Source organism: Falco biarmicus, chromosome 1 (assembly GCF_023638135.1).
Source record: "Falco biarmicus isolate bFalBia1 chromosome 1, bFalBia1.pri, whole genome shotgun sequence".
Taxonomy (NCBI): Eukaryota; Metazoa; Chordata; class Aves; order Falconiformes; family Falconidae; genus Falco; species Falco biarmicus.
This window is the reverse complement of record NC_079288.1, coordinates 70570597-70691766: the sequence shown is the minus strand read 5'-3', so window position 1 is coordinate 70691766 and position 121170 is coordinate 70570597. Positions and strand designations below refer to the sequence as shown.

The following is a 121170-nucleotide window of genomic DNA, read 5'->3' as shown; positions in this document are numbered from 1 at the left end:
GCCTAAGCGCCCCCCCCCCTCCCACCCCCCCACCCCACCCCACCCCACCCCACCCCATCCCGGGGCAGGAGAAGCAGCTGCGGTGGCGGGGCCCCACCGGCGGTTGCACCCCTGGAGCCCTCTCCGCCGGCGGCGGGGCCAGGCGGTTGCGTCCCAGAGGGACCAGCGCTCGAATACTGCGTATTTCTTTGCATGGCTTCAGGGTCGGGTGGCCTCTGAACCTCTTCCCAACCCAATTCCCTGGCCCCGGAGATGTCCCTGCTTGCAGCTTTCAGTGGGGCACTCTTGGAGTATCCTGCGCTGCGTGATACTCAGCATAAGGAGCAAACCGTTTCATCGTCGTCGTCGTCATCACCATCCTTTTGAGTGAAAATGTAACTGCACAGATACGCAAATAATCCCCCATTCAGTGGTTATTCCGATGAAAGGCAGTGTTTTGTTTCGGGTTCTCCTGCTTCTTTACACATCATCATCTGGTTTCACGTATACAGTTTACAGTTGCTTTAATGGTTAAAGAAACTCACCACGCTTCAGAAAGCTGCAGTACATTAAGTGAAAATTCAACGACTTGAAAATTAATAGCCAGTCCTGGGGGTACTGGCAGAAGGTAAAAGCACACACTATTGTGTGACCTGAGGTCTCTTTATTGGTGGATTAACACAGCGGGCAGCGTCCTAGCATGACGGCAGAGGGATGAGCTCAGAGGAGAAAACATGCATTTGTTATGGAGTAAGTGCCGAAACAGCTTCCCTGCTGCAGCTGGTGGCACTGGCTCCAAGGAGCAGGATTGCTGTCCCCATCAGCAAGAAAATAAGCACAGCCGGTCCCCAAGTCCCTTTCTCTCTGGGAGGTCCTTTTGCCCTGAAAATAGCCACGGTCCTTAGGTTTATTATGGATTGATCTGTCAAATGGACCGCATTTTGCAAAATATGCGATGAACTCTTCTTATGACTTTGCGTTCTGATGTTTATGGAGCCATTAAAACTCTTTACTAGTCTATAAAATTTCATCCTGCCGTTAAAATATATTATGTAATTAACGTGACTACTGAGAAAGTTTGATGTAGGAAGTTTAAGGGTACTTACAGGATTACAAGACGTTTTTCTACTTGAGCAGTTTGGAGCACCTATTAAAAAACACTTTGTCTCACCCCTGTGTAGGTCCAGCAGCTTGCTAGCACTGAGAGAGGTGGAGGATTAGAGCTAAAATAACATGCACATGAATAGTGAGAAAATTAATTTTTTGCACTTGATTTCTGGGTTTAGAATGTTAAGGCATATAAAAGTGCCATTAATTTAAAATAAAATCAGTGCCAATGAGATTTCTCAAATGACACAGGACTAAGGATGGCATCAGGACAAGCTGGTTTCAGGTAGTCCCAAATCTGAATTTTCTTTGTGCTTTAATGCTGGCAATAGAAATCCATCCCTCCCAAAACTAGAGAAGAAATTATTCCATGAGTAAGTACTAGAAGAAAAATGGGAATAAACATTCTGAAAAGCAAACAGGAAACAAAAATAATAAAAATTCTTTGACTACTAGAAGAAAATTTGAAGGAAGAGAAAGCATCTCAGATTGTCCGTATTCCTAAGGAACAAATGAAGCAATAAAGGAAAATTGTGAAATGGAAAAAAGGATATTGAAGAAAATCTAGGGAAATTACCTAGATGAGTGTCAAAAGAAGGAGATGCTGATGCAGGGTAATGAACTAAAAGACAGTGGGTTACCAAGGCCTGCTGATATTCATCAGCCACTTGGTACTGGAGCAGCTAACCTAACAACAATGTTTAAATTCTCAGTTAAAATCAACTCCTGCTGAGAGTAGGAGGGCCATCTTTAAAAGAAGAGGAGAGGTGAAGAAATGGAACAACAGTGGCATTTCAGACCTGCTAGGTATCACTTCAGAAACATCAAACTGAACAATGTTAATATACAAGCAAAACTGTAGGATTTAAGTCACTATTATTTCTAAAAAGGCACAATCCAGAATGGCTTCTGCGAAGGAAAACCACTGTCTCTAACTTTTTCAGTCGTATTTAATGAGTCTGTGAATAGAGGAACAGGGCTACATAATTCACTGTCTTTCAAAACCTTTTGAAATCCATCAGTTATTTGTTAAAGGAGCTGCATAACTATGGGGTGAGTAGGACAGTAATGGCATCTTCCAGAATCTGCTTGAGACTACTGTGTCAGAGTGGTTAACTTTCCATGTTAAAAAGGCAAATCGCGAGTTCTTATGCATCTGCTCTTGAGATGATTTTATTTAACTGATTCCTCACTGAAGTTATGGTTTAAAAGGTAGGAAGTAGAAAAGTTTACAGGTTAAAGTTTCAGTCTGGTTAAGTCTATAGAAAAAAACGTTGAGAATACTGATTAATTCATCAGAGTATAGAAAATTAATTATAAAGTGGGAAGTGATTGCATGTTGGCAAACAGAAAAAGAAAAATAATTCAAAGGTTCGATTTGTAAAAATTTTCAGTACATAAATGTAAAGTCACATCTCAGCTCTCAGCTTTGCTGCTACCTAATACTGGAAGATCCAGAGAAAGCATCTGTATTTAACTGTGAAATTTCTCCAGGACCATAGAGGAGCAGCACCCGTACAAACACCTAGAAGAGTACTAGTTTGAGCAGCGCAGCACCTAAATTCTGCCCAAGTTCATCTGAAATCTTTCTCTATCCTCCAGGTTTGAGGGTTGCAAGATCACATCAAATGTAATATAAAAAACAGCCAGGGTTGATCATCCTTTTCCTAACTTCTTAAAAGTGTAAGAATTTATTTGGATTCCTTAAAATACACCTAACCCTCAGGCACTGTAAAAGGAGCAAAGGCACTTACCACAAGCTTGTGTTTGCCAGTCTGGAAGCCACCTATTCAACTACAAGTAACCTACAACATGCAATGCATCTAAAATGACATGAGAAAGAATTTTCATGATTAAAGGTAAATTGCAATTAGAAGGAGGAGGGAAAAAAATAAAAAGTAAAAAAAAAAAGCCTAGCTAATATTTTTCACCTGGGAGCCTAGTATTGAAAAGCATTTTGATTCTTCAAAATTTAATTGTTCAAGAACACAGAGGAACCTGAAAACATAGTTAACACCACACATCTGCTGTATTTCTCTCAGACGTAACTACTTTCCTGACAGGAACATGTGAAACTTGATGGCAGGTTTGTGTGCCTGCATACCACTTTGAGGGCGTAAAGAGCTTTGAAAATCTAGCTCTAGTGGGTAGCCCATCTTCATTCACTGTGCTTGAGGGAAACTGATGGTCTTCACTCACATAGTTCCGTAAAGAGCACTTAATGCTGCTGAGAGCAAAGCCATGCAGTGTGTGGAGGGGATGAGAAAAGTATTATGGTGTTCTGTGCTCCACCCAAAAAAAACATATACAATAACAAGAGCTCAAGGACCATTGCAGCCGTGTCTTCAAAAGGGTAGATTCAAATTTACATAAGACTTTTTTGGTGAAGTTACAAACATAGACCTTAATTGTGGATGCACAAAGCAATTTCCTGTGTGTACCTCACCCACTAGATTCATAGAGTCATACAGCAGTTTGGGTTGGAAGGCATCTTTAAAGGTCACCTCATCCAAACCCCCTACAATGATCAGGGACATCTTCAAGAAGAATGCAAGTGTGACTTGCATGCTTGCATTTTATTTTAAACCTGCAGCCCAAATGAAAACAGTTCCAAACTTCTTAGGGCAATTCAGAGAAAGTGGTTTTACATACGCATAATCGTGCTTAATCCTACCCGAATGTTTACTCTTCAATAAAATTCAAGAAAGGTATCCTAAACAGCACAGTAGCCTACAGTTGCAATAGATGTAAATAATATCTCAAGAACAAAGAAAATTATTGAAAACATTTTAGCACTGGCCTTTTAAAATGGACCTTTAAATACAACAGTGATGGATTTCCATGGGAGGAGGACAGAAAGGTGCAGAAATGGAACTTCAGTGCAGCTTTCATATTGTGATTAAAACCACAAAATAATTGCTTTCAGTGAAACAGTCAACATCTTAATAGAAAATAAATTATAAAACTCTTACTTCCCATAGCTAAATACCATTTTAATTAAGATTTCATCTCCGATACATTGATTTAACTGCTTACTCACTTATGTTATTCATTAAAATGATTACTAACAGTACGACTTCGTCGGCACTTAAAAATTAAATGAGAGAAGTAATCTCAAGTAGAGAATGACGGATGTAGGAAAGGAGAAGACTGCACCCATCGTTGCATCCAAGGGAGAGGGGAACAGATGAGACTATAAGATGATAATCCTTTACATTTAGCATGTTACCCTTCTTCTCCATTTAAGCTATGATGAAATGAAAAAAAAAGTGTAGTCAGATCTATGGTAACTAGGCTGAAGCGCTTAGGTACAGACTTCAAGGCACAGGTATTCCCTGTTGCCTTTCACTAGACCTCCAAGTATTTTCAACATCAGTCAGAAAACAGCAAATACATACATTTTGATCCTTTCTGTTTTACAGAGCACAAATCCACAGTCTGTCCCTCCTCTTCTCCCTAACAGCACAATTTTATCTTTGCCTCTTCCTCACCTTTCAGACAATTTCCCAGAGAATGGAGGCCATGATGCTGGCTTTCTCAGGAACCAAGACAGCCCATTTCCCATCTGTCAACAGACAACTTCGAAGGCAGCAGACTTTGCTAGGGAATATGGTGACTGACGAGAAGAGAGATACTTGCAAGTAGGAGGCACCTGTATGCTGCAGACAGGGGAAGGAGTCTTACAGGGGACTGGGGCACCAAGATTCACTCTAGTTCATTTAGGAAGTTAAAGTCCAGCTTGCATTGCCTCAGCGTCACGGGCAGGAGGTGAGCACTGATTCAAGCTCTTCTCCAGGCTATGCTTTACTTTCCCTGGCAAGGAAGCAACTCAGGGAACCACAGTGGTGCAAATGTATGGACACTACATTATATATATTGACACTCGAGTTCAAATGAGGAGCGCGCTTTCAAAGTGAGCCTCTGCTGTGGTTTAACCCTGGCCGGCAACCAAGCAGCACACAGCCACGTGCTCACTCCCCCCACCTAGAGGGGTGGGGAGGAGAATCGGAAAGGAATGTAAAACTTGAGGGTTGAGATAAGAACAATTTAATAATTTAAACAGAATAAAACGGTAAGAACAATAAAAATAACAACAGTTATAATGGAAAGGTGGGAAAAAGATAAAATCCAAAGGAGAAAGGAAACCAAGCGATGCACAGTACAGCTGCTCACCACCTGCTGACTGATGCCCAGCCAGTCCCCGAGCAACAATCCCCCCTGCCCCAGCTAACTCCCCAATTTTATATACCAAGCATGACATCCCATGGTATGGAATACCTCTTTGGTTGGTTCAAGTCACCTGTCCTGGCTGCGTCCCCTCCCAGTTTCTTGTGCCCCCCCAGCCCTCTCACTGACAGGGCCCAAGAAACTGAAAAGTCCTGGACTTAGTATAAACATCACCCAGCAACAACTAAAACGATCAGTGCATATACAACATTGTTCTCACATCAGAGCCAAAACGCAGCACTGTACTAACTACTAAGAAAGCTAACTCCATCCCAGCTGAAACCAGGACAGCCTTCTAATCATCTCCACCTACTGAGCTTTAGCTGGCATAACAGAGCAGCTCTGGAGCACATGAAGATGCTTGCAGCATCTTTTTGGAGGTGCTTTCCAGGAGTGCTGGAACCTACTGTGCTCCAGCACTAATGGGTCTTCAGTCTATGGGACTAGATTAGTGCTAATCTAAAGCAGACCCCCTCCCAAAGCCACACATACTGTGGGTGTTGGGTTCTCAGTGCCATCCGATTCCCTCTGAAGACCTGCTTCTATTTCACCTCAGTATTTGGCAATGTAGCCAGAGCCACTGTGAATTATTAGAGGACTAGGTCCCTGGCATGAATTGTGGCAAACCAGTTTACCAGTGTAGGTGCTCCCATACTCTGAAATCATATAGAAAGAACTCTTCTCTTTGCTGATTCCTTTTGTGTCCAGATAGGATGGAAGTTCCCTGCAAATGGTAAGGACAAGATTTTTTTCACAGTTTATAGGTTGCTCTCAGGAGACTAATATTTGATTATCTGTCTGGTCTTATTTTGTTAGAGGCTAACAGGACAGCTGTTCTACCCGGCTGCTGTGAGAACTTACTGTTCCAGCCAGATCAGGAGGGCAAAGACATGTGAAAATGAAAAATAATGGGGCAGGCAAAAGACTGTGGTCTGTACTTTTTCCAGTTGCAAAAAGATTCAGTTGATACTTGGCTCAGCCTTTGTTAAAAGTTGAAAGTGGCTTTTCAGTATACCCTATGCTGACCAATCCTCCTTAGAGTATAAGAAGTTTTTTAATCTGCAAAGCACAAGATATAAAAGGTCTCTTCATAAGACTGGTCTGTCTGATAATTGAAAAACATTCTCTCCAGGATGCCTATTTAAACTCCTGGTAACAGAATCCCATAGCAAATCTAAGTGAAGGGTGATACCACGCTGTCCAGAACATTAACACTCCCTCTACTCCCTCTGCAATATATTATGTCACTTGCTGAACTTCTATAATTGTTATTAATGAACTTCTAGACCTCTCAATTGTAACAAAAGCCTGGCATATTTAGACATTCCTTTTTGGTGTATTTGATTGTATTTTTCTGCCTTTTACAGAGAGTATACGTTCTCTGAAACTGCACTAATTTTCTCCTTTTCTTTTGCATCTTTCTTCTTAAGGTTCTTTTTCCGTCTTCCCATTATTGGTTACCATAGCTCACTTCAAAACAAATCTTTAACTCCCATTTTCAATACATCACAATCATCAGTATGTCCTGTGCTTACTAGGGAAACAAACAGAGATCTGACCAAGCTTCAGATTATTTTAATTGTTATTAAGTATTCACTATATAATCAGACAGAACTGTCCTACAATATAGTTTGGTACAAACTTAGCTGTCAGGTCAATAGATTTATTTGCAGTGACAGGAATAGGTCAAAATACATCATGTAAAACCACCATTGCTTCCAAGCTTCATTATTGAGAAAAAAAGAAAAGGAACCTCAGCCTTCCTAAGTAATGTGTCGTGACAGGTCCTCACTAGATTGTGCAAAGAAAGTGCTGTTAATTACCAGTAATCATTTGCTGCTGCTATCAAACACATCAACATTAAGCAGCACTGAGACAGTGTGGAGCTTATAGAATGAATACATAGTCCACTGTGTCAAAATGCAGAAGTCTGCTAATCTTTTAAAGATGTAATTCATGATATGTTTTCAAAACTACTTCATTGCATCATCAATATAAAAGTGCTTTGATTATATTTTTTAATGTGTCCCAGAGAGGAGCATTTTTCTCTCTCAAACAGTACCAGAAAGTAGGACTAGAAGACCCTTGGTCTTAGGGCTTTTGCGCCTAGACAAACTTTTGCTTCTGCAGTTGTCTTCAATTACCGACTTGCATATTCTAGCATCTGCATATGATGAAAATTCATCATGCCAGCATGACAAAAAATGTTTCTGTGCAGAGACAATTCTAGTGAATTACATAGAAAACAACTATTTTTAAAAGTGGAGGAATTAACTTGTCGTTTATCGTATGCTCTCAGGAAGGTCATTATTGGTTATGTTTATCAATACCAATTCACCCTTTTTATTGGAGACTAATGGAACAGCTGCTTCAGTTTGTATCATTGATCACTATTATTCTTGAATATGATCCTTCCCTGGTGTAATTCAACCATCCTCTTGAAAGTATCTCCTAAAATAATTCCACTGCCCAGGCTGATGATACTCATATTATCTTTTGCTTCAGCTGTATTGCAAATGATACTCTGGATGCTAGCCTTTGATTTCCCTAATAGCAGTTAGAGCATTGCGTGTTTTTGCGAAGCTTTACCTCAGTTACTACTTTGTGTTAGCTATGTAAAACAGATTATTTATTTTGTCTGAAAAATATCATTATAATTTAATCTGATACAATAAAATAAAATGTAATTTAAAATTAGTGTTCTAATTATTTTTTTTCCACAGTTCCTTTACTTTAAAATATTTCTTCTAAACTACTAATCCTTTTTTAGCAGTAAATACTCGTTAGCTCCTGGCACAATGTTGTCCACACAGATGCTAGCCTTCCTCTTTAGGAAGTAAGGCAAGGACTGCAGTAAGTTAATAGCCACGACTCTCAGTGTGTCACAGGCTTATGACAGGTGTTGAGTAGAGGCTACCGTTTGTGCGGAATTTGACAGTGTGTGCCATAGCTGAGGAATTTCCACCATCCATCTTCCACAGCTCTTTATCATAGTCTCTACTGCCTTCCAGATCAATACTACGCCCTGGATGTCTATTTACAAGAGATTGCAGCTCCTCCTGGATCACACTGTTTCTGCTAAGAAAAGATAATTTTAAGAGAACCGTGCCCTCACTTCCATTTTTCCAATCTATATTTTTCTTACCGCAGAATTTCTTCAAAGTATCTACTATAATATCGGTGACTTTGTATAATTTCTTAAATGACCTCATTAAATTTCAGTGGTGGCTGCACACACTCCACTTAGTAAAAGGGGTAGGGTTTTAGTGGAAAACCTTATAGAAAAAACAAAAAGAAGACAAAAATATAAAGGCCGTCAGTCTTTTCTATGCTGTCTTCCTGCAGAGCCTTGTGTCCATCTTGAAGGCAAGTTCCAGTCAAGGCAAGCCTTGAACCTTGCTTGCCTTTGCTTATTCTACAAATTTCTTCCAGTAAATTTTTATGTCATCTCCTGATAAAGTCCTGCCTCCAGGTTTTGACGTTTATAGCCTGGATTGTGGGTATTACCTGAAGTCCAGCCACACTCTCTAGGTGAATTATGGCAAGAATGACAGACTTTGCTTTTAGCTAGTCCCAGACTTTGTTGTAGCTCTGCAGACTGGGTCCATAACAGAATGAGATCTGCCCCTTGGAATAACTGTAGCACCAATGGATAAGACACATTCATGCTATCACTTGTCCTTGAGTCACTGCCACGTTATGCCAAGCAGTAGTCCCTGTGTAAGCCCCAGATAAAGTGAGTCATAACTGCTCAAATACCAGGGATTGCCAGAGCCTACTGCAGTTGCAAAATACTTTTTAATAGCAGAGGTGTAGTTCCGTGCCAAATAGCTATCACAGAACATTTTTGTCATGGTGAGTCAACACTGAAAACTGTCCTTAAAAGTGAAGCCACTTGCCTTCTTGGGATGATGGAGATTCTTGCTAGCCCTAAGTGTTCTTGCTGGAGCCTTATGTGAATGTCCTAGCCAGAAGCACCTGTTTCTGGTTTGGACTGAGTAAGCTGCCTATTCACAAGCATGTCATCTTCAAGATTTGTGACAACCTGGTGACCCTACACACTGCATCTGTTGAGGGCAGATGAGTTCATTAATCCTATTCCAGCCCTTGATGATTAAGAATGTACTGAAAATAAATCTATAGATTAAATTGCAGGATAGAGTTTTGATAATATAAAGTGGTGGGACATCTTACTGAATGTACCTAATGTAACCTTACCTAAAACATGTTTTTGTGATTGCCTTTTGTTCTTTTCAGAGGCATTTCAAGATAGCAGGATAAGCTTTTATCCTTTAAGAATGCTCCGTGAAATACTGTCAAAGTTTCCTTGGAGAAGTAGTCTAGGTAAAAAAAAATATGTTATACTGAAACAATCTTACTTTTTTAATCTATCCATAGAAAAAAAATATAATTTTTTTAAAAGTCATCTGTATGGTTTACAGTATGTAGGTATGTTGGGAAAGCAAGGTGATTATGTCCAAGTTATAGCTTATCATCAGGAAGGCAAAACTTAACCTCATTAATATCAGTGTCTACAAATGGAATGAGGCTCCTGAGAATAGAAAAAACTATGTCAGTAGCCAAGTGCTAAGCTAAAACTAAACTGATTTATTAGCCTAAATTATTTAAGCTACCGTATTTCTTTATTAGCACATAAGCCTTAGGAGTGCTTACGTGGAGGACCATTTGCAGTGGTCCTGTCCTCTCAGCCATAGGTATGGCATTAAGACTGCGATGCTACAGTGCTTCTGGGATCAACAGGCCAGAAAAAGTAAAGTAACTATTATACACACAAGCACTACTCTCACATTGTAAATGGTGATGGTGTGTTTTAATAGTAATTTTCCTATCAGAGTAAGAGAAAATCATGCTGATGACCCTCCTGATATTTTATATCTTCTATTTTATACAGATTAACTAGTTAATCTAGTGGCTTTTTTGTTTACCTTTCTAGAGATTTTAAGAAATAAAGAAAAGGCAAGAAACAATGCGTATGCTGCTGTAGATATAGATCCAATATATTTAGGGTTTGTGCAGACAGCACCTGAACTGGCAGCCTTGTGAACATCTCTTTACCTGCAAAATAGATACAGCACATGTAATCCTATTGCACAGTGTCTCCCTACCTATGAGATGTGAGAGAGTGAAAGCCCAACTCATTCTTTTGGCCTAGACATTTCTACTGCCTCTGAATCTGAAAAATACATCAACATTAAACCTAACATAAGCAAATAACATTAAACCACAACACTATGAGAATTTTTCTTCATATTGAAGACACCAGCAGAAATGACTTCTTGTTACTCTTACTCTGCCAGTAACTAAGTAGGTGATTACTGTTAGAAAGCTCGGTGTTGTGTAACTACGTCAAGCTCTCTGATTTGCAATTCTGCATTGATCCACGCAATATAAAAGTATTTCAAAACTTTTTTTCTGTATTTGTCCCCATGAAAGCAGAGATATTTATAATGTTATCACTATTTTAACAGTTAAACACCTGGGAAGTAAAGAACTAAGATGCCAGTTTAGCAAGTGACTAGATAAATGCAACATAAAATTGATGTCGATGTGTTCTGAAGTGCTTAGGTTAAGAGATTTATTTCCCAGGATCTCTGTGTAGTCCATGGAAAGGGAGATTATTATCTTTTGGAGGATTCAGTTTCCCTTTCTCAGCTGCACAGAGAACAGTTTAGCTGTGTGACTAGTCCTTCCCTCCTACTCCTTCAGATGTTGTTCACTGTAGATGGCGATCTTGGTAATTACAGTTTCTGAAAAATTAGTAGAGTGCACTGATTTCCTGGAAGATCAGTACAAGCAGAGTTTCCCGTCTGCCTTATGCCCCACTGTAAAAGCTCTTGCACACTTCCCTCCGCAGTGCAGCTATTTGGTTGTGAGGTGGTAAAAGTCAAAAAACCCACCCCATTACTTATCAGGGTCATGCAGATCTTATGGTGCTAATGCTACCTATGGTAATCACTGAGAATTTTTCCAACTAGAGGTAACCAAAAGAGCCCCACACACACTTTTCTGATTTACTTCTCTGAAAAATCTTCTAGTCATAGATGAACGTGCCCAACGCTGCCTGTCACTTCTCTGAAGGTTTGTAAGCTTTCCCCACTTCCATCATACACATGCCTGTGGCAGCATTTCTTCTTCTTCAGAAGCAGCATATAAAATCACCCTGCTAGCTACAAGAATAACTATAGTAACAGACATCATGGTACCTCTCCATGTTTTTCATCATCTTAGACAGATAAACTAAACCCAAATACTAAACTAAGAAGCTTCTACGCTTTTGTGTTACATCCGTACATCTATGTGACAGAAGATGTTTCCAGGCTGGGTCTGCAGAAGGCTTTCTGTCCTCATCGTGAAGTGCCTGTCTCGTTCTTTGCTTTCACTGGACTGAATGTATCTTTACCTGTTGCAGGATGCCTTTCCTCTTTCTTGTCAGAAGCTGTCCATCTAGTCTCTCTAGATAGACAGTAAATCAGTCTGTTTTTTACAGCAGAGATAGGTATGTGCAAGCTACATAATCTACGTATATTTCCTTCTGCCATTTCCATTTTTAGCTCTTCATCCTTGGCTATAGAAACATTTATTGCCCTCATCCCTCTAAATAATAGTGACTTTCCAATACTTTCTAGTTTTGTTTTAAGTTTCAGGTCTTATTCCTGCTTTTGTGTGGGAACCCAAAATATTGCTCAGGCTTGAAGGCCTGGATTATTATATTAGTGTTGTATATTATTATTACATTGCATGTAGATTGTCCATCCTTATCCCCATACAGCTCTTCCACCTCGGATACAGGAAACTGATGTGAAAATTTTTGTCTTTTCTGAGGGAAATAAATGTAAGATAGTGTATTCAAGCAGCTGAAACAGCTGGAGAAAGCATACAAGCTTGCAAGTACATGATATCTTCACCAAGTCTGAAAAAAATTGTGAAAAATTCCAAGCAAAACAGGTATTAAGTGCAGTTGCTTTGGATTTAATATAGTTGTATTTGTCAAACAGACAAGTTGAAAGCAAAGAGCACTTAGCACCTGTTCAACAAAGAACTGCAGGAGGTAGGAGACAAGGCAGATTGGTTTAATGATCCATTTGCAATGTGGTTCTGAATCAGAATTTTAGGTTTAAGTAGCGCTCTGAATTTTTAGTTGCTGGACTAAAGGAATTGATATCTGGTGCCTGAAGGTCTGAAGAATGGCTTACTTTTTTGAGCAGAAATCTCAAGACACCAGGGTAATGTTCTGCCACCAGGTCTTCAGGCACTATTTTTCCATCAAATGCTGTAAGATTTAGTACCTTTCAATGCCTTTAAGTCTTTCACGAAATCTTCTTCTACTCCTTGCTGAACTTATTAAAATATTCCTTTCAAAAATCAGCTCATACCCTTGTCCCCTGAAGACTTTCCTCTAAAACAGCTCTTAGGAGTTTCCTTCCCTGTTCTCCTTTTTTCTCTGTGACAAGTTTTACTTCTTCCCAGATTTTTTTCCTGTAGCTGGGATGTTTTATTTTTATATGGCTTTTCCTCCCAATGGAACCAGTCCACAGTTTTCAGTACAGAATTCCAAATCACATTTGGAGTATGTAAATGTCAAAATATCTGGTCTTGGGTGGGAGAAGACTTGGTAATAGACATATCAGACCGCCCTTGTTCTGTGTTCTGCTTAAGGTCATGTCATTACCTGTGCAAAACATAAACGGATTTCAAACAACTGTTAAGTTTGTGATCAGAATTAAATCATGTTTGTAATAACAATGGGACTGGAATCAATGAGTTAGGAAGCACATCCCAGTACCATAAATTTTGCATATACAGTGCACTCAAACAGAATTACTCCACCATTAATCCTACACAGCTTTTGACAACGTGCAAACTACACAAAGGGTTTGAGTTCAACTGTTCAAATCTTCTCTGAGCTTTAGAAGCCACCAACTTGCACTGACAAGTTATAAACATTCATTAGGACAGTCACCAAAAGTAACGCACTATAAACTTTTTTAAACAGCCACTCCAATAGTGACTGAAATCCCTCCTGTTGTAAAGCAATTTTTTTAACAGTGATACTGCCATAACTAATGGATATTAATAACAAGTAGTTACCAAAGCCTACCAAAGCAAAGGTATAGAACAGATGTGCACATGAAGCTTTCTTTTGGTGGAGTGAACTCTTGATTAAGCCTTGAATGAAGATGTATGCTTGACTAGGTTGTGCTAATATAATATTAATTACATTATTGGGAGAGAACAGCTCCAATGCTTTTGAAGAAAAACAGGGGGCTCCAAAAATTCAAGCACAAGATGACAGAATGGGCCTTGAAAGTGCAAGAGCGGAATGACACCAGAAGCCTTAGGGCTGCAGACCAGGGTAGTACTAAATTATAGGGATAACAAGGACAGAAAAAGACAAGTATTCAACACATGAAAAACAAACTATATATATTAAAACATAATGATAACATGGAATTTGCAGACCATTGAATAAAGAGAAAATAAATAAGTCAGCAAGCATACAAAAATAATCCCAAGTGACACCAGAAATGAGAAGGAAGAAGTCTATGTTCCTGCCAGTGAAGCACTTGAGATGCTGGATCCTCAGTGTAACTCAGCTCAACTATTATATTCTACTTAAGCAACAGTAACGCCATCAAGCTACTGACCCAGAATAAAAAAAAAAAAAAAAATGAGCATAAAAGACACAAGGGTAGATATTAGGAGGTCTGCATTCAACAATTGCATTAAAAATGAGAAATATCTGTAACTAGGTAATTTCAACTGTACGTGTTAGCATCATTGTAAATAGGTTAGTAATAACTCTTTGACTGGATTTCTAATACGCTAGTTGGACTAACAATAAACTCCTGACTTTGCACAAGGTATGTTTCTTTAGTCCACATACAGTGCACAGTGTTTGGTCTAGCACCGGACCCTTGAGGTGAGATTGTAAATTGGACATATTACTCTTTAAATGTATGCAGCATATCTCAAGTATCTTTTATTCTTTTGCTTCTTAACACATACTTCCAATGTAATCATAGACAGATTAATAAGAGAGCTTTCCTCTTAATTAAGGGCCATGCATATATGAGGGCCTAGTGAGTAGGTGTGTTTCATCACCTTTTATGTCACTACATCAAAATGAGTATAGTGGCAATTTGGTGAAAAGACTTTCATGGTTGCCCCCTAGCCCCTGTGCTCTGGAAACAAGTGGCAATAGCAAGAGCTAAAAGCACACGCCTTCGTAGCATTAGCTACCTGCAGTCACTGAGCGGTGCTTCTTGAATCATTCAAAAAGGAGCCCCGTGCCACACATGAATGAGTTTACTGTATCCTCAGTTCACGCATACAGACACCGTTTGACCCCCTGGCCACTTCTGAAATGCCTGCATGCTCTTGTTGCTGCAATTGCAGATGGCCAGGTAAACCCATGTAGACACAGGCTGGTTGGAGGGTGTGTTTGTCTAAGTCTTGCCCAGACACAGTTCCTCTTTTGATGGTCCCATAGAGCACCTGAGGAGGTCAAACTCTTCCCTTTGCGCAGAAAACCCTACTTCCTACTGGCTGCAGGAGCCTTCTATCTAAAATTACAACATTTCTGAGACATGTGAGAAAAGCAGACAAAAAAGTTCCTTATATTTATTTGGGGATAATTATAGTTTTTCATTAGTAGAGGCAGTTTGGGGGAAAAAAATGGTTATAAAATAGTAGTAAATACGAAATGAGCTGCTGGAATCCTTGATAAAAACTACAGCCAGTCAGAGCAAGACACAACTACTGAAGAACAGCAAACCACCTTGTATACAACAGCATATTTTTTATAATGTATCTTTAAATATAGCAGTCCCCTAGGTACATACCACCACCACCACCCACAAAAAAAGTCCTTTCCAGGGAATCAGTGTCTTTTTACCTCCCTGATGTGTCTGATTTCTTCAGTTCACAAGAGTTCTTAACTAATCTGTCATCCTAATGTAAATCAATAATCTTTAGGGAGAATACCTTCACAAAATTTCCCTTTAAAGGAGTAATACCGTAGCTTGTGATTAAATACAGCAAATTATTAATGTGTTTGCTTGTTCCTTTCCCTATTGTGAATTGCCTAAGCATTTTTTTTTCTTTTTGCCCTTTATCTACTTTGTAGGCATCCTTTCCAGTCCAAAATAGCTGTCTTTTAATCATAAAGCATAAAAGACCTATAAAAGCTGACTTTAAGTGGTGTCCAAAAATTCCTTAGGGACCATCCAGCATTCAGCAGATTAAAGTAGTAGTTCTTCAAGAATGAAATGACATCCAAGTACAGAAACTCATTTTAGGAAAAGAAAACCAAACTGCTGGATACTGTAGTAGACCAACAAGTCTTTCATTAATATATGCCTCCAATCTTTTTTCATAAAGTCTAAATGGAAGTGGCTGGGATGAGAAAAATCTGCTTGTACTTGCTCATCATTTACACTATGCAACACTGAACTTGATTACTTCTTTAGTCATCTCCCAACTGTACCTGTTACTGTTCCCACTTAAAATTCATTGCAGTTTCCAGCAGAGCTTTAAACACAGCATCTTGAAGATGTGGTGACTGGGTATTGTGTAGCAGCTCTAATATCCTGACAAAACTCTGTTTACAGACAATGAGTTGTAAATGTTCTTTTGTCAGTAAACATAAAATGCTTGGGCCAATGAAAACACAATTAAAATGCAAGCAAGTTGTGTAGGTAAATTTACTAGTGATAGAAATTCATAGCAGAACTGAGGAATGGCATTTTGTGACACGTTACCCCAACAACTGCTTTTCTGGGGCCGAAGCACAAGCAGCGGGGCACTGCCTATGGGCAGACCCCTAGGAGCTTTGTAGTGTTGAAGAGCCTCGTGTGTTAGCAAAAGCCTCATAAACCTCAGAAACAAACTTAAGAAGAGATACCTGAGTGAGATAGCAAGATTTTGAAGATAACCCGTCTTTGCTATTTTTTCTAGAGAATTCTAGAGAAGGAAATGATGGGACCGTTTGACTCTTCCTGCCCAGGTTGAAAAAAAAAAAAAAAAAGTATAGATGGGTGCTTTGTGCATGCAAAGTAAATGAGAAGAATTCTTGTGAGGCAAGTTGAAGGACAAGCAAAATAAAATTCTTTTTCATGCAATTCAGACTAACTGAATTGGAAATGGAAATGCTGAAGGAAAGGAAATTGTAAAAGTCTGAGCAGTATTTTATCAAAAGCTACAATGTGATCTGCTTAAGAGAATTCCCTAGAGATCAGTCCAGGGCGTTCAAGTGCAAGAATTAATACACTTTCTCACTCTACATTTCAGACACCAGGTAAGTTGGAGGAGGTAGAAAATACTTATAATAAATTTAAGTTAAATACCACTTGTCAGCATATTGTGTGAGTTTTATGAGCCAAGAAGCTCCTCTAGGGCTATTTAATACTTGTTACAATTTGTAATTGTCTCCCATATTATTCCAATATTTAAACAATCCCAGTTGCTTCTAAATGGAAAAAATACAGCAAGCTACTTTGCCAAAGTACAGCAGATAAAGTGATTGCTAACACCTGATACACACAGAGGGAATTTTATTCTCAAAGGCACTTCTAATGCACCTACTGTCTTGCTATCAGAACAAATGTATTGGATCATTTTTATTATAGAGTACTAACATGGGATTTGCTGGGAATTAATAAAAATTTGAATCATCTGTAGGCCCTTTCTGGGAAATTCTGGTTTCTGCAGAAAAAAAAAAACTTCTAATGATATGCATCCTCCAACTGACTTAAATGCATGTTCTCTTTTATGTCTTGGTAAGTTCTCCCACTCTCTCCAGGAAACTCGCTGTGATTCTCCATGACAGACTTTTGGAATAACTTTCATTACTGATGTTTCATCTTACTTCTCTTGTGCTGCAAAAGGGTGGAACATGCTAACCTGCATCCTATCCTGTGCAGTCTGAAGTCAGTTTGCAAAGGAGAAAGAGGGGACAGTGAAGAGCCTGGCTGCTCAGGCACAGCAGGAGCAGTGGTGGTCCCCCACCTGCCCTTGCTGCCCTGCAGGAGCTGGGGCTTGATGCACCTTTCGCACCCACCTGCAGCTCCAACAGCCCCTGCTTGATCCCCTCCCTGAACCAGTGCCTGAGCCAACTTAAGGGAACCAGGCAGGATTCCTCAAGTGATTCAGAAAAGCTAAGGAAAGGATTATGGCTTTACATACGTTATAAATGCTTATGCCTTCATACCTTCAAACTAACTGCAAAGGATATTATGTAGTTGATGTTTGCCTGTTACTGACTTCGCTCAGATGCATGCAGAAGTTTCTGAAAATAAAAGTATTTCTTCCTCAGAGTTCTGTGCCTCAGAGCGAAGAGGTGTGTTGAATCTAATCTTCCTTGGGTTTGGGGAGAGATAGAGGACTTGGAAATGCTCTCCTAAGCTCTCACACTTTTATAGAAAGAAATATGGTATTAAGTGTTGAAGCAAAGGAAAATTCATTTCACTATGATAAGAACAAATTCACTAGAATGAAACATGTTGGAAAACCAACCAACCCCCCCCAAAAAAAACCAAACCAAACCAAAACAAAACCCAAACCCCCAAACACATGGAACTTAAACAAATCCATTTTGTAAAAGCTTGAAGCTGTAAAAAATTGGAAAAGATGTGGAAAAGCCTGATGCTAAGGAAGAAAACTTTTCATGAATCTAAGGAAAAATTCACTAGGTTGAAATGAGCTAAGGAAAAACAAAATCAAATTCCTTAACCAAATGGAATTTAAACAAACTGATTTTGGAAAAAGCTATTCCCCCTCAATTTTTCTTTGAGAAAGTGCAAGTTCAATAGTTCTCTGTTCGTCTGAGTTTCTGCTAAAAAAAAAAAAAGCACAAAACTGAAATATTTTTCTTTTGATAAAACCCTCCTTGCCTTCTACATGCATTACAAAGAGCTGAAACACAATAACAACTGCCTTTATCCTGCACAAGTCACCTTGAGAGGTACAATCTAACCCTGAATTTATTTATGGTGACTATCAAGTGTGAGTATGAAAGAGATATATAGTACTGAAGAATGAATATGAAATACATTTTAGTTGAAGCAGTACATTATTACATAACCTCCCCTTTGTTATATAGCCTCTTGTAACCTGATAGAAAGCTACAAGAACAAAAAGGGAGGCACTTAAAGTAGAGGAAGGTTTTCTAAAAGTCAACTGCAACAAGAGCTCCCTGTTAAGTATAAAGTCCAATGTAGCACAGCCTCCTCTTCCGAAATCTCAGTGACATGGCTTCTGAATAAGAAGCACATCTAAGTATTAATCTTTGGGGGAAGAAAAAGGTATAGAAGAAGAAAGAGCAATTCACCAAAGCAGAGAAATGTTTTTGCATGAATTTTAAAGAATCTGCATTTCTCTTTCTTCGTGCATGCCCATATTGGAGGGAAACATGCCTGGGTGAGAGCTACACCTCTGCACCGCTGTCTGCCTGGGGGAAGAAATGAAATCAAGGGTCCATTTATTCAGAGATTTCAACAGGATGTGAGTTGCTAGAGAAGTCAGAAATAACCTTTTCCTAAAAAGTTAAATGCTTATTTTAAATTATTCAGAAATAATACAGGTACTGTTATTCGTATTCTGCTGCATTGTATGTGAGATAACTTTGAGTTACTCCCCAATTATCTCATTAATGACAATTCCCTAGACTTTCAGATTCACAATGAAGGAAATACACCATGAAATGAAAACACAGCTCTCATCCCACATTAAATTTAGTGAAATCCAGGTGCCTGTTAAATATTTTTATGCTTTAAAGAGTATTATACAGTTGCATGAGCAGGGAGGATGGAAAAGTTATCAAGTTTTTTTTTAATTTTTTCTAAATATCAATAATGATTACTTTAAAAATGATTCTTAAAGCATCAGTAATGCCTCTCCTCAAAGACTTTTCTCTCTCTTAGATTATAGGTGCTTCCTATGAACAAAAAGCTTTGTTTTCATGTTTCTGTATACAATGTTGTTTGTGCAATCTCCATTTTTAACCTTAATTTAACACTTCACTGAAATGGCCAAATTTCTGGCTTGGCAAGAAAAATGTCTCTTGTGCTTTTTACTGAATTACTTTTTAAAACAAATGTATCAATAAATTATGTTCCTTTATGTAGTCAGATTTTCTGAAGTGCAAAAGAAAATGAAAACCATCAATTCTTTAAAGGTAGGGCAGGCTGGGAGGCAGTCTGGATTTGAAATAAGAACATTTTTAAAGATTTTATCTTTAAAACCCATTTAAAATATTTAAACATACAAATAACATATCAAATATATAAGCAATTTGTTTGTAACTTGCTATGAAAATAGTTTGAGTCAGGTTCTGAAGTATTCTTCCTGGATGATTTCCCCTCTTCCAATTATTTCCCAATTAAAGTAACTATTTTCTTAGCCCCTTTGTACATTTTCCTCTTCTTTGATTCCCTGTGGCACTGCACTACACAAGCGATGTGATTTCCATAGCTTTTTGCTCTTTCATTTAAACCATTTCTCTTTTTTCATTGCAGGGAATTCACTGAGATTGCATTTGAGCGGGACACTAAACAGACATCCAGGTTATTTTACAGCCTCAACACTGCAGTATATTTTAAATGCTTTTATGCAAAATGGCAAAATGCAAACAATAATGGTCCCTGAAGGCTAGATAATGCCTTCAGGCTTAACTGTTAGTGTTGTTCCTCAATTAGATAGATCGAAGACAATTCTTGGTACAATTCCTGTGAATAAAATCATTGTCTTTCCTGCAACATGACCACACTATGGACCACTGCAATGGGAGGACAGAGCAATGGCCTCACCCTCACTACATGCCGTCCTACTTCCCTATTAAGCAATTAAGCTTACAAATAGTTCAGTCAGAGAGCAGAGAGGCAACCACGAACCTTCCCTTCCTGCTGTACACCTGCACCATGAGATGGTGATGGGCAGGGCATTTAACTTCCTCAGCCAGTTTGCTCACTTACTATGGACCAAACCACATGAACCACCACAGTTCACCAGGGCCCCACAAGATAGAGGACAGATAGCCATTAAGGTTTGCTCTCCTACAGTGGTCCTGTGAAGTGTCTGTTGGTGTTGAAGGGAACCAGAGAACCTGGAGGGGAAAACCAAAGTCACGTAGACCAGACCCACCCTCGTGGCCCACCTGGGCACAAAAGTGCTTTGTGAGGAGCTCCATCAGTTTAAATGGGATTGCTCGAGGAAAGTAACCACCATAAGTGAGCAAATCAGACCTGAAATGAGTACCAAAGGGGTTTGCCTCAATAGAATCCTGCTCTGTGTTTGAGTAACTATGAGTTTACCTTAAATGTAGGCCTACCTCATGCCTTCCTCTGGAGAACATTCTGGTCACTGTTGTCCGAAGCTGAAATGACTCCATGACAGGAAGACTTTGGAGATCAGCAAGGGGAGAATGCAACCCACACCAGCCCTTTTCTACTGCCACCTGGGAGGGCGTGCTCTGCAATTCAAGCAGAAGTCTGAGCTAGTGAGGTGTAAGGTGAAGGAATGGTACTTGGTAATGTTTGATTTGAACTTTTGCTTAAATGAAATTTAACATGTAGACAATTACATGTGAGAACATCATATAGACTAGGGGGTCCTCAAAATACCGCCCGTGGGCAGGATACGCCCCCCCAGGGTCCTCAATCAGGCCCCCGGTATTTACAGACACCCCCCCCCCCGCCGGGGGTTGGGGGGGGAACCAAGCAGCCGCAGATGGCTGCCTGCCACTGCATCCACGTGCCGGCCCCCTGGTTAAAAAGTTTGAGGACCCCTGATATAGACCATAAAGTCAAGTGCTTACCCAGTCAAAAATGCCTGCTTGTCTGTGCAACTCCAGCCTCCTTGGCTGTTTGCAGTATGAATGGCAGTATTCACTCTGTGATTGCATCACACACCACAATGAAAAAAACATAAATTGTTACTGGAAAATGCAATTGGATGCAAGGATATAATAAGCAATTGGTGCTTGAGCAGGTGTAAGGGATTCAGGTATAATTAGTACCATGAGAAATCAAATGGCAGCATTCCAAAAAAAAAAAAACCCAAAAAAACTCAGAAGTAATTCTGGTATGCAGAAAGGGAATAGTTTATCAACCTTTATGAAAAAAAAAATCTAGTTAAAAAAAAACAAGTAGAAACTGAACAGAAAAGGTCAGGAGCTGTGTTGGGGAAGTAATAGCTGGGACATACTTCTTGTCATAACCTAAATACACTGCTAAATTTAAGAAAATATTGCTTCTAGAAAATTCTCATTTAATTTTGATTGTTCCTTTAGCATTGATGATCACCAATCCATCAACAGTGAAATAACTAAAACAGTATTGTTATGTGCATCACACTTACTGGCCTTAAAAGTTAACATGTTGCCCTTATTATTATCTGGAGACAGAGCAGCTACACTTCAAGCAGAAATACTTAGGCTTTAGCAACAAGTGTAATGTGTGAGTAGTGAGAAAGGCAATGATTTCAAGTAGTCAGCTCTTTATGACAGTGTGATAAGCTCAGAATAAATGGAAATCACCTGATTATTGTTAATGCTCTACAAGAGTGAACAGACAATTTAGAAGTTTTCATTGTGGAAACAGAGAATGAACAACAGGCAAAACATTGATTTCGTTGTAGGATAATGTAAAAAGGATGATGAATTCATGCAACTTTAGACTAATAAATATGAGATATGAAAGTGTAGTAAGAGATCTAGTCAAGCAATAAAGAAGAAATGGCTGACATGAAACACGTGAAAATCCTTCTCACACACTGGCTTTTCTGTGACGGACAAAGGAATTCTCCCTACCACCACCGGAACGAGGTGTAGCTGCAGTTTTAGTCTGTGTCCCACCATGGCAAATGGTCTTTCTTTATTAGAGAGCAAGTGTTTGTATTGTTTGTAAGATCTATAGTTTTATAATTTTTGTAGGTACTTTTAAATAAGTTCTTCCTTGCCTTACAACTTGCAATACTTAGTTCTGTTTGATTCATATAGTGTAGCACTGCATAAAGCTGTTTGCTCTTCCTTTATGATTTCCTCTTTCCCATCTCCTAAATACTATAGACAGTTAAAAATATGCATTTGCAGCCTAGCAGAGGAAACAAACCCCTTCCTTGCTCAAATTACTTAAATTATCTTAATTAGAGTACCAATTAAATGATTAACTGATTAGTCCACAACACACTAAAATGACACTTCTCAGAAGTGATATGTTGAGTCAGGTTGTCTGCAGATTCAGGGAGTGCTGTAACTTTTGATGTTGAGCATATGACTTGGAGACTTTCTTTGCAACTGCAATGAGTAGAAGCTGTTGTTCTAAGGAAAAATGAGACATTAGCATACAAGGTAAGAAACAGGGCAATTGTGATGGGCTGCCTACTGTGTCAACTGTTGTGGGAATTCAAGACTTGTAGCTACTTTTTCCTAAATTCCCTTAACGCAGGAAAAAAATATCTGCAGAATTAGCAAAAATCCTAGCACCTGTAACAGTAATGTCTTATTACATGCAGCTAAGGCTGGAAAAGATGCAGTCTTCGATGCTGCACTTTGATGTGTAATGTCACACACAAATTGTCCCTGGAATTCAATATATCTGCTAACATAAGTTATTCATCTCTCTAGCAGGAATTTAGACAGCCAGCTCTGCTTTTCTGGCTGGCTAACCAAGCAGACTGCAGGAGCATGCCACTGAATATAAAGAGAACTCTGTTGATAAAGAAGCTGGAAAGGTGCCTCTTATGAAAAATATCATACAAGTTTGACATTGACAAAAAGGCTAAATTACAAACAAAAGTATAGGCTAGTAACAAGGTGGAGGATAAACTCTGGAGCCAAAAGGAGCTTCACAACTTGCAGGAATCAGATCAGGATTTCACCCAAGGAATCAAACCACAACAGGCAAAGCTGAAAGATAGAAGTTCACAGCTATGCTAAACCCTTCCCTCACGTCTGGGGGATCATTCCCATTCCTTCCTTTGAATTAGAACTTGCTCTCCGTTTTAGCTCAACTGGTCAAATTAAGGAGCTAATCTGGCCAAAAATAAATAAGATTGGCATTTAGCATTACTGTCAATAGTGGTATTTCAATATTTTGTACTATTATATCTATCCAGATTAAAACATTTCCTTACTGATGTAAAGGTTTGGTTCCAGAGACGTTAGTTGTTTTGCTCTAGGTGTTTTAAAATGTGATCCAAGCAACAGGTTTTAGTCATTCACAAATTATAACACAAATACATTTGCCATAAAGCCATAGCTTAGGCCTATAGCTTATGCAGAACCCTTCTCTAATAATGCATGGTCCATTAATATCAGGTATAATTCATATCCCCTGTTCAGTGTGCATCAGGGTTTTTTTTGTTGGAATACATTTTGCCGTGATATTATACTCATGACTTGTATAAGTGCGTAAACTTGCACAACAAAATCCAGGCTGGATCATTTTGATAAACTATGACTCTTGCTTCTGGTGAAACGCACATGGATCTACATTGAACCACAGCTGTAGCAGAGTATATTAAGTTCTGTTTTCTGAACAACTTGACATTGCGTATGCTTTGTTTGCAGTGTGATGTGTGATCTGAAAGCAAGCACTAAAGGCTACAGAAGGCTAGCAGTTTGGTCAGGTTTGGGAAAGTAGCCAGGTGCATGTGTGAACTCAAGCTGTGCTGAATCCTTTGTCTTTGCTCATACTCAATGCTCCCCTTGTATCAGGCTTCTCATTTTCTAAAGGAGAAAGCAAATCACTGGCTGGTCTATAATAGTCTGTGTTTGTTTCCATACAGATATGGGCTATCTTCCCTCTGTTGTCCACAGCCATTTCTTTCAGTGTTTTAGAATTTGAAGATTGAAATACATGCATGCATACTTGCATTGATGTATACCCACATAAGCCTTCCTACATTTTTGGGTTTTTTGTTTGGGTTTGGTTGTGGTTTAGTTGTTGGGTTTTGGGTTTGTTTCTTAAATCAAGACTATTCTTAGCTTACCATGCAGTTTATCAAGAACCAAATTCTGCACTTTTCAGATTAGGTAGGTCACTTGGAGGGCAACAGAAAGCAAGATTAGTCATATACTGCCTCAGGCTCAATTGTAAGGCTAGGTATGTCTTTGGGAGTTTGATAAATTAAGTTCCAAATGTATCTATAGGCTCCTTTTTAAAAGGTAGGTATTCATTTCTTTTTGTGACAGATTTATATTCAAGTCAATCTATTTCTAGAGTTAAAGGGCTGTCATTGTGACTTCTAACTTATTCATACTTTCTTTGTAATAGCCTGTGTTGGTAGTAGGATCTGAAGAAAACCTGGCTGCTATTCTTACAGTTTTGGAGTTTGAAAGTGAGGCAGGGAAGAGCACATTAATTTGCAGCCATATGTTACAGGGAATGCAGTTGTTGGTATCGGGTTGCCCCAGAGTCCACCCCAGCAAGGAGTCTTTGGTGGAGCTGCATAACCCAAGAGACCAAAATGATCTCCTTTGACCATAAGCGGGGATCTTCAGAGCTCAAAATGACCCATCTTAGGGATCTGTACAGTTCAGATCTAACACAGAATTTGGAGTTGATAAACTCCAAGGCAGAAAGCCAGGAATATTTGCAGAAGAGGAAATAAGATTGAACCTAGAGCTTCTTTAATTTTGTGCCATGAAAGACAGTGATCTGCTTCGATCCTTAGACAGCAGTTTAATACTTGAAAGTTCATTCTTCCTTCCCACAGCAGCTTTGTCAGCTTTTGCACAACATCACAGCACTACTGAGGTTAGGAAGAAACTGGAGATCGTCTAGTCTAAACTCCCTATTCCTATCAGGTCACCTGCAGGTTGCTCAGGATCATGTCCAGATGGCTTTTGAATATCTCCAAGAATGGAGACACCACAACATCACTGGGCGACCTATCCAGTGCTCAGTCACCCTCACAGTAAGAAAGGGGGTTTGCGTGTTTAAATGGAATATACTGTACATCAATTTGTGCCCTTCGGCTCTTGTTCTTTCACTAGATATCACCGAAAAAAGGTTTGGCTTGGTCTTCTTCACTCCCTCAGATACTGATGCACATGGATAAGATGCCCCCTGACCTTTCTCTCTTCCAAGCTGAATGGTCCTAGCTGTCTCGGCCTTTTCCCATATTTCAAAATCTCCAGGCCCTTAGTCATCTTTGTGACACTTCACACGACTTGCTCCAGTATGTTCATGTATCTCGTACTATAGGGGACCCCAGCACTGAACACAGCACTCTAAATGTGGTCTCCTGAATGCTGTGTAGCAGCTCAACCTGCTGGCAATGCTTTTCCTGTTGCAACCCAGGAGGCTGCTGGCCTCCTTTGCCACAACAGCACATTGCTGGCTCAGTTTCTTGTCTGCCAGGGCCCCAAGGTACTTCCCTGCAGAACTGCTTTCCAGCCCTTACTGGTGCATGGACTTACTCTTCTTCTGATGCAGGAGTTTGCATTTCCTATTGTGAACTCCATAAGGTTCCTTTCTAGCCATTTCTCCAATCTGTCAAGATTCTTTTGATACGCAGCACAACCCTGTGGTGTATCAGCCACTCCTCCCAGTTTTCTGTCTGTGAGCTTGCTGAGGGTGAACTCCATCACATCACCCAGGTCATTATTCAAGATCTCAAATAGTATTGGCCCCAGTATCAGCCTCTGGGTAAATAACTAGTGACTGGCTCCCAAGTGAACTTTGAGCTACTGATCACAATCCTCTGAGCCTGGCAGTTCCGTCACTTTTCAGTCCCCTTCACCTTTACTTCATCAGTTTGTCTAATAGGATGTTATAGGAGATAGTATCAAAAGCCTTACTGAAGTCAGATAAACAATTTCCCTTGTCCATAAAGCTAGTCTTCTAATTGTAGAAGAATATTCAATTGGTCAAGCATGATTTCCTTCTAATAAATCAATGCTCACCATTCCCAATCACCATCTTGTCCTTACAATGTTTGAAAATGCTTTCCAAGATTATTTGCTCCATTGCCTTCCCAAGAATCAAGGTAAAGATGACTGACCTGTAGCTCACCAGGCCTTCCTTCTTGCCCTCTTTGAAGACAGGAGTAATATTTTCTTTCTTCCAGTCCTCAGGAACTACTTCAAATCACTGTGATTTTTTCCAAGGCAGTTGAGGGTGGCCTCACAGCAATATCAGGCAGCTCCCTCAGCACTTGTGGGTGCATCTCATCAGAACCCATGGACTTGTGTATGCTCTGTTTGTTTACATGTTTTCTGTCCTGATCTTCTTCCATCAAGGTTAAGTCTTCCTTGTTCGACTTTCGCACTGGACTCAGGGGCCTGGGACTCCTGAAGGTAGGGCTTACCAAAAACGACCAAGGCCAAAAAAGCACCAAGATCCTCAGCTTTCTCCATGTCCTGCGTCACACGGGTCTTTGCCCCATTCAGCACTGGGCGAATGCTTTCCCTAGTCTTCTCTTTACTGCTGAGTTAGCTATAGAAGTCCTTCATTTTGCCTTTAATGTGCATCATTAGATTTGACCTCAGGTGGACTTTTGTTTTCTCATGACTGTCTCTGCATTCTCAGACAGTGTCTCTGTATTCCTTCCAGGTCACCTGCTTCCACCTCCTGTACGCTTCCTTTTTATAGTTGAGTTTAGACAGGACCAACTTGTTCATCCGTGCAGGCCTCCTGCTGCCTCGGCTTGACTTGTTGCATGCTGAGTTAGATTTTCTTGAGCTTCGAGAAAGAGATCCTTGAAAATAGATGCCCCGTACCTCTTTTCTCCCCAGGATCATCTACCAAGGGACCCTTTCAAGCATATCCCTCAGCAGCCTGGGGCTGGGTATGGAGTTAGCACTGTGCGGAGTTCAGAGTCAGGGCCAGCCTGCTCTCTTGAAGTCCAGGGCTCAAATCCTGCTTTTTGCCGTGTTCCCCCCTCTATGGATCCTGTACACCGCTATCTCATGGTCAGTGTACCCAAGGCTTGCATATCCCCAACAGTCCATCTTTGTTTGCTGTAGCTCATACTTACATTGTGTCCTCCTGCATTGGCTCTCCAACACCTGTGCCAGGGAGCTGTCATCAATGCACTTCAGAAGCCTCTTGTGTTGCTTTGGGGTTTTCCACTGAATTTTTGTTTTGGTTTTTTTGTTTGTTTAATTGGTTGGTTTTTAATGCTGTCTTTGTGTGGGGTATGAAGGGGCTCTTACCTTTGGTAAAGAACAGGATGACCAGATGCATCCAGTCTTTTATATTTCCAGTACCACCTGGTCACTGGCTCATTACTGGACGCTTGTTCTCCTGTATTAATGCTGTCAGATTTCTTAAAAATAGAAACATTGACCACCATACACAGCCGACAGAAAAAACGGTTGAATTCTACTATAATGCAGCATGAAGCATAGTTTGACTCTAAAATCCCATCACTGTCATTTCTGCAAACACTAACCTGTTTAGTGTCAGGTGGCTGTGATGGAAGGGAAGAGCAGAAAGGGATTTTGAAGGAAAATGTGTTCCATCAGAAAGGTTTAACAGCAATATGCCAAGCCACAACTTAAAGTAATTTTCATTGCCAGTTCTATCTCAAAATATTAACAATTGACTTGGGGCGAGGGAGAGCAGTGCAGCAGCTGAATAAGTAGCTCTGCACAAAACTGTAATCTTCACAAAATTCAGTCACGTTCTCTGCACTTGCCAGTCATGTCCAGTATTAGCAAAAAATGATGCTAGTCTTTGGAAAGTAGAAGAGACATCGAATTCCTTCCTTTTCAATAATTTATACCAGGGCCTCAAAAGATCTGCAAAGAAATTGAAATCAGAGTTGCTTTTCAATATTTAAAGTGTTATGAATATTCATCTTTCACTTTTACTGTGGCTCCTGTCCACCACAAATGCAAAGGACAACTGTTCAAGATGTTTTTCATGCTGGATCTAGTTAAATGCTTCTCTTCCACCATATGATTTGTCAACTCTGCAAATATTACTGAAGCCTCTTGTTTACTTTGTATCTGTACATAAAGCATACTGTTGAAAAGAAATCCTCTTTCATTACAATCTGATTTTTGGATTAAAAGTTTCGTGAAAAAATATACTCTATTATACACCATTTTCTACATTGCTATTAATCCCTCACATTCCATAAAAGCATAAAAATAATCTTTGATGCTGGTGATATATTCAGAAAAAAAGTGTTCTAACTAAAGTAAAACACTTCCCAATGGAACAATAGCTATCTTTGGACAATTGCTAATAAGAAAGCATTACAAGCATATTTTGCCCACCAAGCATATTTTGTCTGCATACATTTTTGCATTCATAAAGAAGGAAATGTATAAAGAGACAAGCAGAACAAACTGCTTCTTCACCAATAACTTCATCCTTATTTTTATGTTGTCATTAGGATGTTACCTTGCTTTATAATACAATATTCTCTCTGAAAGGGAAGAAATGAAAAGGAAGTCAAATTCATCAAGTGGCTCCAGGAAGTGTTATCTCCAGTGTCCTAATAAATCAGTAAATCTCTTAATAATCAAATGCCCTGAATAGATACATAAGAACTGTACTGGTCATACAACTGAGATTGGACCCTGTTGGTACACACTCAAAAGCTACTGATATACAGCTCTGGAGAAAAGCAGGGAGCAATGCCCAAATAACACATGCTTATCAGTGTGTTTTGAACAACTGTCCAGCCGGCAGCATCCCAGTGTGAATCCCATGTCTCATGGGTTGCCCAAACTCTCAAACCACTTCAAAGAAGGGTGGTTTGTTTTGGAACAGTGGCAAAGAAATGGCAGGCTATGGAATGGCAGTAACAATCAGGCCCACACATTGCCCAATATATTGCTCAACGTGCACCGTGTGTGCTGTCCATAGGCTTTCCCCTGGGAATGGCTTTGGTGACAGTGTTGTAGTAGGACTGGAGTTCACTGAGGGTGTTGTACTTCACTGTCAGTCTCTAACACAGTAAAACAGGTTCTCTGGGACTTTGGGATCAACACTAGATTCACTGTGTAAGGTGTGCTACTGGGGAAAAAAAAGCAAACCAAAACCAAGCAAAAAAAGAAAGCCCACCAAACACTTTTGAGCTATTACAAAGCAATCCAGAAAAAAACATTAAAAGAAGGGCAATACCCTCACTCAGCCTGTGCTGTTCTGCAGATAAAGTGTACGCTCCAGTGCGGGATACAGGTAAAGACATGCTGTAAATAGAAATTTGACCTGAAGAACATAGGGGAAATTTCTTTAACATTTTTTCTACTCCTCACGTTTTAATTTTCCCTTCAAATCCAGGAGACTGTGACAACAGTTAGAAGGAGGATGTAGCCTCTGACAAATATTCCAACACCAAGGAATATATTTGTTGGTACCTTTAACACTCAGAGTCTAAAAGCCTGAAATCCAAGATGAACCATCTAACATAATCTGAACTATGAGCAACACAATATCTTGAACTGTGAGGTATTCCACAGAGCTCATAAAGCAGCCCCAGCCAAGGCCTACAAGGAGCAATAGATTCTACAGTTTGTTTTTGAACTGAAGGCTGTCACTGATGCACACACGAGGCACCTAACTGGCATAGCCTGTCCTGCCAGCAGCTGCCAGAAAAGCATAAGCAGGAGCTGTGATACGTCGCCTTGGGGCCACAACTGCAATTACCCAGCCCTGCATTTACAGGTTCGTGACTTCCCGCAGGAAGGTGCTGGCACCGAAGCACAGGGCTTTCCAGACCAAAAGACTGCATAACCAACATAGAACCCTTTCCCCAAGGGAAAATCACACTGTCCGAGCACTGCCTGCCTGCAAATCTTGCATACATTTGCAGCACCTGTTAAAGGAGGAATCCTGCTCCTTCAGGGTTTCTCACGCAAGAGGTTCCAAGGCTGACAGGGTAGACGTTTGGCTACGAAGCATCACACATTCCAGCACAGAGGTATGCCACTGTTTCAGCTGAGGGTTGCAGCTACCTGACCTATAGCACTCTATAGTCAAGTACCTACATGCATTTGAAACTAAAAAATCAAGTCCAACAGCCACATTGTAACTATTACCGCATGACCAATGGTAGACAATGTATAAAAGGGAGGCTTTTCTTCACCTGGTATGGTATGTATTTTGTATCACCTCAGTACAAGCAAATTTATTAGGGAAAGCAAAATCACTCAGTTTGTGTGAGGATATGTGATAGCAAGGCTCTTTTGCTGCATCCTGTTAATTGACAGAAGTCATTGTACTCATGCAAAGGATATTGTCCCAATTCACAGACACAGGTAGAGTTTGTTATCCACCAGCCCAAATATCTCTTTCAGGGTACAAGCAAGTAGGATCTAAGCAGTGATCTTCCAAGGAAAACCCTGGGAAAGCCAGCCTTGTGGTGAAGCCTGGGCCCAAATGTTTGAGTTTTCAACCTAAATTACCAATAAAGCCAAACAAGACTATGTAGCTTGGACTATATACATAGGGACACTTGTCTCAGAAGTCCAAAGAGATAGAGCAGGTAGCAACAGGCACGATTTGCAACATGGGAAATTCCAATCAAATACAAAGGAATGTTTTTATGCCATGAAGGTAGTGACAGAGGAGCAGGGACCCAGGGAGCCTGTGCAGATCTCCATCCTTAGAGATGCCTGACACTGACTGGACAAGGCCTCACACCATTTAACGTGGCTGTGCTTTGAGCAGGGCATTTGACACCATGACCTCCATAGACCCTTTTCAATATAAATTATTGCAACTTTGCTATATTTACCTATTTACAACATAGATTGCTCCCACACTGTCCTGGCATTCCCAGGTATTCCAGGAGATAATTACATAGCCCCAGCTCAGATACAAGGATCCCCAAATCCCTTCCGATGAGCAAAACTACTTACATCTTCCATGAAGAACATTTATGTGTTTGTCATGAGAAGATGCAGCCATACAGGAAAAGAAAGGGCCACCCCTGAAGTATATATAGCCTTTCCACTGAAAGACCTGGAACTCAGAACACTCATTTTAAAACAAAGAAAAACAAAACAAAACAAAACAAACAAAAACAAAAAAAACCCACCAGCACACACAAATCCACACCCTACTAACAGTATATACATTTAGGGTTGTTTCCACGTAACTTTTGTTGCCCCGTCTACTCCCGTTGATGAACCAAGCTGTCTTGTAGCAGCTTTCTTATATTCCACCTGGTGATTAGTATATACCCTGCAGCAATATGTTTCATAATCTCCTGAAAACATGAAATATTGCTATGCATAATATGAATACATGGGGACATTCTCATTATATACATAAAAAAACCCTGTTAAACTCCCACCAAGCTAAGGAATATTTTTTTCCCAATATATTGTTTGCTTCCTTTTGGAAATTCTATCTTTAATAAAAAAGCACCTTCACAGAGGATGTAATGGGTTGCTTAAGACAAGCAAACAAAATCAACCAAACAAAAACCCCACACACAAATCCTGAGAAAAAAAGCCATGAGGGGAATTAAACATTTGTGCTGTCAAACCATTAAAAACAAAAATACCAAATGTGCTATATTTAAATTAACTTTAATAAGAAGTACAAAAAGATAATGTTAAGCAATATTTTGCATGTGGTTAATAAATATTCTTCAACAGCAAGCAGTGACACATTCAAACATAAATTCAGTTATTTCTTTTACATTTTAGAAAAGTAACAACTTTTTCCAGTTAAAACAAGGTCACAAATTACAGAATATTATCATCCTCTTTAGTTATTTGTAACTATGAAACCTACTAAATAAGTGAACTGTCACCCAGATTTTATATGATGTTGATGTTCAAGGTTAAGTATACTTACATTTATCATGCAGTTTCTTACTGTGCATATTTGATTGGTGTTTAATTTTCTTTAAAATTATCGGTTCCATTGTTCCTCTTTCAATATTTCTTGTTGATACACTGAAAGCATCTATTTTCAAATTCCTTTACATTTTCATGCCTAAGTGACTCACTAAAGTAGATTTTTCATACAATGCATAAATGCTCTCTGACTCCAGCCCAGCTGAGAAATTGCAAACAATGTCTGAATAAGACTCCACGTTATTTTTACTATTTTCAAGTATAACAAGATTTAGTGTAATCACTTCCATTGAAATTAAAGTGCCTTCACATGTTTCTTAATAAAGTGACTAGAGGAGAGAGGGTGAAGGGGTGCTGTTTAGGAACTGATTTTTTAACAGTTTATAGATACGGTGCATATTGTACACATGTATTCTAATAGATGTAAAGTACTACATTGCATTCCATGCTAATGCTAAGCTACAGTAGCCTATAAACTGATAAATTCAGCCAAAATGAACATCTAATAAAGAATATCAAAAGCAGTTGATCAAAGCAATTTCTTGTTCCATTCTCTATCTCCATCCATCCTCAACAGTATAGGTAGATGGATGAAGTACTGGAAAACAAATACAACACTTTAACCTGTTGAAGCTCACCTCTTTGAGTATCAGATGAATGAAAGCACTCAGTGCAATCATTAAAAACCTTGAATGCATAAAGACATGCTCCAGGCCACCTGATCAAGTAAAGTATTCACAATATTATGTAAGGAATTAAAATCTGAGAGCAAAATATAACTTTTAAATCATCCATCGATAAAAATATATTCATATATATTTATGTAGACACCAACACTAGAGGAAGAGTATACATCATCTTGCATATTTTAAAACACCCTCCAACTTCCTTTTTGTGACTGTTATCATCTACTCCTAACTCATAGCACTTGCACAATATTCTTAAAAGGCATTAATATATAGCAGGAATGAAACAGACATCAAGTCCTGTATTTCAGTATGGATGGCCCTTCTTTTAAGGGCTTATTTTCATGGGTTAAAGAACTAAGCACCTCTGTTCAAAGGAGAGCCCAGGTGTACTCTCATGTGTGCTCCCTCTCTGTAAATGATCCTTACTGACTTCAGTGACATAGATGAAGATCTGGAGGATGCTAACCAGCTTTATTTTAAATTCAGCGCAAATTTTGCCCTGCTCTCAGTCAGAGATGTCAAGCCCGCAGCGTTTAGCCTTTCCCAGTAAGATGTAATCACAGACTCCAAAACACGAGTTCAAGGATTCACCTAGAGAGATCTGATTCTAGAAAATTAAATGGTTTAAAGTAGAGGAAGGCAAATTTTTTTTTATGTGATTAACATCTGCCATTCATCGAAACCAACTTTGAGCCTTTAGCTTCTACTACTAAAGGTGTGATGACGTTCCTCACTGATTCTCAGATGGCTGGAATGAATAGTTGGGTTCAGAATAGAATTAAAAGTTCTGGTTGTTAGGGGCTTTGGGTTATCTACAGAAATGAGGTGCAGGAGGTCTCCTCGACTGAAAATAAGAGCAGGTAATTTTAAAGGGATACAACTTAAAGTTATATTGCAAAGTGACAGCATTTTAGCAGAAGTTACACCGTCACTGGGAAGAGGTGGAAGGAATCCTAAAATTGCTTTCTAAAGAACCACTCCCTTTACTGGAGGCTGAAGTGTGAGCTGACTCTCATATAAATTCACATAATTACTTTAAAACGTCAAAGTCTTTAAGACAAAAGCTTTATAAATGACATCAAATTATACCACATTTAGAGATTCTATTTAGATTTGTTTAGACATTTGTACATTTATCATGCTCTGTGTTTTTTAAATGAAGCAATTTAACTTTCTGGGCTCATTTTAAAATGTTTTCTTCCTCTACTTTAAAATCCATTGCATTGCTTTCTAAATTTTAGCATTGTGTGTCTACACATAATTGGGCATAGACTGATGGTGGTTTTATATCCATACTGAAATCATCTTTCATGCAAATTTTTTAGGAATGGAAACATTCAGGAACGGACTTCATCTATTTTGTGAAAGGCCAAGGTAAAAACCTGTGCACCACTAAGCTTTCAGAATAGGAATGAGAGGTATGGAGGATGGATGCTGACTATCTGTGCTTAAGTGAAAGTCACACCTCTTAAGAAAACAAAACTACAGCTAATGAAGTTCCACTTAATTCCTGAAGCTTCTTTCCTCCCACCACCCTAGATGTCCCATATGGTGGGAAGCTCACAACATTGCATGGTTTTCACAGAGCAGGCAGCAGAAGCCTCTCAGTTCCAAAGGCACAACTCATGTCCCTCAAGTTAGCAGAATTATACGAGAAGTATTTAAATGTCATACGCTTTAAAAGGTACTTTCCCACAACTCAAGTATGAAGGCTCAGACCCGAAGCTGAAACAAAAATATACATTACCTCCCTCAATGGCTTCTTCCTCCATCATCTCCAAATCCACTGACACAGTAACAAGCCCATTTACTTCTCCTTCCCCTTTCCTCCCCTACACATGCCTATGTCCTCCCAGCTGCTTCTAGTTGCTTTCATGCAGACAGTTTATGGTCACCCCACTCCTGAAAAGTCTCACCACCCCGTATGTTATCTATAATCACTGGGAAGGGAAGGTGATTCAGCAAGGCTCCTGGGCTCCTGTTTGGTGTCTATTGAAGCTCTTTCATGCTCTCTTCTGTGACCATAAAGGCAAGCTCGCTCCTGAATTTACCATAATATTCAGTGGTATGAGTATTCTCCCAAGCAAAAGCTCGTATCTCACATCTACCATAATAATTTCTTTAAGGATGCTCAACAATGCAGCAGTTACAATTTGGATTAACCCAGATGTGGAAGCTGAAGGGAATTTCATTGGCTACAACATAATTGAGAAGTTTGGAAGCCACTCTTTTAAAACCAATCTGTTAAGAAGTCTCCAGCAGACAACCCTGGCTGATAAACCCTGCTGATCTCTATATTCTTCATGCTGATTTATAAATTACTGTTAAATTAACAACCACATGCATTCAGAAGTATGTGCCCCCATACTACCTTGGAAACCTATTTCATAAACCTCATTCAGAATTATGGTAATTCCAATCCAAGTTTACCACAGTGTTATATCATTGTATTTATTGTATTCTTTCTTAAGTCACATAACATATGACACCCTGACCCAAGAATAATAGGAAGAATAAATTAGATTAACATATCAACCAAAAATTTCACTCACAGACCCCATGTGCAAGTATGTGATAGTGAAGTGACTTGCGTTTGCTCACTCATGCCCTCTCTCACTGCTTGAAGTATTTAAGACCAGCAAGCTTTACTCAAATTAAATGAAAGTTTTAGGTATTTGGCACATAAATCTGTGACACCAGATTTAAAATCCCAGACACAGATTCTATACTGCTAAGTGGAAAGAAGGTCTAACTCTTGTGTTCCAATATTCCTTGCATGATGCTTGCATTTACTTGAATCTTTACATTCAAATTCACTTATCCAGTTATTAGTCTTACAAATTTGCAACTTATGTGTGGTCAGTTTACTCGCTATAAATGTTTCGGTAGTGAAACAGTAAAGCAGACTCCTTCCTCCTACAGGAGGAGTTTGCCTTAACACAAACCAACTGAACTAAATGGAAAAGCAAAACTTTTCTGGAGTGTACGCACTCAAAAGCCTTGCTGATGCCCACAACAACTGCATGTAGATATTTAGAATATATTATTTTTCACTGAGTCATTTTACAGAGTATGCCTATTTTTCTATATCAGCATGCAAGAAATGTATCTTTAGCATGTGATAAACACCTTTTTTTTTTTTTTCTGTCTGACTGACTCTAAGTATAACAAAAGCATGGAGAAAATGGTCAGTGAATGAAAAAATAATTGTACCCAATACAAGCAGTAGCAGCAGAGTAGACTAACGTAAGACAGTAACAGGCTTCTTGTGCCAACTGAAGATATATATGCTTTTCGTGTGCAGCTCTGCATTACACAGATGTTATCTTCCAGAGAAGAAGACTTGTTGGAGAAGACTTTACTGTTAAAAACCTTTGAGGGGTCTCATTCTTGGATAAGGATGCAAAATCCTTCCTTATCAGTAATCCAGCATGCCTCTGAGCAAAATCATGTTTGCAGGGGGGAGCATTCTGACTATACAGTGTTGTGCATGGAGCAATACACAACATCCTTCAAACATTACGAAGGGTTTGGAGTACCTGGGATATGGCCAAGGGTGAAACACAAACCTGTTTCTCACACCCCAGTTCAGTGAGGTTCAGAGAGTCCCTAGATCTTGCTGATGTGAACAGAAGGTAAGAACTCCCACTAAGTCACAGGAAGGAGACCTCAGCTACAGAAAACATAATTGAGCTACTCAAGTTCAAGTGCAGTTTAGCATGGGCCTCCATTAAACTATACAGTCAGAGCCCTTTGCCAAAAACAGAGTTAAAAGTGAAGGGATTTTTTCTACATTTCTAATATTTACAATTATTTGTACATATGTACATATTTATATATTTATTCATACCTGGACAATGCGATGTTAAAGGGATAATCTATAATTTACAAATGAAACATTTTTAAAATGTATAATTATACCATGAAAAAAACCTTTTTTTTATTGCTTGCCTTCCAGCCTTATGCTCATAAACACACTATTGCACACATCTCCATGTTACATGGAAGATCTACATTTATATATAAATATATATGAAAATAAGGATAGTTTTATTTTAATATTCTGAGTAAAGTGCTCATTTTTTAACTACTGTTGATGAGAAAGGTTTAATCTGACGGTTTAGTTAGAGGGACTTCAAGGGATACACACCTTGTCCATGCTTCTCCCTTTCATTTATAACTTATGAAATGTCTTTATTTTTCTGATGTCATCTCTGTCTTAACTATTAATTCTATTCATAATATGCATTTGTGACCTTGGCATCTATACTGTCACACAAAGTACAAAACAGAACCACATTAAAAGCAAAGAAAAAGCAAGAAAATAAAAGAGCAAATGAAAGCAGTGTTTCTCATTGTTGTTTTAGCACATTTCCATGTCTTAAGATACTCTTTTATTTGATTTTAGAAATATTTGTACAACTTTGTTAAACTCTGAACATATCTATTTTATGCACTATACTCAAGTACTGTACAAAACTGCAATAAATGACACTATACGACTACATATGTCTCTACTAGAAGACATCATCATAAAGGTGTATCTTTTTTTAAAGGTCAACTAATAACTGCTAATGTATGTGTGAATCAAAACATTTTTGATTGGCCAAGTATACTAAAATCTAAATACAGTACACAATTATTACTTATGTCATGATTTACCAGGCCTTTAGGGGCATAAAGAATCTTTGCAAAGGCTCAGATGAGAAACAATTTTACTGATCAGTATTAAATGTTCATATAAAATTGCAAATGGCAGCTCCAATTTTGTTATATTTGTGTATAGGAAATACAGTTGATACCTACTGATGATGCATGACCTTTTATTAAAAAAATAACATTCAAATCTTAGCAAAACCATTTATAGTATACAAAGTTGTTGTAAAGTTATGTCAGCGAAATGTAAAGTTGCAATTTACAAAAGCAGCAGTAAATTTTATCATATGGACAATCTCCTGAACTTAAATCATGGTTCTTGTTTCCCTTGAAAACAATGCTTTCTGGGACAAATACAGGTAAGAATTTTAACCACAGGTTTTAGAATATCATTAAGCAAGGAAAAAGAGTGTATTATACTACTGATATACTTAACCCTGAAAAATTTCTGAATGTTTTTATGCATCTGACAATAATCCAATTAAGAAAAAAGGCAAAAAGCAAAAAAACCCAACTTTGCTGAACCAGACGACCTGGCTTAGCAACATCAGATAAACAAAATGGTGAAAAGAATGAGTTTCACTAGCAGAAGTCAGTTGATATTGGAAATTTGATTAACACTTGCTTTTCCCTGAAATCAATTAGAAGAGTTTATTAACAACTTCAAACAGGACAGAAGTAAGAAAGTTGTGGCTTTTGCCATATAGTGGTCTTTACTACTTCTTCAGACTACCTACTGTCCAGAACATTTGTGAACAGTAGAACTGTATGACCACCATACTCTGTTATGTACATGGGTACTGCTATTGTATGAAACAATTACACCTTTTTTAAAAAAATCACTTTTTTAAATGACAGTTTCTTTCATTAAAGTAGAATTAGTTACTTTATAGAAAAATATTTTAACTTTAAATTAAAAAAATACTGTTCCTAAATAATTATGTAGGATCATATCTTCATTTCATTGTACGGAGAGAATATAATTCTGTGTATTTGAATCCTGGTTTAACAGAACTCTCCTGGGTATCACTTTTAAAGAGCTGGCTATATTTGCCATGGGTGCTATCTGTTTACAGACCCATGAATTAACACTGTGTCCCTCCTTTGGAGATACACAGATAAGACATCTATATACACTCTGTACATAATGGTTCACAGATTAGCAGTTATTAGTCGGACTGTACATAGCGAACAACCTATCTGATTAGAATGATGTTTTAAGTCCTCAGTGCAATTCAGCTTTTAGGTTGATGGCGCAAAGCCAAGTAAGACAGGCTCCCTGTTTAAATATGTAGCCCAATACACTAAATTAAAAGTACCAAATAAGACTGGAAACACTATTCTAGACATTCTGTCAATTTTGCTAACACTGTTGAATGTCTTCTTTGCTTCCTGTGGCTTCGCTTCTGGTTTTGCCTTGTTGGGTTCTGCAGTTGTAGCACTCTTGGAGATGGTTGGTAGCACTGAGTCCTTGGTAATGTTTGGAGCATAGTTGGCAACAGCCACTGCATAGGCATTGTTTTTCTTAATGACAGATGCTTTTTCTTTTTTCTATTGAAAGACAGCATGAAGTTAAATATTTAATGTGTATTTGCCAGAATAGACTTAATAAAACATCTTTTCAAATGTTAAACAAATGGTATGTGTGAGTCTGTTAAAATAAATACCAGAAATACCATACCGATAAATTGAAATATAAAGACACTCCCCGTCTATCCAAAAAGATGGTACAGGTAACATAAGAATGGTCTAAAAACATGGACTCTTGCATCATCAAATGCCCTACCAAAGTTATATGAGGAAGGGTTTGTTACTGCAATTGTAAGGATAAATGGAAAAGAGCTGGTCTTTCTCTAGCTGCTTTGTATCTGGCTCCTTACAATAGAATTGCAAGATCTCTAAAATGTTCTCTGTTAAGAGAACTAGGAGGAGTGAATGGGTGGACTGGGAAAAAAAGATTACCTGGCATTGTAATAAAACGCAAATGAGGCCATCTTTCCCACATAAATCTAGCATCACTATTATTTGAACACCTCATAACATACCACCAATAAATACACGGATTTCAATAATGGTCTAAGTTTTTAAGAGATTCCGAAGGTGTGTATTTACATGTACATATACATACACACACACACAGAGGTCAGAAAGAGATTGTGATTAAGATAAAGAACTATTCCAGCCTGGTAGTTGCAGAAGTGAGCTGCAAGAAGTAGCCCAAAAACTGTTTCTGTTTTTCAGAATTATTTTTTTTTAAATGCGTTACATTGATGAAATGGGGGTTAGAATCTAAAAAGTAACAGAAGGTAAGTGGAATAGAATGACAAGAATTTAATGAATTCAGCAAAGGGAAATTAAGGTCTTGCACCTGGAGAGGACCAACCCCATGCACCAGTACAGGTTGGGGCTAATGGGTTGGAAAGCAGCTTTGCAGAAAAAAGCCCAGAAGGTCCTGCTGGCCACCAAGCCAAGCCCAAGCCAGCAATGTGCCTTCAGAACAATGAAGGCCAACAGCCTCCTGGGCTGCATTACAAAGAGCATTGCCAGCAGGCGGAGGGAGGTGATCGTTCCCCTTGACTCAGCCCTGATGAGATGTATCCGGGGTGCTGGATCCAGTTCTGGGTTCCCCAGTTCAAGAGGGATATGGAAATAATGAAGCAAATCCAGTGAAGAACAACAAAGATGATGTAATGCCTGAAGCACCTAAAATATGAAAGGCTGAGAGAGCTAGGACTGTTCAGCCTGAAGAAGAGAAGGCTCAGCGGAGAATCTTATCAATGTTTAAAAATACCTGGTGGGAGAGAGTAAAGAAGACCAGACCAGATTCTTCCCAGTGATATCCAGTGGAAGGACAGGAGGCAATGGGTACAAATTGAAATGCAGAATATTCCACTTAAACAAACAAAAAAGCCTGCTTTACTGTGAGCATGACTGAGCACTGGAACAGGTTGCCCAGTGAGGCTGTGGAGTCTCCATCCTTGGAGATATTAAAAAACCATCTGGACATGACTCTGAGCGACTGTCCCTAGCTGACTCTGCTTGGAGTAGGGAAGTTAAATTCAACAGTCTCCACAGGTCCCTTCCAACCTCAGCAATTCTGTGTTTTTATGGGATTGTGTATGCTCTCAAATGGCTAAAGTTCAGCCAATGGCAGTCCAATGGAGAGGCTATGTCTATAGATATATACAGGAGTGTGTAGGTAATGAGGATAGACTTGAGGTTTTAGACATACAGAGGTACACAGACCAGCTCTGCAGTAAAACTGTAATGCTATAAAATGATTGACTGTTTTGCAGTAAGCCCAAACTAAGGAACTTCTAATAACCTACAGGAGAGAATGGAAGGATTTCAGTTTCTCAGAAAGCATGGCTCTCCATTTGTAATTGAGAAGCAGGCAAATAAATATAGATTCAGTCCATCTCTTCCGCGAAATACAGAATTAAACAGATAAAGAAATAGTTAACTTTGACTCATATAAGAAATCATCAGCTGTTGTACTGGTTTGGTTTGATTTTTAATCTGATGGAAGTGGCACAAATGAGGGAAGACTTGTGATACTTCTCATACAAGTGCATTCCAATTTTTTACTTCCACTGGGAAGCATCTACCCAATTTCCAATTTTGATTTTAAATTAGCTCCAACTTGATATTTATTAAGGACATCTACAAATCTTGATCAGATCTTCATGGTTAGATGTAGTGCCCTAAATACCTTGTCTCAAGAGATGGTATCACATAAAAAGAAAATCTGGGATCAGGTGGGAATTCAGCATTGCTCCTTGTTGACTGGAGCGTGAAAAAGGGCTGATCAAATAGTAGCTTGTCCCTGCACCTGCTTTCCTGTGAGACAAATTCCATGTTGATAACATCCAGATGGGAATTTCCATATGACATGAACACAGATGACTGTCACTGAGGAAACATATTTCACTTTATTTGGTAAAGAGTAAATCTGGCTTTACGTGCACAGATGCATTCAACAAGAGTAAGAGCAAATTACCAAATCAAATTACTAAAGGAAAACTTTAATTATTCTATAATTCCTTCCTTTCAGGCATTCCTAGTGTGTTTTTAAAAGGTACCTGTAATACCATTAATGAGACCTGCATAATAAAGACAAACCATATTTTTGTATGAGAAACTATGAATATGTTAAAAGTTTAGCTTTTTGTTAAGCCAGTTTGAAAGAAATACAGAACTGGAAATGTGAATGATATATAAATCTTAAAATGGAATGGCTAATTTTGTCATTCCTATGGAAGGAATACTACCTAGCTGTTCAACAGCTGCCACTCCTAAGATCACAAGACAACACTGTTATATTCATTTAAAGGAACAGCCAAAGGATGATTGGAGAGTTTATTTAAGGGCTCCCTACATTGTTACAATGCTAGGGCAATGTGCCAGTCTGAAAAGCCTCACTCGTGACATGCTGACAAACTTGTAGTGATTTGATATCTACTTCTAGCATGAGGGAGCAGATCCTGAAGCTATGGATAGTTCATGCCCTTCCAGAACCCACAGGGAATTATAAACAATGTACTCATTTCCTCTGATTGTCCTTTACCATTAACTGAACATTTTGCTGCTTTATGCATTCAAAGTGCTGAGAAACCATCAGCTAATTAAACTGTTTCACGTCTACTATTACCATCTAGAAAGCAAATAATATTCTATCCTATTTTAAGGAGAACCACAGAAACCAGAATATTCTTGTAAGAAGAAATCCTTTCCCATGGGTAGAATCAGGGACTCAGATAGGACAAAATTATATCGGATAGTAAGTCAGTCAAAACAACAAGTCAGCTTTAACATTTGTTCTGAGTTACTAAAATTATAAACTGTGAAGCTTGACACAAATTTAGGTGTATCACCAGTTCATTTTGTTCACAAAATAAGAAATTCCATCAGGTTAAAATTTCTTCATGATATCACACCTACACTACTATCAATACCAGAAAATTAAGGCATGACTGTGCTTCTGCACCCCCCAAGCATCAATACATCACAGGTGAAGAAGTACTCAGAATTTTGTACAACTGCTATGTAAATTAGTTTAAAAATGAATGTCTACATATCATTAGGGATAAGTTTCAGAATACTGAAAATGCTCAGAACTTCTAGATTTTGTTATTAATAGTTTTTACATATATGGGCATTCAGTTGTTTTTCTGTTCCTTAGTTACCAGGAAAATTATAATACATTATCTCTTTCTGTAATCTTTTGCTTATTTCCGACTCAATGGGATTAAATAAATAATAGAGTGATTGACCAATATAATCTGGATTAAATTTTCTGAATAAACAGATAAACAGATAAACAATTACATCTGGGGAGTCAAGAAACAAGTCAAGACAGTCCCCAACATAAAAAAGAGCAACATGCTTGATACCTAAATCTGGATTATTGAGACAAAATGAGATTAGCTACATCAGGGCAGATATATTTTTGTTCAGGACAGAAAATACATCTACATTCTTTTGATATAAATAATCTTTTTTTTTTTTTAATATAGCCAATTTTGTCAAAACAATATATTACAGCTGGTTTAGTGCAATTGACTAGAAACAGGGCTATTTCCTTAGGACTTACCTTATCATTCACTACACTTTTTCCATCCCAGGCCCATCCTCGTTTTGTGAAATAATTTACTGTTGCAAATTCAATTAATGCAGAGAATACAAACGCATAACAAACAGCAATAAACCAATCCATAGCTGTTGCATATGCTACTTTGGGAAGCGAATTTCGAGCACTGATGCTCAGCGTTGTCATTGTCAGCACAGTTGTTACTCCTGCAAGGGGACAAAAAAACAGAACATCAACAATGTTACTTGGATTTTGAATGTCAACAAAAATACAAACCAAGAATATTCATGAAACACAATGGAAAATTTGCTTGTCTAAGTTGGTGAAAAAGTGCCAGAACCATGTTGAAGGCTCCATTGGGCGTTCCCTTTGCAGTGCTTTAGTTCAATTTTGTCATCTAAACTTCCCTTTTTTAGCCAGCTGAAGTTTTTACTTACAGGAGAGAGATAATTCCTTTTTTCTTTGTTTTTGTTTTTGGCTATCAGGACAGGTAAGGGATAAGATTGACTATTCCTTAATGGAATCATAATATCTTGCAGCATTAGAGTAGTAATGAATACGTTAGCATTTGGTGGCTGTAGGTCTGGCACCCATCTTTACTGACCGGTCCACATACATTGACCGTACACATACATTATTAGAGATAATGTTGGGGGAGGCATTGCCAGTAGCTTTCTCACTAACCAACCAGCGACACAGATGAGGACATAAACAGGTTTCTGTTCAGGTAACACGGATTTTTTCTACAACAGCATATTGATTTGAAATATCAGATTATTATATCTGTGTATAATGTGTCAGCAAACAAGACCCAGGAAGATTGTTGTTCTTTCACTGTGGCAGTTATTAAAAGGCCTTTACAGTACTTTGCACATAATGAGGACCCATTAGGAAGCCAGGGATTATACTAAAACAAAACAAAACAAAACCAAACAAAACAGAAAAAAAGATACATGGGAGGACAGAGAACATCTTTCTGAATCTGTTTTAGCAAGTCAAAACCCACAGCCACAAATGCAGTCTCCATTCCTTAAGTAAATCAGTTCTCCCACCTCAGGCTGAATCACACTTAGACAAACTAAACTATTCCGTTTGTGGCACGCCATTAAATACATCTCCAGAATGAACAGCAACACAAAGTGATATACTTAGCACAGATCAGCAAACCTACACTCCATTATGACAGACAAAAGAGATACCATGGCTGAAATATTAGTAACAGCACATCACAGCTTCAACAACTACACACTCCTAAAACTGTTGTAAGAAGATTCCCAAGAGAAAGTAAAGTCACTCTCCCTAAACCAGATCCTCCACTGTCAGCAATCTGTCACGGGTTCTGCAGGATTGACCTAGCTCAAATTTTCCTTCTGCTACAAGCGAAGCATTTTTAACCACTGTGAGAGGGAAGAGAAGCAGCATTACACCAACTCAGACCTCTTCAGGCTTTTCAATCTCCACACACCACACCACACCCCCCCATAAAGAACCTCCACCTCTGAAGGTGCTACAAAGAATGACAACACAAAGCTGAGTGGACTCAGCCTCAGTGCTGCTCTATCTTGATGCACTCCTAAAGGTCTGGACAGCAAGGAAAATAAGGCACAGAAGCATCGTGCTGAGTCACACAGTATCCAGACACCTTAGCAAACATAATTCTCTAATTGCTCTTTTTCAGTCTCCATAAATTAAATAATTGGGTTTCATCTGGAATCAGCCATGACGCTGTTAGGATCTACCTGCCTATACAACAAAAAGAAAGCAGCTATCATACTATATTGTATGAAAATGCATAGACAATATATTTGGTAAAGAACTTGTTCTCTCCTAACACTTACACAACATATGGCTTAATTCTTTTCAGCACCTCAGGGAAAAGGCAGTCTGTCTTACATTTAAAATTATCACATGCAAATTTTAACACTGGTCCTGAGCTGCAGATAAATCATTTTAATTATACAGAAGTATCAGTAAAGTGATTATTTCTCAAAGATAAGGTGACCTCATCCACATGTAAATAAGCACAGTTGCTAAGGTACTGTTCTGTTAAAGTCCTACCTTTTAGAATAAACTAATATTCTGGAAGACCCATTGGCCTCTTCAGAAATCTAATTTAAGATTAACAGCTGAACTTTTCTAGTCTTAATTAAAACATCATGAATATACATCTTGTGCCTTGCCACCAGTCGACAATTCCTCTAAAAAGTTCAGCAAGCCACACCACTCTGTGACCCAAACGCTAACCAAACAGCACGTTGTCAGACAACTGCCAGTGCACTGTCATTTATTCCTTCGCTCTGTACATTCAGTGATGATCAAGCTACCAGAGTCATTTAACCTGTACTGAGTGGGAAAAAATTGGACAGGTTAATTTAATCTGTGATACCTGCCAGTTTTGGAATCTCTAGCATTTTTATACTTGATATTGTTCTTCAGTCAAAAGACAGATGATTTTGCACATTATAGTTAATTTGAAAAATCAGTATTATTAAGTCTTCTTTATGAGAAAGGACTGAATGGAAATAAGCCACCTCCTTGTCATGCTAAACCTGAGAGAACTGAAAAATTATTGATGTGGAAGAATATGGTCAACTTGTAAAACAAAACACATTTATTTCACATAGATAAAACCCCACAAAACCCATACACTGACCAGATCAGAAACATTCCTCACTGCATTACCAAATCCAGAACACTAGTGAGCTAAAATTGGTATAAAAAATGGTGAGTGGATTGTCCCCCTACAGAGAGATAGTAAAAAATATTAAAGGAAACCAATCTTCTCCTCTAAATCTTATACTATTCTGAACAGCCTAAATAATTTAATAGGCTGTGTAAAGACTGCACAATAACTCACTATGACATAGAAAGACCATAGTTTATACAGGTCAAGAACTATCTTCTATAGCCCAGCACCCAGCAGATGTGGCACTAAACGGGTGCCAGAAGGACATGGACAGGTATCATCTTGTAAGAGACCACAAGCAGTCACCAGTTTGTCTTTAAAAAGGATCCAAAAAATAAACCATTGATGTTTCCCTTCTCTGAAGAGGACCAAATATTTTACACTTGACAGCAAGTATACTCCAACATCTTTACACTTTCTGTTCTCAGCAGTGCATGTCTATAAAATCTAAAGTATCTTCTATCACTACAGGTTTATCCATTCAGGCCAAGACTGAAGCTACTTGATTGCCTAGGATATTATTTTTTTTTTCATGGTGCCACTTTTGCAGCAGCTCATTGGAGAGAGGATATCCATCTCCAGGCTGCAAATTCAATGCTTTTCACTAGCACTTCCACTGGCTGGGGAAAGTACCAGCTCTGTCATATATTGGATTCCAGGACAGACGGATACTGTTCAAAATGTGTTTAAAGTTAGCCAGCCACCTCTGGGCCAACAATTTCTGTCACTCAGTGGTATAGGGCACTGCCACGCAACAGTGGAAGAGGTAAACTGAAAAAATAGAAATGCCTAACTAAGAGCATACAGTGGAAATTGGAGGAGTTAGCAAATAAATATTAAAGTTCAAATCTATCAAGATGACAAGTTTATGCCCACATTTGTGTGCAAAAGTCAGGCTACTCCTTGACAGGAAGAAGTTCTTTTAGACCCTAGTTTCACCTTTTGTGTATCAACTGATTTTTCTAATTTGAACAGATTTTACACAACTAAATCATGTCCTAGCCTTCTCATGTTAGAATGTGGACATCTCCTTTGAGAACAAAAGTAAAAGGCCTAAATAAAGAGCTACCAAAGGACATTTCTGTAACAAAAGAGGTGCTTCAGCTTTGCAAATTATTTGTATAAAATGCTTAAGATGTGTTCCATTTCTTAAAATGTCATGCTACTACTGCAATTTTATTTTTTCATCACAACACTTTGCAAAGATACATACTGGTTGAAGAACACATCACAAAAGGATTGATAAATTACCTTATTTTATTTTATTAGGAAGCTAATTCCATTGCTCTATTATTTCACTCTTTCTTTTTCCTTAACAGTAATTGCAAATGTTAGGTAATTAGATCACTCAACCTGGTCCAAAACCTGAATAGATTTATAAATACAAATAACATAGCAGAAAGAAAAGACTTGTCCCTTTTACAGAGAGGCAGATTACTACTTCATTTTATCACTCCGAGAGTAAATAGTTGGAGGTATAAACAAAAGCTTTACAATTCTGGAAATAGTGTAATTTTAAAGTATTATACCATACCATCTGGCTACACACCAAACTGTTTCTTTTTTACTTACACAATGTATATGTATTACTTAAGAATACAGTACAACAGGAGGGTACATGGATTCTGCATAGACACCAGGAGGTGAGTCTGGACAACCATTGAGAGAAAGATTGTAGGAAACAGCTCAAGTGCTCTGCCTACCCTTTTTACTAAAAGAACAACAACATGAAAGGGCAGAAGTACTACCCTTTTTAAATAGCATGGGAAGCCTTTTTAAATAGCATGGGAAGCCTTTTTAAATAGCATGGGAAGCCAAGGACCGTACATAATCTATTTCCAGAAAAGCTGCATTCAGTCATTCAATTTACATATACATACTGTGAAGTTGGTGCTCATGTTGCTTCACTGTTCTAAACATGAGCAGTGGAACAAAGTTCCCCATTGATCGACAGTCAAGATAATTCCCAAAGCTGAATGGCAAGTGCTATTTACATCAGCTCCCAGAAAAGTTGCATGTCATTATGCCACTATGGAACACCAGGAACACCAGCTAGTGTCTTGACACACCACTGAGCTAAGAAGACACTAATTTGTTTGCAGCGAGCTCAGTCTCTAACCAAGGGCTACAGTTCTCAGATATGCTTGCCCACTGCCTACCACTAGAGCATTATGGCTGCAGTTAGCAGAAATTCCCAATTAAGGAATTATAGACTGAAAGTTGTGAGTGGTGGGATATCTCTAAATGCATGAAAGACAATCTGCAGCATGTGAAAGGCAAAGTAAATAACATAAGTTGAGATTTTTTTCAACAAAATGGGAAAAGGTACTTTGTACATACAGAATTGTTCAAAAGGAAGGGTCTACATAATTCAATTCCCATGTAAAAATAACCAGAACAAATCTGCACTTTTCTTAGGCTTCCCTTTCTGTAGTTGCACGGTTTAAAAGTGTGTCTATTTCAGGTCTAAATGGCTTTTTGCTTCAAAATGTACATTAATTAATATAGGCTTAGAAAAGATGAACCAAGATAACTAAGAACAAGAAAAACACAGGGATAGGAATGCAGCATAAGAATAAAATGACCACAGAGAACAGAGTCCTGACCAAAGAGCACAGCTATGTGAATTTAAAATTCTGCATCTAGGACAATGTAATAAAAAAAAAAAAAAGACTACTAATTTTTCTTCTTGCCTGCTTTGGGTATCAAATAATATATATCTGACTACATTCATTTCAACATTCTCATTCCTACTCCATGTGAGTTAAACCACATAGAAAACTGTAGCACTGAGAAAACTAATTTCTGATTTTTCTGTCACCTGCATCTAATACTGCTATTCAAATATATGCAATGCTTCTAAATGTTATGACCCCTTAAAAATGACGTGAGAATTCAGTAAGATGCACAAGATTGGTTTTGCTAATATTGTTGACACTAAGTGCATAACAATAAACACATTACTAAATGAAACAGATTGTAATCTTGCACTAAATGAAGGCATTATGAACCAAGCTTATTCCCTTTCGTTAAAAATGCAATCAAATGCTTTTCAAATTTATCTGCTAGAGAAAACACATTCAAGACTTAATTAATGAAGATAAAAGTTTCTTCTTTCAATAATTTAAAGCAAAGTTAAAACAATATAACATTAGGCCATAATTCATTTGAGATAGCTTAGGTCAACAATATTAAATAGGTGCCATAAAGGAAAGGGATTAAAGAGCTCAACTATAAAAGAAGCCTCATTATACCAAGCCCTTAATGTTAACCTGGAACTTGAAACTGTGTTGAGAGAGAATAGAAAGGGGAAAGAAAAGTAACTTCTTTCAAGCATGAAATAATAAATGCTAAGTGGTGCTTTGAATAACCGGGAGTTATGTTTCTTTGAAAGGAATCCTACTTCAGTGGTTAGTCCTTTCCAGGACTTGGTAGCTCTCAAGAAGATATTTGAAACAAATTTCTCATTGATTCTGAAAAACACTTTATCAAACCTAATATTTTCTACTTAACCATACTTTAATTTTGATATATTTATTACACAATGAAAAGATGGCTATCCAGCAAGTGACTACTCCCTATAAAAACTAAAAGTTAAGTATGATCAATACAAATGTAAAGTGCTATCTCCTGCTATTTTTTATATTCCCTGCTGGAAGTAGCTTTTTTTTTTTTGACTTAGCTGTCGTACAGGCTTCTTGTGTCACTGGGTGGAGTCTACCCAAAAGTACCACCCAAATGAGACCTTGAGGGCACCTGCCAAGCTCTGTCAAGATTAATTCAGTATGAGACAGAAAACAGTAAGAAGCAACAGACAAACTTTGTTATGAAACTGTGGCTAACTTCACAGTTTTGTAACACATTTAGGCAGGAGACCAGAGGGTATCAGAAATCCTACTGCTGTCAGTAGGTATGGAGAAAGACCAGGAGGTTCACCTGGGGCTACGCGATTAGAGCAGCCCTTGGCAGCTGATGCTGACAATCTCATCCACAGTGTAAAAGAATGTTAAGAAGTAGCTCCTCAGGGGACATCCAACCCGATGTAGAAGGCTAGGCCTGAGGTGCAAACACTGCTACAGAGGCCAGGCTGCTCCATCAGGCAGATCCTCAACACGTCTTGTGTCTTGTTCCTTCAGGGCGCCAGTCTACAGCTGGCCTGCAGGGGACGAGCCCTGGCGGGTGCGTGAGAAGCATGTCTGTGCGGCAGAAACAAAATACTAGTACAGAAATTGCTGTCTCCTCAGTATACCCACTGCGCTGAGCAAACAGATTTTAGATTTTATGTCACTGGGTGGGGTGGTTCTGTTCTTGTGGCTATCCGACCCTGCTCCCTCCAAGGCATCCTGAAACAGGACACTGTTCATTACCCATATTACGCTAAACCCCCAGGAGAGTAAAGCAGCAGGTTGCCGTGCCAATATTACTTATTTTAAAGAAGATGTGAGACTTTTCATGGACAAATCAGTTACACTGTCCTAAACGTATAGGAGAGAGTACAGAAAAGGGCAAAGTTAGAGTTATAGACAGATTTGACAGTGTACTTGCAAGGCTGGAAAAGAGGAATGTGCACTTGGATAAGCAGAAATGGACAAATTCACAGAAGATTCTGAAGGAAGAAAAAAAAATCTGCCTGATAACCGGTCCCACTAAAACCACTGGCCCATTTCATGAGACTTCAGTGCGGCTCATATTCAAACCTGCAATCTTAACAACACTTTGTGTGACATTTTCAATACCAGCAGAGACAGTAAGTGCTCTGTTGTGCATTATACTCAATATAAATTTGAGTTTGGCCTATTTTTTGAAAGACTGCATAGTGTTTACCGATGACTAATCATATGACTTTTTGCAGCTTTTATGATGGCTGATTCCACACAGACATCACTTTCCTTTTGTTGTGCTAGTCTCTTTTTCTTTAAAAGCAAACAAATTAAAAGAAGTTTAAGTTATGCAAAGAAGAAAGACATTTGTTACTCTGCTTTAATAAAGAGAGCAAAACCTTGTAAGAGAACCACCACTATTTTGCGCTGCTGAAACTGTTCACTCCCTTACAGTACTCTCCAATTTGAATTAGTGTGCAAGTTTTTCCCAGCTGCCCAAAGTAGGGTTTCTTTTAAAGAACTGCAGCTTGCAACATTTAATGCATTCAAATAATCCAACAAATTCAAATTTAATTTGCTTAATTTACAAATATATTTAGAAATGGGCTTACCTACCAAGTACCAAAACATTTGGATAATATCAAGGTAAGGCATTTCAGAAAATAATCTAAATTTACTTGTTAAGTAGAAACATTATCATCTTTTTTCCATTCTGTGAAAACTTTTTCCTTTTAAGGCTCAAGGGTATGTGGACAGTTCTCTCGTACGTGCTAATTTCCAAAAACTGGGATTCTCAGAAGACCTGTAAGATAGCTGTATTTTGGACTAGAAATAGTATCACATTCTACAAACACACTAACTTGAATGAAAAAAGCCTTTACCAAGCATACTACAGAAATGCTTCCTAACAGTTTCAGCTCTTGCAAACAAAGCTAATGCTACTCAGTATACTCACCAAAAACTGTCCTGGCAGGTACAGATTCTCTGTTCAGCCAGAATGACACTTGAGAGAGAATGACAGTCATGATACAGGGAAGGTAAGTCTGAATGACAAAATAACCGATTTTTCTCTTCAAATGAAAATGAGCCGTCATTACTGTGTATTCACCTAGGTGCCACAAAAAACAGCGTACAATGAAACCAAAGGTTATCTTTTTAAGGAAGTACATTTCTTTGGTAAAAGAATGGTATGTTCATATGAAACAAATGCACTAGGGTTAAATTGCACAGAATGTATTTTGCAGTAGAAAGCATCCTAAGGAATATAAAGAAGTTTTTGAGTGCAGCTACACCTTATTCCCACTGAGTTCGAGGAAAGATTAGTGTTCAAGAACTTATAGGAACTCTTGTGTGTCCTCACAAGAGCTTCAATCCTACAGGCTCCTGCACATAAGCAACTCTGTGTTCACACAAAAGCACCCTGAGAACTTAGTCTACAGTCAGAAGATAATCATGGGGTCCATCACAGCTTGGCACATACAGGAACACAGCCTAGAGTCTGGTAGAATAATCCAGTGTTTAACGCCAAAAACTTGATGGAAGGAAAAAGTGGTTGAAATCTTCATGCTTCACCATTTAGTAGACAAAAAGTGTCACTTACCATACGAAATTAAACAATTACCCCAGTCTTGGGTTACAAACATTAGGATTCAAGACTGAGCTCCAGATCGCATTAAAAGACAGTCATGGGGGACAAGTTCACCTCTGCTATCACCAGTTACTTATTAACTTGAAAGAATCAGTGAAGTGCTGCTATGTGTTACTTGTACCATACATTAATGGACTATACCCAATATCTTATATTTTGCAAGTTTTTTTCAGTAGCCTTCTAACACCACCAGCAATGCCTATGTTCTTCATAGCCAAGTGAGTGTCTTTTTCTTCAAAATATCTTTTACTAACCTGTACTTGATTTAACTGTCTCTTTTCCAATTGTTTGGCCTAAAAGATCATACTGATTCAATCTTGAGCCATCTGGTGCCACCTGCACTGAATCTGAAGCATTGTAAGTCCAAATGTATGTAACTTCTGAAGTTGTGTATGCATCTGTGGGAAATAAGATAAAAAAAGTTGTCAGCAATTTAAATTAATCAGCTTACATCAAAACTCATAGAATTAGAAGAGTTACTTAAAATGATATGGTAAAAAAATGTTTGGCCATTTAAAATAGCTTTACTGTAGGGTAAATACCTATTGCAGAATGGGAACAGGGCACTCATTTGTGATCTTATTAACCACACTTTATTGCCATTAAATTACAGACAACATCTCTTCTACACTATTAAAAAACTTGTCAGAGATTAGGTATTATAAATATCCTACAACTCACGGTAAACCAGATGAAAAGAACAACAATTCCCATTGTTTAGGGACACATGACATTTTTGAAAATTCATTCCTGTATTGTTCCCGTTTTCCATTGTCCCCACTCTCCACTGTGGGAATGTATGACAAGCATTTTATTATTAGATGAAATTCATACCTCAATATAGGAAGCCAGATCCAGTGACAATGCCCTTAACAAACTTGCAGTGGCTCAGGGCCTTGCCCTGCACACTCTCTGAAATTTCGTTCCTTGGCATCTTTTTGTGGGACACACTGACATCAAGCAGACTGCTCTGTCAGGGCAGTCATGATCACACATACATTTGGCCTAGAGTCTGTCAAGCTAAACTAGAATGAAAGCAAATCAACACTGTATTTTAAATAGCATTAATGCCTCTCCAGTAATTAAGAAAGAAAAAAAAAATGTAGTATGTCCTGCAAGATTTTTCCAGTCTAACAAATGTAGTATGAAAGGAAAAGGGTAAACCACTGATGGAAGAAAGTGTGTGCTCATTTTGGTTTACTGAGACAAGTATATTTTAAGTCTTATACCATAACTGTAGTGAAGTGAAAAAGAAAAGCAACATTTCTATTGAGCTGAAAACATTTTCACTTGAGAAATCTCTGGAGACCCAGAAAGAAGATTCTTCATGCAACTAGCCGTAAAATGCATGACTAACAAAATATCACAGGTAGGTAACATCAAGATTTTTAACATTTCCCTTCTACCTTTCCAGCTTCCCACAAGACCTCTGCTTTAATGCAAACCAGCCGTATTGCCAACTGCTGATTTGTCCCCATCCACCCCACTGTTGGCCAGACTTTTTGATAAAGATGGGTAATCTATTAACCTACAGCTTCTCCAATACATTCAATTTGGATCTTTTCTTATGTGTAAAAAAGAAAAGGGAGACATTCACCCAGGCTGATGATCCTCCTAGCAATGTAAGATTAACAGCGTATGAAGAGCTGTGACAAATATATACCACTAGTAGACTTGTCCCAGCTAAACCAAAATCCTCAGGATTCCTGCTTGTTTTCACCACTATTCACCATTCAAAAAAAAATTTCAAAAAGCTGAAAAATGCACAGTAGTCTAGAAAGGAGTGCTAGTTAAAGAAATAAAATGGACAGAAATAAGAGTGCCCTGGATGTGCCAATGGGCTGAAGCACACGTGACTATGGGGGAAAAGAAAGACAGCTTTTCTAAAAACACATAGCTCACAGTTTGAATTCTCCTGTGTACTGGAAAACCAGAAACCATGGGCAGAGAACAAAGAATAAATTAGTAAGTAAAATAAACCAACCAACCAAACAAACAAACAAAAAAAAAAAAAAAAAAAAAGAAAGAAACTGTTTACAGAAAGTCTAACATACTGAGTGAGTCGGAAAGGTTTCCAACTTAGGAATGGAAATGCAGTCGTAGTATAAAGTAGTCTCTTGGTCTGAGTATCAGTTTCATTATCACAGGGTTTTTAAAGTTGTTTTGAGGTTACATATGAGTCTTTTTTTCCTCCCACACCTTATAAATCAAACATACCTTGCTGTGCATGTATATGTAAACACTATTAGCCAGTAGCCAATTTCAGCTAACATCTCTGGTGTTAGTTAAGCTGTATTATGTATTATAAATATAGTATTTAAAGGACAAAAAAGGCTCCATGATACAAATATTATTAACTCTAATGATCTTTTATCTCCATAGCTAAGATTTCCCTCTAGTGTGGAAACATCATCAGAAACGCAGGCTTGATTTAATTTGCTCCAAACTCCAAGGAAAAGGGATATGCCAGAATTTAAAGGTATTAATCAGTTTGTTCCAAAAAATATTCCCTTTCCTGGACCCAGCAGAGAACATAGGCTGCAGCCAAATTAAAAAAGAAAACCTTTTAGTGTACAAAATTAGTGATCCTAATCCATGAAGAAGGAGGAAGGCTGTAATATAAATGAAGTTATGCTGCTGTTAAAATAATAATAGTGAGATCAAGGTCCACCTGTCTGTAAGATGCAGACATACCCATGAGTGAAATTTTTTGTCACAAGAAGCCATTTGTTGTTGCTAAGAATGTAAAAACAAATATCATTAACAAGAAAAAGAAAATAAATGTTTCAATACATGAAAAAAAACATTCTTTGAAGTCTTTAATCAGCTCTTCATTAATACTAGACAGGCTATGTGCACCCAGGACTGCATTCCTCGGTATAGTTTGCACACTGGAATGAAAGTAGATCAGTGCACTGCTGAATTAGATGCATAGTGTTTATTGTTAACTGGAGTCAAGAAAGCTTTAAAATACATTAGAAGATACAACGCTGAGTAGAGAAAAGAGATTTTGATGTGTCAGGTTACTTTTTTTTTTTTTTCAAAGTACCGTCCTGTGTTTAAACCTCTCATGTACCAACTTCTGAAATAAAGTGATGCTGAGCAATGTTAGATATGCGCTAACCAAAGTCTATAATTCTCATTATATACTCACAGCTGCCAAATTTCAGTGGGCATGAGTGAGCATCCATAGGGAAGTCTTCCAAGTGCATTGGACATTCAGCTTGGACTGTAAGCCTAAAAGGCAAAAGACCATTATGCATTTAAGTCAGTTAGCAGGACAAGAAAATCAATTCCACAGAAATGAACAGAGATCATGCTGATTTAGGAGATGAAATTAAAATGTTATATTAAACTAATTAAAATTTAAATCAGCTCTTGCTTCTTCCCTCTTATGTGTTCCTTTGGAAGGCATTGACTTATCACATCAAAAACCTGAAAAGGCTGACCTCAAAACCATAAGCAAGGGCCATTTAAATGAAAATATAAATTATGTAACTGCAGGTTGTTAAGAACAGTCATTTTCTTCTCATAATATTCTGAGGTACATATGTGATAATATGGCTCTCAAAGGCTCATTACAAAAACACATAAAATACAGTTAATTTGCCTAAGGACTGTGCTCCATAGTTTTCTGATTTTTTTTTTTTTTACAGTTTGAATGGAAGATGTAGAAAAAACCCCATGCGTTCTTTCAAAAGATTGCTATTCTCCATGTTAATTGTGATTATTATTTTTATTTATGTACAAGCATGACAGTATGTTAACAATGCATTCACTTTTGCTCATTTTGTGAAAAAATCCCAGCAATGTTCCAGTATCAAATATGGGGATTAATATGACAAAAAATAATTTATAACAGTTTGAGGAAAGTTTTTGACAGAATTTTCTTTCCCTTTTTTTTTTTTTTTTTTAAAAAAAAAAGGCAGCTGTGTTTGTCCTTCTTATCCTGTAAGTCTCCTCTGGGTAGAGATTTACAAGTTCAAATATTGATTTGAGCCCAAGCAAAAATACTATAAATAGGGCTTTCAATTTATTTCCAGCAAACTTTTCTGAACTTCTCCAGCCACCACATCATTCAACATTATTAGCAGTCTACCCATCAACACTCAAAACTGTAAGAGTTTGGGTATTGTATACTAAATTTGCTGGTATGGTTGCATGGAAAAAAAATGCACAGCACATATTTGCTTTACAGCTTATATTTTATATCTTACTCAGGCTGGGGATTTTAAATCTACATTCACAATGAATTTAATTTATTAAACATTCTTAAAGAAAAAGAAACTAAGTCAGAGGTTTCTGGAATTTTGGATTAAAAAAATCTCTAAAAGCTCATATAGGCAACATTTCTGCAAAAAGAGTAATCAAAGAAGAAATCACTCTTATAAAAATGCTCCTTATGCCCATGCATAGATGATATTTATAATTTTTCATAAAATATTTTCTAAGCAAACAATACATTTTACCAGCTAAATGTTTATCTTAGCTGCTAATCATGCACAGGATGCAAAAATTAAAACTGTAACTAAAATACTGTAATTAGGTGTAAAGAAACAATTATTACCAAGTATTTTTTGCTGGAAAAAATTGGAGGTCTTATTAACCCTTACCTCTTCCTCTTTATTTTTTGTTGCCACGGATCTTAACAATAAATTTATTTAAAGGTTCACATGGTTGGTGCAATGGATGCAATAACAAGCAAAAGTCATACACTATTTTAATCATTCTAAGATTGAGTATTCTTAACAATTCTTACAGAGTGATTCCCATCTGAAGGTCAAAAAGCACTTTATGCAGGTGGTCAGTATCTTTTAATACATTATAGAGGTATGAAGGCTGATGAACATGTAGGAAGACTGATCTAGCTCATTATCAGCCAACAGACTCGCAACAGAACTGGAAACAAGGTGTACATTTTCCTAGCTTTCTTTCTGCTGGGACAGAAATGAAACAAAGGAACGTTCTCCTGGAACCTTATTTAATTGTTACCTGGAAAAATCACAGGAGATATAGCTCAAGAAATAGCTTGAGTAAATGAAAAAGATGACAAGCCTTACCTCATGGTGTACAAGAGGGTCCCATCATCTTGGATTCGTAGAAGCTTGTTTGGCATCGTCATGTTATGAGCCACTGACTTCTTCCCATTGTGAAAAAATGTATCTGGGGTCCAGATTTTGCTGGCCATTAAATTGTTCAATCGAAGAATGTTCATTGGTCCCTTAAACTTTAATCTCTCATCCTTCCATCTCTGACGGAAGAAAACATCTATTGTGTATTCCTGTAATGGAATAAAGATATGCTTTTTTTGACACAATGAAACATTAATCTGCTTTTGAGGGGCCAAAACAGAAAAGCTCTGATTGCAAAAATTCCCTTGTTAAAACTGTAAAGGCAGAACAACCATCACATAAAATATATATTCTCAGTATAATACTGAGAATAATAAACAGGAAGTCAATTGATTAAAGGTACAATATTCTCCTTTGTGATTGTTTGCTGTTGTTTTGTATATCGAACCCTTCCAGTATTTAGATTTCTGTACCTGGTATACATAGTATGTGTGCCAAGGGTAATTTCAATACGCACAGCTATTTTACATTAAGAAGTAAGAAAAAAAATACACAGAAGGATATTAAATAGTTCCTGCAGCAGATGCACCTGAAGGAGGAGAAGCACCCAGCATTTCAAGAGCATGGGGAATGGCTGAGACTGGAAGGAACGTAACAAGGCCACCCACAAAGGGAGTGATACATCCAGGCAGATTGATATAAAAGATTTTTCCAAAGGTGAAAGTAAGGCTCTGCAGTGGTATGGATTTTATTAACAAAAGTACATAAGTAGGGAACAATAGCTGATGATTAACAGGCGACAGACACGCTGTCTGCTGAACTTTACTCTGATGCTTAATCTGGGGAAGGAACTGCAGTCTGGAGAAAAGGATGCAAGCAAAAACAGGCTGATGACCTAGACCAGATGCCTGTGTCACCCAGCGCTGGGTATCCCATGTGCTGGCTTTTGTTGCTGTTCTAAACAAACAAACAAAAAAGATACTGATAATGTAAATTCATCAACTAACTTCAAATTGGATCTGTGAGTGGATTTAGTGGTTTGCTACTGTCAGAACAGCACATAAATTGGAAATGGAAGAGCTTTAAAACTTCATTGGAAGCAAACAGTATTCTGGGTATTGGCAAATGCTACCTTGGTGCAATTTTGGTTTTGTTGGACTGCAAAATGGACTCACAATTTCTAAATATTAGTATACTACAACAGTCTGTACTATAGCAATTACTCTGCAAACGCTACAGTTCACATAAACCATTTTTGAGTAAATTATCTTTGAATGGACAAGTCCCGATAAAATTCAACCAATATAAAATATTCGAGCGATTTCCATATAAAAGTGATTTCAAGGAACTTTTCAGCCCCTGTCACTTTTTGCTGGCTCCCTTGTGTGCTGATTAACAAGGCTCAAGTTTTTTCCCAGTCAATCATATGGTGATACAACAGGAGTGCTGAGTAGACAGCGAGAACTGACAGCTCCTTTGGTCTGTGAGCCAAGGAGCTGTGAGGACCTTTTCCAGGTCAGGGCCAGAGGCTAAGATGAGCATGTGGAATAAAGAGAATTCTATTACCTGAAGGAGCATGGCAGGGGCAGGAGAGAAAGTAGTTGTCATTACTAACTGAGAAAGGCACCTGGGGAGATCTTTTTGGAATGATGTGATGGGTTACTTATAAACTAACCTGGCAAAAACCACAAGCACAATTTTTAGGTACATCAAGGGGTCTTACATTACTACAATACAATTTTGTCAAAATGATAGTTGCTAAAACAAATATTAAAACTAATACTACAGTACACGGAAAATTAATTTGCTTGGGTTTCTTTAATGTTAGCTGGTATTACCTCCAATAATATTTTAGTAAATATATCTGTGAAATACAAAATTATACAGTAAAACATATGTTTCTTTCACATTATACTTGATCTTCTGCTGTCTCTCATCACTGCCAGAGACACTGCCTCATGACAAGTACTTTGCCCATTCCTCTATGATCGATCATATTCAACTGTTCTATTTTAATTGCTGATGTATATGTTGGTTTATTTGCTAAACATCATGTGACTTAAAATGCCATTTACAAATTCCAAGTTATCTATCAGTTCAGTTGTAGATTAGGGGAAGTCACAAAACAAAATCATGGAGGACCAGGAGCAGTGGGAACAGTGTGCCCTGAAGCAGAGGGAATATATGAAATCTGGCTAGAAATACCAAGTAATTAAAGGAAAACAATTGCCTTAAAAGCCTCCTTGTGGTTTCTGTCTGAGGGGCTTTGCCAATGAATCATTGCTAGGTATGATAAGATTGATGTTTGAGGTATAAAGAAGTGGAAAGAGCCTGAGGGAGTAAGACTCTGAAATCCCACTGAAATTCAACAGGAGTGATAAGTCCTACAGGCTTCTTTGAAAAATTTCCCCGCATAAAAATGATTAGAATATAAATCTCAAGATTTTGTAAAATTTCCATCAAGAAAAAAATTCAAATGTCCCGCTGTTTTGTTGTCTTCCAACATATATAAAAAGAATTACAAGAGATATAAAACAGAAAAAAGCTGACATGGAATGCCACTAAATCAAAACAGTAACATTTAAAAAAACCACATCTGATGCATGGCAACTGCTTAGGAAGCAGAATAAGCAGGACAGAATCTGAGCTGCAGCCTTGAAAGATCCCACTGATAAATCTTTGACTGAGCCACAGGTAATTCTAACCTTTCCATCCAATCCGTGCTGGAAATCTTTATTTGCAGGACATCCCATTTAGAAGATAGAAACAGGGAATAAACCAAGGTTTGGTGTGAATGATCATGAACACCTTTCTCCTTCCATTTACCACAACAGCAATAAAATCTCACATAGTTCTTAAATAACTTATCTTTCTATAGACGTCAGTGCATTTTTCAAAGGAAGTATTGGGATCTCAATTCTATATGAAGGGAAACCAAGGCACAGAGATGAAATTAACTTCTCCCTGGTCCATTTACAGTGTGATTATGAAAAGCAAAATACAGTCCATGCTGTTTGCATCTACTGATCCCATGTTCCCTCCTGAGCTAAAGCTATTAAACTTATGATCATGTATGCCCCTATGATGATTACTATACAAAACAAATGAAACAACAGGAAAGTATTAAAGTATTTTGTATATAATCAATGTGATAAAAAGCCATCCTTTTTAAAAGATGCTACAAAAGACTTTATAACTATTTCCTACTCCACATATATGTACCACTTTGTGGCAAATGCTGTGTAATGTTTACTTTCCAAGCAAGACTAACATTCTGTTAGAAATGCTAATCCAGACTCCAGAAAAAAACACTCACATTACTACCTGATACGCCTCTCATACAATCCGCAGATATTCTCCTATGTGAAGAAAACTTGTGCTGTGTCTGGACATTACCAAATGCAGTATTTTCACAGAATCACAAGAGCATACTTCCAGGACTACAAAGGACTCCTTTGATCATTTCTAGATAAGCAAATGCTTCCTACTGATTCGTATCTGAAATGGTGCTTTCACAGCTGGACTCTAACACAGTATAATTAAACATAATCTTTCAAATATGTATTATACTGGTTTACATGATATTTTAGGTACAGATGAGATTCTTACTACAGCGTTAAGAGCCACTTGAGCCTCTGCCACTTCAATGGTCAGAAGAGTAAAATGGTGAAGGAATTTCACTCTTCATTTAATATGCAATTGTTGTGCATAACAGTATGCAGAGTGAAAAAAAGACATTAGTATCTCTGGGAGAAGCTTTAACTGCCCTGAGTATAAGCAATCCCTCCTCACTGCACGGCAGTCTTCTTTTTTGCTAAGGCCAGATTAGTATGGGAAAAGTTCAAACAACAACAAAAAAAAAAGTACTCTCATCCTCTCAGCTAATGGTTGGCAGATTTTGGCAGTCTTTGCACCTGGAGTAAAGATGGAAGTGTTCCAAACATCTCAAAAATCGTGAGTGCCCATTAGCAAGCAGTACTGCCACGGAGCAGACCGAACATTTTATTAATCACCCTCTGGAACACAGAATTTTGTTTAGTGAATGGTTCAGGCCAGAGTTCCTCATTCCCTACTTGAAAAGATTTTTCTCAGTCAATTCTCTAAAGAAAGTTTGGCTTTTTCTTGACCACTCTTAAAGCCATTAACTGACACACATATAGATCTATGAAAGCAAATTTTAAGTAATCTAAAATATGAAACTTTTAAAAGGCAAATACAAAAACTTAAAAATAAGTAAAGGGAAAATGTTACATGCAGCTTTTTTATTGATTCCTTAAAGACAGTCAGAACTACTGTGGTTGCTACTTTAACAGGATAAACACACAAGATTCACGGACAAAAATCTCACCTAGCTAATATAGCGATTTCATATTAATATTTACTTTTACATTAGTATCATTTCTTAATTTTATTTCTTAAAAAGCATATTCTTGGTGTCTATCTACCTTAAGACAATGTGTGATGTTTAGCTTAAAAACATTGACGATATTAGTATGCAACTAATACTACCGAACACTAACATAGTTGGTATGCAAGTAAGTATCAAAACCACCTCCAAGAAAACAATGAGTTTTAGGCAGGAGATTTAAAGAAATATAATTAAAGTAAAATAATCTGCCCAGTATATGCATGCTTGCTATAATCTCATATTTGTGGGTTTGAGGAGTGCAAGTTTGTGATGGAACTTCTGCAAATTATTTTACCAAACTTCCTTATTGAGCATTTGGACCTAGCTTTGGAGTGAATGCTGAAGTTAGCTTTACAGTGGGAGGTTCAAATAATTCGTTTGTTGTCTTGGTCATTTCATTCTCTGTGGGATAGATTTATGCACAGTGCAAACAGCATACACAAGGGCTCACACACCACAACAGGCTGCAAAACCCCATAGTTCTTGAAGTACGCCACTGTATGGCTTGGCTTTACCTAGGCCTGTCTTCCAGATTGGACAAACAATGTTCCTACCATGTCCATCTCACTTTCTACGTATCTCTCCTCTAAAAAAAAAAAAAATTAAAAATAATTATTATCTAACAATATCAGGACCGAAAGAGTTCCCGGTACAAATCTCCTCTTCCCCAAAGCCCTTCAGCTCTAATCACCAAAATGCAGGCTGCTCGGGCTCTGTGAAAGTACTTCACTAGCTGTGTGTCTAACATCAAATCGCACTGCACAGATGTATAAACTAAATCCATTTGTTCTTTTCCAAAACTTACCTTCTGATGTGTACAAAACACAGAACACAGAAGAAAATAGCAGACAGTCAGAAATTACTTTCAGGTCTTTAGAAGGTGAGGATCTTAATACACTGGTGAATAGAATTCTTGCAAATATTCTGAATAAACTCCCTTATGAAGGAGGGTTGTGGTTTGAAACTGCACTGTTGGTTATTTTTTATCAAAACCCTTAACAGCTCTGTTAAACACTATCCCATCACTGCATTTCAAAGGAACATATATTAATTTTTTAATACATAAGTAATGTCTGCCAGATATATATGACCTGTAATACTATAAGGAATGTGTGGTAGATTTCCAGGGAATTGTAGTATGGCTTTTCTCCATTTGAAGAACTCATTTCAAGCCTTTTATTTCTGCTTCATCTGCCAACTTCAGTCATTTTTGCCTAAGCATTTAATCTAAACATCAAGTATTTGAAAAAAAACCGGAAAAAATGTGTTTAACTGGTTTGTGTAATAGTGTTTAGGGAAGAGAATGCCTTCCTATCCATATCCACATCCTTATGAAAAGGACCTTCTCTGAATAATTTTCTCTCTTTCTTTCTATAGACCTGATGTAGAATGAACTCTGAGTCTAAAATATGCACTGAGGAGGGGTAAGAGAGGAATGCAAATGATACAAATAGGGATTACTTAGAAAAGAGACTACAAGATATTATTCACACTGCTGTCACTGAAAATACAAACACTTCTCATTATCCTTTTTTACTCAGACATGGAGAAAGAGCAACCCTGAAACATGATGGATGCCTGGTGCCAGGGACAGGAATCCAGACAAGAGATACACTGAGAGCTAATGTCAGTGAAGGGCTTGGACACAGACTCTGACAAATCAATCTCCAATATTGAGCCACCTGGCAGGATGCTGCACGGGGGAACATGCCTTCCCAACAGAATAAAAGGACAGAAAGTCTCCAGGAGATCATGTGAGATATCCTGCTCAAAATTTCAGCCTGTGGTTTTAACTTGCAAAGGCAATGACTTGAGCCTACAATATAAGGGAATACAGCAACCAAATTGTTGACTTTCAGAAACATATCAATGATAAAAAGCCAACCTAGATGCTCCCCAACACCCAAGAAAGCCAAATGTATTTATCATTTCTGTTTGCCTTTTACTGTTTAGTCTTCTGCTACTGAGCCAAAATAAAAGTGACAGTAAAATAATTGCAGCGCTTTTTTAAATCATTGTGAAAAAAATCATCTGGGTGCATTCCTATACACTGTCCTGACTTACTTATCATACAGCTGCTGTAAACCTTCTCTCCAGTTAAGGAACCATAGCTAATAATTAGAGTTTGAAACAGGTAAAAAATGAGTTTCATAGAAAAAAAAAATCTGAAATACAAAATAAAATGAGGAAATCTGAAAAATGGACACCAAACAAAGAAACGTGGTTCCCAGTTCAGCCACTCTTTTTAAAGAACCATCTTCAGTTTTAGTGAGAGATGCTGTAACAATCCTTTTGGTCATTTCCAGATTTGACCTTCCGCCTTCATTGAAAACTTCTGTTCTGGCTATATTTGGAAAGTCAGAAATGTGTATTGAATGTTTAATTGAAAAGCAACCAGATGGAAGTGTGTCTAGCGATGAACTGGCTGGGTATGACCATCTCTACAGGGAGATGTTCATGTTTCTTGACTCTAGAATAAAAAATAGATGTCTATCTTTGAGAAACTAGGAAAAAACATTGTGTACAAACCGATAGGGAAAAACAAAGATGTAACAACAGTAAACAAAACTCTTCAAAGACAATGAAAAGCTAAGGTTGACATTTGAAACACAAAACTTTCAGAGAAGTTGTAATTTTTAATATTCAAGCAAAACTGATTCAGATCTTGCCACTTACTAACAGTGATGCAGGAAAGACTGTTCCCAGTGACAACTAGAAAGACTGCTCTGAGGCAAAATTTGGCAAAATCCTGGCCAGGCTTTCTCCACAGCAGACCTCATATAAAGGCTCTCGGTGCCTGTATGCTCTGTCTTATATACAGTAATTGTTGCTTGAGAAGTAAACATGTTACTTTTTTTTTTTTTTTTTTTCTATCAAGGACATCCGCACTTACAGCTATCTGGGAAATTTTAGAAGCCAAAGTGTCAGGACAACTTGAAAACAAAGTAAGTCTGAGAAAAAGCTGTCAAAGTACACTACTTGCAGTGCTAAAATCAGAGTTAGCAGCATATATATTTATAAAGATACATCAATCTACCAGACTTCAAATAATTAAATCTGAAAAAAACCCAGAGAAATAATCAATTATAATATTTAAATTATTTCCATTTTGTTACCATACACACCATAATCCAACATTATCCTTCACCTCAGAATTTTCAAATATTAAATATTGAAATTTAATTAAAAATGTTTTAATTAGCCTCTTTAATCATAATTTAGCCTTATAACTCTTTAGAAAATTCAGATAAACTTTGTTTTTCAATTGTTCTGTTCAGTTTTTGGTTTGTTTGTTTTTTCTAAACAATGCAGCTTTTCTTCTCTCAGGCTAATGTCAAAATAAATCTGTATCACCAATCTGGTTGGAAGCCTAGAAGGTATAGCATGGTAATACTGAACTTAAACATTTCAGAGAAATAACAGCTCAAAAAGACAGATCAGTGAAAGTAAAATCTGTTTAATCCCATGTTTTGGTTTGCCCTCCTTGATTTTCATTAGTTTGCAAAATGAATTTGAAAATTCCTGTTGTATATAGGCATTTCCTTTGACATTAAATGTGGTGGTTGACATACAATAGCATTTTACAGTCAATATAGATACACCAATATTTTAGTCACAGCAGTTCATTTGAAGTGCAGTTTGCAAGAGTTCTGGCCAAGGCTGAACAGATTTGGTAGCTGACTATTTGGGGCTGAATAGAGAGTAGCATCTTTTTCAACTTAGTCAAAATGTTAATCCACAATCAGGATCAAAAGGTTTTGACTCTTAACACATTTGGAGAAAAATCTCAGCCTCAGCTTTTGCCTCCTAAATTTATCAATGACAACTTCAGCTAGCCTAAAATCAAAGATCAAATTCCCCTGGACTTAATTATTTTTTGGCAAAATTGTGGTGCTGGTAAAATACAGGGGATAAGAATAAAACCCTACATTCTAGCAATCATACTGAGTCACATATTGCACACAATACTATATTATTATTAATAGGAACTACCACACTCAATGAGGAAAACAGAAACCTCATAAATTGCTGTCAATTCAACAACAAAGGTTAGAATGACATTTTATCAACTTTGTGAATCAACACTGCTATGTGACAACTGTGTCCTTAGCTCCAATCCGCCCATCATTTTCAGCATGCCTCCTCCCTCTTCCAGACTATAAACAGAGATTAATCATCTCCCATGGCAATGAGTCCCCTTCCCATTTTCAACAAGCTTTTCTCCTACGCACTGTTATTCTTCAGAAGATGATAACCAAGGGGAAAAAAAAATCCAGGCTGGCAAATAGGCAATGCAAAGGGGTTGCAGTCATACACCTGCTGACTTTCACTGCTACAAAAAATCCCAGGGGAAGGAATCCTGCTGGCAGCAATGACTATGAGAGTTTTGGGCAACAGCAGGTGTCCAGCCTAAAACCCTGGTGTGACTGAGCGCCTCACCACTCAGGCTGTGAGAGCAGGGGACCTCAGGGGCTGGTACTCAACCTTCCTGAAAAGATATCAGACTCAGTTCAGGATCCTCTGGAGATTTAGGAGGACATGGGCAAGAATAAAATTTATTCTTCCAATGAAGACTTTTAAGGAGGAAATTTATAAAATGAGAATATTCCAGACCTTCCAACATTTACAGAGGAAAATATTGGCAAACCCTCTGTTTAGTAGTTTACATTATCAATTCGGTAACACAATACCCAAATGAAAGAGTACTCATGGTAAAAACTCCAGTGTCACCTTCATGTTTAACAGAATATGTGATAGTTTGGAAGCTATTATTTCAAAACTCACAGGTTGAAATTTTCTAATTGACTGCTCATACGTTTCAAAATGATTTTATAATTATCAACTGAACAAGCTAAATTAAGCCTGAAACTTGTAGCAGAAAGTATTAAACTGCTCTTACTTACCTATCTACTTATCTGCAAATAGACCTGCCCATTACAGTAACAGCTGCTGTTCTCCTGTGCCGCACTCTGCTTTGATTAACACCTCTGCACAGAGCTGTTAGAGCTCTGGCACCAAATGACCTGACCCCTTACTGTGCCGTCATATCTGTCTGTGCAAATGGACACAGAGTTCTCCACACATTTACACACTGATGTTGAAAGTGTTTCAGGAGCTAGGGATTAGGCTCAGGGAGCTTTTCATTAAATTCCCATTTAAGCACAGATGACATGCACAGCCTTGGGTAAGGCTCATCGTGCCTCAGTACCACATCTTTAAAATTGTGTTCATATCATCTCCTCATTTCACAGGAATTCTGCAAGTATAATACTGCAGTATTATATATATTGTGTATATATATACATTATATATACATATAGATACAATAATAATACTGCAAGTGTAAATTATATGTGTAGTGTATAGTATATATAATATATAATGTATATTAAAATATAATAAAGTGTAAAGTGTAATATATATATACACACAATAATAATACTGCAAGTGTAAACACTGTGAAGTCATGTGATACTAGATTAACAAGGTCAAGATGTTCATATCACTTTTGTATATAGCTGTGGATACTTGTTTTTTATAATTAATAATAAAATAAGAAACACTTCAAAAACTTAACATTATTAGGAAAAAAATACCCCAAGAGAATCGGTAACATATACAGTGACAAAAAGAAAATAAATGTCTACTTTTCCTATGAAACAACTTTTCAAGTGAAGCCTCAGTAATCTATTCGTCGCAACTGAAACAAAGCTTGAAAATTGAAACTATCACACACAAAAGAACAATAGAAAAAAAACCCACAATATATTCTACAAAGCTATGACTAGCTGTTAGTCAGTGAGCAAATAGCTTTAAAAATGTACACCATACCATAAAATATTTAGTTTCATTGCAGCCTAGCTCGTAACATCAAGATGTGTCCTGTTTTGTATGATGTATAACCTGAAAGTTTTCACAGAAAAATTAAATATTGCCTGTTTTTAAATACATTATTTTTTTTCAAAGCCTATAGTTAGAAATAGGTATTATTGTATATCTCTTATATAATCATGAATGTTCAAAACATTTCAAAAAATAGTTTCATGCAAGAAAAAACTTCAGGAATGGCAAGGGCAGCTAAAGTAATTTTCAGATTGTCCTTCCCTTCTTCCCCTTTAGAGATGTTATATCCATGAAGATCTTTCTCCCTTGTGCGACACGTTCTCCCTAATCTCCGTATGATTCACAGTAAACTTACAAAGGACCCCTTGTCTCAGACTATTTTCCATTGCTGTTTTCATGAAAAACTGTAATCCAGACCAATATTGTGACAGTTTCCTTCTTCTTAATGTCACTGACTTCCTTTAAATGGTTACTAAAAAGTTCAAATTATGAAGGATGGATGTGTAGAACAACACAATTGTGCTGATAACCCAACTTCCAAGCTACATCTTTCAAGAGGTTTAGTCTAGACCGACTCCAGGCAGGTCCCTCAGACTGATGCCCACGTTAAGTGTGCTCCTACAGTGCACCTTTCACCCCAGTTTCATCCAAGAGAAATCCAGCTGACCCAGTTCAAGACTGCTCCAGAATACGAACCAAAGCACAGTCAGTAGGGACAGTCATGATTCGCTGGTCTGAACTAAACAGCTAATACAAGTGTACTTATCATGTAACGTCTATAAACCATTTTCCATCTTTAGAACCACTGGGATTTGGCACCTCCTGACTTCAGTGAAATTATTTGCAATTTGTCCACAATAAGTAAAAGCAGAATACTAGTTTAAAGGATGTAAATAACATATATCTTATACGATTTACTATATATTGAAAAGATTCAGAAACTCACCATATCGGTATCTGAAACAGGTCCAAAACTGGTCACATAGATGTTAGTGAAGACTTCAGTAATACTATCTGATATAAAAAGAAAACACAAGCAAACATTTTAAATTTCTAATATTTCTTCAAATTCTGCAAAATTATGGGACATTTTGAACAAGTTTATCTCCTTATTTACTTCTCCTAACCAGCATCCTGTTGTAAATATGGGGCAGGCCTCTACCCCACTTAACACAGAGGTTATTAGATGAGAGTTTGTCCCACTGAGTAGTTTGTTTCAGTTAAAGGACTATACAACCATCAGCAACGACACACAGATCTCCCATTTCTCCACAAGCAAAAATAACCACATTGTCTTGGACTGAACACGGTGGCACAGTTCTAAACATAAAATGCCTTTGTTGAAGCAGCGTTCTCTCTGTTGTTGCAGATCATTCCTATTTGCTGCTGCAGATCATTCCTATTAAAGCCTTTCTAGTTCAAGGCTGTTTTCTTCATCCTGAATAGCTTTTTCAAAGCCAAAGACAAGAATAAGCTTACGAAGCAATTATTGACTACACCAAATGTAACACTCAACAGCATTCTACTTTTTAATTGGGTATGTTTTTAAGTGCCACATATTTTAACACAATAGTTCCTTCCCTTGATACACAATGCTCCTGATATAGTATTTACAGTACCACAACAATGTAAGAAAATGTTCTTCCTAATCATTGTAGTCAGACAGCCATGAAATCAGAATATTAAATATTGTACTGCAGGGAGAAATAATTGCTGAGTTTTCTATCTTCAGTTTTCAATTACACTCAAAATGGAACGATATTCACTAAGAGGGATAGCACACATTTGCAGGAAATTCCTTACAGCAGTTGCCAACTACTGTCTGCATTCAAGACAGTCAGCATAAGGAATTCTCTACCTTAAAGCCAGTTGCTGACTAGGAAAGAAATCATAAAATCATAGAATGGTTTGGGTTGGAAAGGGACCCTAAAATCATGGAGCTGCATTCAAATATTTCATAAAAATAGCTGCGTTTTGACCGACCCCAGAATTTCCATTCCTGAAAATAATACAGCTGCCTGTTATATGAGTGATCCTGCTGTTCAGTTGTTATTTGCATATTTAACCATCATTTAATATGGATAGTTAATACTTTCTCTGTTCTTAAAAGCTATCTTTTGACAAGCACGTGGCACAGGCAGGTTTTACCTTCACTTGTGTTAAGCCACAGTATAGCCGCTGCTCTCTGTCCAGAGGAATCGGCAGGTGCTCCACCAGCCACCAGGCAAAGGCAAGGCTGTTCGATGAGCAGCTGCATGGGAACGGTGTGCTTCCAAAGGAATGGAGCTGCACCCACAGCCGAGAGCAGAGGTGGCCTGATACAATACTTTCAAAAAACCTTTGGCGCATGGGGGAGGCACATTCCTGCACTCTCATCTGTAAGGAAACTTGCATTTCCTTCTCCAGCTGAACACCAGGCACGTACTTATTAGACTACAGGATTTTGTAAAGCCTTTCCTACCCAAAACTACCTTCTTTCCAAGATTTCTTCTGCTTTTTAAGCAAGTAAGTAAAGGCTGACACTTACTATGTGTCATTCTGAAAGTTCAAAAACACACATCCCCTGCACGTCCTGAGAGAGGTATATTTCTGTGACAGAGACTTCTGCAATCCCATGTGCAGAATCCATCCACAAGCTGAGTTGATTTCTACTCCAAACACCTTACAAACTAATTTTAAGTCTGTGGACAAAACGAGGTGCTGAGTCTGCGCTGTTCTTTGTATTCAACAAAGATAAAGTATGGGTCTGAAATACCACACAGAAACCACAGGTACAGTCCAGAAGACTAGTGACTGCATGTTGCCTGTGGGAGACTCTCCAGAAAAAAAGATCATTCCCTCCAAATGGTTACCTGGCACAGGCTGAAATGAAATGGAAAAGTGGCAAGAGAGCTACTCCTCAGGGGGTAAAACGGTGCTGCAGGGACTGACTGTGAAATTTGGCCTGTACTATAATGACAATGCAAGATCTTAATTAAATTCCATGAAATACACTGGTGCTACAGAAGTATGATTGAAAATCAAGTATCCCAACAGCAGAGAACCAAGGCTAATTCCAATTATACTCATGTAATTTGAAGGAACCCTACTACAGGCAACAAAGTCACTTGGCAAATCTTAACCTGCACGCACACATCCCTGCCAAAGGGTTGGAAGCACGGTCCTCTTGTAACCTCACCCTATTGCTATCAGTTGTTTGCATCTGACCTATTTGACACATGGGAATGACTTTACAATTTGTATATAGTAAACTACAGGACATGGAATCTTCAGGTTTGTCTTCCATTTAGTTTTTAATTAAAAAAACACCTCCCATATTCCATCATATTTTTTCTGTATACTTCTGGATCCATCCTCCCATCACTTGGGAAGTGAAGGGGGGACATGTGGGAAGAAGAGGCTTACTATCCACAGATCCTCAGCAACAAGAGCTTCATTTCAGGTTGTTGTAATTACAATAAGCACTTCAATGTATATAAAAAGTCCTGGGGCAAGTTCATCCCTGACAGCCTCAGGAATGGGAACGCATGCAAATTAACCATGTACCTTTATTTCTTTTTTTGCCAAAACTGCCTTAAGCCAGCATAGCTCCAGGCAATGGTGACAGCAATGTGTTTCAACACAACCAGTTGCAATCCCCCAAAGCGGGGGGTTGTCCTGAGAGCAGGAGCTCCACCAGGCTGCTTCTGCTCAGGCGAGAGCCATGCCATGGCACAGGGCGAAGGGAGCAGGCAGAATGTCTTGAAACAGGGTGTGAGAGGGACAAAGGAAGCTGAAAAGTTACAAGAGATGTGAAGACTGAGGGAAAAGAGAAGGATAAGAAAACAGAGCCAAGGAAGACAGGAAAAAGAAAGAAAAGTACACAAAAGAGGAACTGGCAGATTTTTATTTCTGCCTCCTATTTTCTCTCAAAATTAAACATATTTTAGAAGTTTCTATTCATACCTACGTACAAGGAAACTGGTCCTTAAAGATAAAAGAAGCTGAAATGGAATAAATCTCGAATTAATCCTGTTATCATATGTTAGCGTCAGCTGCCTGAGCCTTGTGTCTTTTTTTTCTTTGTTACTTCACAGTGTTACAATAAAGGTTCCTCTGAATTACAAACTTGAACACAGGGTTTCAGAATCAGTGTCTACAAAAAGCAAATATGAATCCTCCTTTTTTACAACAAGTTATGTAGTTATTGCTTTGGAAGAATATATGCTCGTCAAATAAAGTCTGTATTAAAACATACCACTTTGTCCCACTGGTAACTTACTGAAAACAATTCAGAGGCACAAAGCACAGTTTCAGATGGGCTCTCTAATCAGAATTCATCCAGAAGGCACCACAATTACAGGCTTTTTATAACTGATGTTCTGTCAAGAACAGCACAAGTCATCACACTTAGCCCACTGGAGATTCAAGCAGTTCTGGAACACCAGTGCTTGTGGAAATGCCAAAGGAACGTACGCTGCTACAGAACATTCAGTGCAATGTGTGCTCGTGTACAAATCTTCATTCTATTTTTTTGAGAAAAATTAAGGACAAGTTTTTTCCACTAGAATTATAAAATCTTTTTCTTCAATAGACATGTAAATACATAACTAAAAGGCCTGGTTTTCAAAAGCGCTTAAATCAATGGAGGCCTACTGCTTTTTAAAGAAGAACCCTCTATTGGGAGGAGGGGTGGTTGACTCATTTATACTTGTGAGCTCTTAGGTTATTCTGAATCACTGACTTTGAAGGTTAAACAAAGAAACAGGAACAGGAAAAGCTAAGGATGTCATTTCTATTTCCGATGCTTCTTTTAGGGGGGAAAAATCTTGCCTAAAAATATGACACATAGATGCCATCATCATATGAAATGCTTTGAAATTCAGCAAATGCTATTATAGTATCGTTTCTAACTTTTTTTGATCATAAATGTTAAAAGAGAAGCCTTATCTGACTTTGCTTAGGCCAATTTCTCAAGAAGATAGAAGCCAAAGGTAAACTGACTAAAAAAAAAGAAAAAAAAAAAAAAGAGTCAAGAGTCAAGACAGTTAAGAATAAAGAGAGGAAGACAAATACATCCCATGGAAGTAGTAAAAGCAATAACTATTAAGATCATGTTTCACATAGTTCTCAAGCACTGGTTTCTTCTGATTCCCTTTTCTTTCTTGAACTGTCATGATGTCAATACTGATAAAACCTCCTAAAAATGAAAAGCAATAAATATACCAAACTTCAGATTTAGAGACCTTATCTATCCTTAGCTAGAAGGTTTACTGTCTGCTTTAGTTACACTTAGGATTTGACACACATTAATGACAACAATCTTCCCTCTGAAGATAATAATTTTATCATCTCCATTTTTCTGTTCCTGGGAAGCTGAGGCAGAAGAATTAAATGAAGTGTAAGTAATGTGAAGTACACGTGTCCACCACATCTGGCTTCGGCTGTCCAACGTTAAGTATCCACACAGGAAAATGTCAATGCCATTGACTCGCCAAAAAAATAGAAAAGGAGTTCAGGGCTTCGTTAGAATTGATATAAGTGCCTTTGTCCTTTCCATTATGCCAGCTTTCCTGCTGCTGGGATATCCTTCCTGATGGTCTCAAGTTCTGATGACTTGTTCCTCAGTAGAAGAGCCTGCTCAGCTGAAGTAGGCTGCTTGGCAGAGAAATTGCAGGGGTTGAAGCCTAAATCAATCACAGGCTGAATAATGGAGATGGTCAGAAAAGTCAGATGAAAAGGTTCCTCATCAGCATTTACCAATTTCTCAAAATTGGAAATTTCCACAGAGGCAATTAAATTTTGAATGAGTTCCTTTGAACTAACTGCCTGCCAGGCAGTTTTCAAAACTTCTCTTTCTTTCAAATGTCCCTTCTCAGCTGCCTGCATCCCTGAAGGGGTACAGAGCATTCCAGTGTCTGCAGCGTGGGGTAGGTAGACATGCAGGGCTGGGCACACCTGAGAGCTCTCCTGTTCCTGGAGAAGTCTGAGGCAGTATTTCTTGAAATAAATTTTCTATTTCACAAATTTGAGAATAATCTGTCTTGCTCGTTCCTTCTCACCTTGCTCCTCCTCTCACCAAGTAATCTACAATCCTTTCTTTGCAGAGAGTAGGGATAAAACATGCATGACTCGTTCTAGGTATGTTTAAAAGAAGAGAAGAAAGGAGTGTGATCACTGCAAAGTCTTCAGAGTGGACCACCAGCAAGGTTCCAGATGTTCATTTGCATGAAGCTGACTATGTTATCCATTAATGTGTCAAGGCTATCTTCACAAGAAAACAGACTAGGAGATTGGGTTAGAATTTTTAAAATTTTATTTGAATTTTCAGTCAATAAAACTATGAATCCAGGGTTTGGGCAGCTAAAATAAAAGCCAATCTGTCTGAGGTAACTCAGAAATCATCAAAAGTATTCTTGGTGGGACAGAGCTTTTAAAATATGCATACGTAGTTCTAATGCGTAGCATGAAACAATTTCTTACAAACATTATTTTAAATGTAGAGTAAATAGTACCCAGGAGAATACTGCAAGGCTGTAAATGGAGGGCTGCTATAGCATGCGAAAAAGTATACGAAAAAAAATACTGCTCTTTAATTATGTCAACAAAAAATAAAAAAGGAGGTCAAGTTTCAGTGCTGTGGGAGCCTTAACTGAGGATTTCTGAGTTCTTGTGGAAATGCTGTCAAAAGCTTGATGTTACTTTAATTATTTTGGTATAAAGAAGTTATTTAACTGGAATTGACATTGTTCTGACATTGTAATATGGTCTCTAAGGGCATGCTTGGCAATGTTGCCCAAAGGCTTTGAAATTGTCATTCATAATACAAGTCAGGGATCATACAGGTGAAACAGCCAGGTTCTTAATCCATCTAACACTGCTCTAACTCAACATGCTGCCCTTATCTGACAAGCTCCTTAGTGTGTCTGTTGACGGCTCAAGACACTCTCTGGCTGGCAGGGAATGAGAGTCAGAGGAGGTCATGCAATGTGGAGCCATACGAGCAGCAAAATCCATAGGAATGCAGGTATTTCAAAACAGTGTTCTGCCAGCTCTTCTTTATATTTGGTTACATGGCAGTTTTATCTATCCAACTACTCAGCATCTTCATTCATTATCCACTGTTAAATTACAAGTTTCAAAGACACATGTGCCAACATAAATACACTCCCAATTTGTAAACTACTGTGAGAAGAAACAAATTCACTTCCCTCCTTGACCCCAGCGCTTCACTTCCAATAGCCTCACTCTACCCTCGAACTGTTGGCAAGACAATTTCTTAATATAAGCCATAAGTAAACCTCTTTCAAACCTCCATCTTTAACGAAGCATATGTAGAGTAAGCTTACCAGTAAGACCTAGTAATACCTGTGTTACTGTTAACAGTTGCTCTCCTGATTTACATTGGTATAAATGAGATCTGAATCGGCCATTGTACTTGGTTTCTCATGGTGTTGACTGAAACAAGAATATATTCTGGAAAAAGACACAGGAACTGAAAGCCAGCAGGTTAACAGACCCCAAACGATTTCCCTCTGAAGACCTTGTATTTTTAACAGACATTACAGCATACAGACATGAAGCAAGCAGACAGCTTCATGTAAAGACCATCAGTGACCCTCCAAAGGCCTGCACAGAACTCATGAAGTTTGGCAACCTTGTAAAGTAATAATACCACACTCAAAATAAATACCATTATGTCATTTAGACTAACTGAATACCTGGTCCTGTGTATAAGCCCATTCTTGAATTAGAATTTCTATTTCAGAAAAGTAGTGTCTATTATTCTGAAATTTAATATAGCTGGTCCAAAATAGCAGGAAAATATAAAGCTGAGGGAGAATTTACTGTGATACAGAACTTCAGTTAAAAGTAGGTGTATCTTTAGAAGTGAGTGAGACTTTTTGACCATTAAAAAAAAAGACACATTCACCTGGAAAAACCTGTTTAGTTTAACTGTCAATATCCTTTTCTTCTGTAGCAAAAAATATGACTTGGGAAAACATTTTCAGATATGTTTTTAGCCAAGCTAACATCTTTTTTAGGTGTAGGCTACCCACAAAATACGCACAGAATGAAATTTAGGCATAGCTGTAACTCAAATAACATGATGTATCTCCACAGTCAGGTAATTACTTAGATTTGTCCAGTAAAAGACACTGGTGCAAACTGTAAGAGCACTGTTTCCAGCTAGTAAACAGAAAATTAAAAGTTCTCTCTGTGCTGAGTGATACAGTTATATGTTACTAAGAGAATTTTCCTATGCATAGAACAGATTTGGGATTTAACTCTCACTTAAAAAAAAAAATAGTAATCACATGCACAAACATTATCTTTACTACTTTTTCTTCTCCCTCTCTCTCTATCAAGAGGTCTTTAATTTGCAAACCTTATTGCTTCAGGTAACAAAATTAAACACATTTGCAAAGGGTCCTATGAATGAAAAGCCTTGGATACAAGTGGCATTTGAGGTGCAGTTTTAACTTCATTATAAGCTTCCTCTGCAAGTTTGAGAAAGTCACTCAAGGGTAGGGCTAAAGACTGATTTGGGTGCCCAATTATCTCTTTCAGTATATCGGACAAGCTCCACAAAGTTATTTGAGCTCCAAGTTTCCACTTAATTCAATAGAAGTTAATCTGAAAGTCTCTGTGGTCCAGACCATGACAACTAAATTTTGCACTTATATTCATCTGAATCCCCTTTAGTCCCAAATTCCTGTCTAACTTTGTCAGTACCTAAAACTCCCTGGCTGCTTTTATTTCCACCTTAAGGCAAAAATACCCTGACGCTGCCAAGCAGCTTAAAGAACTGGCTCTCAACCAAGTCCCAATGAGTTCCTCAAACTATAAATAATTACAAATTTACTGGGCCAGAAAGACTTTGAGAGAGAAAGCCAGAAAACAAGCAAGAGACTGATTTCACAGCCTAGCAGCACCCATGGGATGTAGCAGACATAAATTGAAGTCTCTGCTCAATATCTAATTATTTACATAAAGCAGAACAATTTCTTCCGAAGGCTGGGGAAGCATGCCCTACCTTAGAAAATTCACCTTTGTGGTCAAGACAGACCCTGACACACAGTAACTTGAGTTCATGTCTCTGCTTTAAATCAGAGCACGTACTTGACAAGAGACGTTCTCTCTCGCTCACACAGGTTTCCATCATCCTAAGCTATCATCCATTTGCATGGCTTTTTTCAAGAAAAGAGGAATGGCACAAGGGGCACACCACTGTGAACAGATGAAGTAGAGACCGGCAATGTTTTCCCACACAAACTTGGATGTTTCACCTGTGCTGGTAAGAAAAGGCATCAGTTGAATGCCTCTCCATCATTTTTTAATCAGTTAGTTTGACAGATCCGCACTCAGTTTATTGACTTCATGAACAGCTTTTGCAGATAGTTAAGACTATGCCCACACCATCTCTGAGGTGTGCCAACATGCCTAGCTTTCCCCGTGTTCCACAAAGGAGACCTGGCTGTTTGAAGCAATGAATTTCACTATACGTGGGAGCCAAGAAATGTAGGCACTGCCAAACCTAAGCCCTCAGTCTGTGTGGGGCTGACTGGGCAAAGACTGCGGATGGTTCTGCAGTCCAGCAGTACAAAACAAAGGTCTCCATCCACGTTCTGACACATATGTAGATATTTTATCCAAAGTAAAACGTCTCCAGTGGAAGAAACCACTCTCCCAGAATGATCAAAAGCCCTGTGTCTAGTTAACAGAGTTAGAAATCAGGAGACATGGATTCAGATCCCTTTCCTAAATCAGGTAGAGAATAAATGAGATGTTTAAGCCAGTCACCAACCAATCAACTGGTTTATGGTTTGAATCCTGACAGTACATAAACGTGTGACAGAGTTCAAAGCAACCAAGGAGTGCATAACTTATTTGGTTCTTTGCACAGGGAAAAGAAAAATATACTCTTGGTCATTAAAAAAAAAAAAAGATACACTTGGTCATTACTGTTGGACTTCATAGATTTTTGGCACCTCAAGCAATATTTTGACAATCTCAGAGGTATCAACTGCCAAGTGATTAAGACAGCAATTAACTATCTAGACATCTTTCTGATTTTTTTCCCCTATCTTTTAGACAGAGTATTCCTCAAATTTATAGCTTCATTGTAAAGACATTAATACAACATGGATGGTTTGGTTGTATAAATATTTGAGATAGCTGAGTAATCATAAACAATAGTCTTGACTATCACAAAATTAACTAAGGGAGAAACAAAATGTTGAAAATAGGAACAAGGAAGAGTGAATGAAATCATTAGAAAGGGCAATCTAAACACATGGGTAATAAGAAATCTGGTCCCATAAAGCCAGACTACCATGAAATCCACGAAATCATAATTTTTTCCCTTTTCATTACTTCTTCACACACCAAGAAAAAACAAAGAAATAAAATTAAAAAGCATTCAGTTCTAAAATAAACAACAAATGTGATTCATGTTTAGTTGGAGTTGCACAAAATGTTCAATAGAAACATGAAAGTGAGCACAGTTGAGTTTGGCTGGAAGAAATGTAATCTTACTGAGATGGGTTACTTAAAAGGTTGAAGTAAAATGAACTTTGCTAACACACAACACATTTGGCAGCAAACCAAAACTACTTGGCATTCAAATGAAAAATAAAACCTTATCCCTTTAGACACTACAGCTTCCATCAGGATGCAAAGCGATTGTATATAATAACCAGGCTGAGTAACAAATGGGACTGCTGTATTATTTAGATCAACTGGGTGAGCATGATAAAGCTAAAATGAACCAGACTGCCCCAACACTGTCCAAAGAATGAGACGGAGGAAGACAAAAGAGAATAAGAGCACTCAAACAAGTCTGGAAATGGAAGGCTTTGATGAAGTGGAGCAGTAATTATTTGGACCAACCTGAATCGGTGTCATCACACAAGCAGGGACAGCAAAGTTATTATTCCCATGCAACTGTATTTCTGTCTACTCTGCTTAGAGGCTTGTGCTATTAGAAAGCAAACTATAACATTTACAACAACTCCCAAAAATTACTTCACATTTTAGAAACATATTCAGAAGTGTTTTTTTCTTTTTTTTTCCCTCTCTCTCTCTTTTAATGTTTGAAATTTATGACCGCAGTACTTAGAGTCATGGAACACCCTGTCAAATTCTGGTGCATTATCCTTCTAGACTACTTTCAGGTTTAATCTCTGTGCTTTATTCCAAGTCACAGCATTTATAAGTCATCCCATTTGATACACCACCCTGCCAGCCCCTCCTGTACTCCAACACACATCTCCCAATAACAGCTGTACCATTTTTAAAAAGCAGCAGCTTCAATTTTTTATTTACAGTCATGAAGTGGCTGAGCCTGGGCTTCTTAACATATGCCTTTATTGCACAGTGGTTCCTAATTCACTTGATTTTAATTGCTAGCTTATTTGCTTGTTCATCTCCTCTTACACAGGCCCAGGTGCTTTTCTAACCAAGATCACTGAGCCTAGATCTCCAAGTTAGATTTCAGGACCCACTTTGGCTTATGCTGGTAGGGCCTTAACTTGACAGTAAAAGTACAAGTTATGAAAGGCAGCTCTCCTTCAGTGCCTTCCCAGATTCCAAACATTAAAAAAAAACCCCAATGCTCTTAATTCCCTGGAAAAACATCAGAAGTCAAAGTCCTTCCACATCAAGAACATGTGAAATGGCTGCAGAATTCACACTAGAATGACTAAGAAACTGTGACAGTACACACAGGATTTCACCCTTTAGTTACACACTACTTTTTCTAAGCTAAAACAGACACTGTCACTATGCTTATTAACCTTGTTAAGTATTAAATGAAGATTTGGGTAGCATGCCAGAACCCGTAGAAGTCAGTGAAAAAGGCTCCCTGTGGTGATGGACAGCTTCAGATTGGAGAATGCCTGTCTCCACTGTCAGCCATGGCGTTGTGGTTTAACCCCAGGCAGCAACTAAGCAGCACACAGCCACTCACTCACTCCCCCACGGCGGGATAGGGGAGAGAATCAGAAGAGGGTTTTGGTTTGGGGTTTTTTTGGGGGGGGTGGTTTGGGGGTTTTTTGAGATAAAGACAGTTTAATAGGTAAAGCAACAGCCGTGCACACAAGCAAAGCAAAACAAGGAATCCATTCACCACTTCCCATCAGCAGGCAGGTGTTCAGCCATCTCCAGGGAAGCAGGGCTCCATCACATGCAATGGTTACTTGGGAAGACAAATGTCACCACTCAGTGTCCCCCCCTTTGTTATTCCCCCAGCTTTATATGCTGAGTATGATGTTCTATGGTATGGAATATCCCTTTGGCTGGTTCGGGTCAGCTGTCCTGGCTCTGCTCCCTCCTGGCTTCTTGTGCACCTGCTCACTGGCAGAGTGTGGGAAATTTGAAAAGTCCTTGATTTAGAGTAAGAACTACTTAGCAACAACTAAAACATCACTGTGTTGTCAGTGTTATTCTGATACCAAACCCAAAACACAGCACTGTACCAACAACTAAGAAGAAAATTAACTCTGTCCCAGCTGAAACCAGAACACGTGGCAAAAATAATTGGCACCCTGGAGCTGACAGAATCTGGGATGAAGCTCTAGGAAAACCAGTCTTGCTTGTTCTGTGGTAAACATTCATTGTCACCAGAGGTCAGCACGTTCCCAAGGCCTGCTGCTATCAGAGCAAAGTATGAAATCCACATGTTCTGAAGTCCCAAAGGCTGATGGAGCTCCTCTAGACAACAGATTTAAGAAAACATTGAAAATTATGATCCTTTCAGACAGATTAATTTTACTGTCCATGTATAATGCCCAGTTACTATAGCCCTGGATCGTACAGTCATTAAAAATGGAGCTAAAGTTCTTTTATCTTTTGCTAGCCTTGTACTTTGCATTCAAGCATGACAGGAACCAATGGTAGAAAAAGGTAGTGCCTTTATTTAATAGAGCTGTGTATTAGTGGGCACTCTTAATGCATTTTTTGTAGCAGGAGCCTCAAATATATTTTTAATAGGTAATGCTGTATGAAATTCTGTAATAGCATTTCAGAAGATTGTGACACACTGTCAAAAAAAAAAAAAAAAAAACCTAGACAGCATTCTAATCCTTCTATCAACCAGCCAGCAGTTCTTATTTTAAGCTAGGTGAAATAACTCTGAAGTACAGGAAATTAATGTTTATCCAGACTAATATTCTCAAAAAAGCTAGCATGGACTTATAAAATCAGCTGTAGGTTGTGTGTATGCTAACCCCCTAAATACCCACGGTACATAAGAACAGGTAGGGACACTTTTTCTTTACACTTTTCTGATCCCCATGGTTGCTGAAATGCACAGAAAGGAGGAACAGAGGTATGGGGTTTGAGACACACCACAAATCACACTGGTTGCTAAACTGCCTTTCTTTTGTTCTTATCTTTTATTATTATTATTATTATTATTATTATTATTTGGCTGGACAACTCAATGGATGGTCATGGATATTAAGCTTCTTGCTAAACAAGAGTCCTGACAAACAATGAGTTCATGGCTTGACCCAACAGGCAATTATTTACATTAATACTTAAATCAAACAAATAGCCCCCAAATGAGCAAAAAATTACAACATAGGCAGTGATGGGGCAATCTTTTTTAAAATCTTATTTTAACATGTTACAGAGTTGTCAGTTACTCTTGTTATCTAGTTAATAATAAAAAAAAGGTCTTAGACTAAGGTTGTGTAATGTGCCTACAAGAAGTGTACTGCAAGCACTCAAAAGTCCCACTGCTGAAGCATTTGGTTGTCACCAAACTGCTTTACAGATAGCAACGTTTCCCAGAATCTCCTCTAAAACATTCTCCCAGGATACTCCAAGAGCTTGGATTAAGCAGCCTCAAATTTGTCTTTTATGGTTGCCTGTGACAAGAGAATTCCCTTCTGGCTGTCCATGGGACTTTCAGAACCCATCAGGCTTCTATATGTGGAAAGGTTATATATTTGGGACAAGAATCTGCTTTTAACATTACATTAACAGGTGGTGGGATTTTTTTTACCAGCAGAAAACACAAAATAGCAATTTTTTCTTTGAAATAATGCCTAATGTGAGTTTAATTATAATTCAGTTTCTTAAAGTGCATATGGCTTTGTGAAAATGCAGACAGCGTCTACCACAGAATACTATCTCAAAACGATTGGTTATTTTAAAAATAGCATATTATGCAGTAGCAAACAAGTTTATCTGTTCATTTTTTTATGGACAACTAAAGACAAAAAGCCCGGTAAAAAAACCCCAAATAATTCTCTGACAGCTATTAGCACCCAGCAGATGGAAAGGGATTATTAAGGATGTGACCATTCCCTTATCTCAAACAACAGGCATTTATATTTCTCCCTTCTCATCTTCATTTATTTAGTTATTTTTCCAGGAAGGAATGTCTTCTGTTCAGAGACTGCATGAGGCAATGCAGTAACCAAGCTCACATTTAAAGTTCTAGTAAAAAGAAGTTCACTATTTGGTACTCCATTAACACTACGGACACTGGTAAGGACAGTCCGTGAAATGCCATAGCATGCCCGCAGCGTGGCAGAGGGGGTTTGTCAACACAGCACTGAATCTAAGCTTCAGACTTCTGGTTTTCTCATTTATATACTCCACACTACAACAGCTCCTCAATCTCTTCTCATGCAGAGGGACTTCATTCCTCATTCAGTGAGCCTGTAAATTCTGAAAAACAGAAATTACTTCAAATAATGGGGGGGGGGGAAAGGCATCTACAGTAGCCTTTGGATTGTCAGTCAGAAGGAAATACCTATAACATAAGGCTGGTGTATTAAAGGCAGGAACTGTCCCTTCAACCCACCTCTACATTCTCAAAAGATAAACGCAGGCTCTCCTTTCCCCTCCATTCTCTTTCTGCTCTTCGGTGTGCTGAGAGGCTCAAACACTTGAGGGAATGGAAAAGGATGGCTCTAATACCTCCCAATCTCCTGGTATAAGTGGTCTGAAGAACCTATTATCTTAGGTCAACTGAGAATGGATACAAGAAAGGAAAAGCAAGGAATGTGTTGAAACACAATTACCTCTCTTGGATGAGAGAATCAGCACCAAGCAATAGAGACCAGAGAAGAGAACTCCTAACAACAGAGCAATCTTTCAGTCAGAAGACACATTGTTTTTCTGTTCAAGAAAAGCAAGAGGAAGCAAGAGGGTTCAAGAGAAGCAAGAGGGTTCAAGATGAAGCAAGTTTTTAAATTGAAACAGAAGAAGGCATTAAACACATATTGGTAAATCCAGAAAGCTACATTCACACAGAAGATCACATAGGCAAGCAGTCTATAAACATTTCAAGAAAAAAAAATAGGAGTTTCAGCTCATTTAGAAGTCATCTTTCCAGGTGGAATATAACTCCTCTATACACCTCTCCGCTCAGGTCAAATCTGTGTCAGAAATTATGTGACCTGTAAAACAGAGCACTGTACCGGGGCTTGGAGACATAGATCATACCTCCCAGTTACTTCATCCTCATGTACCTTTTGTATTTGCCCAGATATAACAGTCATCCCTTTTGCAAAAAAGTCTTGAGTTCTCTGATACATTTTCAGTGTCACTGCTGTGAGAAAAGCCATGATGTACATGTAACAGATGTGAAGTTCTACAGCGCACATCAGCGTTTAACTGATTCTTACTGAACTATGTGTCAGAACATAGTGAAGGTCAGTGGTCCATGGCACTGAACTTGGATTGCAATCAACTCTATTAGTCATAAAACTACAAGATTACAAGATACTTATCTTACATGTAAAAAATAGACTAAGAGATGGAACATGGGACAACCATGTTTTTCTCAAACAAACTGCAGATTAGGATGCATGATCTCTACTGGTTTCAACAAAAAAAAAAATGCATGTGCAGGACCAAATATATATGGATGGACATAAAAAATAAATGTAATCTGGTCAGATTCCATTAAATCCAGTATCTGACTGCAGCTACACAACTTTACTAAAATGTTTCATATCCTCTGATGTGCACAATAATTCCAGGTAAGAGGAAAATTGATTTACGCTGCTTTCACAGAGTTAACTGCTCTAATTTTTAAATAGCCCTCAACATATGGCAAGGAATTACAGAATGTAAATCAAGAGCCACGTGCTACAAAGTAATCACACAAATGATTCCCAAACAGCAACACCACTTCCAGAAGGTTAGCAGAATCATACCTGATGTACAGACAATTTCAGAAAACTAGTACTAACATATTCTGCAGTATAAAGCAAACTATTATTAGGGTAACAGTGGTAAACAAAACTTCCTTTAGCTTGTGGTTAATTTAATTCAAGGATTAACCTGAAAAAACAGACATTAAAATGTGTTTAAAGATTAATCTTGGCATATTGAAGTGCTTCAGTTTTTATCATTAAAATTTATTAGACTTTTGACAGTATTAATTCAAAATCTTCTGCTGATGCTTTAGTTTAGCAGGCTGGTGAATTGTACAGCAACACAAAACATTCTCTGATATATCCTCTAAAGCTGCTTTTTGATACAGATGACTCATTGTTGAAAAACATTACTGTCAGAAATTCAAATATATGCATATACCATAATGAAAAAACTGCTTATGTTATTCTACTTTAAAGTTTCCAAAGGGTATTTAAAAAAAAAAAAAAAAAAAAAAACAACCAAAAAACCCAACATTATTATTCAGCTGTCTTAATTTGCCAGTTGTTTAAAAGTGGACAATGTTTAATATCACCATTTTACCTCCCTCCTTCACTCTCCATCTCTTTTGTCCTGCCCTCCTGCCCTTTCCCCCTTCCTTGCTCACAGTGTTTTTTCACCTTGGCTTGTATTACCTTAATACTAGGTTGTTGAAAAACAGTGTTATGTTCTACTTTGTATCTGCTTCTTGGAGTCCTTAAAAGCTACTGTTAGATACCAATAGTAGCAACTAATAAGAGCTACTAATACCACCAAGTAATACAGACCAAAAGACTGTAAAAAAACAAAGCAGGTGCAAATTTAATGTACAGGCAATTACAATGTCCTTCTGCATGATCCTTGTTGATGAAATAACTCTCTCTCTACACACTACTAGTTCTAAAAATTGGATGCGCTAGCTTGTGTATTGAAAAGGTTATTGTCAAAAATGGTCACAAAATGGTGGCACTGCAAGAAAACAGGAGCAGGAATATGCAGTCAGGAATACTGCTAGAAGCAACAGATCCATCTCAGACCACTCAACACCACCAACAAAATTGTACTGGCACAAAAAGAAGGTCATACAATCTATGGGTAGAGAAGGATCTTTGCTTTCTATGTACCCAGGACTCTGCCTCTGCATAATTTCAACCTCCCCATTCCAGCTGCTTAAAATACGAAATCTTTCAGGCAGCTGGATGTAAGCAACTGTACCTGGGAGGAGGGTAAGGCAAGTCTGGGTTTCATAGCACACAAAAAAAATCTGCAAAATTAGACAGCTGCACCTACATGGCATGTCTGTCTTGGATTTGGGGAAAGCTATATTTAGGAGTGAAATAAATTCATGGAATTTTGGTTAAAGAAGAGAGTTTGGCATTTTCTAGAAGAATGTACGAAATAGATAGGTATTTATAAAGAGAAAATCAACTCTGAAAAGAGAAGAAAAAGACAACCTCCATAAGGACACTCCAGAAGGGCAGGGTTTAGAGGTTCCTAGGCGCTTCCTGAGGAGGTGCTGAGCTCTAAAATACATAGCATTGTACAGCTTTTCAGTTCCCTGTATGCTGTCCATCTAATGATAACAAAGTAAACTGGAAAAGATTCAATGAAATACAATGCCTCTCCTTTAAAATACTGTCTTTTCCCATATTTAACCCTTTTCAGAATTTCAGGTTATGGTGACAGTGGCAGAAATGTGGCTAGAGTCACTATTAGTCAAGTACCAGCTTCTGCTGAATGTTAGAAAATGCAAGACAAAGACCATAGAAAAGGATCTGTCCTCTGCATTTTTCCAAACTTTGTCCACTTACCCCAAATCTTCCATTCATCAGTGGATTGTTTATGTATAATAAGCTCAAGAGTTGTACAACACTGAATTCTGCTGTCCATAGGTAGACTAAACTTTTCATCTACACAGGTATTTTTATTCAGCTGTATCTTCCAGAACTGACATTCTAAATATTTTTTTTTTCCCAGTTGCCAATTAAGATGGAAAACTTCAGCCATTATTTCAAGATCTTGCTGGTTGTAAGTCACAGAATCTTAGAATAATTCATTTCAAAAAGCAGCTTTGGAAGGTCCAAAGCAGAGCCAGCTCTGAAGACAGATCAGGTTGCAGACATCATACTCTGTCTAATTTTGATTGTCCCCACAAATACGGAGACTCCACCACCTCTCTGAGCCACCGTTACCTCTGCGACTGTGCTGAAAACCACCAGCATTGGCATAGTACTTATGAGCTTGCCTAATACAACTAAGGGGAGGGGGGAAGTAATATTTCTTCTTTTCTTTTTTCTTTTTGGGTTTTTTTGTGGGGTTTTTTTTTGTAGTTTTAGATGATGTCTCACAAATATAGTATTGCTGCATTGTTTTCACCACAGCCTTGAATAGAGTGGAAGCCTGTTGGGCTGTGCAGAATATAAATACATAGTAAGAGGTGTGTCTCATGGCAGCTTTTATTTATGGGGTGCTAAAATACAGGAAACATTTAGATAAATATTTGCCATTAGAGGCTGCAAGAAGTAAGGTCAAAAGAACCTTTTCTACACAAAGAAGCAGGAGTTCTGCATGTTCATTTAATTCCAAGTTTTTAGCTCCGTTCAAAATAAAATCTCAAAACTTGCCAGTGAATTGTCTTGAAGGAAACTTACACATGACTATTTATACATGACTATATATAATTTTTTTTTTATTGGTCACACAAGCATAAATCAACATCACTAAAACAGTGATGCCTACTCATATCACAGCATGATGCAACTACCATTTTTCCTTAAACCAAACATACTCCTAAGGTCCATTTTTCCAGCTGTGTGAAGAATAGTGTATTCCAAATATTGTCTGTCCTACATATCTAAAACCAAAAAATTCCAAGAGAATCAATGCTTTTATTAACTGCTGCTTTAATAGTTCTTCACCAGAACTTTCTTCATACTTGTAGGTAATTATACAATTGAGTAAGAGATCTCTATAACTTCCTTGTTAATTTAGCTAGCACTCTTTTTTTGGTATACCTTACTAAAGAAAAGATTTGAAATATAACTTGTTGTGTGTCTCCTATACAAAGAATCTAGGAAACTGAGTACTCCATGGCTACATTGTAGCAGGAAACGTTAAAGGATTTCCCTGATACTGTACGCCTTTTAGTGTAATCCAGAATACTAGTAATTTTGTATTACAAAATGTATCTTTGTTGCTACAGAATGACTAAAATTTTTTTCATTGTAAGCAACATATACATTGATTTCTCTATTTTAAATTCACCTTTTGCTTAGTTAAAATCCGCTACTAAAAACCCCTGAAATCCACTTAAGATCCCCAAATATATCCTGGATGAATGTCTAATGCATTTAGATTTTTCTGAAAATGTTTCAGGGTTAGATTATTTACATAATAATTATATTTCCAATCCAGGTGGCATTACACAAATTATATCATATCACAAGGGTAATAAAAATTTTTGAACTATAATATTGCAGTCCTTTGGTACTTGGCTATTAGAACTAGTCAGCCTGAGTGAGAAGCAGCTCTATTTTTCAGATAGCAAACTCACTCACTGCAAGATTTATGTAACATGTTAAGAGGCCTTAGTGGGAAGCAGTCAACAGCAGAATATCTTGGATATCGGCAAGGCCACTGCTTTCCAACCACCTTCTAAATAATCAAGAATAAATGTACCACTGAAAAAAGGCAATGTTTGTCTTAGACCATCAAATCTGGCTGAAAAATTAAACTGTCCCATCAGTGTGATTTACAATGAGCTTCGACAAGCTCCACAGAAATCTACAGTATCTGCTTTCATGTCTTCCTTGCAGCTGACATAAGCAAAGTAAGCAAAGCCTTAATTCAGCCTTGGTGTCATCAGCCGCATCTCTAGCATTAAAAGCAATGCTTTACTGGGGGGGGGGGGGGGGGGGGGAAAGGGTAAAGAATAAAAATACTGAATAAACATGTTCAGTGAACTGAGAGATCCTCCCAGATAAGCTCCTTTATAGGCATATAAACTTTACTGTAAAGTACCTAGATTATTGGTAAGCGTTGTGAAGCGTAGCATTTTGCCACATCGCAGTGCAACATTTTCCCCAATTGCAATACTCTTCACAGTTGTAACATCAATTTTGATGTCTTCACTGTTGATTTACCCACAGACTTTCAATAAATAAATGAGCTTTATTTAGCTCCTCAGTCCCTACCCTATTCTACTTTTTTGCTGATTTGTTTTTCAGTGTCACAAAAGTTTCTGAGGGGTTTTTATCCTTCCGCTTTCCTAATGATTCATTCTCTAGAATGCTTATAGATACTGAGTTAGTTCTGTTCTTGGATTTTAGCACTATCTGCATGCCCTGAATAACTAATTAAATGATATTTTCATACCTTCCTTTCTATTGCTTTTCCATTTTTCACAAGGAATGCTTTTTGCCGATATATGTTATCCACAACTTTAACACAAATTAATCTGAGTTTCTCGCTGACTCCTCTGAAAACACTATTACAGCCAGATTCTATGTGACCCTTCCAGGAATGCCCAAGAAAAAAGCATACAGTAGTTTACACCTTTGTATCCCAGCATAACTACATAGATAGTGGGCTTTCAGAAAATGCAAGTGCTGCTCTGAATTGCTTCTGCACTAGCACTGGCAGAGAGACATTACAGTTTCCTGAAGATTAAACTGGAGCAAAGAAGAGCTAAAGAAGCAACCAGAACTGAGCAGGGGAACTGCACTTTTTCCTTTAAAAACAGCAGTGAAATCTTTCCTGTAGTGTTCTGCAGCAAAAAATAGTCGAAGTGCCTTCTTTTAGGATAATCTGAATGTGTATTAAGCACAATGAGGCTGACAAACACCACTAAATTTTGAATGCCCAGCTAGGGGACTGCTACAGCTACAAACTCTTCTAAAGCTGATTAAAAACTCTGAATCACAGCGATATATAAATATACTGCCCTAAGTTTAACATCCTCCAGATTACCAGCATATGATCATGGCCTTGTTTCCTGGCAACTGAAGACATACAACTGATAAACACACAGACACAAATATATATATAGCTCTTCTGATCTGGGGGAAGAAAAAGAAGTTTTCTGTGAAAAAATGTTTTTTCCCTTTTAGCTCATATTGATGAGCACATCATACAATTTTTAATTCACAGAGTCTAATACTCTCCACTACTACACTGATCCTATGCAACAATATATACACTGCTGCAAAGATGAATGATCATACCCACAAGTATTCATTGCTCACCATCTCTGATAGTAACAATCAGCCATAATCCTTCTCAGTTCTCTTCAGTTTTCCTGCTAAATTTATGTACAAAATGTTGGGGGGAAAAAAGGGTTTGGTACATCTGTAAGCAAAATGCAACGGGGATTCTTGTTTAAAGCAATATGAACATCTGAAAGTCACCTTGCAGCAGAGACAGATCCTTCAAAATGGAACCACAGCAGCACTTACTTTTCACCTACACGATGTCTGATTTACCTCGGTTTCTTTAATAACCAACATTCACCATTTTGGTTACAATGAGAATGCCCCTCCTGAAGCTGGTGAGACTGACCACAGTTTGTGGAAAGATCCTCAAATTGTGCAAATTTGCATAGCTCTTTTCAATGTCAATATGGCAGTTGAAAATCTGGCCTTCAGGCTATGAAGTCCACTCCTCTGTCCTTCAATTTCTCTTTGTTGTTTATATTTTATATAGCCTTGTACTCAATTATATTTTATAGATTTGCAGGAGAACAGATAGAAGTTCTATAGCTGCTGGAAATGACCAATTTCAAATATGAGAAAGCAGAGCAGGCTGAATAGCTTATGGAGACGGTAAGATAACTGAAGTATCCAACATGATATCAAAATCCTACCACCATCTCCATTCCTTCTCCCTTCCTTCCTCTTTTTCATCTTTAAAAAATGCTAGCATTTTAGCAAATATGTATGTTTTTACGGATACACCTAATCCACAAGAATATCAACATATTAAAAGAGGGGATTGCCTTAATCTTTGTCCCTTTTTCCTTTAACCATGTCTGTCCATGGGGCAGAGGAAAGCAGACAGAGCAGACAGATAATCACTTCCAGATTCGAATGCAGATGTATCTCTGCTTCAACCTTCTGTTGTCTCATTATTTCAAGATCTAAATTCTCTTTTGGTCCCTTGTTTAGTTTAATGTCCATTGTTTTGTGGATTTCTTTTTCTATGTGCTAATAAAAATCAAAGGATTTATGGAAAAGTGCTACCCTAAAGTATCTTGCAAACATTACAGCAAATAAATAGAAGAAAACACCTTTATGATTTTGAAGAAAATCATAAACAAATCAAACTCCTCATGACTTGCCATTTGCATGGCTGTATTTCATACAAATTAGTGCTAATGACATGCAGAATTTGTTTTGAAAGGGAACTTGTAACTTATTTTTGTGTCTAGACAGAAATGGCATGGAGTGTTTGGGTAAAATAGTTCATGTCAGAACTGAAAGTGCAGTCAAGAGTGTTCCAGCTGCAGTCCTGTGCTTAGCATAAAATGAGTACAGAGAAAAATTTCTCTCCCCTTGAATACCCTCATGCCTATCCATATCAACACGGTAGCTCTGGGTATTATCTAAGTCATATGAGATGTCTCTGGCTGCAGGGGACAGTGCAGTGTCTTCTTTTCCGTGCCCACACCCATTTTGCAGGCTATTTCATCACTATAGTGTTCATACATCATTCAAGGATCCCAGCTGCTAGGGCAGCCAATAGCCAACAGCCAAAACCTGTTTATACAACAGAGCTGCCTCACCAGTGATAGCTAAAGCTGCCTTAACAGTCTACAGAAAATAGTATTCGGTTTTGAAGTGTATAGATGTATCAGTGAAGGATCAAATTACATACTGTAAGTACTAACACCAAGCCTCTTAGCAAAATCAATTCTAAATATATCCCTAAATTCAAGAATTAATTCCCAAACAGCTAATTACTTAGTTGAATTTATTTACGGTCTTTGAAGAAGCCCATATCTTTCCATTTTGTTGGTCAATAACTAGCTAAAATGCCAGTGTTAAGCTACCACTTTTCATTATTACGAACATTTTTGAGATTAATAATTCTTTATAATGAGCTGAATTTTTGCTGCAAGACATCTCTGAAAAAGTCTTTCACAACAGGTGAAAGTGGGCTGGTGAACAACTCTTGCTTTCAGGAGACTTTAAAAGAATCCATCTCAAACCCTGGACTGTTTCTGCTGTAGCGCATTAGGCCAGACTGGGATCTCAGTCACAGTAGTGCAGCAGGATAACACAAGCTGCTATGCCAAAGTAAATGCTCTACTGCTTTCAACTGAATTATTTCAGATTCATATAAATGCAAGTGGAAGAGAACTAGTATATTAAATTAATGACATCTGGCACGGTTAAAATGCAGTAATCATGCAAAAACACTTTTAGAAACTATGAGGTCTCACTAGGTGCATAGTGTTTTTAAAAATATTAATTATTTCCACTTTTCATTTCAGAGTACAGGTTAAGAGAGAAACAGGAATAAAGTGCTACAAAATCCTGAAATATGAAACTCCATAATTACTAAACACTATGTACGAAAGCATTGTTCAGTGTATTTCATATCATGGATTATCACAACTGGCTTTTACAAATGTTCTTTTAAACTATAAGAATCGGTCCATCCACAACTAAAGTATTCTTGCAGATTAAGATTAAAGTATCATGAATCATCACGCTTTAATATGCATGACACAGTTTCATTTCACACACGTTCTGCATGGGTTGATTGCCATGTATGCCAATATCAAACAGATGTTAATCCTTTAATTTTTATGTTCCCAAAGTATATTTTAATTACCTAAGAGCAGGGGGGGGGGGGGGGGGGGAAGGAGGTATTTTGAAGTATATTTATGGAAAATCTAAAATAAAAATCTGCTTGAAAAATAATTTTTAAAATTCATGTTTTTAACAATATCAATTTTAGCATTAAAAAAATGCATGATATGCAAAGGAACTGCAGACTGTTCTCATTAAATGACACATTCTTTTTTGTAAAAAATAAAAGATTTTTTTCATTATTTTTCTAATTAAAAAACATAATTTTAAAAGCCCTGCCAATTAAATATGAGCTTTGTGATATGAAATGTTTCTGCAAGTCACCTGTTAGGCATTACATGTTTATACTATGTCTAAGTTCTTACATTTGGGTATGTTGCAAAGAAATCAAATCTCCATGTAAAACATCACTATATGAATTCTTACATCAGCAGTGCTGTATGTCTCATTTTATGGATTATCTAAATTTAAAAGTCCTTAAATATAAAATATTTCACAAGTCTCCACAGTACAGAGGCCAGAAATGGAAACTAAAAGATATCCTATGTTAAGATTAATGCGTAACAAGAAAGCTGTTTCCAGCCAGTGCCAGCTCCCACTTTATGCTGTGTCAGATGCAAGCCAAGATTCTCCAGAACCAGAACAGCACCAGAGCCACAGGTCAGGGTGGAAAAGTGTTGGCTAAAACCTGTGAGCTTTAACTAATTCCTAATTTGATCAGAGCTGTTAGGTCCCATGGAAGTTAGAGCGGGTCTCTAGCTTTGAGCCTGACGTTACTGAAATCAACAGGAACAGGAATGGCTCCCAGGGATTTGGCAGTGGAATAGTTTCAGCAAGCTGCAAGAGTCTCCAGGTTGAAAATTACCACTACCAAAACTGTTATGAATAATAATAATAGTAACAGTTTTATATTAGGTAGATAAATATTTACATTAGGTAGTATAAATAGCAGATAAACAATAATAGTAAAGAAATATTATAAAAACCAGGATATTCTACCCCTCCCCATACCACAGAGATCTTTTTGCACAGTAATACTTCCAATACCAAACAAATTGTTTAAATTTCTTGCTTACATACTCACATGAGCTGGCATAGCTTTAAAATGAAAATGTGGACATGAAAATGTGAACTGACATTTTGAAAAATAACTGGCAGTCATGGCACAAGAGTGCAGTGACCCCTGTCCTCCAATATTCCTTTTATTCTTTTACTTTTTTTCAAATGCCCAAATACATGCAAGGTACCAGAAACGAAATGCTAATTACCAGTGAAACCCTAATTCCAAGGAAATAAAGAATAAAACATTTCTATTGAATTTACTGGGACAAGGAATGAATCTAATATGTGTACTTTACACACACCACACAAAACACTTGTGCAGATTTCTGAAAATATACATTCATCGCATTGCAGGGAATCAACTCTGCATTCCTTCTTCAACCAAAATTCCCTGACTGGAATAACAGCTTTAGATGTTATTTTTGTTCTCATTCTGGTTTACTATGTTAAATCACCAGATATTTTTTTCCTTTTACTTAAGATAAATGTGTGAAAGTGCCTCCTTTCCATTCATAGATGTTATCTTCCTCAAACTTCAAATGATTCAGCTGGGTGAATATAGAGTTATAAATAATTTATCAAGATACATACCAATAGCTGGGGGGGGGGGGGGGGGGGGGGGGGAGAACCCTGAAGGAAGAATATCACTGCATAAAATCTGAACATTAAAACTGTTTTTAAAAATCAATCTTTAATAGGTTTTATTACCTCCTAATCCAGGTCTGAGACGATTATCATAACCATCCAGAAGTCTGTCTAGAATTCTTGTAAAGATGGTGATGTTATTCTTAGCTTCATCTTCCAGGGAGTCAGCCAGCACTGATCTAAATGGACATTTTACATTTTAGAAAGTGCTAGATGTGTTTTAATGTACACTCAGCATGCAGTTTTTGCAGGCTGGCCTCCAATATTTAACTTGCTGCCCTCTAACAGGAAGGGTGTAGTTAAGAGTATATGAATACACAATGTGTATGTATATATATATATATATATATATTAAACAAGTTCAGAAAAATAAGAGTCGACAACATACTATTTAAAATTTCCAGGAAGTCGTTTTCCATTAGCCTCTACTTCTAGTCAACATTGCATCACCGTGAATGCTACTTCAAGCTTCACTAACACATTTGGCTGTGCAGGTGCAAAAGCCTAAAAGACCTTCCCGAGCCTCGGTGGCATGTCACCCCGGACTGGTAACACCGGGGTTCCCACACACAAACCTGCCTCCTTCCAGCTCTATCCTAGCTGTCCTCACCTAGAGTATACTCCACCTCTGGATAAATCCTGTGGATATGCTTCCACCCAATGGTCATGTAATGTACATGACCAGAAGAACTAACATGAGGGAAAACTCCAGCGATCATGCTCAGGGAGTCCTCTGATGTCAGTATTTTGTGGGTGGGAACAACGATGCTGACTAGCAAGCTGCAGGATAGCAGTGGATAGCCTTCATGGCTCTAAAATGCTATTTTTTTAACAAAACAACAACAAGAAAAAAATCATAAATGGAGCGTCAAGAAGAATGTATTGATCATCGATTGTTTCAAACTTCCCCAATGAAGAGAGAGATGTTACAGCCTTTGTGGGTCATATCTCTGTGGAAAACACCAGGGTCTGGAACATGAATCAGCTGTGGTGCTGAACAGCCCTCCCAGACCTGGACACGGAGCCCAAAGGTTTTGTGTACCAGGGGAACGCTCCCATGCAGCAAGCCTCACACATGCAGTTGTGACTGTGAAAAATGTTAAGCACCATGCATGTAAAATGTATGAGCTCACCAGTCTTACCTACTTAACACTGGAATACTTGAGCATCGAGGAAGTAAAGCATCATATGCTGCACACATTATCTTTTATACCTTTTTCAGCCGTCTACATTTTTAACTTGAAATAAACATTTGAGTGTTTATCATCTCTAACGGAACTACTACTCAAGGCAATCTGAATACCAAAAAAACCCGAGCATATTTTCTCCAAACCAAATTTGTCTCCAAAAGTAGATTTGGGTGACATTTTCTCTAAAGCAAGCAATAAAATGATTAAAGACAGGGCTTATTCTTGGTTCCCCATTCAATATCATGGAGGAAGTATTTAAATGTAAATCATTGCAGTTGGTGCTTTCCATCACACAAACCATAGAATCGACCACAATCAGATAACTTCTAAAGAACATACCAAAATGTTATGCGTGATTTTACTGATGTGTGAGTTTTTTCTTAATTTTAATTACTGGATGTTTCATTTTTTATTTTTAAAAATGTATTTCTGTACTGTAAGTCTCTGCCATTTTTTGAGCTTCTTTTTGAGATACAACAGTTTTTTTTGAACTTAAGATATCACTAAAAAATTAGACCATGCAATTTTATCAAATTAGGGTCAAATCCTGAAAATTTTACTCAGGCAGAAACTCCTTAATTACACATGTAGTCTCTTTGACGTCAGTGAGATTACTTGCTTGAGTAGGGTTTGCAGGATCTGGCCCACTGTGACTCAACTAATACTGCACCATATTTAGCCATAAAGTGAAATAGGAAATGTAGTTTCAGGAAATATTTTGTTCATTAGGAAATAGACCAAAATAAATGCAGACTTTTTAAATCATAGGAAACTTGCATTATTTAGCTTACGACCCTTACCATTTTAGGATAAGACCTACTGCAGCCAGAGCCAAAGCAAGTAAACTGAAGTTACAAACTACAATTAGTTGCACATTTAGGGGCTGTGAGCAACACAAAACTATTTCGTGATTAAAATTACTTTCTTTTGAACCCTGACTTTAGAAATGGAGAACTTTAAACAACATAAGAAAAGTTGATTAATAAATTAGGCTATTGTTTTATTATATGTGATTGTGAAGTTGTATGCTATCTCCACCTAGAGGTTTAAAGCTTAAGTATCGTTTTGAATTCTGTTATGTTGATCAAAAAAAGACCCCCCCAAAAAGAAAGAAAAAAAAAGGCATGCCCATATTAAAAAAAAACATGCGAGCATTATTTTAGAGACTGTGATTTGCTGTTTGACTTCACGATAATCTAATTCTCCATCTTAACTGTTCTGTATGTCACAGAATCATAGCGATACAGTAAGTCCAATGAATCTTTAAGATCCAGCAAGGCATTTAAGGGAATTATATTTTAATGGTGAAATAAAGCATCAATGCACAAACTGTTGAAGGACAAGAGATTAGGCTTATACGGCCCCTAGCCTTCCCTTGTACCGCATCTGCTCTGGAAACTATGTAATCCTGCACTCAAACAGCTGAGAAAGACTGGTTTTATGACATTACTACACGCTACACTTTTATAACCCCTCACACAGGCTCACCCTCAGCAGACCGCGACATCCACGTTTGCAGGGAACGACAAAACTAACCATCCCCTCACCTTGTTGGGAGCCACACCAATACAACGAGAAGGACCAACTGCATCTCGGAGAGCGCCAGCTTCCTCTTCATCGCCGCTCTTCGCAAGACCTAACCGCGCAAGAAAAACACAAGCCGCTCTCAGCCACGGCCGGTCTCCAGCGAGCAGTGCCTTCAACTTCACCCGAGGGGAAAGATGCCGCTCCGGTGGGGGAAGGAAACCGCCGGCTTCCCGCAGCACTTTTCGCTACTAGCAACTTATTGTATCTCCATCTTTCCCAACGATCCTGCTCTGTGCAAAGAGGCAACGTATGATCAAACGTGGCATGTGAGCAGACGCATCAGACGCTTCCCTTTTCCGTAAGCTGAAAGCCCCGAGACGAAAAGGAACAAAAAAAAGCCGTACGTGTAAAGAGGCCGGGGTTTAACCATCCCTCGCCTCGCTACGGCACGCCGCAGCCGGGGGGGCGGGCGGGAGTCATGCCATTCGCGGGGGCTCGGTGCGGGACCGCGGGCGAGCCGCCCCCCCGCCGCCGCCGAGCGCCCGGCACGTTTGACAGCCGCTCGGCACAACACCGCCGGCGGCCGCCGCGGCAGGGGGTACGGGAGGGGGATGGGGGGGGGGGGGGCGGGAACCCCCGCAGGGCGACAAGTTGCGGACCGCAGCAGCGCCCTGCCACGGGCAGGCGCTGCCCCCGCCCGCGAGGGGCCGACGCCGCCGGCCCCGCGCTGCCCGCGGCGGGCGGGGACCCCCGGGGACCCTACCTGGGAGCGGCGGGCGGCCGGGGCGGGGAGGGGCGGGCGGGGGGAGGGAGGGCGCCGGCGGCGAGCGGGGCAGGAGGCGGCGGGGAGCGCGGGGCGGCGGCGGGCGCGGGCAGGACGGAGCGGCTCCCGAGCGGCGGGCGCGCGCGCGCGCGGGTGTGCCTGGGCGCGCGGGAGGCGGCGGGCAGCGCGCGTGCCGGTGCCGGGGCGCGGAGGCGGCGGCGGCGGCGGCGGGGGGGGGGGGGGCGGCTCCGCGGGCTCGGGGCGGCGGGGCGGGGCGGGGCCGGCGCTGCCCGCGGTGCGGTGCGGTGCGGTGCGGTGCGGTGCGGTGCAGCGGGCGGGCAGGGCAGGGCGCCTCGCCTCGCCCCGCTGAACGGCGGCTGCCGCCAGAGCGGCTTGCGCGCCCTCGCAGCCTGCGCGGAGCGGGCGGGCGCGGACGCTTCGCCGGCGCGACAACCATTAACGGGGCGAACAGCAGCCCCCGGCACGATCACCCACGTTGGCCGCGGCCCCTCCGCAGCTTTCGAACCAGCTCTTGTCAAGTCCGTGCTTGAGGACATCGTCTCGCCGGCCGCCCCCAGCCCCGCCCCGCCCTGCCCTGCCCCGCCCCGCCGAGGGGATGAACCACCGCCGGTGCCCGGCTCCCACCCGCGCTCCCGGGCTGCCTCATTAATATTCCTTTCCCACTTGCCCATTGCCACAGCCTAATTGAAATGCAGGGAGAAGAAAAGTCTGCCATTTAAAGTGAGCTCAGGATGCAGGCAGCCAAGGAAACAAACCTTGCTTTTTCGCTCCACTTGCATTACTTTCTGTTGTATCTTCCACGTTGCCCTTCTTTCTCAGACGCAGTCCTTCCCTGGGAGAAACTGGACTGCTGCTGGGATTCATTCCCATTGATTTTAGGTTTTCCAGCGCAAGTAGATCAGGACAGGCTTGATAATTAAAGATAAGGGTTTATATTTAGTGTACCCTCATTTATTGTTAACTCAGAAATAATTAAATAACACCGGCAATAACGTTGCAGTCTTCTATCATTTTTTTTCCCTAAACCAATCTCCATTAATCTCCTTTCCTTTTGATCTGTTAATTGCCAAACCCACAGCTCTCATTATCCTCTTAACACCACTGGCCCACCTGTTCAATGCGTGTTGACTGAAGTTGTGTTGCTGAAGTTTGCTTCTGAATCATTACTGGTTCCAAAGTGAATGTGGGAAGCTGGACACACTGACACGGTGGGGGAAAAAAAGAAGGGGAGAAAAAAAAGTAGAAAAAGTATTTGCTTCAGTTACGATAGCACCCACTACAAACATTGGGGGATTCTTTTTCCTGCTCCCCTTCTGCTGTTTTTCCTTTGTTTCCTGCTTCCTAGCTGTTTCTGCTTGGCAGTTGAGGTCTCCTTGTTTTCCTTATCCTTTAGTGGCTTAACGGCTCCACAGCAGAGCATGAGGGATGAAAGAAGGAAGGAAAGTGCTTGGGCTGCAAGGCAATTTGTTACTTCAACTTTGAGGTATTTCATAACTTGCAGTGAGACTGGGAAGAGAGAGGGAACAAGCTGGGTTTCTTTATTTTTAAATAACCGGTAAAATGAAAGCCCAAACTGTAGGAAATTATATGAGTGCAACAACTGAAATCCAAAGAATACTCATTCAGCAGGCGTCCAACCCTGGCCATGTAAGGAGCAAGGCCCTTGTCTTTTCCTATCCAGATGTGAAAATGTGCTCTGCTCACAGTTCTTCATTATCTGATCAGTTAAACATATATGATGCATCTAAGGACTTCTTTGGATCTGCCTGTAAGTCCCCGCATATTAGGAATTAGCAACTGATACTAAAGGCAGAATCCACCCTCACAGTAAAGAAAACAAGTTTTAACTATTTGTCCTAAGACACGGTGGCTTCACAAACACCAATATGCAGGAAAAAAAAGAAAAGTATTAGAAGTCAAGAGCCTCTGTTCTTTATTCTTATGTGAAATACATTACATAATAGAAGCAGAACAACTTTTTTCCACAGGTGTTTGTGGCAGTCCTTCCCAAAAGACACTTCAAGTAACCATAATACCGAAACCATAATCTAATCTTTGTATGTGAGTTGCATCAAAAAAAAAGTAAACCACATTTGTTAAGAAAAGCAGTTACAGTGGCTCTTTGTTGCTGTGACAGCATATTGTCTTTCTTCAAAAGCCACATGGGGTGGGTATGTATTTATGAGTTTGCGCTCAAAGCCTTCCCCCAGAAAAATGTGCTGGCTTTTAGGCTCTAATCACAATTATTACCTGTGACATTCTTCGAGATTTACCATAGCTTCATGTGTTGAAGTCACACTTCAGAGAAACCACATACCTTGAAAATATCAGAAACTTGAAAATAACACCCCATTCCAGGCAAGATGGACAGCCCTGTGGGGCATCCCAAGTCACAGGGAAGCTGAGTACAGATCAGAGGCAACGTAATTACTGCCAGGCAGAAGGTTCTTTATGCTAGTCCCACAAGCTTCTGACCCATACTGCTGAGGAACTGGAAGACATTCAAGGATAAAAGTGTGGTATTGCTGGGGTTTTATTGTTTTGTTGGGTGACATGCAGGCAGAGCTCACGAACACTAGATGCATTAGCTCTTGTTGGTTAGAAACAGGGCGCTTGAGCCCATCAGGTGCATCGTCGACAGGGAACCCCCTCTTCCCTTCTGCGTTATTATTTGCGGGGTGGTGTTGAATGCAGTCATTCATTATTGAATTTCAGTTAGCTCTGAGTCATATGTGGCATCCAGCATGTCACCTGGGTTTGTGAGGCTCTCCTGAGTCCTGATGCAAGTGCCCTGGAAGGCGGGGAGCCATGCCATTGATTTGAATGGGACTTGAAACAGTCCGCTGGAAGGCAGCAGGTCTACAGATTGTTACTTTCCAAGTATAAACAATTTATTTTAATTAAAAGGCTTTATTTCTTTTCGGCTATATTTGCTTAAATATATAAATAGAATTCAAGCCGTATTTTAAAATGTCTTTTTTAAAAGGACCTTATAATCCTATTATTCCCCTTGCCCAGGATCTCAAAGCTCTGCACACTCTGATAGGTGGTGTTTCACAATACTTTGGTGAGATTGGAATGAATTCCTCTGTGAGGACAAATTGAATATCAGGGCAGGTATGTGACATTTCATATGCACTTCTTCCAATTTAGAGGTAATAGAATTGCAGGACAGGTGAAGCCTGGGCTAGTCATTCTCTGTACTGCAAAATACTAAATTGAATGCTTCCTTTAACATTTTGCTTAAAAGAGTGATTTAGATTATAAAGTTTCACCATCCTTCAGGCAGAATAAATTACTCAAAAACAATACCTCTGACTTTTAGCCACTAGGGATGTGGCAGTAAACATTTTCTGTCATGGACATAATCAAGTAATGCCAAACAGAACTTAACATAGTATCCTGATCTGGCGTACGTTCTGCAGTACAACACCTCCAGACAAAAATTTTGGCAGATTGAGGTAATCATTGTATACTTTGTGCTCCTTGAGACTAATCCTCACCCTTATATCTAGGCCAGCAACACTCTTAGCCATAAGCATGAAAGCAATAATCACTGGGTTCAGTGAATTGATGCATATATGTGAAAATTGAAGTGATATATGAGAAATTTTTATCTGTGATATAGAATTGGATTTTTTTTAGTATAAAGTAAGCTTTTTATAAAAGTTTTAATCTCTAAAAAGGTATAAAACACATCCCTCAATCAATATGGTATTAATTATTGGAATTTATCCTTTCAAAATGCCTATTTACATTAATTAAATAGTTAACCACCCATGTATAAATGCAAGTGTTTGAGATAAGTAACCAAGATACAATGTCTATGTAATTTTAAATATGTATGTTATTTTATTTATGTGGATGACAAAATAAAAAGTTGAAGGGGGGAATTAGTTTTTGACTGAGTCAGTCCCTGGAGTGGTTCATCATGCAGCCACGTGAACGCTAATCTGAGCAAAAAGAAGGGAAGAGCTGGCTCCTTTCAGAAGCAGCTCCACATTACATCCCAGTGAATGATGATGGAAATAAGATTTCTGTAAGAAAAAAAGTCACCAACTTCCTACAAGATTTTGCCCTTAATCTCTCAGAGAAGTTATTTTGAAATGCACCGTTCAATCATAGGTGCTAGTACAATAAACAAGAAAAATCTTAACAGTCTTTTGCAGTGCCCGCTGTTGTAAGTGCCTGAGCAATCTTTAATCTTTAGGGTTTTCCATCTGTGACAGACACTCCCAGACTGGGAAGAGTTGCTGTGCTCGTTCAAAAGCCCTAACTATCATACGGACTGCCTGATTGAAGAGCAGAGGTAAATGGCCAGTGGCAGCTTTATTGCAACTCTGTGTAATCATCTTTCAGTTGTTTTCTGAAGTGCACTGGGAAGTTCAGCAGAACAGGAAATTGAAATGAGCTTTTCCATCTTACTTATTGACGAGTGATTTTCTTTCCCAAGTTTATACTTCTCCCAAATCTAAACCTTAAAAAACAAGCGAGGATTTTTAGCCTTCTCCAAATACACTGAGATCTACAGAAAGAATGAGTCTTTACTATCTATCAGGAGTAGTGAGACTTGCATCATCCTTTTGGAGTAGGTCTTCCTTGAGGGGACAAACGTAAGGCAGGCAGCAGAAGGCAATGTAGCACATGCACCAGCTGGGATGGGAAAGCTCAGATAAATTGACTCATAGCTCTTGGTTTGAGTGAGAGGAAGGTAAGATCTGCTTTTATAAATGCAACATATTTCTACAGCTGCAAATTCCTCTTTTCTTTTTACATCTCTGTGGAGCTCACATATCACAGCAGGCTGAAAGTGAGTTTACAGCAAAACAAGACCTTTGCTCTGGGCAGAGAAGACAGAATGCAGAAAATGCAAATATATGTGAAATAATTTCACAAATATCTTTACATTTGTGTTAATTGTACAAATATGGTTTATTTTATCATTCATCTGTTTACTCGGTGATTCTTTGGACTCTGAAGATCTTTTTCATGTAAAGCAACACAAATCTGTGACATTTCATGTCCCAGGTGTCCAGCTTGGGGCAAGTAGAGCTTGTTTATTAAAGGGATAGGAACGTACAGCATTTCTGGAAATCAGAATTGCAACACAGGACTCTTTTGAGATTCCATTTGTTTGAGTATATTTTGAAGTTCAAAGACAAATCCTCTTTTATTGCTACAATGAGATTGATATTCAGAGAAAATTTTACAGACATAGGGCCGGTTATGATCAGTCTTTTTTCCAATACAAAGGAGAGACACTAGACTTCTGCCCCCTTGTGTTGCCCACAAAATTGCCATGGGCTGATTTTGCAATCTGGAAATACCAGGAATCATTCACCAATGACTGTCTTTGCTCCTGCAAAGGCATCATGTCCCCTCTTCACTAGCTAGTATTGACCATCCTAAATGATGTTTAACGCACATGAATGTATCAATGACCAATGGATTTGCCTAAGCCTCAAGGCCTCAGACATCTTCTGAGGGGATGTGCTTCTCCATCTTTTTCCCCCGCCAAAACACAGTCTGTAGGCAGATGACGCAACTAAGTAGTGATAGTTCTATGTCTAAAATATTTAATCAATTGGTTAAATTCTGCTTCTGGAGATTCATTAGCATGAAAGATTAGTAAAAACAAGTAGAAAGTCAGATGGAATATAGTATGACAAGCAAAGGGATTACTGAGGGATGAGTTTTCCAAACTGGTATAAAAGGTACTTTCTTTTGTGAACAAGCACAAGTCACTCTAGAACAAAAAGCACAATACAGACCTTCGGATTGCCTGAAAACTGCTGAAATGGACAGTTCTGTCAGTGACAGGTTTTGAGCAGAAAAATATCAGGTTTGGGTTTTTTTTTTGATTCCTACTAAGACGGCATTGAAATTTTGAATTAAAAAAAAAAAAAAAAAGAAAGAATGTTTTTTCTGAAGTCCTGATAAAATATATCAGCCTTTGCCCTAATTTCAGTGCTGCTTAAAAGAATGGCCAGAATTCATTTAGCAGTCTGTTCAATAACTGCTCCTAGTCAGGAAAGCTTTTGTTGCTGATCCAAGATTACCTTATCTTGGGTGGCAAAAAAATCTGCATTTTAAAAATTATTCTGCCTCCCAGGACTTCAAAGAGTTTCCTCCTGTCTGTGACTAACGTTAGCTAAAACACACGCAAAGGTGTTCTTCTATCACTAACAACAAATAATCCAAAGACAGTTCTAACATGAAATGTCTTGCCTAGATTCAACAAGAACAACAAAAATATCACATTGCTCCACACAGAGTCAACACAAATGTAGCTTCTTCGTCTGTGGAGTCTAGATAGTAAAATTCAGGAGCAACGGTGTTGTGCTATGTCCCATGTTTGTTAGAAAAAAATATAAACCTTGCTTACAGATGTAGGTGTAGCCTGTGACAGTTTGCTCACAATTTGCAAAAACACTGAGCTATTTATAAACATATCTGGGTTACGTAATTGCCATTACAGTATTTATGAAAATACTATATATTTAAATACATGTAAAAGAAGAATGTAGGTTCGCTGCACACTGCAGATGACACATTATATAAGCAGGATGACAATCAAATCATAGTAAAGACATTTGTATAAACAAACTGCTAGTTTTCAGTACCTGTTCCACGTACTGCTGCTTCCTAAATTGCCCCTTTGTGCACCAGATGATTGAGAGATCAGGAAGCTCTCTAGCCAGCCAGAAGAGAACCACCTCAGCTCCAGAGGAGCTGGTTAGATCAGTTCTCAGCCAGCCCTGCTGGAGGAAGCTGAAATACCCAAGGATACACAAATCCAAAGGGCTCCTAGCACACACCTAAGCTGGCAGCATGAATCCTTCCACTACCCATCCATGCTTCAGTGCAAGAGATCTATCTTTACGTGAACGAAGGTTCTCCGCTTCATCTCTACTCACTTCTGGACACACGGGTGCCAAGCACAGCCCAGGGCCAGAGAAAAAGCATCAGCTGTCAGTCCAGCTGCCATCCATTGCCTTGAGAAATGGGGCTGAGAGCCAGCATGAATTTGGATCCAAGAGCACTTTACAAGAAAATGCCAATGAGGACACTGTAGTAGAGTCACCCAAGGAAGACCTGTACGAAGTCGCGGAGCTGAAAGGCCGTCACACAGGCTGAAAATCCCATCAGCTCTCCGAGAATTCCCTAGATTCTTTGCACAGGGTGTGGACGCTGCAGGACAGGGAATGCACAACACCTCCCCAGCTACCTTCACAGCCCGGCAGCCAGCCCCTGTGCATCAGGAACTGGCCAGAAAGGAAGACCCACTGTTTACCACGGCTGTTCACACGGCACAGCCATGGTGACATGCCACTGCTGGCTCAGCTTGGCATTCCCTCCTCCCCTTCATCCTCAGTGAGGACAGCCTGAGTACCACAAGCGAGCTGCTGTCTACACGGCGGGTGAGGAGGATCCCAAAGTTTGTCCAAAGAATCAATTCCATCTGCAGTGCAAAAAGAATCAAAAAACAACTGAAGAAACTTTCTATGTCCAGTATTGCCATGAGCTAAAATAAAAAAAAAAAATATATTTTTTTGTAAATAGGTGTAAACAGGCTTGGTTTGCCTTCCTTTCCTTTCAGACAATGAATTACCAGTGAAATAGAGGTGACCCACTAAGGGAATCCAAGGCATGCTTTCTCTTTCACTTGTGAGTCTGCAATAGTCATCCATGCTCTAAAAGGGAGAAAACTAGACTGCATTTTAATCTTAATTGTCACAAGAAGTCAAAGCTTCCTGTAAGTGCAAGGGATTCTTAAGGAAAAACAGAGCTGCCCTCATATCTCACTAACATAGTGAGAATGTATAAATAGTTGCACATAGCAGATAGTTTGTCTCAACACAGCATTGTACTTGTGAGCATCTGGGTACCAACTGCTTGACACGAGAGAGCAATTGAGTGGCTGCTAGCAAAATATTATCCTGCTGTCTACAAAGTAAGCACTGCATTACCCAAAAGCTCTAGTCGGTGCTATTCAAAACTGCCACACCAAAATGGGTGCCCAGGGAAAGAGTTTATTAAACATCACTAAGATTATTTGAGAAGAGAGAGTTTGTTATGTCCTTTTTAATTGGTTCTGTGGTACCTGGCTTTGTGCTTTGAACTCCTGCTGATGGTCCCTACTGTTTAACTAAGAACCTGGACAGGTCCTCACCTTGGCCTGGCCAGTCCCTGGCATGGCTGAACAAAGTTGCATGCCACATTTTGGGAACATGGTGACAGGCTCCCCCCATTTCCTTGGTGGCTCTCCACACTATTTTCTCACTGTGCCATCTGGCTTCAGAGGCACATTGTAAGTGTCCCCCCCCTTTTTTTTCTTTTTCCTGGGAAGCCCTGAGAGATGCTATGGAGACACAGGGGCAGCTCCTTCCCCACCCTTCCTTGAGGAATGCAGTCCCACATTTGATGAAGGAAGCCTTTAGCTATCCCTGGAATTGCCACCATATCAAAAAGCAGGCATGAGCATGGCCAGAAGTCACAAACACACCAGTTAGCCAGGGGAAGATCCTCCCCAGAGCTGGCTCTCCCTAAATGCCTGAATGTGTTCTTACAGACACCAGGGGCAGAGGGGCAGTGATCTGGGATGCAAGAAGGTGGAAAGGCATAGAGAAAAAAAAGCCTTTTTTTAGTCTTATTTGCCAAGACACATATCTCCCAACTTCCAACTTCACACTCTCCACAGAATTCCCACTCCTCTCTTTGGTTTCCCATTTATCACAGGCAGCAGTTCATCAGGAACTTCATATCATCCTATCTTGAGTATTTGTGTGTTTTCTGAATTACATATTTGCCCAGCAGGATTACTTCCACAGAGAAGTGTAGATGTCCCTTATGATTCCCAGTCACAGTTCCTCTTCAGGGAAAAAAATTTAGCTGAATGGAATCTTATTTATGTTTTGAAATTTTAAAGGACTAGCAGGGGACTGTTTGCATGAAGACCTTTCTGTTGCCCTGAGCCTAAAGACTACAGAGAACAACCTATCAAAAAACATCAACACCCTACTTGTAAAAAAAGAAAATACTCAAAGCAGTCTTCATGCACTGTTTATATGACTCTGTTAGAGACATACCTGCAGCCCAATTTGGCAGACTTGTAGCTTTCACACATTTTCACTGGAGTATTTTGGATTGCAGAGAATAGCTTTCTTCCTTGGTTTTATGTTGCTTAATCCAGCTCCTCACGAGCACCTCCAGGAAATGGGGGATATTAAATTCATTTTTTCTGCACAGCAGCAGGTCTATCTCTAGGTCAGGTATAAATACAGTGTTTCCTCAAATTCATTCTTGTCCTGTACAAAAAGAAGCGAAACAAAACAAAAAAAACCAACCAAACAAACAAACAAAAAATCAAATTAATCAAGCTATCCAAAGAGACCATAAGGGATTTTTTCTTTCAGTATGTCTCTCTTATCCAACTGCCTTCCTTCTCCACAGTGATTTTCTTCTCAGCTTCCTGCATTTTCTACCATTCTGTTCCCTCTTAATAAAAAAATCACAGGCTTTAAGTGGCTCCTCTGCTGAATTTGGAAAAATGAATATTTCAAAGTTAAATGTTATTCAATACTTTTAATTTAATTTTGTGTACATTATTTTAAATGGAAAATGAGTCTTTGGTGTTCCATCACTTAAAAGAAACTGAAAAAACATTCTTGCAGTGAAGAATTTTGTACTTCACTAATACACCAACAGTGTGAAAACATACCTCGGAAGGCGTGAACAGTACTTGTAAAGCCATGCAACTCTCCTCAAATGACACAACATGGTTTTATTTTGCTGAAAATGAAAGAGTAAATGTAAGTTGATCCTGGATACTGTTCCAACACATTATTTAAACAAACTCTGCTTGTTTGCAATTTTCATGACTTTATATGTTTTGTACTTCGACTCTTATAAATGTACTTTGTAAAATGTTCATCTTAATCGTATGCATCCAATTGCACATTGTTGCTATGTCTCCTCAAGTTCTTATGTATCTCTGCATTCCAGTCATCCGGCAAACTAAGCTGTACTGTTAAAATCCCAGATGATGCTCTTGACTTCCACAGGACCCATAACTCTTTCCAAGAATTTTCACTTCAGACACTGATATGAAGGTGAGTCCTTTGGATATATTTCACAGAAGAATGGCAGGGGCTAGCACATTTTTCCACCCAAATACCTGTGCCATATTTGAATGAAGCTATGCTTGAGTGAGATCATCCCTACACTGCAGTTATTTGGAAGAATAATGTGAAGAAGCTTTGATATAGCTCAGATTCTGTTGACAGTGTAGAATCTGGCAGTATGAGCAACAAAAACTACTCAATAAAATTGGTGTTTCTGAGATGGCAGGGTGAACACATGATGGGAGGTAACTTCAGCTAACCATGGCTTTACTGCTATTAATTCAGGTTTGTCTGCAGACTGGTGTATACTGGCTGTATCAAGTCCTCCTAAAAATTTTGTGATGCTCATACAGTTTTTATTAAACATATTGTAAATCCAAAGGTTTGCCTATGCTCCACAATCTCTCTCCTATAGCTGTTATCTGGTGGACTATGTAGAAGAAAATTAATAAATTATTGACTTTTTTAAAAAAAGGATTTTCTACATGTATTGGCTTTGGAATAATCCTGAAGTATTATAAGATCATGGAAGGACTATTAGCATAATATATTTATACAAGGACAATATATATTTAATCAGTACTTAATGGTGATATAATAATAGGTTTCCCCATAGAGAATGACAATATGATTTTCAACTTCCTGAATTAATAATCTTGCAGAATACTGAAGACCATTATTTCACCTCACTCACATGCAGAAAGAAGAAATCTTTTTCTGTGCAAGTAAGGAAACCTCTAAAACAAATCAAAGATGTGGGCAGACAGTACAGAGAACTGATTAACTCAAGGCGAATAACTCAGGAAAATTAATGTTGAATTGGGTGTAGTTCAAAGACTTCAAGGGTAACAGTTTGAAACGCAGCATTTATGGCCTTGAGTAGTTAAAGCCTTGTGAATTACTGTATTTTCTTCAGAAGGCAGGACACATCAAAGGCAAGAGGAATAGGAAGAAATCTGTGTGTACAGTGATAAGGAAAGGAAGAGCTCTCCTTGTATTCAGAGAAGGGCAAGATTCCTTAAGATCCTCGAAGTCTTCTCTGGAGATAGCGACTGCTACTACTGCACTACGAATAGGGTCATGGATGAAGTGAGATCGTTGAAGGAACACGTGCAGGGGTCTGGGCATGCCAGCTTCCCCTGAGGCGGAGTGCCTGGTGGCTGCTTCCCTGTGGCAGGGTCTTCAACGTGCAAGCATGTCCACGTCTGGAAGTAGCTCCTTTTATAGTGTTGCTAAATCCAGTGTTCGTTAGTCAGAAGCAGATAAGAAAGATGGTTCTGAATCACTGATGTAATGTGGCACTGTAAAAATTAACGTGGCCCTAGGATGCACCAGGACATTTTTTGCAGAAGAAATAAGATGTTAGTACCTCTGTATAAGATGCTTGTGTGACCCTGTCAGGAATAATGAGGATCAGCTTTAAAATTCATGGTTTGGAAGGAGGAACTGAAACTTGGGACATGTGTCCAAAAGCACCACTGAAATGACAGGGCTACTTGTATTCCAGAAGTGTCAAGACTTGTCTTCTTGTGCCTACTGTAGCAAAGAGAGAAAGGAAACTCTCATAAGGTGTCTCTAGAAAACACCTAGAAAAAATCTAGAAAAAAAAAATCAAAGAAAAAAATAACAAAAGGAGTGGGTATCCACGTGTCCTGAATAGATGTACCTAAGAAATTAGAGGGGTTCTAGCAAAGCAGAGCAGCTGAAGTAGGAGACTCTGAGGGGAGCAAAAACAATAGTTGTTAAGCAAAAGGGAGGAAAGCAGCAGTTTGAACAGAGATCTCCCCTTCTGAACGTTTCCTATTTTGGGACATGTTTCTCGTTCCTTGTTTAAACTGTGATAGTATTGACTAGAAACCCCTCTTTCATCATCTTCAACAGCATGCTCTACTGATAGAGAGCATTGACTGGGAAAGCTTTAGGCAGGAGCAGAGCAAAGTGTTTTACTTCTATACATCTTGAATATTTCAGCGCTAGAGGAATAAAAACTAATAATAGCAATAACATTATTATAAACATGGTACAAAACTGAAGAGCCCATTTTATCAAAAAAGCCTACAGATGCTTTTGATGAATGTCAGTCTGAGCAATGATAACTTCTACTGCGCAGGTATTTAAATACACCTCTGTTCAGCTTTTGGACAGAGCTGTCTTTGCAGACAATTATATTTCAGTAGAACAAATAATGTATATTGATTCCATCTCAAACATACATATGAAACCTGCCCTTTTGCAAGCAACCTCACTCTCTCAGCTGGTTATCATTAAGGAAAAGATATATAGTATTAAAATATGTTGGGTGAGCATTTTTATTATGCTAAGTGTTCATGATGTCTACTCTAGAATTTTTAAACATAGAATGACTTCAGGTTTTTTAAGATTTCCTATCTGGTCAAGACAAACTCTACCTTCTTCCAAAAGACCTAGAGGACAGACTACAGCTCATTTCCTTGTTTAATAAGATTAGGATTTTCCCCTTAATGCTCAGTATGGATTCAGTGACCTCACAGTTGTATATTTTCTAGCTGTATATTCTGAATGCCTTAGAAGGGTAAAGTGCTTACATAAATCAGAAGTAAGTGAAGTTTCTCAACCTCAGGTGAGGATCGAGTGTGGAGATTTTCTGCCAAATGGGAGAATATTTTTGTGAAACTTCCAAAGTATTTTTACAACAATATTTTTAATAATATAGCATCTTACTATAATTATATTGTATAGCAAGAATAACTGGTTTACAACAGCATTGTAATTTCTTTTAAATGCTTCTCCATCAAATTTATTCTTTCTCCATCAGTAAGCCATAATTTATTTATATACAGATATATACACACATGCTCTACAAAATCGTGATTGATTAGGCCTGATTTTGATTAAGCAGATATGCATTGTTCATTTCCATCCCGAAAGGGATCAAGAAAGTAAAAAATTAATGAAAAAGGTTAGCAAAGTCATTTAAGAATTAATGCGATTAGAACCCATATCCCTCTTGCTATACCCAGACCTTTGAAGAGCAAATGGCAAATATATTCCAGCCACTGGCAAGCAAAGAATAGATAATAAATCTCACAGAAATGAGAAAGGTTAATGGAAGACCATAATAAGGAAAGAAAATTATCTCACAAATTCAATTAAGAACTTTGCTATCTAAGGCTAAAAGTAGAAACCAGAGGTTCAGAGATACCTGGACGTAGAATTGGATGTCATTGAAACAAGAAAATGTAGAACACAAATGCCTTTTAGTAGAGACTAGTCAGTTTCACAAAGGTGGAAGAGGGACAGAAGCATTTACTTCATTGAAAAAGATTCTTTTCTAGCTGGGCTGGATGCTGGGTTTTGCTGTGTTAAAGCTGGATTAAACATTTTCAGATTTCCTGCAGTGTGATCATCGGAAAAAGCCATTTTCAATGGGCAGGAATCCCTCTCTTCTTTTCTTACAAGGGGAGGTATTCCCCGAAGAAGTCTACAGCTTTCTTTCTGTACTTGATTAGTTAAAATAAGATAAATAGGTAAGACTAAATAGAGAGAACAAAACAGTCTGCAATGACTTTGGACTGTTATTTATATGGGATGCAGTTAACAGAGTAGATTGCAACCACTACCAACTCACTTCCAGTTCCTTATCCAGAATTAAGTACCAGAAATACAGAAAAGTTCACACAAAATGTTGTTGTTTGATTTTATAAAACACAATACACTTCTGTTAAAGAAGAAAATATAGTGATAAATGTAGTAGGGCGTTCACAGAGCCTGAAGCTAGAATGTATGCCTTTCTGAAAAAAAAAAAAAAAAAAAAAACACCAAAAAAACCAAAAAAACCCCCCCAAAAAACAAAAAAAAACCCCAAACAATTAAGTATCAGGATAAAATAAAGGAAGTGTATCCTGGAGCTCAAGGAATAGTTGTTCACACACTCGGCCAGGAGAGGGACTGCTGAAGTCTGAGTCATGCTCTGCCCAGCAGAAGCTGCCTTAGTTACGCAGAAAAGGCACAGCCAGGGCAGTGCTGCTGCCAGGTGAAGAGTTCTGCTTTTGACACTAAACTGCAGCACGAATGCTGGCTGCCTGGAGATTCAGTGAAGTGCCTAAGCTTTCAAAACATGCACATACCCCTCCAAAATACTGCACACACCCCTCCAAGATACTGCATTTCCCCCGAATGGATGAAGGGATTTATTTAGATTTAAAACAACAAAGGCATTTCTCCAAAGCTTAAATAATTAATTATACAGCAATAACAATACAATTCAATCTCAGCAGTATTGAGGTTATTTGTGCATGGGCTGACACCAGTAGTCAGCCAGTGGCCAGCCTTCCTCTCCCATCCTCTACCTCCCTGACCCACCAAGTAAGCCCTTGGCCCCCTCTAGACGATCCCCGTTTCATTTAACAAGTGCAGACTGGACCACTAGTTCTTCTGATACCTATCAAAACACAATGATCATCTTTCTAACTTGTACACTTTTATGTTTACAATAAAGGGTCTGGGTTTGCAAATAAAGCTTTGAAATACTTATTTTTGTCACCCTTCTGCCCCTCCTTTTATATAACGACCTAATGCAGTTTGGTTTCAACCGTTTTCAATTTGCAAAGCTCTAAAAACCTCCCAGTGGAGATGTATAGTGATTTAAGCCTCCTAACAAAATACCTATCATGGTTCCATTCCTCAGACCCTTAGGGAAGGAATCCATAGACTTTATAAATTAAAAACCACCATAGTGTCTGAACCTTATCTTGATTGCAACCAATCGGGAATGTGTCCTGTAGTTCTAATTGTAGCATTTGATTTTACAAGTCTGTCTGGAAGCAGAAGGATACAATACCACTTTAAACAACATTAAATTGGTGAGAATTGGCTTACATATACTGAACAGTATTGTGTATTTCATCATCGGAGCTTTTCCAATGGTGATCCATTTTAAAGGGGTATACCTACTAGAAATTCTTCCTTCAGTCAGCTAGAGTCTCTTTATACCTATGAGGAAAGGGAAAATAAATCAACTCAAGAAATCAGTTTATCTCTATGCACATCCTTTAGGGTCAGTGGAATAGTATTCTGGAGAGCAAACTCGCCCTCTGCATGTGCAGATGTCACCTCAGATACAGCACCAGGAGGAAAACGAACCTGTCATAGTCCAGCCTGTCCCTCATTATTCCTGTCAGCCTGTGCACAGTCACTAGGTCCTAAGCACACTGTGCTGAGACAGGCAGCTGAGGCTCTGCCCAAACTAGGACTTAAGCAGAATCTAGACCCCATGTTAGGTACCTCAATACATAGCACATGCAGAAAGAGAGAGGGTTCAAATGAGGTCCAGAACAGCCATCTGGCAGTTGCACATACCTTCCCCTGAGCTTACAACTACTTTAAAAATCAAGCTGGGATCTATTTTTAGAAAATACCAAGGCTCTTGATTGTTACACTCTAGGCAGATGGGCCCTTCACTTCAAGAAGAATGTAGAGGTGCTCGAGTGTGTCCAGAGAAGGGCAATGAGGCTGGTGAAGGGTCTGGAGCACAAGACCTGTGAGGAGCAGCTGAGGGAACTGGGGGTGTTTAGCCTGGAGAGGAGGAGGCTGAGGGGAGACCTTATGACTCCCTACAACTACCCGACAGGAGGTTGTAGGCAGGTGGGTGTCAGTCTCTTCCCAGGTAACAAGTGATAGAACAAGAGGAAACGGCCTCAAGTTGCACCGGGGGAGGTTTAGATGGGGTATTAGAAAAAATATCACTGAAAGAGTGGTCAAGTGTTGGTGCTTAGGGACATCATTTACTGGTGGAGTTGGAAGTCCTGAGTTAATTTAGGACCTGATAATCTTAAAGGTCTTTTCCAACCTAAATAATTTGGTGATTCTATGACATTCTGATCCACATCTCCCATGATGGCATCTAGTCACTGTCTGTCCTGCTTCCATTTGACACTAGAGAAACTTGTCTATCACATACAACAGCAGAACAAACCTCATCTCAACTGTGCAACCCCATGCTATTATGTAGAAACAAAAGAAATGACCAGACAAGGATGATAATGAGAAGGTTCCTGAGTATTGTGATCAAGACAGCTTCAGAAATCAGCCTGCAGAAACTTTCTACACGTTATTTCCAGAAGCCATGTGTTCTAGAGAAAAAAAAAAAAAAGTTTTTTATTCTCTGTAATTCTCACCCACATTCCTGAAGAAATTACTTTAAAAAAAAAAAAAAGTTGTTACTGTTTCTTTTTCCCCATATGCTTCAGAATTGTCTAATTTGGATGAAGAGGGGTGGGTGGGTTTTGTGGATTTTCAAGGGCAGTTGCTCCAATTGTACATAAAAGCTCAGCATCTATTCCATTTTTGGCAGAGCAGAAAGCGTGTAAATAGCTAGCAAAGTAGAAAGCAAAATCTGTAAATGCTTACTTGAACGTAGCCTCCAAGCTTCTGCCTATGGGTGACAGACTATTCCCCATTGATGCAAATCCTTTTAATCAATGCATTAATCACAAATTAATACACACTATAAAATAAAGGCATTTGTGTGTGAATGTGTTATGTTGCAGGTAAATACTATTTTTTTCCTATTGCCAAAGGTGTCTAGTATCCAAGTCACACAGAACATTTTTGGACAAAAAGTTTAAAATCCAATGGCTTACACAATGACACAGTAAAGTGTTGCATGAAGACGCAGACTGTGATTGCAAAGTACTAGTTTTTAAAACTAGTTCACCAGAGTACTTAAAAGAGCCATTAACCCAACTTCTCATTCCCATGTAGGAGTTTCATAAAAAATCATTTTAGAATATAAAGCAAATGCCTCCCCAGCTATTTCACACAGATTTCATCCCTTGTTATTTTAATACATTAAGATACTGTGCATATGATTTTATGTAAAGTTTTAATATGCCTAATAAGGTTAAACTAGTGTGTTAAATAATCAGTCTTTAAAATAAGTGTGGGAAGAGACAAACTAAGCAATTGCTGTGTTCCTCTTACTCTGACTTTATATATAGTTCTGCTATTAAAAAAAACCTCTAAGTTTTTTATGGTGCATTTGTGATATAGAATTATTAAGGCAGGATAAAAGAAACAAGAACTTTTCAATAAGTATTCTAATCCAAACATAGGCTTAAACAAACAGCTAGAGTTTAAACAACTCTTAAATTTCATCAAGCCAGGGACACAAATATGTCAGATTTTTTTTTAAACCAGCTACAGTAGTAAATGGTGTTTATTTAGGGCCTTTCTCACTATTTAAATGCCACTTTAGCACATTTTTTTTAAAGTAGAATGAAAAACCATTTAGTGAATTCAGTCATACTGGCCCAACAGGAATCTTTTCTCTCTTTCATTTCAAGAGAAATCACAGCTACTCCATTTTATGGGTATTTACCAGTGAACCCTTGTGATACAGACTGCACATTTTAGCTCTGGTATGTAATATTTACTTCCATCCCACGGGCACCACTGAACAAATAAGTCACTGTTTTTTGTGCAGAGATCACACTATAGTCATACAGGTTAGAGAGATCTGAGTTATATTTCATCCAAATGCTATAAAAGGATAGCCAGGGTTATTCCTCCCCCATGTTATTCAAGAGATTTAAAAGAACATTTCCAATAATCTCATTTTAACATTTTTGATTGACACTTGACAATAGCAACAGCTGAGTCAATTAAATGTTTGGATACCACGACAGAGGAGGAAGCGAAATTCATTTGAGTAAGCAGGAGTCTGTCTTTTTCAGCAATATCAGCTGCTGTATGAAATACATCAATATCTTGCTCACTGTCCTTGTCCTACTCAAAAGGCACTACTTTTTTTGTACAGTATGTTTCAACACCAGAAAAGAGATGTCAGCATAGAAATGTTGAATTATTGACATTATCTATCATTTTTTTTCCTTGAGACTGCTTTAACTCAAAAAGAAAGAAAGAAACTTCTGATAAAACATTTAATTTCAGTGGATCCCAGTGCTTAGAGATCCTACTAGACACTGCAGTTGTTAAAAAACTTAAAAAAATACAGGCTCTCAAACTGATAAAATTGTTTCTTAAAATATATTTCAGACAGCTCTGACATAGGGAATGCTATGCAGAAGTGTAAGTGTATGGCTGATGCAGTTTCCACCCTGTATATTTTTTGAGGAGACTTAAGAATAGCAAAGCTTTCCTCTTCCTCATGTGAGAATATTTATCATTCTCTTAGAGCTTGAAAAAGAACATTTCTTCAAACCTTTGAAATTTTAATTTCAGCTCTTAAAAGAAAGTGAGGAGGCACCTAAGATATTTTGAGCCTATATCTTGGTTGCCCTTTGTTGCTGTTAAACCCTGTACCAGCCTGGAACACACCTCCGTTATTTAATGCTCAGCTCCGGTGATCAGTCTGAGCTCCCTCTCATCAGGACTATGTGCCTTGGCATCTTAAAGAAAATGGATAAACAAATTACTTTTAAAGAAATACTGTCCTATCATATATCTATCAATCATTTCCAATTACTATCCATTCTAAACAATCATCCTTTTAACATGGATGATTCATAAACATTTCTGAGCTCCAGATTCATTTCAGGTTTCTTGGTTTCCATTCACTGTTGCACAGGAATTAGTATGGCTAGCATTATAGTCTTCATGGTGACATGCAGTGGTTGAACATCACTGCACTGCATGTGTCAGGGAGATACTGCTGCCCACAAATAATGTGTCTATGGTGGCACCAGGAGGATGTAGGAAGTTAATTTCCCATATTGTTCACTGGAAAGAGCCATTTTTAAATGAACAGAGAGAAAGTACATCAGAAAATTGCTGGTCTCCCAAATTCATGCTTCTGAAATAGCACTTGGGGACTGATTTGTGATAATCTGGTGATTCACTGCAGAGGGCTGAAGGAACAATGTCCCCCCTGTTGACAATGATAAGCAAGAATGAGATTTCTCATTACTGCCAATGCACCTGCTGGAATTACCACTCAAGTACTTTCTGCTATTGCTATTTTTCCTTCTGCTGTAATTAAAGTAACATCAGAGGAACACTGCCTTCTGCTATATCTCAATTAAACAAAAGTCAGCTTCTCCGTGTATCCTTATCCAGGAGGTTTACAAAAAGAATAAGAGACAATATACTAACTTTAATACTGTTTCAAAAATTTTATCCATTTCACTATTTAGTGATGGACTACAATTCCAAAGACTCATAAGGACCCAGAAGTTTTTTGTTTTCCTGAGGTCATGTCCTCATTACTAATCTAACTGCAGTAGGATTGCTGGACAAGATCTGAGGCTTTATTCAGCAATGACTTAGATAAAATGCCCTTTTCTTTCAGTAGCTGATTGGACTGAAGGAACATAAACATGGAAACATACTTCATGATCTGATCCCAAATTTCAGCCAGATTCACAGACCTGATAGTAAACGTAATTTGAATTCCAAGATCAGGAGTATTAACTAATGGCTGAGCGACATTCTCTTTCTCTGCATACATAAATTGGGCTTGGCTGTGACTAGAGTCTTCACCCAAGATCCGTAGATGGGCAAGTGAGACCTCGTGCCTGCAGTGGCAGGACCTACCCACATCAGCTGCAAGACATGGGGGAGGGAGCCTTCACCCTCGTCCTGCACGCTGAGCTAAGTACTTGACTCATCAGAGGGAGTATGAAAGGTGATTATTTCTTAAAAGGGCTGGGATTAAATTACTCCTGTGGGATATGTGGAGCAATTTTCCCTGGAGATTTTTCTCTAAATCACACAAGCTATGTCTATATGGCTAAATAAAAGCCAGACAGGCATGTGTCCACATGACTAAGGATGCTTTGACACAGCCCTAGAAAGTGAGATGCAATGGTCCAAAACCAGGCCAGCTAGCAAGCTAGCGGTTAGGTAAGGCAGACGGTCAGACCAGTATTTGATCTCGGTCTCTTGGGCCTCTTTTTTAGCAAAACAGAGGCATGGTAGGGCTGCTCTGACACACTCGCTGCACAGGACCGTGGCTAAAGTCAGAGTGTTCAAATGCCCGCCTTTCTGCAACAGCTGCCTCTGCTGTGGATGGCACAAGGACTCCCTCTTTTCCCCCAAGACTGCTCAGAGATCACTTAGCTTAGGACATTGATCTAACGTTTGGGTCACATCACTGGGAAACGTGCCGGTCACAAGGGAGAAAAAGAAGAAAACAGCAAAAGAGAAATGGCAGCGGATGTCAGTAAATATAAAGGCAGAGAAGCTATGTCCATCTAACGTCCAGTTCTACCGAAACAGCTGTTTCCTTAAAGTTTGTTAGTAGATTTGTATCTATGTATATGCATAAGTGTTTATATTCAATTAAGATGCAGACTCATATTGCACCTAAGGAAAATTAACCCCTAGCTGCAGCCAAGTGCTTCCACATTTTCCTTATGCTATTTCCTCATCATTCATCTCACTTGCAGTGACCAGTCCCAAACACTAAACTAGCACAACTTCTTCTGTACCCTAACTTCAGTTGGCTCAGCTCTCTGAACAAATTCACCACTGAATGGGACCTCGTTGTGATGAGCCTGTCGGGAACCTGAAAAAGCAAAGTGCCTAACTGGAAGGCATAAAGAGAAGCATGACTGACTGGCCTTTGTATCAGCCAGCAGCTACTTGGCAGGCTCGGCTGTACTCCCAGACATACTCCCAGCCAAGAAGATTTTTATTCTGCAGAGTTCTGTGGGACCTAACAATGTCTCTATTACATACCTCACAATACAAGCAGGAATGGGTGCTTTTTTCTTTTCTTTTTTTTTTTTTTTTTCCCCTGTAGGGGGGGAGCAATAATAATAATTCCTTAAGACCTGAAAATATGATTAATAAATAGACTGAGACACATGGGTCAATTTGAAACCGGAGCACTTTCTACTTCTCAGGATCTGATGCATGTCCAGGTTTACCTCGAATCTCATATCAAAGCAAGATTGCAGCGTATAACTGCTGCTCCCCTTCCAGTGAAAAATATGTAAGTACATAAACAGCAAAAAACCCTGTAGTTTGAAACTTCTGCTTATTCTTTTAGAACACTGCTTTCTGGGCACACTGAGAGTAAATCACATCTATGGGCTGAATCTCTCAGAAGGTCACTGCATTATTAATAGCTGATTCAATTTAGCTAGTTAGAGAAAGAACAGTTTCTAAAGTAAGACTGGATTCCAACCACCTTTCCTGGATTTATGTTATTTTTATCCTTTAGCACTAATTACTCTCTGTGCATGGCTTGCCACACAGTTATAATGCCTATATCTCTGTAATACCAAAACAAATAGCTGCTAGGCAATGCTAATCCTTGCTGTCGTCATGGTGGAGATTTTATTGTCACCCTTGTTTGGATCTTTCCCTAAAAAGGCTTTTTAAGTTCAACTGGAAATTGGGTTGGTGCATTTCTCTAGTCATCCTTCCCACTTCTACCACCTCCCACCATAGATGGCTACTGCTGCTAATTTTCCTTTGAGCACCAGCATATATTGCAGCGCATCCTCACTGCCAAGATATTATGAGGCACAATCAGCCATTCTGATTTGAGAAAGCTGCCAGCACGAGAGCTGTCCTCTACACTATGTTTTCTTAACAATGAAATTCATTGTAAGGAGGAAATTTGCAAAGTAAAAATAATACCTCAGCACCAAAGCCCAATGACTGGCAAACGTATTTCTCTGTACCTTTCTCTAAGAGCAAGAATATGTCTTTCAGCGACTTCTTTCTAGATACAATATTTATATTCCTTCTCTATCACTGAACAATATACAGCAACATTTTGCAATAAAACCCTAATGATACTGCGATACTGTGCTCTGTTCACTTAAAAAGCACAATGAGTTTTGTGTCACCAGAGGATAAACAGTTTCTGCTCTGAGGCTTCTTTTGACTGAATGACTTCTTCATTAGTCAAAGCCTTACATACATAAATAATAAAATGCTTGCACAAAAGATTTAAGCTAACATTTACAAATATCCCAAGAAATAAAGAACAGTAATGATTTTTTTTTCCTGGCTATGTTTTCCATTAAATAATTGCTATGAATGGTGATATGGACATCAGTGAATGTGGGGATTCCAAGAAAGAGTAATAACAATAGATTTTCAGAGACAGAGCAGGGAGGTGACATTAGCAGCCACATTTTTCATAGGGAAAGGGAGAAAACGATGGGAATTCTGGGGGAAAAAAAACCAATAAAGCAGTTTGCGTGTTTACAATGTGTAAGACTGCAGGCCTGAAAGTGTTAAGTCTCTGTCCTGAAAAAGAGAGAAAGACAAGGCTTTTAGATGTGCTATGGGGGGAAAAGAAGCCAAGCATAAAAGCCAGCTTGGACCTTTGGATCCATCAAGTACTGAGGGTCGTCTTGCATATATTATGTTCAATCTCCCAAGATAAATAACACCACCATGAAAATGTTTGATGCTTTCAGTTTTATTAAATTACAGGAAGTTATTTTCCCGTCGATCAATCAAATAGGCAAGAGTGGAATGCGATTATATATCCCGGAGTTGATCTGCCATAAATCAAGTCCCCAGTTGAATATGTGTTTAATCATGAGTTCAAAAACTGTTGTGTCAAAAGAAACATACCTACCAAATTGTATTTTTTACTTTTTATCTGAAGAATTTTTTTCTCATTAACTGCTTGCTACCCACAGTCAACTTTCTCTTGAGACTTGTTAAGAGCCTGGTATCAGGACAGAGTCTCACCTAGGAAGAACCTACATTTCCACTGAGTCACTTACTTCTGGCAGCTTGAGGAAAGGACTCCTTACCTTGCAGAAACAGGATTCATTCATAATCAGAATGTGTGCATTGCTGGCTTTGTTTATCCTGTGTTTACTTTATTGGGCCCAGGGAACACACTTCTGAATGGAGTCCAAGACTGAGGAAAGCTGTATATCAAAATACAGGCAACAAAACCATTCTTACAAAACAGCCAAGAAAAAAACCACACATGAATAGTAAGGGCTTATTTTATCTATTGCCACAAGAAAAAAACACAAGATAGAATGCCTTCCAGCACACCCGAGAGCAAAAGCATCCATTTTCCAGAAAGGATTGTGTGTCCCAAGGGTACCATGGCATCCACTTTTTGTAGACTTAGTAAATACGTGGACTGTAGCCTGACCACCATGGTCTACAGTCTCTCTTTATTATTTATTCAAAAACATCGGCCATCTGGGGTTTTTTTGCTTGCTTTTTGGAATTTTTAGCCTAATGGGCAATCACATCTAATCTGTCTGCACTTCCTTGTTAATGCCAACAATTGACTTCACTGGGCTTGTTAAGGCTATCAAGCTGTTGATGGAAGTATCTGAGACTCCTAATGCAAGTCATTACTGCCCCACAGGGAGATGTTCAGAAACTGTGTTAATGCTTTGTGAGGACAAAGTTATTTGAGATGCCAACTCTAAGTTTCACAATCATAATTTCTTGCCTACTTATATCCTAAGAAATATACTATTAAGAGCCATAACCCCATCTTCTCTATTTGGCCTTTTCAATATATTGTTCTCTTGAAAAGAAGCCAGGAAATCCACATTTCTGGAGTGGCTCAGTGCCTGAAGGGTGACATAGAGCCATTGTCATCAGTCAGTGAACCACTGTGATGAGTAAGTCATAAAGACTGAGAGGAAAAGAATTTTCTAACACCAAAACTTACAAAACATTTTGTTTTGTTTAAAAAAAAAAAAAAGGTACATTAGGTAGAATCCAGATAGCTCGTCATTTATGACCCCAACTTTGCTGTGTCCTAAGCATGAAGTAGTTTAAAGGGGAAGTCATCACAAGTTTCCTCCTGATATTAAACTATCTTCTGTTACAAAAACTTGCCTTTTCATGGCCAGCTTATCACACCATTAAGAAACCTGTATTCTTTTTCTTCCACCATCCCAGCCTAGACTGGTGATCCTTCCCAGAATTCTTAGATTTAAAAAAACATTTCTAGTTTTCTTAGAAATAGCAGATCTTGAACAGGTTTGACTGGTCCCAGATGCCATTAGTTATATATGTACAAAGAACAGATCACCCTGTTACAGTGCCCTTCAAAATCAATTGAATAAGCTCTAATAAATTTGCATAAGGGAACAAGCTTAAACTCTAAACTCAAAAATAATGTAGCAATTCTAATTCATTATGCTAAAATCTTTATCCAACACCTTTCACCCCTGCTAATATATATGAACATGTTTGGAATCCACAGATATCCCTACTGGAAAACCTAATTTAGCCAGAGATCCCAGAGTTGGCACTAAACCTGTAACTTAAAATTTTGTTGAGGAACCGTGAATTCTATGTTCTTTTAATTTACCTCTGGCCTGCCACAAGAGAACCACATCCACACTCAAACAAGGTGATCTGAGAGCAATAAAGTTGTACATATAGGGCAATTTTTAAAGCTTTCATTAAAGAACTACAGATTAATTTGAAAGATTAATTTCAGGGTCTTGCGTGAGTCATTAAGGCTGTGGGTCTGGGAGGAAAATGGTCAGATCCAGGCAAAGCATGAGATTACTAAAAGGCATGAAGGACATGGATTTTTCCATCTTGCACATCTGTAATTAGTACTTTCTTGGCGCAGCCATCTTAGCATGTAGTAAATGAGACCTTGTGTCTATTTTCACCCAGGCCAATGCTTACTGGCCT

General features: G+C 38.6%; 1 protein-coding gene across 2 annotated transcripts; it reads right to left on the bottom strand.

Moving 5' to 3' along the window:
* Window positions 1–31812: 31812 nt before the first annotated feature.
* On the bottom strand, window positions 31813–96661 carry GABRA2 (gamma-aminobutyric acid type A receptor subunit alpha2). Of its 2 annotated transcripts, none has more exons than XM_056350425.1 (10): window positions 96431–96661; window positions 95688–95776; window positions 93014–93129; window positions 68242–68309; window positions 57032–57252; window positions 55126–55208; window positions 52226–52369; window positions 51279–51431; window positions 43040–43242; window positions 31813–38997 (listed from the first exon to the last, which is right to left on the bottom strand). In XM_056350425.1, exons 2-10 carry the CDS (start codon window positions 95756–95758, stop codon window positions 38689–38691), a joined length of 1368 nt encoding a protein of 455 aa, XP_056206400.1. In that variant the 5' UTR covers window positions 95759–95776; window positions 96431–96661; the 3' UTR covers window positions 31813–38688. The 2 variants fall into 2 exon arrangements, with proteins under 2 accessions (XP_056206400.1, XP_056206410.1); XM_056350435.1 differs by lacking the exon at window positions 96431–96661 and adding an exon at window positions 96072–96417.
* Between the last annotated feature and the right edge of the window lie 24509 nt (window positions 96662–121170).

What these genes read in the sequence shown, in the direction of transcription:
- GABRA2 (XM_056350425.1), bottom strand. Translation starts at nt 95,758, where the DNA reads ATGAAGAGGAAGCTGGCGCTCTCCGAGATGCAGTTGGTCCTTCTCGTT. An exon ending in GACAGTTAAATCAAGTACAG is followed by an intron (nt 51,432 to 52,225) that starts GTTAGTAAAAGA and finishes TGTGGCACCTAG; the next exon opens with GTGAATACACAGTAATGACG. An exon ending in AAAGTGTAGTGAATGATAAG is followed by an intron (nt 38,998 to 43,039) that starts GTAAGTCCTAAG and finishes GTCTTTCAATAG; the next exon opens with AAAAAAGAAAAAGCATCTGT.